Source organism: Athene noctua, chromosome 2, assembly GCF_965140245.1.
Source record: "Athene noctua chromosome 2, bAthNoc1.hap1.1, whole genome shotgun sequence".
NCBI classification, from domain to species: domain Eukaryota; kingdom Metazoa; phylum Chordata; class Aves; order Strigiformes; family Strigidae; genus Athene; species Athene noctua.
The window spans coordinates 140,322,361-140,444,916 of record NC_134038.1 but is presented as its reverse complement, the minus strand read 5'-3'; the positions used below and the strand labels follow the sequence as shown (position 1 = coordinate 140,444,916).

At 38.3% G+C, this 122,556-nt stretch overlaps 1 protein-coding gene across 1 annotated transcript; it reads left to right on the top strand.

Moving 5' to 3' along the window:
- Window positions 1-899: 899 nt before the first annotated feature.
- HIBADH (3-hydroxyisobutyrate dehydrogenase) lies at window positions 900-86,569 on the top strand. The gene is made up of 8 exons (XM_074898081.1): window positions 900-1,018; window positions 9,397-9,557; window positions 14,427-14,536; window positions 16,965-17,086; window positions 72,522-72,655; window positions 73,231-73,307; window positions 80,196-80,352; window positions 85,573-86,569. The coding sequence occupies exons 1-8, from the start codon at window positions 937-939 to the stop codon at window positions 85,729-85,731; spliced, it is 1,002 nt and encodes a 333-aa protein (XP_074754182.1). The 5' UTR covers window positions 900-936; the 3' UTR covers window positions 85,732-86,569.
- Window positions 86,570-122,556: the final 35,987 nt, after the last annotated feature.

The window sequence follows — 122,556 nt, the reverse complement described above, 5'->3', positions numbered from 1 at the left end:
TTGTCATGAACTGACCAAACTCCCATTCCCCATCCCCCTGTGCCACGGGGGGAGGAGGTGGAGAAAATTAGGAGCAAAGTCCAAGAAAAAGGGCGTGGTGGTGGGAAAGTGTTTCTAAGATTTGATTTTTTCATTATCCTACAGTGATTTGATTGGTAACAAATTTTTTTTCTCCCCAAGTCGCGTCTGTTTCACCCATGATGTTAACTGCTGAGCGATCTCCTTGTCCCTGTCTTGACCCACGAGCCTTTCAATATGTTTTCTCTCCCCTGTCCAGCTGAGAGCGGCTTTAGTGCCCAGCCAAGAGTCAACCCACCAGAGCGATTAAGCCAGTCATAAGCTCCAACGCTTATTTGCCATCTGACTAGTCAAAAAACAGTGCGAGGCGACCCTTTCCCTCCCCCCGAGGGCGCCGTTCACACCATGCTGCGGGTACCTCAGCCCTCACACCGGAGCCGGCGTTCCCACCGTGCTGCACCACAAACGGTCTCCGCCAAAAACCCGGCCCCGCTTCCTTCCCTCTCCTCAGCCAAGTGTCCCTCCCGGCGGCGACGCAGGAAGGAGCGGCCGCCGCGGGCAGGCGCAGGCCAGAAGGAGGGCTGGAAAGAAACCCCTCCCCGGGGCAGCCGCGGGCAGCGGGATGCAGCGCCCCGCCGCCAGCTCCGCTGCCCCAATAAGAGGCCCCAGCTCCTGCCCGGCCCCCGCCCCGCCCCACCCCGCGCTCCGGCTGAGCGGGGCGGGGCCGGCCCCATCAGTCAGGGGGCGGCGGGCGGGGCCGGCCGGCCGCGGGGAGGAGGGTTTGCGCTCCGATTGGCTGGATTCTGCCAAGCGGCGTCTGTGGTTGGCTGGGGCAGCTGCCGCTCAGAGCGCGCGGGCGGTGGCGGCGGGCGGGGCGGGCGGCGGCGGCCCGGAGGTCACTCGGCGCGGGTGCGCAGCATGGCCGCGGCTGTGGTGCTCGGGGGACCTGCGGGCTGGTGGCGCTGGCACAGGCGGGTGCGGGCCGCCCGCGCGGCGATGGGTAAGGACCTGCCCCTCCCCTCGGCTCCGCCGGGCGGTCGTTGCCGGGCGGGGAAAGGCCGGGCCTTTTCCAGCGGCTGGGCCGGGCAGCGCTGCTGTCGCGCTGCCCTTGGCGGCCGCGGGCCCTCCGCGCCCCACGGGCCCGGTGCAGCGACCGGCCCCGCGCCTGGGATGTCCGGGAGCCCGCCCCCCACACCACCCCCCCCGCCGTGGAGCGTCCCCTTTGAGGGAGCCCCCGGGGGAGCGCGGGGGGATCAGCGCAGGCACGGCGCGCTCCCGCGAAGCGGCTCCCGCTACCGCGGTATTCGAGGCCGTACCGGAGCTTTGGCGTGGCTCAGCTCAATAAAATGTTTTCACTCGTTTGCTTAAAATAGCATGCCTGGAAATTATCAGAGCCCGCAACAGTTTCCTGTGGCACCAGTGACATTTTAGCAGTACCTGTTACCTACATTTGGGCCGTTCAACCCTCTCGGTCATTGTGTCCGATTATTTTCCTTCAACTGAAGGTAAATCCAGCGGCACTTCCACCTGTCCCGGATCCGCAGGCACTCACTCGCACATGTGGTGGACTGGTGAGCAGTGAAAGAGCAAACACCTTTAAATGTCCTGTCAGTGCAAGGGAAGGAAGAATGTATTTGCAGAACTGGACCTAGACCTTTTCCCTTTTCAGAGTCCTGAAAAGCACGCTACTGTTTCCAAGTAGTTTAACTGCTAAAGTAGATGATTGAAAATATACCTTCAGTAGTCTTTTCAGTGTCATTTCGATAGCAGTCTGTTGCTCGTGTGTGTCCCTATATAGTTAGGCTCCCAACAAACAGGTGAAGGTTTTTCAAGTAGCAGAGTGGAAGAGCTGTATTATTTTCAATGATATATGGTTCTAAAATATTGACATATAAGAAGGTATTTCAGGAATTAATTACTTTTAAGTAAGCAACTTTTAAAAAGTTGTAATTCCCCTTTAAACCTCATTTAAACTGATCAATGAAAAACGTTTGACACTTAAGTTTTGAAATGAGCTTTCAGTGTTATTTTTGCTTGACTGTCCCTTTTCTGCTAATGCATGATTTTTTTAAATAGTTGCAGCTCTGTTGTTGCACTAAGTAGTAGCTCAGGTGCAGCAGGCATGTTGGTCACATGCTAGTCAAGTTAAACACAGGAGACCCATTTGTGTATTTAGTACCTTTTGTGATACCATAATTGAAAGCGGTAACTTTCAGTGTATTTTGAACTTTCTGTGCACAGTAGCTGTCAGATATTTCTCTAAGAGCTTTGAAATCTGCTGTCTTGGTCAATATTCCAATGGTCATGTTTAATGTCGAGAAGATAGAGGGGATCTGGCTTCTTGATGGTGAGCACTGGTGTGAAAAGCAATCCAAAACACTACACTGGCCCTTAAAGTTGAAAAATATATTTTGTCTTTGCCTGAAGACCTGAGAAGGACCTGTGGCTAAGTCAAAGGAGAAATTGTGAGTCTCCCAAAAAACTTCCACAGAACGCAATTTCACCCACAGGGTTTAAGCTCTGACTTTCTTAGTCAGTAGTGACTGTGCTGAAAGTCCTGCTGACTCTAAGAAGTCTTTATGGGATGAAGGTCTATGAATGCATTAAGCCTTCTTAACTGCTAAGCTCTATTGCTTAGTTAGATGTCAAGGTTTCCCCATCTCTAATGCATTTATTAGGTTTGCCATCCTTTTCTTCAGGTATGAGTAGTCTAAAAGTTGTCTTTTGAGTAATGATTTCATCAACTGTCATTCTGAGTGAAACGCCATCCTAGTGAAGGAATTCTACCAGCTCTGAGAGCTGTCCAACACCACAGCTTGGTTGGTGAGCCAGCTGTCTTTGTTCACTTATTGAATGCTCCTTAGTTACTTGGTCAGTTGCTCTTTGCAGCTGCCGCAGATCATGATGGATTTTTTCTTCTGTATGTTTATACCAGAGGCTGTTAAATCATCTAAGAGGAAAATAGCTGAGGGCAGGTTTTGGAGGAACATCTTGTGTATGTATGTTTGTGTATTAGCAAGTTGGATAGAGACCATTGATCACCATCTTGTGATCTGCACCGGGCAGCCGCTGGCAAAGGTGCTTCATGGAGAGGGTGTATGTGACCTTACTTAGAAATACATTTTTGATGGATGTGGAAAAATCCTTCCTGGGGACTGCTAGGTGGGTATGAAGGTGTGGGTGTTTAGAAGGTCTCGTGGCTGAGAAAGGAAGATTTTTCTGGTGAATGAAGATCATCAACTGAGGGAGCTGTTCATCAAAGAAGACAGTGAAAATGTCCTTCAAACAATTTTGGATGAGTGGTAGGGACCCGTTCAGTTAATAGCTAAATAGTACTTTTGTTGATGAAGGAGCTGTGTTTGAATTGTCAAATGATTCCATGCTCTGGTGCAGAGAAGCATTAGTTACTAAGCAAGGATTATGACAGAAAGACCTGCTGCTCAGAAGTCCAGCACATTACTTAATTAAGGGATCAAGTGTACATTTGATATTCTTTTTAGATGAAAAGTACTTCCTACATGTTTTTGTCTTTAATGTATTAGCAAACATTTAATGAGGCATAGCTACAGATAAGAAAAATGAGGTAAGAAGACTCTGACTGTTACAAGATAGCACGTCTGTTTTTCATCAGCAAATCCTTACAGAGGCAAGGAAAAGCAAGTGGGATGTTTTCAATGTAAAGCTGGCCAAATGTAGAGTCTTGTAATCTTCTTAAATTATGATTTTGGCAGAGTGCAGTTCTCAAAATCATTGCATAACCTTTAAAAGCCTGTGACCCTGGGGCAATTTAAATTCCATTGGCAAAGCTTCTAGGAGCAGAAAGACCTGATTCTGCCCGTGTACAGCTGGCCTCTCTAACTTCTATGTTTCTCCATCTAGTTCCCTCCAGGATCTAGTTCAGTTTTATGAGCTTCCATAGAGAAGTCTGCACAAAGCACAGAAGCTCTCTGATCCTTTCTTTCAAAGCAGGAAGGAGAAAAGGGTTGGTGTCTTCTGTTGTACCAGAAAGATGCTAAATCAGTGGTAAAATCCTTTACTTAGTGGCTCATACTGAATTGTCATCATGTTTCCCTCTCCTTGTCAGGTTACTTCATATGCAACTGTACTTTCACATTAATCCCTGAGCAAAACCAGCAACTTCAGTAGCTCAGCTTCCTCTGGGCATCTTCCCATGCTCCTGTTAAATCTCACCTACTGGGTTAGAAAAGAGCTCAAGATTCACTCATCCAGAGAGATCAAGAATATTAATATGACTTGCAATATGACAGGAATATGTGGGCTATTATCCCTTGTACGAGATTTATTAGTTTCATTTGACTGTGGAGTTAGGGATTCCATCCCAGGAGCTAGACATTTTGGTGAACATGGTTCAAAATAGATTTTATAAAGCCAAAAAGTAAATAACATAGTTGAGATTACAATTTGAGAGTTACTGGTTTCTCAGTCCTGTTTTTGGCTAGTTAGACTGCTTTCCCTCAGAGTACAAGTGTACTGGACCTTTTCCAGCTCTACTGTCTGTGGTCCTATCCAGCTATTAGTTTCTTTTTGTTTGAATACAAAGAGATGTCTTGTGCACTGTGTGCAGTCTAGTATTTGCAGTGAATTCAAGGCACCACTGGAGCTGAAATGTTCTTGAAACTGTAAGAGTCTTTACTTTGGAGGATAATGTAAACTGAAATGTAAACATCTGAAATGATCTAAACTTGTAACCATCAACATTCAGATTAAAAAGAAAATTGCTTTCAGTATCTTTATATAGAAGCTTGAAAAGATGAATTTTAGGTCGTTGACAGGCCAGGTATTCTAAGGACACAATTGCAACCTGTGCATTTCTGATTTTACTGCCTTAATGGATGTGTTTTCTTCAAGAAAAGGCATTCAGAGATTCATAAATTCTTGCTGATTTTTAAATTAAATTATTTTAAAGGTAAAATTCTTGTGAAATTGTTCCAAGTGTTTCTGTTGTACACTGACTTTTCAAAACAAAACATTTTTATCTGTATTGTCTGTAAGCAATATTCCCCAATATGGCAAGAGTGTCATAAATTGATCCTTCTCATCCGTGGAGTCTTCTAGGCATGGGCCTGCATGTTCTCTCAAGAGAATAATGAAGAATGTCCTGGAAAAAGCCTGAATTCTTTGGAGTCACTGTAGCTGTAGCTGGTTTTGCTCACAATTAACTTGATCTGTAGATTAACCTATGTTGCTGGTTCTGTTTCCAGTGAAGGAGAATTAGTTGCACATGGTATCAGTGATTATTTTAAAAGTAGCTTCTATTGCTCCTACTTCTGATGTTCTGTTCTGCTCTCTGTTAGAAGTTGAATGTGGACTGGGCATTTTTCCAGCCATGATTGCAGCAGGTTACTGTAGATTTTATGGTTGAAAGTAAAATGGACGCAATACCATGGGGACAGTTTCTGCAAATGCTTATACAATTGATGGGATTAGTTAAGTGTACGTGTATGTGGGTTTGCAGAATATCAATCCTTAGATGTTTGAATTATACAGTTATTTCAAAACAGAGCCTGTGTCTTGTATCAAACGGTAAACAGTGCCTGGATATTCAAGCTGGATGTTGCTTTCCATGATAGCACCTGTGGAGTTTCATCTAATGCAAAGATGTGAAAAATCATGTCGTCTTAAACATCCTCTCTCTGGCAAACCCCCACTGTCTTAAGCAGTCATTAAAAAATATGCCGTGATTCTAAATGCAGTGGATTCAAATTTAATTGTGATCAGCTCAATTAGGTATGTCTGTGAGCTAATTTCATCTGTCCTTTAAAGAAGTTTTCCTGTATTAGACTACCTGGGGATCTGGATGTTTTTCAAAGCTGTTAATCAATTATATTATTTTAGAGTGACTAATTTAACACTAGGCTGTGAAAAGTTAAACCAAACTAAGAAGCTAGAAACTGAATCAGGAATTGGACTATTTCCCTAATGGGTCCCAATTCCTGTGGATTTTAATATGTTCTAGTTAGTGCAGAACGGAAAATGATCCCTGATTTGTGAACTAAGACAAGAGAAAATCGACAGAGACAGACAAAAGGGGAAATAATAGAATACAGTGATACAAAACTAATAATACCAAATAGCATGTCACCTTGTTTTCCAGCATAACTGCTGTGCCTTCTGGGGATATTGCAAAATGAAGATTTTTTTTAAGGAAGGCCTTATAGTAGAAGAATGAGTTAGTTTCATGGATGTTTGCATTGTGAAGAGCTGCCTTAGGGAAGTAATACAAATGCTTGTTGGCAATAGGCTTGTCATTGTAGTCCAGTTAGTGGTTGATGTCTTAATAGTAGGATGTGATGATAGCCATGAAAAGTCATCAAAGCAAAGCAGTCTTATGTGATGTGGTAGAGAAAGGCAGGATGCAGGGAAGGAGTGGCAGAAAGTAGCATGGGCAAAATGCCCTTCTCAATTCCCCGTATTTCCATGAAGCTCAAGGCAGTATTATGTCTCTTGAGGCAGATGGCCAGATTCTGAAGTAGCTGACATCTCCAGTATGATGAAGGAGGAATCAGTGAGATTTAAGCAGATCATAGATGGGTCTTCTAGGCTGTACGTGTGAGTGACAGGCATCACTGCTGGTGTCAGCACTGATACAGAAAAAAGGTATCAAGAAAGATTTCTGAAGATGATTAAGATATTTCCTGATGTTTAGTCTGAGGTGATGGTTAGATGCCCATGAGATGGTGTGAGAAAAGAAGGTATCAGGATAAAAGCGAAGAGTCTACAAGAATGAAAGACATGATAGCCAGATTTATGCTTCTGATGAGGTTACTTGCAATTCACAGAAACAAAGACGACTGAGGTTTGGAAGGAAGGCTAACTTCAAGGTTAGGGTGCTTCAAGGTTGCTCCAAGGATGGAGGTTCCACCACTTCTCTGTGCAGCCTATTCCAGTGCAGAACCTTTCACCTCATCGGGGATGCTTTTGTTATTTCCACTTAGAATTTCCCTTCCTGTAGCTTTTGGCCATTGCCCCATTCCCTATTGTTGGGCAGCTCTGTGAAGAATCTGGCTTCACTTGCTCTGTAACTCTTCTTCCCTCACACTCCTTAGGTAGTAGAAGACTACAGTTAGTCTTTGCTTCTCTAAGCTAAGCAAAGACAGTTCCCTTGGCCTCTGCCCACACACTATATTGTCCAGCTCCTCAGTCATATTACTTGATGTCTGCTGGACTGTCTGCAGTTTGACCACATCTCTTGTATATTGTGCTGTGTAGACTGGAATCACCAATTTCTTTGACTTTTTGGGTATGCTCTTGCTAATATAGCGCAGTATGCCATTAACCTTGCAGCAAGGATACACTACTGACTCATACTCAACTTGTCTGTGGGAATCCACAGGTTCTGCAGAGCTGCAACCTGTCTAGAGAGTCCTCAGCCTGCAATGGTATCTCCTGTGCTGAGTACAGGACATTGTATTGTCTTTCTTGAGCTCTGGAGGCCTGCTTCTCCAGTCTTTCTGCACATTAGCCCTGCCTGCAGTTTTTCAGCCATTCTTCCCAGTTTGGTGTCACATGTGATCTTGCTGAGGGTGCTTATGTCCCATCGTCACAGGCATTTGTGACATTTTTAAACAGCAACAGCCCCAGTATTGACCCATGAAGAACATCACGCATAACTGACTGTTCCTAGTCTTTGAACCACTGACCACTGTTTAAGCCCAACAGTCCAGACAATATTTCTTCCATCAGGCAGTCTTGCAGTTCAGTCCAGTGCATACTTTCCCCATTTGGCTACTGGGATACTAGAGGAGGCTGTTTTGAAAGCTTTACTAAAATCAAGGTAAATAAGATCCACTGGTATTAAGGGGTAGAGGAAGAAAGATGCTGAAAACCAGGACTTGAACCTCCTCAGGAAGCTGGAAGCTTTGGGCTAACAAAAGGAGCAATTTTAGATTAGTGTAAGTGATGTACTGGGGAAGACTGACTCATAGAAACTATGAGAAGAATTACTATAGCTGATGATGGTGTTTTAGGCCCTTTATTCATTTGTTCCCTAGATTGACATGCAGCAATTCTTAAAAAAGCAATGTGCTCTTTTCCTGACTTATCTCAGTTTGCACTAAGCGTTTTCCCAGTGCAGTTTTATTTTAAATTGTGCTACTTCTCTAGCTATGTAATTGCTGCAGGCATCTGTGGAAACTGTCTCAGACCAAAATTCTCTCAACGAACCTGATTTATTGAATATGGCACTTCCAAAATAGTGCTGCGGATGAAAGAGCATGACCGTTGCTGGCTAAGAAGGAGCTTAAAGTCAGAAAGACTTTAAAATGATTAATCAAGTGTTATTGGCCTAGAGAGGATTCCTTGCTAAGCATTGAGACCTCTTAGAGTCTCGATCCAGCTTAGGCACATTTTCTGTATGTGCACTTCAGAGTTACAGTAGTTCTGTAGTTGCCACATGCCTTAGTGTTTATTCTGCATAACTTTTTCCTTTGTCATAAAGGAGAAATTATTTTATGGAATTGGCAAAGAAATCTCGGCACTGCCAAAATGTGCTGCCCTTGGATTAGGAGTGTTTAAAGTGATGAGGCAGTGATTGCAGTAGATGAATGCCTGCAACACTACTTGCTGTCCAGCATTTGATACTTGCTAACTACTTGTAAAAAGTAACTGGCTGAAACTGTAGTGTTTTCCGCAGTTTAATTGTAGGTTAAGCTTTATAGTTCTGTCTTGGTAGTACAGCAAATACAATCCAAGGGTTATTCCTGTAGACTTCATAATTTTGTATTTATACTATAGTTTGTTTCTAATTTTCAGTATTTGCTTTTAAACTGTGGTTAAACGACTTAAAGGATTTGCAATGATTCATTATGGAGACTTTCACCTTCAGGTTAGTGGCTTATATCTGAGTGCAGGATCAGAAGAGTCTAGTTATTGTCTGTGAGGGGCTGCATGAAATAAAGTGGCAGCCTCAGTCTATTTCTAGAGAACAGGTGCTGTATCACAAGGCTGCAACCAAAGCTGCAAATAAGGAGTCTCTAAAATATACCTAATTTTGCATATCCAGTTTAGGATTTAAACACAAGCCAAACTAATTTAAGTCTTTAGTGTTTGAGCTCTTCTCAGACCTTAGCTTTCAGGGATGTTGCTGAATTTTGATTATTACTATACTTTTTGAAACACCCACATTTTCCTAATTAAAATATTCCTCTTTGATATGTAGAAAAATAATTCTGGGATGGTATTTTTGGCCCAATGTGAGCTGTAATTTATGGTTTAAATTACGTAGGATGGGATCCACATTTCCACCATTTTTAAGCATGAAGTTGTTTAAATCAAATAAAACATGCTAGCTTTTGTTACGTCATTGTTGCACATTACTCTAAAATACAAATATATTTATATTTATTGTTTTGAAATCAGTGTGTTCTAGGGCAATGGCTTCCAAAACCCCGGTTGGATTCATTGGGCTGGGTAACATGGGAAATCCAATGGCAAAAAACCTGGTAAAACATGGATATCCAGTTATTGCATATGATGTGTTCCCAGAAGCTTGCAAAGAATTTCAAGACTTGGGTGCTCAGGTATAGTAATAAACTTCCTTTATTCCAACAATAACTTTATGTGTTGAATGATTCTTGCATGCAATGCAATTAAATAATTGAGTTTTTTTCTTGGTTAAGATCACAACTGAAGCTAAAACGCATAGTGAATACAATCTGAATCTGAAACGTTTCACTTGGAGCAAAGACATGATTCTACCCCAAGTAATTTTCATGCTGTTAGCCAGAATTGCTACCTTGTTGAACTTCTCTAGCTGTTGTTTTTTCCCCGTTTTTATGAGAGTAGGTTGATGGTCTGTTCTTTCACCTCCTTCTTTCTCCTGCTTCCTCCTCCCCCAGGTCTAGATGGCCAGTGGGCTGCTTTTCATCTGGTTCCTACTTTGACCTTTTCAGGTTAAATGACCCTAGTTAAAAATTCCTGCTGTCATAGCTGTAAGGATTATAGGGACATATGAGCTTTCCTGCTGCTTCAAGGTGCAGTCCTCAGGGGTAGGGGAAAAATCTAATTATTTAAGTGCTTATTCTCTTGGAGGTGAGGAAGGTTATGGTGAGAGAAGAAGAAGGAATGGAAAGGAAAAAGGAGGGAAGGAAATTGATCACATTAAGGAGCTTTACCTTCCTGCCATATACCCTGCAAAATCTTGGCCCTGTTCCAGTCAGTGCTATTGCTTTTGTTGATCCATTAATACACCCAGAAACCCATTCACTCTCTCAGATGGTTGGGTCATTTCTAAGCATCTGAAACATATTTGAATGTTTTTTATGTATTTCAAAGCTATATAGCTGTGAGTGGATGGATGGGTGCATAAAACACTGAAACAAAAGACTGTACTCAAGTAGGGAGAAATCGGTGCAAAAATAATACTCTGATGTGACAGTGTAGAGGATAGGAGGGAACTTTCCAGCAGTGGCAAGGAAATTGGAAGTAGATCTAGGCAGAGGTACTGTATGCCTTGAAAGTCTAAACTGTTGGAGCTAATTGCAGTTGTTTTAAATGATGAGGTAACATCAAGATTCCTGAAAGATAAAATGATAAAGTGCACCTGTTGATAATTAATTGCAGCTCCCCTGGTATAATTACAGAATCTTGGCCTTAAGTGAGAGAGTAAGCTTTTCAGCTTCTTTTCCTAGCGACTGTTTTTATTTTGTTAAAACAGCTGAGACCCTCAGGCATGAACCAGACCTGTCTTGAGTAAGACGCTGGGCAAATGGAGAGGAAATCTGTATTGAACAATTGGTTGTATTTTTAGTTCATGTTCTCCACTGCTGTGGCTGCCCATTTGGATAGCTTATTGCCATAATAATAGAATCCTTGGCATCTACTGCAAAACTTAACGTGATATTAAAGGTAAACTGTAATGCTTTTAAAAATAAAGCCAAAAGTCTGTTTTAAGATCATAAATCACTAAGAGAATACACGGGTAGGCTTAAATACAAGTAAAACACACTTAAAGAAAAAATGTGAACATAACTTCCTCTTCTTGATCTATACGTGTAAATCCTACTCCAACATTTTTTCAGGACTTGGAAACTTGTGGGTCCAGGGGGCCTTGTAGAAACTGCTTTAGAAGGAACATTGGGCTCCAAGGCCTGCTTTCTCTTTGGTCTGGCTGGTAGAGTAAAGCCATCAGGAGTGTTACAGAGGTGAAAAGATGCTCCCCAAGAGACAGTAAATGTTGTCAAATGTCCATTGTTTAAACTCGGTGCTACTACCAAAGTATATGTAGAATGAGGGATGTTTGATCATAAGTCTGCATTTTCTGTGCCTCTGAAATAAAGAACTGGGAGGTGGTGTGTGTCAGGAGGCAGCCACCTGCCTGCTGATGGTGAATAGTAAGGGGAAAACTGGCTGAACAGAAGCATATGGAACCACTTGGGGTGAAACTTGGAGAAAGTTGCAAGGCTACAAACAAGGGACAATACTGAACAGTGCTGTAAGCAAGTAGATAACCTCCACACTCTACTGTCTTTCCCTTCCTTATAGTTATCACTTTCTTTCTCACACAGCAGAGTGCATATGTGTCACAGTTACTTTTCTTCACTTTACATATCTTTGAATCTTACCTCAGATTTGGAAGTTTGAGAGCGTTACTGAAGTAATCCAATACATAGAGCAGCATAGAAATAGAGCTTTCTTCAGTGTATTCAGTAAGAATGGCATTTCAGGCAAGCAGAATTATTGATTGACCTATCATAAATATAAAGACAAAAATAGGGAAGCATTGTGTAGCAAACATAAACAGATGTGTGTATTGAAGGGCATAAACCAATGACCAGTATGAAGAAAAGTCTCCCCTATCCAGCTGCATACTGCAAAAGTTTGCTTGAGCTGGCAAGTATCAGGAGCCAGGATAGTCTATGTTCGTAATCAGCAGTTAGTATTTGGTATGGTTTTTTAAAGTTACACACATATTCTTAATGATTTGAAATGCTTAATGTTTCTTAATAACTTTCAAATCATTCAACTTTTTCTGAGACAGAAAGTCCCAAATAAAAAAGCAGTTTTGTATGCTGCCTGTCGAACCAGGTAGGTGGGTTTTCTCGGGGATTATTTATCATGTTTGTTAACAGTACCAAAAAGCAAAGAATGACAATTCCCACTTGATTTCCCACTTTTTGTGCTATTTACTTCAAGGTAGCAAAATTATTTTCCTTTGTGTGGTTGTGGAAGTACTGTCCCAGTCTGTGTACATGTGTAATCTCATTTTTTTCAGGCTTGATAGTGTTTTGAAAAACATGGATAGAACAAATTAATTTCTGCATAGATGACTACTGTACTATGTCTTCTATATATCTGTGTGATTAAGAGGTTTTTTTTATCTAAGTGATTAAGATTAATCTGTGACCAAAAACCAGCTATATCTTATCTACATAGCCAAGTGCAAATGTGAGGCTGATGCAGTTTTTAAATTGTGTGCCCAATCTTGTATGTTTTTCAACTTCTGGTTGAAAGATGAAAATAGGCCACAGAGCTGATAACTTGCAAACCTCTAAGAATACTGGAAATAAGAGTTTCAAATAAGAAGACATATATAAATTCACATTCCAATTACACACTTCCTCACTCCTCTAATAGTACACATTGGGACTGAACCAAACCAGAGATACTCAGAACTAAAGACAAAGCTGTCATGCTCCTTTATAAAGAGCTAGGCTCTCTGGCCTCCAAGGAAGCAAGTCATAAAATTAACTAATCAGATATAGAAGCTTTTCTGCTTATAATTGCCTCATTTATTCCTCCTAACCTTTGTTCTTTAGACTAGGGTATGTTTCTTTTTATAAGTGTGGGGTATACCAGATGTTTTGTGTAGTATTAACTTAGTCTTTCAAAACAAAACCTGTATGTTTCTAAGTTCCATCTATCCCAGTTTCTTCTTTTCTGAGAGTTTTGTTCAGTGAGTATATACAGTATTCCTTTCTTTTACTTATGTCAAATAGAAATCAAGAAGTTTCTCGTGCTGTATCCCACAAGTCCTTCAAGATGTTATTCAGCATTTCTTACAAATGGATATATAACATGCTTTCTTTGATGCTGAGACCTTATAAATGCATTGTATATAAAAAATATATTTACATAAGGGCCTTTGGTATCAAAACTAACAAAAACAGTTACAAATATCTGTAGTTATAAATAGATAAGGAATAGTGAAATGAGGTCATCAGTTTGTTGATTTGTCTACATTATGGAAAGCAACCAAATTTTCAGATAGGTGTGTTAAACTGCAATTTCTTTAACCCTAAAGCCATGTGATATGGAAATTCTGATTCACACTGAGGAAGAATTACGTATAAAATTTTGTTTAAGACATTTCTTAAGGTTTAAAAACCCAAGGCATATAATATATCTAGCAGAATAGATCATTGTAATATTAAGGTTACTGTTCATCATTCAGGAACAATAACTGGAAAATAAATACTGCAAGCCCTATCCACAGACAAAATCTACTTTTTGCTCATCTTTCTTCCTGCTTGGAACCTAATTCCTTTCAGTAAAACTACCTGAATGAGTGAAATCAGATTTGATCCTCATAGGCTAAAGATAAAAGAACAAGCTGTGGTTTTTCTTGCTGTTTTCCCTGAGCTATGAATGTATTAACAATGCATTTTTTAAAGAAGAGACTTATTTAAAACTAGTATTGGACAAAAACCTTAGTGGCAAATGCCTTCTGGGTAAAACTCACTACTTTTATCTGTCAGTCTTTCACTTGTTGTTTATGTATCTTAAATACCATACTGTCTGCCTCTGAAAATGAGCTGGGGAAGGTACTACACCTTTCAAGTTAGGTATATTTATTAAACAACCAGTACCTAACAATATATTTTGAAACTTGTTCAGATCTTTTTGGTTAAGGATGCTTGAGCTGATAATTTTTCTTTTTTAAAATGCCAACTGTAATATTGTGAGAAACTCCAGTTAGTTTATCTGATTTTTTTTTTAAGATGAGGCTCAGAGGTGCATTAATTATTTTTCTTCCTCAGTCTTCTCTTCCAAAGCTCGTGTATAAGACAAGGGAAAAAGTGAGATTCTTGTGATCCTTCATTTTGTCCCTCCTTAGAAACGTTGTAGAGTGATATTTTGTATAGATGAATAGTTCATAGTGAATTGAAGATTCATGAATGGGTTGATGGGTTGTAAGCATCCCCACTGACGGAGGTTCTGGAGGAACTACCATGATAGGTCATCCTTTTAAATTTTTAAAATTTTTCTGTTACTGGATCCAATTAATCAACATTTCCATTAGGACAGAAGTTTTTCTTGTGTTCTACTTTTTTGCCTAGCTTAGTTGTGACCAGTGACATGCGAATACTAAAGACAAACTCAGCAAACATATCTAGCATCTCTTTTTCAGTAAGTGTAAGCTGATTTTTTTTTTTTTTTTTCTTTAAAAGGTAATGGATTCCCCAGCAGATGTAGCAGAAAGAGCAGACAGAATTATTACCATGCTGCCTTCTAGTCCCAATGCGAAAGAAGTTTACACAGGAGCAAATGGAATTCTAAAGTAGGAATTTTTTGTATTTTGGAGAATTCCCATTCCTACTCAGGGCTGTATTATGTTGTTTGTCAAATGATTGCTGTTGCTCTAACTCTTGCTGTGCCTTCAGGGCACGTAACTTGATGTTCTCTGTTTTGTCACTCTTGATATTTCTGATTACATAAGTTCTCTTAAACCATGCTTGCTTTTGAATAGCTTTTGGCTAAAGTTTTAATTTTATTTTCAGTAGAATAAAAATTGATGTGAATTTGAGGCAACTTAACTGACTTATTATCTACCTTTGCAGCTGAATGTTTCGTTTACCAAAATGTAATGTATTAAAGTCAAGTATATTTGCTTGCAGCAATTATTTGCTCAAATACTTTAACTTGAAATCCTATAAATTAAATGTTCTGAAGAGATGCCATTGTGTCTCATGGTATTAAAGTGCATTAACACAAGATGTCTGGCAAGGCTTCATTGATTTCTGCTCTTATTTTCTGTTTATTATACAAGAAAATATTTAAAGAGTTTGCTTAATGTGAAACACTGGGGTTTTTTAACTTTTGCAGAGGGTTTTCCACTGAGCCTAAAATCCATAGTTTGCAGAATTCTAATACTCAGAGGTTTTGGACTTGCCAAATTTAAAGGCTCTTCTGGCCACATGTGCACTGCTCCTGGCAGGCTGGCTGAGGCTACTCAGTCCATCTAAGGATCATGTAAGATCTTACTGCTATGCAGGTTAATAATGTAAAGGAAGAAATATACAGAAGGAAAAAGTACAGTAGATTGTCTAAAACCAGTGATGGTTTTTTTTAGCTATTGATTGTAGGCAATATTAAGGTGCAGTGATAAAAAAATGAAATGGAGATGGTTTTCTATTCTTCTTGCAGTAGGAAATAATAGTTGCTTCCCTCCCTTACTGTCCATAGTTTAATTCATCACAAAGTAGGACTGGGCAGATCTAAGTAGCCGTAGCTTAGATCCTTCAGGGAAGAAGGATAATTGTATCAGTCCCACAAAGCTGGGCAAACAGCTGCAGAACTGTACCCAGGATGGCGGTGTTTTGAAGACAGATTTGCAGTACTGACTGATATAATACAGCCAGTTAATCTTTTGAGTACCTAGATTTGGAAAATACTGCAGGGAACAAAGAATGTGGAAAGCAGTCTGGTGCTGCTGCAGTTGCTCAGCCTCTGTGTTCAAAAGAAGGAAGTGTAATTTGACAGTAGTGGTTAATTGTGACTCTGAGTGACCTGGTCCTCGGTGACTGATTTGAGTGATCATTTTCTGAAGATTTTTAAGTTTTATGGAAGGAAATACTGATGCTCTGGACTATTTAAGGGTTAACTTAGTCGTCCTGCTGTGTAACTGAGGAGCCTTGTACCACTGCTCCTTGTTCTGAACATGAGGAGATGATGTAGTACTGTATCTGCCACACTGTTTTTCGTTTGCGTGTGTTCAAACTAACTGCAGCTGCTCATCGCTTCTGTGAAAAAGGACAAGTTCTGTGTATGTGGCACTGTTTGAGTCTGAAGCTACAGTGGGGTTCACATCAGTATGTGTGTATAGAGAGGCTATTTCCAGCATCTAGGTAATTTGATTCAATGAAATTAATTGTACTGCCAGTAGTACGCAAGGTGCAGCGAAGCTCTTAATCTGTCGTGTAGCTTTAAATTACTCACCTTTTTATGACTGAAAAATGACATTGTTTCATTTCATGGTATTTGCTGGTCCAGTGGACATGAAATCACGGTGCAAATTAATGGAAAGAGGGATAAAAATAAAATTTTTATAGTTGAGGGCATTAAAAAATTTTACTTTAATTGCATTTTTTTAAACACATACACAATTTTTTGTGTTCTGTAATTTGGGATACAATTCTTCTGCCTAAATTTACTAGCTATCAGTGAGAAAACATTTTTTTCCACGCTTCGCTTTAAATCTGCAGTGGGCGTTTGTGGTGTTAGTTATGATCTTTATATAGAATAAGTTGGAGCAATGATTTAAAGAATGCAATCAAGCTATTCCGTTAAGAACTTAAGGTTGTATATATATATAGAAAGGAAATTGTATTGTTATATATGAAATTTTAGGCTGTATCAACATTTAGTTCAGTTGCTTAGAATGCATCTTAGGTGATCTGTATGTGATATACTGCTCAGTGATGGCAGGTTTTCTAGTGCACACTTTTTGTGTAATTTTTTTATAATAGCGTTTAGGAAGAACATCCTTTTTTGTGTTTATTGTGTTCTGAGTCATTCAAAACTGTGCAGTATGCATACTCAGCAGTATAAATACTGAGCAAATCTTGCTCAATAGAGTTTAAAACTTTGTGTTTATTAGTGTACCAAGAAGTGTTCATACATATATCATGCTGAGGAAAGCCAGTGCCATGTTAATAGTTGCAGAAGTCTTGTGTAAAAATAATAATAATAATTAATCTTTATTTTAGGAAAGTGAAGAAGGGCTCATTGCTAATAGATTCCAGTACTATAGACCCTGCAGTTTCAAAAGAGTTAGCTAAAGCAGTTGAAAAAATGGGAGCTGTTTTCATGGATGCTCCAGTTTCTGGAGGTAAGTCTTCATTAACAGTTTGCCTCATATTGGACATGCTGTCTCTTTGTTTGCAATCTCAGCCACCAGTTTGTACTCTTGTTGGTACGTGTTGCTTTTCTTTGCTATATGTACAGTGGGTTGTTGGGGTTTTTTTTGTTGTTGTTCCATTACATGAATGTAATGTATGTTATTTTAGGAATATTTGTAGGGTTTATGAATATGCTTTTGTGTTAGACCTGGAGAAACTGAGCTTTCACGTGATATGGTACAGTGGTCCTTTTAATTTCTTTCATAAAGTTGTATTTTTATGCAGGTATTCACATCTCTTCAGTCTCCGTCCGTTTCTTTCCGTTAGAGAAAGACAGGTTACCATTAAGCAGTTCTGCTGCTTTTTCATTAATTAAAAGGAGAGAATGAAGGGGGGAATAAAGGGTTTCATTGTCAAGAAAAAAACAGAGCTTTCCTCTGGTTTTATAAGAGTTGAAGTATGTGGGTGATAATTCTCTATTCTTGAAGTTGTTAACTGTTGATCTCTGAGTATTTCATCTCTTGTAAGAAATAATGTAGAGCAGGGAAGTCCTTAATTTTGTGGAATAAGGAGAGCAGAGGCATAAAATTAATGTTTTGAAAACAAAACTATAGCTGATTGTTAGTGTCGTTTGAATTCTTCTCCAGAACCCCTAGAATTAGAAGGTGAAGAAAACTCTTTTTATGTGGGAAAATCTTGGCTTTTTTACAATCCACTCTAAAAATTAATGTAAGTGGTGTTGTGAGAATTCTTTATTTTCCTGTATTTAATGAGGTAATTCAGATAGTTATACCTGAAAAAGAATAAAAATCCAAAGGGTAGGAGAGAATTTGGCCTTACAGAATTTTTAAAAGGTACAATGCACAAGCTATAAAGAGCATAGCCTGAATTTCAGATCTTGAAGATGAGTGTTTGTGAGGAACTAAAATTAACCATCAACTAACCATCATTCAGTTTTCAACTGAAAACTAAGGTAGGATTTGGCTACACAGTAGAGGCCAAAATTTTCATCCAAACTGTAATGTGAACAGGAAGTAGGAAGAACCAGGTAGGCAATATTGAAAAAAATAATGGGGAAGACAAGATTCTTGTTTCTCAGCCAAAATATTAGTCTTCTTTTATAAAGTTAGACAAGTTGTCATCCTGGGAGTAAAAATCACAGGAAAAAAAGTGTGTTGTGGGTGGGTTTTATATCTATCTGATACTTTTCTAAGCACAGCATGGCCTTCTACTTACCAGTTGGGCAATTCTGATATCTTCTATGTGGTTCTCTTTGATCCCTTTCCCCCAAATATGTTGTTTACCTGAGGGAGTTATTTACCTTTTAGAAATGTCTGTAATTTGGTTTTACCTGTAAGTTTTTGCTTTAAGGTTGACTATGCTATGACTACAAAGAAAGAAAGAAAGAAAAGTTTGATTCCAAAACAACCCTAGCTGGTTTAGGGATTTTGTTCCTTGAGAAAATGGTAATGGCAAGACTGGGTTAGCATGATAACATACAGCTGACTAGTCTGAATACAAATGGCTTTTTTGGTGTTAGTGGTTTATCTGAATACAAATTATTTGGTGTTTAGTGTCAGTTACAGATTGAGTGATATTCTGAAGTAGGGGGAAAGAATTGAGACTTAGCTTTCTAGTACATGTTTGTGAATGCCAAGGAGCACTCTGTACAAACCATGCTTAAGTGGGCAGTTGCTAGAAATGTGAATAAGTTAAGTATGTTGGAAAAAGCTTTAATGTTATGCTTTGTTTTTCTATCTTTCAAGACCTAACACATCCTCTTTGGGGTATTTTTGTATGTCCTGACTGCATTGTTGGCCTTCAGACAAAACACTAAATGGAGAAGTATGTTCAGCTCTAGAAATTGGCAGGCATTATCCTGTTGCTGTGCAATGCAATAGACTTGGCAGGAGTGTGAGGGAGGGCGTTTGTGGGATGCAGTGAGGAGGAAGAGAAAGCAGCATGCCTTAACTGTCATCTTTAGATCTGTCTGTTTACTAGCTGTTATTGGCAGACAATTTCACTTGTGTTTTTAGGTATTTGGGTGTTGCCTGATGGATGTTAATGTTCATCTGCACCGTGAACAAGTCATTCTGCAAACTAAATATTTTGAAAATTACATGGTCTGTAAATTATGGAGAAATAGTAGTGGTTTTAATCCTGTCCTGACACTGCAAATTAAGTATCTTAAGGCCTATCATTAGTGACAGATTTTAGTGCCTTATTTGCAGCCTTAACCCTGAAAGATTCTTTCCCTTGATCTTTTCAAGATGGGCCCGTGCGCCAATGTAGTTGTGCCGCCTTCTTCATACAATTGGCCTACAGCATTTACTTGCAATTTACAGTCAGAACCCATTAAGTGAAAGTTCATGCACCAAGTTACTATAGTGTTACTTTGTATTAACTGATTTTGGAAAATATTTCTAATCTCAGTAACTGCATGCAGACTGTGCTGCTATTGCTGTCTAGAGATAGCAATTGCTTTACCCTGAGATTAGGATCTCCTGCAGTTCCACATGAGAAAGTTGTGTCACAGTTCCCGGTGCTGCCCTGATTTGTGAACTCTTTGTGAACATTTGACAAATGAGGAAACATCTTCAAAATCTGTGGGGTTTTGGTTTTGTTTTTAAATTACTAGAGGAGTAAATTTGTTTTTTTCAAAGATTGGATTCTGCATCTTTGTATGTATAAAAGACTTTTAAAGCACACAATATCACAGAAACATATTTAAAACTGACTTCTGTTGGCACTGAAGACACTACTGGCTGAGTAAGGGATCTAAATTTAGACTTTAAGAATTGTGTCGTTTGTCCTCCCACTGATTTCACTGAAAGTATGATACAGATTATCACCTTGCAATTCAGAGCAGATTTTACTAGTGTTTCCACTATTGCTGCTGTAACATATCTCTCTTTTTAATTCAGTATACAAGATATGCATTGTCTAAAGTACAGTGGGTGTAATGTGTTTTTTATTTCTGATGTGATACTTTGCACTGTAAACATTTTTAGTGTTCAGATACTACCTTTTCAGATCTTTTTTGCTTCCACTGACTCTTGAAATTATATCAGCTCCTCTTCTGCTTGAAATATGTTGTTCTGCATCCTACTGGAACTTCACAAAAAGATGTGACAGCTTGATTTGCTTTTCAGTTTTTGGAGGTGTGGATAAAATGTTTTCAATTATTTTGTAAGTATGGTTCTTTAGATCCTATAATGAAATTTAGGTAGATCACTGTCTACTTTAGCCAAGATAGTTCTCAATAAAATAGTCAGGCTGCTAACTGTTAATAAGAGATGTTGTATAGAGAACTATAGTCATGCTAAAATGGTAATAAACAATAGAATAAAACATTTTTTTTGTAGGAACCTTGAGTTGGAGCTGGTTAGAAACAGTTTGAGTTTCTATTCCAGCTGTCATTTCAAACTGTTCCATCTTACAGTACGACTTCCATAAGCTCCAGCTAACCATTAAGTGATGGAAAGATTATTAGTAGTAACACTGACAAAGTGAGACTTTAGCTCTCTGGTAGTGTAAAGTAAAATGTGAGTCCTTGAAGGGTGAATTGCAGACTTATTCCCTTTATGGTCAGATCTGTACTTAACATGGAGCAAAGAAAAAGAATGTTTAGAAAAAAAGAGGACACTTTCTCAAAACTGGAGAAGTGAATGTATTTCAGTGGCACAATCAGACTGATAGCAGAGATTAAATAGGCCAAACAGTAATTGGTGAATGTGTTTCTCTTACTTGAATATTGAAGGTTTAGTGCAGTGTCATTTCCACGGGAAGCAGAGGAGAGGGACTTGCAGAAGAGTTTAGACTGTGTCTGTGCACACTAATGCTTCGCATTTGAAAGATATTTTAAGACTAGACTAAATAATAAAAAATAGTAATGAGTGGTTCAAACATTGCATCTCTTAGCTTGTAAGTTCTATTGTAATAAGGTATCATCATCAATATGTTTGCCAGAATAAAGCCGGTTTAATAGACCTCTCTTGTTGGAGAGTCTTCATAGAGCTGCTTTTTAACTGGCTTTCCTAGATTGCATCTGCTTTGTTTCTTTAGCTTTGTGCATTTTTAGAGAAATGCAATCGTATGACTTCATGGGAGCGGAAGAGTTGGTTGGTTGATTCAGCATCTCTAATGTGAGAGATTATGTACTTTTTTAATAAACAGGTGGCGTGAAATAAGGAATATCCTGTATTCAGTGGTATAGAGGTTTTGTTTGATCTTGGCTTTTTGGCCTGCTAATGCAGTGATTGGAATATCTGTTAGTATCCTTGAAACACTGTCAAGATGAAGCAGGTTCATTAATTTAGAGCTAATAATTCTGACCTATCTCCCTCAATAGCAGGTGTTCTTGTTGGTGAGGAAAAGATCTAAAGACATAGCAGTATCTTCTTCATTGTTATTTCCGGATTTATGCTCTGATGCTTTATTTTTAAAGCCCGAATGTGTGTACTCAGAATGGCTACAATGTTCTCTGTGTTCCTGATACTGAACATAGCATTCTCACCTCACTTCTGCTGCTGCTTTGCCTCAGTCACGCCACGTCTTGCCTAATCTTTTCTTTCCTGACGTTTCTTGATTCCTCTGTTTACATTTTTGATGAGTCCATCTGATCATATTAATTTTTTTGCAAAGTTTGTGATCTAGGGATGGTAGTAGAAATTACAATGTACAACCTTAATGTTAAAGGTTGTATGAAAAATGTTATTTAGTTATTCTGAAATTTAAATGAGGTAAAAGTAATGCAGGAAGTAACTAATAACAAAAAAAGGGAAGAATGAGGTGAACCGATTTAAGGAAGCTGAAATGAGGACAAAGAAATACTTTGAAATCTGAGATACTTAAAAAGCTTCTGATTCCTGATAATATATGTTTTAAACTATTTAACAATACTTATGTTTGTCAAAATAAAGCTAGTTTAATAGACTGCATTTGTTGGAGAGAAGATGGAAAGGAATGAAGATCTTTAAAATGTTACACATTGGCAAAATTCATATTTTGACACTGGGGAGGAAGTATAAACCCTATGCAGAAATCATGATGTTGGCAGCAGCGGCTGTTACAGAAGAGTTAGATAGTACAGTTACTGATGTGCTGACTTTGCCAGGGTATTTTTCTTCTGTGAGTCTGTTATGCTTTTTATTTTATTTTATGGAGAATGCAAAAGGTAGCAGAAGACAAGGAAGTATAAACAGATTTGTTGAGAGTATCATCTAAAAATGTTCACCGGGGTGGAGACAATTATCCTACAATGACTAAAAGGGTGGAATGACTGATTTTATTAAAGTATAGTGTATATTTTGGCTATAAAACTGTGTGTAGTCTGGCCAACTAGTGACCGATGTGTAGGGAAACATATCTGTCTCCATTTATTCAAAGGTGTAAAGATGAGTTATTCAGGCTGGCCCAATGGGATATAAGCAGGAATAATAGGCTGGAAATTATTAAGAAGAGAAAAATGCATGCTGTGTCTACCAGGAAAAACTTCCTAATGATATTCTTCATACACTGTGGAATAATTTTCTAAAGGACATGGTTGAAGCCAAGTATCTTGACATGCTTTAAACTGTACTGGGCAAAGTGCTAGGAACTATTCTGCAGGGAAAAATCTTTAACTGGCAGGAGGATGGCTGCATGATCTAATAGGTCTTTTCCATCTCTAATGTCTACAACTCTGTTGTGTTCTCACACATGGTGTTCAAAAACAGTTAAAAGAAAACTGTCCAGATGGAAGTTAAAAATCCCTGTGGCACTCTTTGAAAAAGAGTAAGGGATAACTGCAGAATTAGAGCCAACATTCCTTTTCTCAGGAAAGCTGGTTCTATTATCCATGGCTATATGTGAGCTGTTACCCCATTCCTTACAGCTGCTCTGTTTGTTTATGGTTACTTTAATGCTGGTATCTGGCTCATCCTGTCGAGTGTTCTGAGATACAGAGTAAGAAAGATTTTCAAATTTCAGCCTGTCATAAATTCTAGGGAATAAAAATTAATTTCATTTTTTGAATTTTGGTTGCTTCTTCTAGAGAACTTTTAAAGTTAAAGAGTTGCTGGTTGTATTTGGAAATGCTTCTGGAATGCAGTGATAACTTTGAAGCTTTCTACAAAGTTTGTTTTGGTTTTAAATGTTCATAGACTTCTTTCCATTTTTGATCTTTAAATGGAGCCTTTTGTTCAAAGTGTGTATTTTTCAAAAAAACCTAGCATGACTACTGTTCTTAGGACAGTGGGGATGATAAGCACCAGACCTTAATAACCTCTTGACTTCTTCTGAGTCCTAATTCCTTCCTATGCTAAATGTGGGTGTCAGCGTCAAGCCCAGCACCATGCACACCAGAGCAGAAGTACAAACTGGAGGGCACACCACAGAGCAGAACTGGGAGTACACTGTGCCTGCACAGCAGCTCTCAGTGTGGGGACAGTCCCCACCAGCTGCAAACCACTGGAGGTGCCACTGGAGAAACAGCAGCTTATTCTGAATCTTAATGCAAAGTCATTGCATTTGCAATTCAGTGTTGCCTTAAACAGACTTTTTCAGTTTGTGGGTGCAACTCCTGTTCTTTAAAAAAAAAAAAAAATAAGTCCAGGAAAACCTGACTTACTTAAATGGATTGAGCCACTGAAGACTTAGAATTACACATTTGTCTCTTATTCATCAAGGGAGATCGCAGATCTTATCCTAGACACATGAGAAGAAACATTAGCATCCTATGTACCCAAACCAAAGTCTTAGAACACATCTGTGCAAACTACTCTGTGTTGAAGACGACTCTTTCGTAGGCCCATTAAACACTTAAACCATTTTAAAGGAGTAAAAGAAAAAAAGCCTGGATGGAGGAAACTTTGCAGGCAGGGACAACTGCCCTTGTCTTGTAGTGCAGGCCTTTGAAAGTTTGTTGATCCCCTAAATGGCTGAATCCAGGATCAGTAGGAATGAAAGCTGATATTGACCCCCTTCTGGATGGTGCTAGTATTCTGGGTTACTAGTATACTGGTTTCCTTTTTGAAGTCATGGTGATGAGTTGGGCAAGAATGGGATTTATGTGTGATGATACTATTTGACGATCTGGAGCCATTCTAGCCATGGTTCTTTGCAGAAAGTTCTCTTGTACTGGAAGACATCTTTGTGTTTTGATTAACTCTCTTATGTTGTGCTAGTAAAAAAGGGGAGAATGTTCTAGCAGAAGTACTGCCTCTGCACTTTAAACGAATACCTGAAAATTATTTCGTGTTTACTGTAATATTGCCTGTTGTGAGACGATTTAACGGTTTGAGCTTTATTCCTTAGAAGGACTGCTCCTGGTTAATCCACAGAGAGCACAGAAAAATATCAATATTTCCTAACTCTTTCTTCTCCAACCACATTTAAAAACCCATGATTTATATGAATAAAAGCATAAGAGAAACAGTATTGCCTTTTACCGTTGATAAGCATTTAGAATTCAGCTGTGAGCATAGAAACTATGTGAACGTTCACCTTTCAGTTTGTCCAACAGTATTTGTCCTGTTGGCTCACCGCTTTGATATACTGAAATGCAGAGGACAGAAGAGAATCATGCAGTTCCAGATCTGAAGAAAGAATTTTTAACTACAGTTCTTTTCATGCCAAGCACAACATAGGACCTGAAGTGAAAACAAAATTACTTACTGCACTGTATTTGACCTACAACTTTAACCCTTAAAACTTAGTTATTATTTTCATTTCTGTAGTTTCACTGGGACACAGTGTGTGGAATTTCCTAGACCTTAGACAGCTTTAACCTATATCTGTTCATAAGAAGAGTTAAAGGGTGATTTGACAGGAACAGAGTAACACATGGAAATGTTACCCAAATGCTGACCCCTCGGTTTCTGTTCCTGGTTCTGTAAGCAGTTGTATTTTAATTATTCTGTATTGTGGAAGAACGTTAAATTGTCTGCAGTAAAATTGGGGGGAGAGGGGGAAAAAGGGAGGGGGAAGTGTGAAACACTGTGTAACACTTTATTAAAACCTTCTACGTATTTTAAATAAATCCACATAATGATTTGATAGTATCCCTTTATGTTGTTTAACCATTGGTAAACTAATGGGTTTTTTTAACGTGTAGTTTAGGTCATTGGCAACAATACTAATCTGACATGTAATTATTATCCATTTGCTTTATTTGATATGAGTTGCTGCAAACGGTGTAAGATACTAGTTACTGAGCAACTGTATAGTTTAGCAATATGCAGTCAGAAGCAACACATTTTTGCTGTCATTTTGTTTTCAGTTTGTGTTTGCTTTGCTTTCTGAGAATGTATGGTGGGAATGTGTAGCTCGTGGCTTAGTATATTTGCCATTGGGAGTACAGAGAAAGTCACGCTGACTTTTAGCTCTGGCTGAGGAGTGTACTACTTGTGTTTCATTTGTGTTAGATTTCTTTTGCCTAAAATTATGACTTTTCAGAAATCAATATAAAAGTAAATTGTAGATAATCTGTAGGGGTATAGCTCTTCAAATTGGTTGATTTCTGATGTCCAACATTTTCCCAATTAAACTATTTCCCAGAAAGCAGGATTTGGGAGCAGCTAAACGCTTTTTTGTCTTGAGTAAGGCATTTTACATCAAGTATACTAGAAGAACAGAGATTTCCTCTCTCTTTTAAAAGTTGGAGGACAATTAGAGAAAGGAATTTTCAGTAGCATTACCACCATGTGAAACGCTGTAGTAGCGCTCTAGTTAGAGTAAACTAAGAGTGTGTATAGCTTTCCTATTTCTGCAGATACTCATCTTAGACTTTGTATTAGTGGGGAGTTAGGGGTGATGCTGCGGCAGGGGGAAGGCTTTGTAGTGGAAGCGCTAAATGAGAAGCTGATGTGAATCTGGCACACAGTAGTTTCCTGAGATGGAGCATCCTCTTAGCAGACTCAGCCTGAATCCTGGCTGCCTCTGAGGGCTCTCACCCTGTCCAAGGTGGAAGTTCCTGCAGAGAGTACTAACAGCATCTCTCACTACCTCAACGTGTTGTGCCAAGGTGTGGGGCTTGACTGCTGTTAAACAATGCAATAAATGCCTCCCAGGGCCAAAATGAACATACCTGATCACCTAAATGTATTATTCATGTGCTAGAACAAACTGGACTGGAAGAAGGCATTTCTATTAGTGATGCAGCGACTAGCACACCTAATAAAGAAGGTGGTGATTAATCTGTTAGTGTTTGGGTGCTGGCACTTTTTCCCCACTGTAGTAGTATGCTTAGCAATTGTTAATGCTAAATGTGACTGTGTGCAATTACTTAGTTTGTTGTTTTACTTAGTAGACAATTATACCAATCTTAAATGGAGAATTTTTTGGTAACTGGGTTAAAGGATTCTTAGAAGATTGAAACAGTAGGCAGCAAAGCTTGTTAAGGAGTTTTTATTTTACAAGCCCTCAAGAATTCAGAATATGACTTGCTTACTACTTTAAAAAGTCCAAACTTACCTTATAGACTTCACCTCAGAGCCAGCATCAAATCTATGCTATACTTGTCTAAAAATCCAAACATGCACTCTTGGCCGTTACTGTTTACTGAATCAGAACCCTACTGTTTCCACTTGCACTGTATCTAATTTATCGTAAGTGACCACAAAAACTAAAATTATTTATATGCTGGCACCTAACAGCTCCACTATAGTTAAGGGTCTGTTGGCATTTCCATTATAAACCTTCCCTTTGAGAGGTTTATAACTTGGCGGTTTTACTTTTGCTTCAGGCTCAAATGTGCCATTTTCATCCAAGCACAAATTCTTCTACAGAATTTCATTTAAATCAGTTTGGCCATTATTTATTTTAGCGTGTATATGTTGGGGAGTGGACGGGAACACACTATTTAATTTTGGTTTCAGAAGCTTTTTGGTCAGACTATATAATGAAAGAAAAATGGTGCTTTTTATTTTATTTTTAAGGTACTTAACCCTTCCTTGGATGTGTCAAAGTTACTAAAACCATGCCTTTTCAGATTGCTCACAGTGCTTACTCCCTCCCACCCACCCACCCACCCACCCATACATCTCGCCTGCCCCTAGCCAGTTACATCCTTTGAGGAAGCATCCCCTGGCTTCTGGCAGTGAAAGTTTTTTTGGGGGTGGATGCAATAACATACAGTGGATGTTCTGTTGAGAGGCCTCAAGCCAACCAGTCCAAATGAGGAAACAGATGGAACTTAATTGGAAAAAGACAGGCCGAATGCAGTTGTCAGTCAAATGTAACCCTGTGTGGTTAAGAATGGCATTTCCTATGGCTCTGCCATTTCTTGTGGGATGTGTGTAAATTACTGCTTGAGTGCAGTAATCCTTGGAGTCTAAAGTGGTGTGAGTTGCTGTTTTCCCTTGCTTCTGAATGCTGAACCACAGAGGAATTTCAACTCTTTTTTAGTCACAAATTCTTGCCATAGTACTGTATTATTATGCTAATGAAATTCTTGCCACACGAATAATACGTATCTATAATGTTTCAGTACTAATCATAGTAACACAGTACCAGTGTTCTTTTACATAGTGGTTTAAGAATACAAAGAAGGGAAATTGTGTACAGAGGTAGAAGGTTTTATTAGACCAAATAATACAGCTGAAAATAGAAAACAAGTTTCCGAGTCGGTTCTTTCATCACATTGTGCAAGAAGCAGTGAAGTACAATAGTTGTTTTTTCCTTTGCTATTGAATTACTCACAAGAAAATGTTACTTGATGGAAAACAAAGTGGGGAGAAGATAGGTGGTTTGGCAGCTTCTTGTGTACTCATTTTGGGGTCTTCTTTTTTCAGGTAGTTCATGCAGATTACTGATTGGACAAACAAGTAATAAACCTGCTTTTTGTATTTTGTCTTCTGTTTTATTAACAAGAGGGAGAAGGGAAGCACAAGTATAATTATAGCAGCAGATACCAACAGTTTATTTAACCCTAGAGCATTAGATCCAATTGAAGCATTTGAAAGCCTTCTCCATCTTGCCTTTTTTTCCCCCTAATTTCAGATGTTAATGAAATTATAGGTCAAACATTCCCAATCTTGACTAGTTTAGAGACAACTCATTTTAAATTTTATTAGTTTATTTTTAGTTTGTTGGCAGTAACATTTAATAAGCACTGAAGGCTAAAACTTTAATATAATCTAAAACCTGCTATTTTTAGTGTTGGACTCTGGAAACAGAAGCTTACAGAAACAGCAAATGTCACAAGACACATGAGTGGTTCATCATTATCAAAACTTTATTTTTATTAATGTTTTTACTGGTACCTTTTTATTGCTAAGGATCAAGAAATTTAAACTATATGCAGTCATGGGAAAGAAAATGATTAGAAGTACCTTAATAGAGCACATCTAAAAAGCTCAAAATCAACATAAAACACAAGCTTCTGCTTAAGTCCATCCATTTCAATGGGAATTTAGTGCAAGTTGAAGAGGTGGGTCCTCAGTGTCTGTTAAGTATCAGTGTGGTAGTCTGTCTGTCTTATACTACTGAGTTACTGTCTTTGAAACTCAGGGGTTTCAAAGCACTATGTAGAGCTGACATCCTGGGCATGATTTGGTTGGACTCTTCATGCAACTATAAGCTAACTGTTTTCATTATTTGAAAATATCTTTCATCCCAAACTAAACACAGAATTTATTATTTGGTGTCACCCAAGTTCAAGGATTTATTGTTTGCTATTCTCAACACCTAAACTTATTGATATATTATTTAAACTTTGTTGAAGTATAAATTAGACAATGACTTATTCTTCTTTCTGCCTTTCTTGGAAATGGGATATCGGGTTAGAATATTTTTTGGTTATTTTCAAAGCAGCATCTCCTGCAAACATGACCTTGAAGCAGAACTGTGTTTAGGCTTTGAAAGTTACTACGTTTTATTACTACTCTATTTATGTCTCTTCAGCACAACAGTGGCTGACTCACTTTAAATGCTGTCCCTCACTTCCTAGCTCTCTAATTGAAGCAGAAATAATGTTCATTTTTCCTCTTCCTTCATCCACTCTAGTATGGTATATTGCTATTTCTCATGAGGTTGCAGCTGGGAATGAGCATTTTTGAATCTCTATCACTTTATAACAATTTGAGTATCCTCTACACTGGCTGATGAAATAAAACACATTTTCTTAATTCTAGTTGTTGCCCTGGATTTTCAATGACAAAATATACAGGTATTTGGTGGGAAAAGAGAACTGGAGAAGGTTTATTAGCTGAAAGGTACTTGTCTGTAAGTACCTGGCATAGACTGCAGTTGCAAAGGAGTGCTTCCTTTATTGGTGAGAGGCTTTAGCGTAGAGTTTTAACTGTTCCTAATGCTAATGTAGATTGCTGAAACCACTGAACTTTGTATGCAGATTTGCCAGGTGTTATTAGAATATGTACCTGTACTCTCACTAGGAAGATACCTACCTGCTCTTGGTCACCTGCATGTGTTGCTTCAACCGGATCTGAACTTCCCAAGCTGAGGATGTGTTTTTAGAGGTCAATACAACTTGGATATCTTAGAAGTCTGGAGCTAATTTGTGCAGCCCATCATTACTTTGCCTCCCTAATCAGATAGTTCTAATGAAAGCAAACAAATTTAATCATTGCAGTGAATAAGTACTCACTATAATGAGATAGAACTCCATAGTTTTTATGTTTTTAAATAAACCACATGGAAATTAATCTTAGGGAGGAGGAAAATTAAGCTGGAGAAGTCACAGTTCGAGCACGAAGGCCCTATTTGTAAGTGTTGCACATAGGGTCTCAACATTTTTCTTTTCCTTAAAAAATAAATAAAAGCAAGCAAACTAAAAATGGCCAGAAAGATGTAAACACTCCCCAAAAACCAGTCCCTGGTTTTGTTGTGTAAATTTTCATATATTTGTGGAAACTTCTGTAATTTTTCCCAGTATTTAGAAATTGTGAATATTGGCTCATAACTTCCCTGTGCTTTACTGTACATGTTTGCTACAGAAGGTGTTTCAAAAGTGGACAAAGTATATTACATGCAGATGTTCCTGTTAATTCAAGTGGGAGATTGTTTCAAAAAATAAAAGCTGTGACTTAAATCTGAAGTTACAGGGAAGACCTACAATAAATCTGGTGTATTTAATTGATGATAGTGGAAATGCTATCAACATATATAAATAACTGCTCCCTCTTCTAAAATACAAGAGACTAAAAGAGAGTAACTTATCACAATACAGTAAAATAATATAAATTTATATGAATTAGTGTTTTGGTTATTAACAGTTAATATTTGAATTTTTCATTTTCACATTCCTCTTTACGTTGACTCCGCATACAGCTCTGTTAGCAGCAATTTCTTAAGTATGAGCTTCTTAATGAACAGACATGTTGCAAAATCAGTTTTATGGACTTTTTTTCTTGCTTTTGCTAGTCCTGTAGTATATTTTAGACCTCTTATTCATGTAGAAAAGTAAATAAGGATTTAATTGCAGTTCTCCACTCAAAGCTAAGCCGGATTCTTGGCATACAACTGTCATAAGGATTTCTTTTCTCTGCCTTGTAATGACCTTAACTTGTCCTAAAGTGACTAGTTTCTGTGGGGATTGTGATGGCTCAGGCTCAGAAAGGTTCTTGTCTGTCATTTGGTGGTTGTGTGTCTTTTACATGGCATCATAGTGTCTGTACTATCAGTTCCTAACAAAGGCAGGAAAACTAGTTCCACATATTTTAATGCAATTTGCATTAAACTCCTTCCATATACACAGTGGAGTAGCAGAGACATCTAGACACCGTGTTTTTCTTTTTAAATAATATATGCTGGAAATACAGTAGGTTTAAGATATCTGTCTGTCTGTTTCATTACAAATCCATTTAAAATACTAATCATAATTCATGTTCCCTCATTCTTTCCACATTTAGGGGTGTTACCTGGGTTTGGAATAGCCAGCTGTCTCAAACACTATCCGCATTTTTAAAGGAATAAGAAGTCTTGGCAGACACTGGAACAATTAATTGGCTTTTTCAGCCAAGTCAGCTTAGGAAAGTATTTTGTGGGGAGAGGGCCGGCTGGGAGGGGAATACAAGCTCCTGGTTTCAAGTTTTGAGTTCTATTAACCCTTTAGGAATGGTAGTCAGACTTTTTCCTAAGCACAGTTCCCCATCTTTGACATTTGTGAAATTTATTTCTTAAGTGAAAAGATTCTAAACTATTAATATACAGGACAAGTATGTTTTATTAGGGGGAGATGCCTGGAATGAGGTGACAAGTGATCAATCTAAATCATGATGGATTTAAAAATCTCTGAGGTGAAATAGGCATTAGAATCGGTATTAAAGAACTCTAACCTCCTCCTAGTATATACTTTTAGAACAGAAGGAGGAGAAAGGTGGCATCTGAAGCACAGGATGATGCTATCTTCCTGTTGAGTTAGGGTAAAATATTTCCATGCTGGCCTTGCCCACCACATTCAACACCTTGGCTTAACCATGGATGCTTAGTTAATATTTAATTTCCAGCTTCATAGCTTTGCTTATTTTCATTTTAAAACCAGAACAAGTACTAACTACACGTATGTCCTTGCATTCCTGAAATGTTTTGTTTGAAGTATTGGAATTGTTACGCAGTTTACTTTTTCACAATTCTGTGAACCTTTCTATCAATTTATGGCAAAGAATTTTCAACACAGTTGCTTTTAACAGTCAGATGCTCTTATTCCAAAAACTATTTATTTGTTTGTTTGAATTGTCCTTTATGGAGTAAACTACTAGTAGTTTAGACTGGAAACTGTAAAGTTAAACTTTTTGGAATCGTTACTGCCCCAAGTGGGAATATAAACCATATTGAACAAAATTTATTTAGCCTATTAAAAAGTCAGACTAAAACTACATTTAATTAGTTTACACTATTACATCACTTCTAGTGGGGAGTAGAACTTATGCAAAGTAAAAGGAGCTCTATCAGGTGAGCTGACTGTGGCCCATATGGGGCTTTAAGATAATGATGAGTTTAAATTTCCTCTTAGAGCTAAGTGAGAATAAAACTGGAGGCAATAAATACTCTTGGCCAAAGCCATTAAATGAAAAAGCTGGGAATTCTCCAGCTCTTGACTTAAATCGTTTGTTTATCAGCTGGCGCCTAGTCTGGAGTCAAGAGCTGGAGATTTCTATCTGTGACAGAACTTTGAAACTCTTGCAGGACACTTTCATTTTAACTTAAGGTAACTTGAGTTTATAGCTTTGGCTTTAAAGATTACTAATGATTTACTCATTTCCTTACCATTTAACCAGAGAGAACTTTTTCCCAGGAAGGGATCTGTGTTTATTTAGGGCCTTTGTCTGCAGAGGGATTAAAAGGCAGCCCACCAGCATTGTGAACTTGATGGTAATAAAAGGTCACCAACACACACCATAAAAACGTTCTTACTATGGAATTAATTATACAGTGTAATTTTACAAAGCATTTCAGCAACCCTCCTTTTAGACTTCTGGTGTATTTGATTTTTCCTCAAATGGGGAAAAATTCAACTTTTGGCATTAATTGTGCGAATTAGACTCTGTGTGTATGCGTACAACTGTTTACAGTATAATATACTCATCAGCAAGTTCAACTCACAATTGAAAACAATTGTAAAATTCCAGATGAAGATAGATCTGGACATGTGAACTTTAAAACTTAAAATACTGCACAACTGGGAGCAACAGAATGAAGAAAAAAAAAAAAAGAAAAAAAAAAGACTAGTTAGCTAAGAAATGCAAATAAACAACTTAAACATTGTTGCCATGTTTTGTATTTTTATAAAATATTGCATATTTTCCAAGCCATTAAGCACTGTTCAGAGAGAATCCTACTCTTTTTTCTAAGCCACCAGGTGGCATTGCAGCCCAGCCTGCTCAAAACAGGCGATTGATAATTTATAAAAATTTGTACAGAAAGCATTTCTCTCCTCCACCCCATCCATTTTCTCTAACTTCTATGGATTAATTTAGAATATCTGATAATGATGATTAATATTCATGAAAAACAGTGATTTAATTCTAAATTTTGTTTACAAAGGTAAAAAATGTTAAAATTGCCATGTCAGGGTACTGGCAAAAGTTGTTTTGCTTTGGCAAGGTGATAGCAACAGAATTATGTTCCTTTATAACTTAATGAATGAGCTTAGATTCATCCACAGTGAAGGTCACAATAATTTCTTAAAAGCTGTGGAGTGGACAGGCGTAGAATATGAAGAGGAATCCATGTGGTTGTCTGTATCGAGTGCAAAGATATCTTGCTATATTCAAAATATAGATGAAAAAGTATATTTATGAAGTGGGGGTTTTTTTTCCTCTTTTGCCTTAAAAAGATATCTTTCCTCCATCTCCAATTACCATTTAATCATATGCTCCATACTCTTTTATAAGTGGACAAAAGAAAGCACATACCCATGAAAAATAACTAGAAATCATCATATATATAATAACATGTCATGTAGTCTGTTTGACAAATTTAATACAGTAATGTAGTCAAAACCATAGGAAATCTCTAAATTGAGTAAGGGGGATTTTTTTTTTCCCCAGTTTTGTATTTTTTGAATGTGTACTTTTATGCTTTCTCCTGAAATGAATGAACTGGAAGTGCTACTGCAGCAATTTATCTGCAGTTTTACTAAGTGCCACTCCTCTTGTGTTGTTGCCTTTTTTCTTAGGCCGTTTAATGGGCATAACCCATTTTAAGAAATGTATATGTTTTCAAAGTAAGTGTCTCTGACCTCCCACCTTGTTGAAGTCCAAATATACATGTTTTGCTGTAGTCTGAGTATCTGAGATGTGGCATAACCAAAATACTAAAACTTCAGATACTAAGGGAGTAAGAAAAACCCCATATGATAACTTAGGTAATGCTTTCAGCAAATTGTACTTTAACATTGATTTCTTCACAAAGAAAAATAGTAGGAGAATAGGTAATTGAGGCTTTTGACCCTGGATATTAAACTTTTAAACTTGATACAACAGGCTGACTCTAAGCTTTGTTGTATACTGATATTGCTACTTACTTAACATCAAAAAGCTGTGGTAGTTTGCCTTTATAGATTGCGCCTGTGTTCTGGAATTGCCTCCTGCTGTCCTTGAACTGTTTCTTAGTTTAACGTGTTAGATTTTCTCATCAAAGGTTTTAAGCACGATGTTTAGTTAACACTTGTTCTATCAAATCTGATACAGTAGACTGGTTTGGAATAAAACTGTTCTTTTCATTAACAAACACGATAGCTTGACAGGCCTCCTTCCCAGCACATCATGGGTTTTTTCGTGTAATGATATGCACATGCAGATTTTACATTGCATGTAATCTTTATGTTTGCCCAGTTTGCAGTCATTGCTCTAGGACTAGAGTAAATGACTGTTTTTTGCCAAGATTCCAAAAGTAAACTGGCCTCATTAAAAATAATGGTTGCTGAAGAAAGAATCTCTGTAAGTTGAAGCGGCTTGCTTATAGACCTGTTTAACCATAACACAGTTTTGATTCCCTGTCTACTGGTTCAGTTCAGTGTGATACCACTGCTGCTGAGAGCTGCGATGGGATTCACAGCACAGAGGTGAAAAACAAGAATGTCTGGTTAAAGGAAAAAAAAAAGAATCATAGTATCCATTTAAGATCTGATACATTGCTTGAGCTAACGAGTTAAAAATTGAGGATTGAGGAAAGAATGGAGAAGAACAAAGTAATAAAATACCTTTTAATGGCATTAGAAAACAGAATTCTCTTTGACTTTTCATTTGACATGAGTAGTATGTGTGCTTATATATATTGTTTCAAAACCATGGAAGTGTTGTGTATTGCTTTGGCCATTTTTAAAGTGGCATGAGAAACATATTTTTTAAAATAGGGAATTCAATAAAAGTGTATAATGGGAATGTTTAATTACGATAATCAGTTACAGCTACAGTCATTTTAGAGTGGCAGGATTTTATAGTATTTGTGTACTTACTGCTTTAAACTTTACAAGAGTTATTTCCTACATAGACACTTCTAAATTTTTTTCATCCTTCTGTTTGTAAATGTTTTTGGCTTGGGTCAGTAAAAATTGAAATGCTTAAATATGCAGCATGTGGTCTTTAGAAAATCGGATAAATGTTTGGCTACTTTATTGTCAACAGTTGGGGTTTTTTTTAAGTTACATCTACATGTATACAAAGGATGTGGCTATGCATATGATTTTTTGCAGTTGTTGTTCGTAGTAATATTGTTTTAAACCTACATGAAATATCAAAAATAAAGGCCTTTTCTTAAGAGGAAAAAAAAGTCTGTGTATTCCCAAAGACTCTCAGACATGTAGCAGAGTTACTAGAAACTCAGCACTCAAAAAAAAAAAATCTAATTTTTAATTTTATTTTATTTTTTTAACAAAACACTAGTTAGTGGCAAAGTAAAGATACCGCGCTAGTGGTAATACATGAAACTCCTAACCTCTGGTTTATACTCATACCTGCTTGGAAGTAAACATAGAGGATGACATTAAATCTGCTTTTGCAGAAAACACCCTCAAGCTTTTAAAGTAGATACCTTGGACCATTGTTTTCACCATTTTCTGGGATTAGATAATTATAATTTCATAAATTTGATGTAAAATAGATAAATTAAAATATCATAAGGCAAAAAAAAACCTTAGAAGCCCTAGCAAGTTTCACAGCTGAAATCTGCAGAATCTGCTTTAGAAGCAGAATTCACAGCTGCCCTATGTTGGATAATGGAGCAGGACTGAGAACAGTTAGGAATGGCGTCTTCAAGAATTGTAGTAACTTTTCAAAGGTCAGTCCTGTTACGCATTTCAAAAGCCTTTCACTCATAGTTATACTTCCCTTTACCTTTGCTCAGGGCTGTGCCTGACTGGATGAAGTGTGGCGAGATTGCAGAACTTCTTCCTCCCAGGACACCAAGTAACTCTAATGAGAAAGTTATTCTGTGGGAAAGTGTTTGTGAAACAAGTGGTTGCACTGTTGAACAGTGAGGGAAACATGGCTATTGGAGTAAAAACTATTCAAGAGCAACTGGAAGATAAAATCCTAATTCTTTTATGGTCTTCTTGTGGCCCACTTCATTTGACAAGAAAGAGGGAAGAGAAGGTGTCAGAGAACATCTTTTATCTGTTTCAGATTATGACTCTGTTGAGAAAAATAAATTTTTAAAAAAACCTCATTAGAGCAACAGGAGAGGAGTTTCATCTTGTGGAGGAATGATATGCATCCTGGAAAAGCATGCATTTCTCTCCTTTGCTGGTTTGTGAACAATGTGGCTGATATAAATACTTATGGATTTTTTTTTTTCTTAAAAATAAAATATCTATTAAATAAGGTGACAACCACTAAGCTGAGAACATTTGATCCTGAAATTTTAAGTACATCATTGCTTGTTCCTAATTTGACTTTTTTTAATGACCTCAGAAATAATCTTCCAAGCAAGTAATAGTGTATATAAACTGTTTAAAGTTCTCACCTATGGACTATATACTTTTTAGGTGCGAGTAGATAGGGCATGTTCAATAGTGTGCATGTATGCATTTATATCCATGTTCTTTTCTCTTATCTTACAGTACCCTACCTTACATATCAGGAATGACTCCATAAAATGAACAACAAAAAGTGTAAAATTTCCTTACAACAACAAGAACCTAACATAACCATTTTATAATGCCAATGAGGTAGCTGACTGTGTGCGTTATTGGGTAATAAGATATTCTCTGATGTGTTTACTGCATTCAGCCTTCCACACAAATATGTATTGAAGCCATAAAATGACAGTAATTGTAGTAGTGTACACCTTACCTTCTTGCTGAATTATTTCTGTTGCATTAATGATTATCTAGTGAAATAATTTTTGTTGCTACTATAAAAATTTTATAGAAAGGAGAATTGATAGATTTTCAGTTTGTCAGTAACTTAATTATGTTGTGATCTCAAATCTTGTATCTGTGTAAAATCATTTAATGGTTAAAAAATGCAACACTGCAATGCCTCACAAGATTGAAATAACTTTGAAATTATTTATCTATAAATAATATATTTATTATATATACAATGTATTATAGGAAACTCAGATTCATATAATTAGACAGTGGAAAATATTACTATTTTTTGCAAAACTGACATTCTTTGTCAGTTCCACACTGTGTTGAATGAGAGCAGTTGTGTTCTAAACACAGTATCTTTAATAGTGTCCATTTTTAATAGTGTCCGTTTTAAAACATTTTAGATAAAAATCAATTCATTTTTAGTTAAAAATAGGTTTTTATCCATATTGCTAGACTATAGGAAACTTGTTCCCATTTTAATGGTTTTGAAGAAAAATGAACCAGCATTATACAAGTTGTATCTGTTACATAAAACTACACTTTGTCATAGAATTAGATTTTATTATTTAATGCTTAACAATCTTCCTTATGTTTTTCAAGGCTGACTGACCTGACTGTAGAATGTGCTTGTGTTCGTTCATTAACTTTATTTTGCTTTTGAGTGACACACTTGTGTCCTATATTATGAGAATAACCTGTATCCTCTGAAGACCATCAATAGAGTAAAAGAGTAATCAACAGTAAGGATATCAAACAGTAGGAGTATGCATGGAAGCAACTAGAAGATAGCAACTGAGAGCTGTAGATATTGAATGACAATGACCTACTGAACAGTGTGGTTTTCTTCTACTGACAGGCCAGTTTGAATGACTGAGGGCATGGATGTGTATGGGGAAGGAAAGTGACAGTGGAAAGGTATGTACTTCCCAGTAACAATGGGCAGACAAGTATGGTGTTGGAGACTGGTTTGTAAGACGTACATTCTCTAAAGACAGGAAGTCAAAACGTGAGGAGAAGACTATCCTAGAATTCTTAGCTTAATCTAAAATTTTCTTCTAAAATTTCTTGGGGAGCGGGGGGCGCTTTACTTTTTTGAGGGAAATTTTTTCTAAAAGGGAGAGCAGCATGCTGAAGATGCTGCTTTGCTTCACCTCTGGTTTTCTTCATGTAGCCTCTGAAGCATGCAGCTCTCCTAGTCAGGTGGACTCTGAAGAAAAATATCTAAGTAAAAAATACTGTAATGAGTATTGAGGGGAGAGTGTGACACTGCTGGACTGTGGACTGCCCAAGAAAAACCTGAACTGTCATCCGTGTAGGTAAGACACATACAGAGCTACTAACTGGAACCCGAAGGGGGTCACAGGGAAGAGAGGGGACTGTATGCATATGGTTGCTGGCTCGGAGAATTCTGTACTGATGAACTCAAAGTGCCAATGTCTTGCTCCATATGAAGAATGGGAAGCTTTTATGTCTTGTTTTTATGGGAAGACTTTGTCTGAATGAGTATAGTATACCGTAAAAGAATAGCTTTGTTAATATTAAGCTTGCTTCCACTAATAGAAAAACTATAGACCTATTGGATGAAGAATATGATTTCCTCAAGATTTTGTCATGGGTACAAACAACCTGAGAAAGCATTGCAGAACTAGAAAATCTAGAAAGCAATATTGGTTAGCACATCCCAGACTAATTTTTCCATGCCAGGGCTGTTCTGAAATCTGGTCTATTTAAGGAGGATGTTTTCTATGCCTCATTGGGAAGGAGATACCAGCGTACTGTCCTGGTGTCTCATTTTCAGAGAAGTTCTGGTTTAGGAATTTCTGGAGGTCATCTAGTCCAGCCTCCCCCTTGAAGCAAGACTATTGACAAGACTGGATGAGGCAGGCTGTAGCTTTCTTCTGCCAAATCTTAAAAACTTTCAAGAATAGAGATTACACCACCCTTGTCTAGTAAATCAGTTTCAGTGCCAAACTCCCTTACCAGCAAAGAGGTTTTGTAGCCAGTGTACAGAGGTCCTGTACAGATGCCAGAGTTGTATCCCAAAATGCTAGGAAAAAGAAGCATATGGAAGAAGGAAAACTCTTTGTAGGTATGCTTTTCTAGTCAGTCCTGATATTTTTGAGGTGTGACAGATCTGAAAATTCTGTGTCTTTTCTCGTGAACACTATACCTTAGACATATTGTTGGAATTTTAAATGTAACAGTTCTGAGAGTCTCAGAATTGGTCTTAGAATATTTTAACAGTGCCGGTGATCCAAAGACACGTGTAGGTGGACTTAAGATTCTCATTATCTAAGTAGTAGTTTTGAAAATAGGCTTTGCATGTCAAGTTGTGTTTAGGATCCAGAATTCAGACAAGTCCATACATGATCCTGTAATTCTTTGAACATGTGGTTTTCACTGTATGGATTCAGTCACAAATTTGGTAGCTTGTCTTTGCCTGGATAGATAGTGACAAAACCAAAGGAAAGTAAATAAGCAATATATAGTTCTTTTTCTAACTCTGCAGCCTTCAAGAAACTGTTGACATGTTTAGTCAATCATTTTCTTGGATGCTTCTGTGAAAATGAAAAATTGTGTGATTGGAATGTCTGTAGCAAACCCATGACAAAACAGTTGTTAAGTGGGTCTTTTATTGTCTGATCATATGTAATCTTTTTCTTAGAAGTGGGTAATCACAATTTAAAAAAAGCTTCTATTCTTCCTTGAGCAGGGATTTTTTGTGTGGTAGCATTAAGAAGTCCTGGGAATTCCTTAAGAGTGGAAGCCTAATAATTATCTCTTTGCTGTCAAAGAGCTAGTCTAGTTGATGCTTGGTTTTTGCAATGTCTAATGTCAAGGTTCTATACCAGTAATTAGTACCAACACTTCCCACATACTGAATTTATGGTGCTGTGACCACATTTTTACATATGTTGAGGGATACTTCAGTAACCCTTTTAACATGAGGATATTAAAAAATATGCTCTGTTATTTCTCCCTAGAAATTTAGTTTGCTGCATTTTTGTTTTTTGCTGTCTGGCAGCAAGTGTAATAAGATCAAACTGTGTTATTTTGTAATGCTTTTCATCTAATTATACATGATATTTAAAAGAAGCATCCTTGCCAGCCTGCCAATATAATGTGGAAACAAAATAACTTCTGTTGAAGACCCTTTTAACTGTTAGAAGACATTAAGGAGCCGGTTAAAGCAAAAACACTGTCCTGGAGGCCTGCCAGAATGCAAGTAAGCAGTTGATATTGAATCTTTGACCTTATGGTATTCTAGGAACAGATGAACAAAGACATAACTTTTTATTGTGAACTGGCACATGAGTAATTGATGAAAGTTGGATAAAAATCACCTTTTTTTAAAAAAATGCTATGTGGAAGCACTTCTAATATAGTCTCAGAAATTAATTTCTGTTAATTTCTGTCTAAACTAGAATTGAAAGAGTGTAAGAACCTCTTTTGAAAAATGCGTAGCAGAAGTACTGTCTCCAGCACACATGTATGTGTTACCAGTCTTACCAGCAGTACCAGTGTATTTGGCTACTGATCAGATAGTCAAGCCCTTTTCTGACTGAACAATACACAAGCTGTAAATCCTTACGCCTAAATTTCAGTGTTACAGAACGCCTCTGTCCATTGTCTTAATAATTGAGCTGCTTTTGCTTTATTTTTAAAGCAGAAAATACAATGAAAGTCTTCATTTGAAGCTCACTTAGTTTATAACAGTTTATTTTTATTTATACATGGGGTAAACCAGACAATCTATTTTAGCTTGGAATGCATTGTAGTTAGTGGGTGACTTCATACTCTTTTCTTTAATTTTCTTTTCACAGGATTGAAATCCATAATCTTAGAGTAACTGCCCTACAGTTTCCATAACTTACATATATACATCTACTGTTGGTGGATGAATATGATAGATGGTATTTGTTGGAGGCTGTGTTTATCAATGGATGGGAATGTCTCTTGGAAAGCTAGTTCCACAATTAGGAACATCTCTAGAAAAAATGGTAAAGACTGTGAAATTAGCTTAGGTCACTGCGGGACTAATGCAGTGGGGTACTCCTGGGAGAGGAAAGGGCATGTTTGCTCACAGTGTCTGTTGTGGTTTGAACCCAGAGGACCACTGAGCACCACAGAGCCATTCACTCACCCATTCCCCCTCAGGAATGGGAAGGAGAAAATAAAACAAAAGGGTCAGGAATCAAGATAAGGACAGGGAGGGATGACTCACCCATTATGGTCACAGGCAAAAGACAGATTTGTTAGGGGAAGAAAAAGAATATCCATTTAATTTAAACACTAACAACAACATTTAACGGACAGAGTAGGACAGTGAGAAGCATTACCACATCTTAAATACACCTTCCCCCCACCCCTCCCTCCTGCCAGAGCTCAGCTTTGCTCCAGATTTCTCTACCTCCACCCTCCAGCAGCACAGGGGTACAGAGAATGGGAGTGTGTGGTCAGTCCTGCTGCTCCTTCTTCCTCAGCGGGGGACTCCTCACATTCTTCTCCTGCTCCAGCACTGTTCCCCTCTCACAGGAGAAAGTCCTCCACAAACTTTCTCCAATGTGAATACTTCCCATGGGCTGCAGTGCTTCCCGAGCTGCTCTGGTGTGCATCCTACCCACATGTTGCAATCGTCCCAGTGCCCAACTACAGCAGCAGAGGCTTCTTCCCACTTGGGAGCTTCTTTCTGACTTGGAGCCGAGGGAGCTTCAAGAAGTTTCTCACAGAGGGCCACCACTGTAGACCCCTTCCATGCTACCAAAGACCCCACCACACACACCAAACCAGCACAGTGTCTTATGCTGCTACATAATTTTTTTAATGTATTTGGGTGTTGGTTGGAGTTTCTCCACTGTGCTGTGTAGTTGGGATTTTTTAATCTGGCTCTGCTGGACCTTGCTCTTTCTTTGCCACCACATCACTTCTGTGATGTGGGAATTCTGGCCTGATTTGTATCTGTAATGTGTTACTACAGTGTGTATTAACAACTGCAGTAGTCTTCAACTCCAGAGTTAAAGTATGGATCACAGAGATGGGTTTTCATACCTTGTGATGAAAAGAGTTTATGTCTGACTGGTTTGATGACATCGGTATAGCTTGTTCCCATGGGAAATAATATATGCCTCTTCAGATTAATATATCAGTGCTGTGCATAGATATGGAGATTGCTGTAGGATTTTCCAGTAAAGAAAACTTTGCTTTAGGGGTTTGAAACTCTTGCTGGAGAAGTACTGCTTGGGTGAATGTTGTCATCTACTGGGGTGATGAATATTCAGGAATATTTCAGTTCATTCCTCCTGACATAACCTCCAGTTCTGGTACCTAAGGTTCAGCAGTATTTCCAGAGTACTTACAGCACAAGCACCTTTCTTTATGTTACTCATACAATTTTACCGTAAGAGCTAAGGTGACTTTACCAAAGTTCCACCTACTCTCTTCTCTGGTGGCTGGAGGAGATGTTTATTGAAATGCTCCCATGGGGGCAGTGGCTCTACCTTATCAGCAAGACCAGCACTGTCAACTCTGAGTCATTAAATATGAGAGAAATGGATTCAGTATGAGGGCAAATTTTGAATGTTTTTCTTGAGAACGAAGGGAAATAAGTAATTGATAAGATGTCCACTTCCATCTCTGTCCTTGCTAAGAGTGCAGGAGAGTGTTTATTCTAATGATTATTATCCTCTTGCACTTGATGCAATTAATAGAGCCTCCATTGTGGCTTGGGGAGGACTGGCCAGAGCAGCTATTCTTTTGAGTAGACCCGTCAGCTAATACAGCTAGAGCAGATTAGCATAAACAGGACAACAGAGTGACAGAATAAAAGGGAGGGCATGGCTGCTCTAGTGAAAGGGGTAATATCAGACCACCATTATGGTGGGCCTGTTGCAGTAGAGGTTTGGGGAGAATTGCAGGAGACTGGAACATGATTCATTGCATGGTACTGCTATCCCAAACCTGTGACCCACAGTCTGTGTGTTCAACAGAACCTTAAAAGGGAGTGTATTAAGTGGCAAGAAACTTAATACAGTACTTCCTGCTTTGAAGCTAAGGTGAGCCTGCTCTAAGATTTAATTTTTCTTGGAAACTGATGGAGCAGGCTGTGCCCCACAGCAGAGTGAAAGCAGCTGCAGTAGAAAAACTGCTTGTAACATGTGACAAAGCCAATTGCAAAGAAGCCATTCAAGGGACCAGAGGAAGCTTTCTTTATCTAGAATGATTGAAAATTGTGACTAAAAAGTTCCTGTTTGTCATTCCACAGGATTAAATTCTTCGATCAACCGTCCTCTTTTTTTTTTTCCTACTGGGTTATCTTATCTGTGGTATAGCTATCGCTTTGATGGTTTAATTGTATGTGTCTCTTGACCTCTGTAATGATAGCCCTCTGTTGGCCCACTTTTCCTTGTCTTGACCAGGTGACCATATGGCATTGTCTTAACTTCCTCCAGTGAAGTCTTTCTCCTTGGTCTCCTTGTGTCTCGTGTGACTTGGGTCTCCTGGCCTTATTGTGACTCTGCATTTTCCTCCTCCCAGTCTCCTATTTGTAAATCTGCTTCAAGCCATTTCTGTAGTTTGCCATCATCTTTTCTTCCTGTTATTGCAGATTTTTTTCATGTTTGTCTCCTCACTCATAGGTTTTGAGACTTGTAACTTCTTTTCTACAGTTCATCAAAGTTCAGTAGCAGACGCTGGGAGCAGTGAAGAAACTAAAAGTTTCTTTTGCCATAAAGAAGATACGGCTTGTCAGGACTGGGAAGTATACCAGTAGTGGCTTCACTTAAATCTTCCTACTTAATGCTGCCCATTAAATGGCTGAAATACAAATCTCAGATAACAGCCTGTTTGGCCAAAGCAACCTTGCAGAGGAAAATGCAACTTGAAGTTTTTGTTCGAACAATAAAACTAAATGCTAAAATCAAAATTATTAGATTTAGTTAGCATAAACATTTTTTCATATGAGACCTGTTAGAAGGAATTTTTCCAGAGAACATGATTGAAATTGAAAAGATGTATTTATAATTGTCATCAACCTCACAACTGGATGACATCATTTGTCCTATTTTCATCAAGGTAATAATCATACTTGTTGCTCCCAAGAATGCTCCCATGTCCCTGTATGTCTGTTCTTCTGTGGTTTATATCTTGATCAGAATTACAATTTTCTCAAGATAATTCTTTTCAGAAGGAAACTAAATGTATTTTGGGTAGTGTCTGAAGTTATATGTCAGACTGTGTTGTATTACTTAAATACCTGAGCTGTAAAAAGAAGCAGGAAGTTCATGTTGCTCTGGTTGTACATTTTGAGTTTGTGAGTTAACTTGTGTTGTCACTGGCTTGTTTGTCTGACATAAAGTGTAAATTGTGCTGTAGACATGCTCAAAGCAGAAATCTGTGACACTGGCACAAAGTTGAAAACTGGAAAATAATTCAGTATGATTACAGAGTTTTTATTACCCAGTCTTGATAATATTTACATGTAAAATCAAAGGGCAGAGCTGAAAGAAATTAAGTCTGTGTACAGAGTGAACTTGTGTATTTCCTGTCCAGATTTCCATTTACAAAGTAATAAAGCTGCAGTAGTGGTACACTGTTGTCATGTCAAAATTACACAAATAAAAGTTGGGGACAAAAGTCAGGTTCAGAATTTCATCATGCAGATCTGCATCACTAGAGTGCATTTTTATTAAATACTCATTATTGTAATACAGTCTGTATCCGCAGAACAATTTGCAGAGATATACCTGTAGTAAATGTTCTTGTACCCTTGTGCTTTAGTCTTTTTAAATGCTTTTTTTATGTAGATGGAATGGAAGGTAAAAGTGGAGAAAAATATGGTGGAAAAAAATCTTTCCCTGGATGTTCACCTAATGATAAAGGAGGGAGCAACACCTTATTCTTTTGCATATTAGGGATTTGTATATTTTTTTGTCCATTGCCACCTCTTTACAGGTGCCTCTGTTAGATCATTTCCTTGCCTCTTTCTGCAATCATTTTTTTCTTTCCAAAGTCTCAAGTCTACAGTTCATCTTTTGGCAAGTTCAGTGAAATGTTGGGAAGTGTTTATTATTTATTCTTTTGCTTGGATCACATGTGTTAAAATCTTGCGGATTAACTGTATCTGTGGTTTTGAGTGCAAGTTGGATGGAAGCTTGCTATATGGAAATAACGGCTCCCATCTGTTTTGGAATAAATTACTTGTCATAGTGTCTTTACAAGGTGAACACTTGTCATAGACATCCTTCTGTTTCTGCCTTGATTATATTTCTGACTTGACCACTTCAGTTTTTGGAGAACTTGAAAACTGATGAAGAATGACCTTACAGACTCCATTATTAATCTCACGTACATAAAGGAATGATTTTCACAGAAAACATTCAGCACTCTGCTCATAATGAGCTGAGGCAAGGAACATACGTGTTCCTACTTCATTATCTTCTTTTGGCTTGTATTTTGATAGAAAGGGATAAAATTTTATAGAAGCAGATGAGCTAGGTTTTTGCACCAAGTTAAATACTGAAAGAGTTGCATTCAGGTCCACACATACATTCTCTTTTTCTGGACCCATTTAATGTCTGCTCTTAATATTTGTGTATACATTGGGTCTACTCTTAATTCCTTTATGAGAACAGGCTCTGAGAAGAAGCGTGGTGGTTGCTGGGAGTGTGGGAAATGTACAGCAGATACCCAACAGCTGCTGCTGAAAGGATCCCAACACCATGCAGAAGCACCTTCAGTGCAAAGGATCTCTTCTGTCTCAAATGTATTCCAGTGAGACTGGGAGAAACCCTGGCTGCCATTAATAAGTGACTGGATGTGACAGGCTGGGTAGCCGAAGTGAATTGTTACAAAAGGAGAGGACCAAACGTTTTCTGGCAGCCCAGATGAATGGAAACTCTTGCTAGACATAAAGGTTGCTCTTTTTAACCCTTTAAAATGCCCTTTAATCAGTGGCAGTGGCCCTAAGTGAACTGATTCTGATCTAATGATTTACTTCTCTAATCTCTCTGAGATCTGTGTCTGCTTTCACAATAGGCAAACTACAGCTATCTTATTCTTCCTTTCTGTTCTGCTCCTTTCACTACCTGCTGCTGCTCTGTGAATCTAGAAATACTGTAGGTGGTACAGTTCCCTCCTACCCCCACAATTTAATCTACACATTGTGAACAGTTTAGCTGGAAAAAACTAAAAAAAAAAGATTACATTTTTTACAAGTCCTTCAAAATTTTTTTTTGTCACTTGAGAGTAGAAAAGACTAACATACACTGGCTTTTTGGGGGATATGATGACAAAAGTACATTCAATTAAATTGTAAGGCAGCAAATTAAGATATGTGATCAATCAGCATGGAGTCAAAAACAGTTCAGTGTTGATAAATAAAGTGATACTCACTAAGGAAAAAACACTTTATTAACTCCTCATTGCTGCCTGATTTTGAATTAGCTGAATGCACTTAAGACATTTTCTTTTTTTAAGCTACTGACTGTATATCCTTCCATGATAATTAGTGAAACCTTCTGTTTAATATGGATCAGTATGCAAAACAAATAAATGTTAGCATGTATGAGAAGCAGGTCTGAGAAAATAATACTAAAATGTAAATTCAGTATAGAAGTTAGAGATGTGCCACACAGCTTTATGGCTAACATATTCTAGTCGTCCTGCTTTCACAAGGATGCAGCTAAAATGGGGAGACTTTCAGACTGTTCAAATGGAATTTGAATCAAAGGAAAAGGATGAAAATAATAATAGTTTCCGTTTTAAAATTAGATCTCCGAAAGTAGGTAGTGTTGGAAGTATACACTGGCATGGTATAGATTGAATAAAGAGCCCATCTGTGTTTGGCTTTTCTCAAGGTATGATGATACAGGAGCATTCAACCAAATTCTAAGGCAACAAACTGAAAACTAAGACTCAATTTTTCTAATGCAATGCAGTATTAATCTACTAAATTAATGCACTGGTGTAAATTGTCATTTAGGGCAGAAACTTGTTAGGATTAAAGAATTAAATCAGTATATACATCTACCAAGAAAACCCACAGCTTCATTAGACATGATTAAAAAAAAATCTAGGAGGCATATACATTTTCATACTTCACTGCATCAGGTACCTAGGAAATGACAGAGGTTAAGAATAAATAATTTTCATATTATTCTCATGTAGGATTTCAGCCTTTCAGAGTAATAAAAAAGAACCCCCTGACTCTTCTTGACTGTGGAATCTTTGAATGTATGTGTGGGGGAAACTAAGCTGTTCAACCAGTTTTAATGAGAACCTTGAACCACATAGCTTTAAGGCTGATGTTTCATATAAAACATCAGTGCAGAATACTGCATAATGCAGCAATAAAACTTGCCGTGAGAATTGCATGAACAGACTTTCTGATTTCTTTAGCATTTTTGGAGGAAAACCACCGTGCTTTTATAGCTTGGTCTAGAAATACCTCTGCAGTGCACCTCTTCTTACTTCTGGCAAGAAACAAGAGATTGGATTAAAAGAGACAGTAAAAGGAGCTATTTCTTCAATCTGTACTGGCATTCATTCTTTTGGTGGGAAATAGTTATGCCCTTTTTGTTAGCAAGAAACTGAACTATTAAGAGCTTGGCTGTCAGATCTGTGACCAAATAGTACAGAAATTGAAATTATTAGTTGATGTAGTTAGGGTGGATCAGTACTGGATAATACCAAGTGGTGGAATCTTATCATCTTGTCCTGGTCTCACGTGGAATGGAGTTAATTTTCTTTTAGTAGCTGGTACAGTGTGGTTTGGATTTAGTGTGGGAATAATGCTGATAACACACTGATGTTTTAGTTGTTGCTAGGTAGTGCTTATCCAAAGTTAAGGATTTTTTTGTTTCCCAGGCTCTGCCAGTGAGCAGATGCACAAGAAACTGGGAGGGAGCATGGCCAGGACAGCTGTCCTGATCTAGCCAAAGGGATATTCCATACCATAGGATGTCATGCTCAGTGTATAAACTGGGTGCAGTTAGCCAGAAGGGTAGATCACTGCTCAGGGACTGTGTGAGTATCGGTCAGTGGGTGGTGAGCAATCGGTGTTGTGCATCACTTGTGGGGTTTTGGGTTTTTTTCCTTCAGTTTCATTTCCCTCTCTTCTCTTCTTGTTAAATCCCTTTTCATTACTACTACTATTATTATTATTTTTATTATTATTATTATTATTGTTATATTGTATTATTATTATTTTATTTTAGTTATTAAACCGTTCTTATCTCAACCCATGAGTTTTACTTTTTTTTCCAATTCTCCTCTTCATCCCACTGGGGGGGAGGAGTGAGCAAGCAGCTGCATGGTGCTTAGTTGCCAGCTGGGCACATCTTGAGTGTATTTCTCAGGTGATCGAGTTAGCTGACATTAGATTTTCTCCATTTTATTGAAATACCTGGTTTTGGATTATCTGTCCAGGTCTTTTTTGCCAATGGAACGTGGGTCAGTATTGCTTCTTTAACTTCCATTTATATAGTTGCATCTTGGTTTGTAATAAATAAATGTTAATGTCATAAAAATAGAGAAGAATAGCCTGAATCTGACAACAATATTTGCATTATTGTTACAGAAATTTTATAACAAATTTGACTTTGTTTTGTCGGACACCAACAGTGTGAGGGTGGTGTCATCAGAGCTGTCCATATTGTTTTGTCTGGAAACTGTCATTCAGGATTACTTCAATGAAACAGAACTTTCCCAGAGTGCTAATTTGTCCCTGAATAGTGATACTGTGGTTTTTGTGGATAGAAGGTAAAATGAAACTCATTTTAGATTTGGCATTCTCTCAGACTTTCCTAGCCTCCTTTTTTTTTTTTTTTAGAAAATGCTTTTGCATGCCACCTCCTTAAGAAGGAGAAGATAGGGAGAAGAATGTGAGTTTCATGCACATCGCTCAGTTGATTTTCACAAGGATACCTTTGGCTCCATTAGGAATGAGGCTCTTAAAGCTCCTTCAAAAGCAGGACTCCTAAATCAAAACCAGATGTGCCAATAGTGTGCATTTCTATTATACTTTTCTTTTGCTCTTTTTCCCATCTATCCCTGACCAATTCAACAAAATAATTTTATTTGGAAATGGTAATCTTTCTGACTTCTTTGGTGTGGTTTACACCATTTGTTAGGATCCTTCAGTAAGGCTAAGTTTTTGCTTAAGTTACCTTGTTTAACTGAATTTGGGTACCTTTATAAAACTTGAAAAATAAACATGAGGCTCTTTCAAAATCACTTTTCTGTCTGTAACAATTTTGGTTTGGATTCAAACATCCATTTTCTGGTGTACCTGCAGATGTGTCTTACTTTCTTTATTGTGTGTTCTGTTTTACAAAAACATCTTTCCATCTCCTTCCCACCTTTTACAATCTTAGAAAGGTTTTGCTGTACAGTTCTAGTCAGCTGTGTCCCTCCCCATCACTGGTACTATTCTCTTTCACACTCCAGTCCCGCTATCATATTTGACTTTTGTTTTAATTTTTCAAGAAGCTGGGTGTGGTTTAAATATTGCAGGTGTTTCACTTAGATTTGTTTGAGAAACTTCCCATACTATTGGTATGACCATGGTCCATGCCCCAGTTATCTCAGGCCTTAGCAAATTGCATATTTGAACTTCTCCTTGGCCTCTCATAATCCTTTGTCTCCCTGCTGTTATCTTTCATCTAAAATCTTAATTTCTTGCAGTCTGCTGGAAATGTGTTCCTGGAATCCTTTTCCTGGTTTCTGATCTCTGTCTGCATTGCATATCTTCCCCTTTCAACATAGCAATGCCTCTCTCTCAAATATATCTTTCTTCCCATCTCCCTCACTCATGCCAAGTGTTCTGCCAGCACGGTGTGCTGTGCCATTTTTCCAGTTTCTCCCAAAGCTTGACTCATGTCTTCCTTCGCAACAGCTCAGGTTCCTAGGCATTCATCAACTCATAGTCTTACAATTGCATCTTAATATTTTTCCTCACAGTCTTCCAACACTGATTTTTAAAAAATTTGTTTAGCAGTCATTTTTAAAGACAAAACTTTTGACAGTAAATGATGAGTTTTTTAAGTAAATCTCCCCCTGATCCTTTTCTCTTTACCAAAACTCACGGTTGAAAGGAGTTGAAAAGATAAATCAACACTTAGAAAGGCAACTTCATTCCTGTGAAGCAAAAGAGAACTAGGTTAGAGAGATTTGGCTTGATTTGTTGTCATCTGCCCTGAGACCTGAAATGGTTTTAAAACATGCTGCATATTGATCTAGCTAAGTAACCACGCTGTATATGGCCTTGTACTCAATATAGTTGCATTCTTCGCTTTAGAGAAATCTCTCCAGTATTCTTGTTCACTAACAATATTTCTTTTGCTTGGACAAATTTTTTTTTGCTTGCCCAAATATTTTACATTTGGCTTATATGCTATAGATACTTAGACAGTGTTTTATCTGCTAACGTTTCCTATGTCAGTTTTTGAATAACTTTTCAAAATGAAGGCATGCAATTTCACAATGATGTTTTGAGCAGAAACTTTTATATATATATATACTGAACAAATCGACAATACAATGCTTAACTCTTCCTTCCTAAATCTTCACTAAAGTTTTCTATTATATATTGTTGTATTTACATAATGAATTCTTTAAGTAAAATCTTTCATATCTCTGCATCAGGGAAAACCACTAATAGCTCAGACTACATCTAAATTAGATTCAGAAAATAAATATGTGAAAGAAGTAGGTGGTTATTGCTGCAGCAGTCCTGCTAGTTGAACAAATCTAAACAACAGTGTGCTAGATAAAATGAGAACTCTTGCTTTTCATTACCTGTACCCCTGTGTTAAAGCAAATACCTCAAGCACAATTCACTGCTTTCCTGAATATTGTTTCATGTTTATTTGTTTGCTTTTTAAAATACTCATCACATGAGCTAGAATTCTGTCAAAGTTTTATAATTCCTGTTTCTAGTGGTAAATTATGTAGATATTGTGGCTTTAACTCATGTTTGATTAGGTGCTGTATGTTTTTAAATTAATTTCTCTCTAAGCTGTTTGCAAGGAATAGTAACCCGCTGCAGAGAGGTTACAGTACTATGGACTCTGTCTGTTCTGCCTTAATGATACAAGGGAATAGTTGAGCAAGAATAAATGAGGTACTTTTGGTGGGTAAAAATGTGAGCTGACTGTCAGTGTGAGATTGGTTCTAGGAGCAGTTAGCCAGCAGTAATAGGGCACACTTGAGTAATTGAATTTGCATAACAAGGCTTGCTGAAGAGATCTGACAGGCCCAGAGATTTGTCTGGCTGGAGATCTCCAGATGGACGTGACCACACAGCAGCTGGGTGGCACGTTTCTCAGCATGGTCAGCAACACCCAGACTGTCAGCTGGCCTCTGCAATTGCAAAGCCCTGGCAGGCCAGCTGGTGGCTTCTGACAGCCAGTGGCCCCGTTAGAGAATCTTTTCATTCTGCCTGTCAGGGTACAGGACCTGCAGGGACCACTGGTAAGATGTAACAAGTCACCAGTGAGAGTTGTTAAGATGCTTCAGAAACCTGCTTCTGTTAAATAGCTGCTGCTTTACCGCTGAGCATGAACCTTCTGAAAGCTTTTTCCATCCTTTAACAAGGACAGGACTAACCTGTTCTCCAGCATTTTGTTTGGAAATCTATCACATGATGTTAGTTTCTACATGTTTAGTTTCAATACTAATATTTCTGCATCTAACCAAGCATGCCCACTCAGTGCCAGAAATGCATTTTTATATACTTAATACTTTTTTAAGACAATACTAGAGCTTTTTTCCCCTGTATCCCTTCCATGGGTATTAGTATTGCTGCATTCTAGATTTAGCAGGTTCAGTTAAACAGAGTTTATGGAAGTACACTGTAAAGGAAAGTGTTAGTAACATTCAAGGCAACGGCTATTTTACTTGGGTAGTGTGGACAAATATTCTGTATAGGTAGGAAAAGAATATGCATAATACTAGAAATCTCTTCCTCTGCCATCCTTCAAGAAGTTATGTAAAAAATTAGATCTATCCCTCTCTTGTTCCAGGTTGCTTAGTCCTAACATGCCTGAGCCCCAGACACTAACCATTAAGCTGTTGGATATAAACTCTGTCCCCCCTCCCAAACTTGAGAAAGTTCCTGTTTACCAGGAGTTTAGAATCCAGGTCATTCCACTCCCAAAACAGTAATAAAACCACTAACAGGAGTTATATACTCTCATCCACTTACTATTTCTGTCCTCATTGATCTTACTTTTCCCTGTTTACAAGGTGACATAGTCGAAACAATTAGGTGCCTGCAGTCTAGCATGTAGGCTACTGATTTGGGCAGTCCCTTTTTTGGTGTAGGCAAACCCCCACAAACAGAGGGAACTAAGAATAGATTTTTATTGCATGTGGTTTTCTAGCCATCCTAATTTCTTAAGGATCTTCTTGCTTCACTGAGTTTATTAATTTACTTTCTTTCGGGAAGGCTAGAGGAGAGACCTATTTTCTACTGTTCTTCAAGCATCAGTTCTGGATTGTTCCTATGGGGTAGTCATCTGTAGACTTCTGTCAATCAGTAACCCTAACTTTTACCTTTTTTTCTGTAAAATTCTATGTCAAAGTTGAACATTAGTCCCTTCCTTCTTAAGATGTTCTCTTTCTTTCTGGCAAGTAGCATTTAGCCTTTGTAAATCTGACCAGTCAATTCTGCCACCAGGTCTTCTGCCTTCCTCACTTGACTAGTTCTGTCACTTATGATTATGACTTTTCACAACCTTTATCTAGTACCTACCTTGCACTTCTGAAAGCTTGGGTACCTTTAACAGTCATGCCTAATTCTACCGTAGCCATGCTCTGTTACCACTCTCAAGTCAAGGCAACCTGGATGTAGGCTCTTCCCTACCCACTTCATAATTTGAAGGTAGCAGGGGGACCCCTATAAGACTCCCCCTCTAATTTAATGCTTCATATCTCTGCAGGTGGGCTGGGATTCCCTGCCTGGACTTCTGCACCCTGGCTTTAGTCAGGCTGGAGTCTTTTTTTTTTGATGAAGGAGGATGTTGTACCCAACTGAGTTCAGGATACTTGGTAGCAGCAAAGGCCCTCTTATACACAGAGGACTCTGTATTGGTGAGAGCAGTGTGCAGCTGCCTCATGAAGCATCCCATTCATCCAGTCTTTGAGTCTGCTCTAGCACACTAATTTAATGTTGGGTCCCTACTCCATTTCTTCATAAACTGGCTCTAATTCCCTGCCTGAACTACTGCACCCTGGATTTAACAGGCTGGTGCCCCTCTGGCACTGTCTGGAATCAGCTGTATAATCTCCTATTGTAATTTAGTGTTTAATCCATCTTGCTCTTTTGCAGGATGTATTAGTTCCCTTTTGTCTCAAGAAGAGATAGATTAGACTTAAAATAAGACCGAAAACTTCATAATATTGAGGGATGAGTGGTTTTTTTTTTTTTATCAAGAGCATTTTGATACCGCCTTAGAGACTGTCCAGAAAGGGTTCTCTCTTTTAAAACAACTCCATATGAATGGAGTATGAATATGAGAAATTGTCAAAATAAAGACCACTTTGATTGTTTTATAGACTTTAGACATTTTTACTTGTATTTTTCTTACCACTGTAATAAATGATTAGCATGCAATAAGTAATTTATGAAAGGTTACACTTTGAAAGAAGTGGAATAATGCCATTAACCTTTAAAATAATTTTTTTATCTATTCATCAAAGATGTCTGAAATAACAAGGTATAAATTTTGTTGAGTCCTGTGATGCTGCAACATAAAACTCACAAGATTTGGCTTGTAGAATGGGAACCTCAAAGCATTTCTGTTCAAACAGCAATGATGAGTAAGCAAATCACGGATTTGTGTCCATCAGATCAAAAAAATAAGCACATAGAAAGCATACTCAACAAAACTGTCTTCCCTTGCCACCCTGAGTTTTTGTTGCATACACAGTTTTGGGGTGGAGAAATATTTTAAGTCTGATGTGTATATAAACCCTGTAAATCCATATGCTAAATAAGCAGAAACCTTTTGAGTGCACCTTTATCTGATTCTGGAAATGTCCTTTCAGGACATTAACCTGTCATTTAAAATTTTTTCGCATTAATTTAAATGTGATATTATTGAGAAATACCATTGATCGACCAGTCTCTCCTGGCACAATAGTGCAAATCTCTAATCAAAACATTGAACAGCTACCTCAAGAAGGGAGACTTGGCAACATTTGGAGATGTTTACATAATCATTTTACTGTCTCCTATGTTGATTTCTAGCTAACCCTTGCTACAGGATGGAAAATAGCCTTTTTAAAAGTGCATGCTGCATCTTTGTTTCCTGTCGGTGACTTTGATCCCTTTCCTGTTTTGTGTATGTGTATGTTGCACAAAGAAAGTGAAGAGTTGCACTTGATATAAATATATAGAGGCTGCACAGAGACAAGGAATGTAGTCTCAAAAACTGTACATAGCAAAATGAATTGTTGAAATGCCAAAGTGCACTTTATATGTTTAGCCAAAAGTGATCATGGGGCTGGTATTTCAGATGTTGTAGCAGGTATGATTAACTTCCCTGATAAGAGCGTAATGTTAGGCTGTGTTTAGCAGATCTGATTACTGTCTGTGTATAGTCTGTGCCAATTTTAGTAATTTCTGGTGTCGATGCTTTACTTTTATGCCAGTTGCTCAGTAGCTGGTTCAGGCATTTAATTTTTTATATCATTTTGAATATTTAATTCCTATTTGGAGCAGTTATTTATTTAAAATTATATAGAGTTAAATATGCTATGTCAGTTTCTCAGTAAACAACTCTCTTCCTTCTTTCCCCCACTCTCCAGGAAAAGGGAGATGCAGGTGTCATCAAAGCCTTTTTTTTGAGATTTCTCAGTACAGAGAGCACAGATTGACTTCCCGCTGAGGCTCTGGATATGTAGCCAAAAAAGTTTATATCAAATACTGACCTGATCATATTTCTTTATTTTCCTTACTAAAGCCCCCACTGAACTGTAGCATGTTGATGAATAAGGGATACAGCAAAAGCCAGAGACATACTTTGTGTACATGATCCCCTCCCTGTTAATCTAAGAGAATAGACACAGTACAGAAATTAGGAAAACTTTGTTTTTTGAGAGTGTTTATTAGAATCAAGTCTGCATTCTGAAATAAATTGCCTGTAGGCTACTAATCCTTCCCAGTTTCCTTATCATTCTTCATGAATGAAAGCTCAAACCTCGGATGGGTCTACATTTAGGGGCAAAAAAAAGAATGCTTCCTAATTACATATTATAAGGCCAGAATAAGCACAGAAAGATTGAAAGATAACCTCTTAAAAACCTGATTTTCTGTGTTTATATCAAGCAAGTGCTGTTCCTTTTTCATCTACATTCCTGTGTACTTAAAAAGTTAATTTGGAACTGTAATGTTATCTCTCTATGAAGGCAAATGCGTTTTTTTTCTTTTCATTTAAGAGCTTTTAAGACCATACTTTAAAACATTATTCTAGCCACTGCTTTCTCTTTTGCTAACATTTCAGAATGATCTTGGACGTTTTATAGATAGCTATAAACCAAGTAGAAAACATGCCAAATTACATTGTTTATTCCCGGTTCTTGCTTTCTCATTATTTTTGGGGGAGTGAGGAGTAAAAAACAGTCTGAATCTATTGAACCAATTACATGCATGCCAAAATATTCTAGAGAATACTTGAAAATGGGGGGGTTTGGGCTACTCTCTAACTTCTTTCTTCAGTATTAACAATAATTACATCTTTTCGTTACAAATGATTCAGTCCATTTCTAATGCAGTCTGATTTTTCTAAATCAAAAATTTTGAAAATAGAAAATAAATGTGGCTGAAGATGAGAAAATTGTTTACCCTCAGGATGGTTGCTTCTTTCCTTCCAGTGTAGGAATCATGAAGGTTCTCTACTTCGTTTTTGGCCCTTCCTTTCAACTGTATTCCTAGACAGCACACAGTTCTGTCCTCCATCCTTACCTCTCCACCTTACAAACCCTAGTTATATCTTTCCTTGATCACTATATGTGCCTCCACTCAGGAGTTGATACCTGCAATTTTACTGAATTAATTTACAATGCTTAAGTTGCAAATAACATCTTTCTATCATATTTTATTTGGTTTGTTCTCTTATATGCCCTCTTACATGATGAGGAAGAGTAGAAGCCAAACAAAATAACACAGCAAGTGAATGAAGTGGACTGAACTACACAAGCTTTAGAAAATTGGATTTATTTGGTTATCATCTGTCTGCCTCCAGGCAAGAATGACAGGTCCCTTTTTTCCCTTAAATTCATCGATGCTGTCTTGCATGTTGCCACTGTTGTGGTGAGCCACCACCACCTTCAAGATATTTCTAAGATGGTTTGGGAATCTGTCTATCCAACACAGAAATTCTGGTTACGCTGTTATTTAATACATGTTGTATCTTTGACACCCAGTTTGTAGGCAGAATCTGCCACTTGTAGCATCTACCCAACACAGTCAGGACTGTGGAGGATTGTTACCTAAGTCTGAATGGACTTCTCTATTGCTGGACTTTGGTTGTGTCAAGGAGCTGTTTGGAAAGGGGAAGAACAAGTCCCCACTCCCTTGTTCCTCCTGTCTCCAGGAGGCAAAAGTGATGAAATGGGGTTTACTCGAACAGAACAAAAATGACTATGGCAAACAGAGTCTCTAAAAGGGCTTGCAGAATGAGTGGACAGTGAGGAACCACAGAGGCAAAGCAGCTTTCAGTAGCAGAAGAGGGCTACATAGCTTTGTGAGAGCAGAAGGTACAATCTAACTGCAAAGACTTGTAGGTGAGCTAGTCTGCAATAAGAGGGCACCATGATCGTGAAGGTGCTCATTAATTACAGATAAAAGATTTGGGGCATCCTAGCAGACAGGTGTACTGTTTGTGCTTGGCAGAGACCTAAACAGCCTTTCTGTGTTAACACTTCTTGTTACTAGGTCTGATGTTTCCAAGAGTGAGCACACCGTGGCTGTGCTACTGTATGGCAAATCCCTCTTCCCTCTCTAAGTTCAGAGGAGCAGTGCAGAAGAGGTTTTAAACTGCTGTCAGATACTGTTACCCATTTGGGTACACTGCAGCTAGCAGTATTTGCAGCTACATAGGACAGCCTTTGCAGAACAAGCCAACACTTATTAGTTAACTGGCATGCAAGAACTGTTTGGTTTCTGAATGGAAAAGCAAAGCTTAAACATATGTCTGTGCTGGCAGCATGAATTACTTTCCTGCGTAAGTGTCCAGAATTCCTTTATTCCTTCTTTACATTTCCAGCAGAGCTCTGAGCTGGGAGTTCAGACATCAGGGTTCATGTTTTGTCCAAGTTTTAGTCAAGTCAGTTTGACATGTTCTTCTTTCCTTGGCTGCCAGTGGTTATAAGTCAGTATTTGGAGTGATCGTTCTCATCTCACCCACGGCCATTCCATTCGTATGTGGGCAGTTTTGGGGATTTCACTCAGTCCTTTTCCAGTCCCCTATCCTGAAAATCCCTTAACCCTTTCAGTATCAGCTGATAGCAATAAGAAGTGAAGGGTGAAACCGTTGTGGTTTTCATTTTAAAAGTAACTGCAGCAGTTTTCACCTTTTTTTCAGTACTGTGTTTTAACAATAAACCATAGTAGTTACTATGCCTGTGTCAGTTTTAATATAATTTGACAGATAAATACCATGTAGTCCTACAGTTTCAGTCTGGGTTATTTATAGACTGTGATATGCAGAATCCTGAAAAGCTGGCTTAAAAGTTTGCATTTTTTTATAAGACTCCTAGCCAGGTTAAGTTAAAAAGAGATGTGGAGAAGATATAGCAAAATTGTATTAACCTCATTGTGTCTGGTAAAAGGTGGGGTTTTTCTTGTTTTCATGGTTTATTCTCCCGAGAGAATAGATACATTTATAAAAATTGTGTTGAGTGGGGCTGTATCATGATACTGATACAAAAGGGAAAGTCTTCACTGTAAATGTAATAAAATGTGGGGGGTTTCCCCTTTATATTCAAGAATATAACTGGGATAAGTTTCTAATCTTCTTTAACTGTATTGGTCTTACTAAGCTAAGGTAGCTTTCTTCTATGAGCTATGCAGCATCACTCTTGCAAACTGTTTCTGATTTACAGATTGGTATTTTTATTGCCTCACTGACCTTAGAAAAGCAAGAACAATTTCTGATTATTTCCTGATATGAATTGACAGCAGCAAGTCCTATAGTAGCATATTTTAATTTTTTTTTTCTTATTTATATCAGCCTGGGGTTTGTATTTGGACAGCCATTTTGAAATGTTTCGCTGTACATCAAAATAATAGGTCCTAATGGATTGCTTCCTGCTTGACTAGACAAAAGTATTTATTTTTTAAAAAAAAATGTGCCTTAGCAAGTTTAAAAGAAACAGTAGGGCAAAATAAAGTAGATTTTCTGTTAATGGCTTTGCTTGATCAGGTATTTATGTTCTGTGTATGGTTTTATTATATATTAAATTCTGACAATAAGGTAGCTTTTCCTCTCTGAGGTCAGTAGTGTTCAGATTAATCAGGCTGACATTTCATGCCGGTGGGTCATGAACTGTTGATAATAGCATTAAATGGTGATTCACTTGCTGCGGGGAGCACAGCTCATTATCCAGTCACTATATTAAATCATCGCCACAAACAGCTAGAATCCTCTGTGTGTGCATGCACACATCTGCGCGCACACACACACACACACACGCAAAAATCAGGGTGGGGATCTTGATCCTGTAGCTACCCGTTTCTCTGGTTTTAGCAATTGTTAAAGCTGTTTCCAGCATACAAGGATGATGGACTTCTCCCCTTTTGGGACACTGGAATAGTTCTCTCTGAAACATCTGCTATGTGTAAAACAGGACTATGAGGTTTATTTTCTAGCTTCTTTCTGATAAAGGGGCATAGTTTTTGTAGCCAGTTCCATGTTAGACAAAAGCAAAGAAAAATACATGCGCATCTTTTTTAAAATGTTAATTTTGGAAAAAGAACAAGATGCAAAAGGAAAACAACTGAAATCTAATTTGCTTGTATTCATAGAGTATGGATTTTTATTTAATACTGTGTTTTAGGGGCTTCTATATTAGTTTCAGATGTGCTACTTCCTGTTGAAAACATTCATACTTCAAAAAAAATTAGCCACTGTCCTAGTGCAAGAGAAAACATATCTATCATAATGGAAAGTTTTAAAATAGATGACTGTCTAAATAGCCTAGCAGTGGAATAATTATGTTGAATGAGGGGAAATTCCACTCTTTAATGCTCAGAAGATTTTGCAGTCTTGCAGAAATGCAAGTCTTACTTAAATTTAAGTTGCATTCTTTAAAAATGAAATTTCAGTTAAGAGTATTGCAAGGCATGTGATTAGCAATTAATATGAATTGTTGGGCTCTTTTCTTCTACCGCGAGCAGCGAATTGGGGAGTTTTTTTGCTCCCTGTCCTCTGCCCCCTCCATCTGAGCCAGTATAATTTGGTTTAGTGCAAAATGGACTGTTGTTCAAAGGCAAAGCTTAAAAGCACTTCGCTTCAAGGTACAAAGGCTTACTTGAAGTATGTGAGCTTCTCAAGGTCTTTGTAACTGACATCGCAGAAATTATTTTTTTAAAATATACTATATAATTTTTCCAGAAGACATTATGTTTAATCATTACGTGACTATTAGTTAGCGTGACAACTGTGTTAACCTCAGTATTAACTTTAAAATTGAGAAGTTGAGGGTTTTTTCACATACATGTACATTTTTATACTGTTATATAAATGGTTACAGAAATATAAACCTTTTTCTGAAGCAATTAGCACACTATATATTTTAAGAGGGGTAAAAAAGAATGAATTATAAAGGGAAACATTTTAAATTCCTCAAATTGCCTTTTCTTTTTTTTAGGTTAAATAGCCGCTAAAACTGCCAAGATAACATGAAAAAACTGTAGGCCACTAGAGGTCACTGTTTGGTAATCAACTTCTAATGAACCAGAACTGTCAGGAAGGCCAATAAATTACACTGTGGATTTTTCTAATTATGAATTCCTATTTAATCATTCAATGACAAGTTAACTGTGGCAACGGTTCTATGTACTTTGCATACACAGTTATGTTAATGTACTATTATATTTCTTAGGATGGAGGTCCTCCATCATTAGAGCAGTTCATTACCAAAGACTCTCTTATCTAATCATAATTACTGATTATGAGAAATAATTAACTTTGTTACCCTCTTGATTCTGTTCACAGGCAAAATGCACTCTTTTCTTTTCTTTTTTTTCAAATGGAAGATCAGGGCAAGTATTGACTTTAGATACCTTTATATTAAAGAAGAAAGGTTAATTTGATTTTGTGCAAAATTGCTTAAGTTGTAGTGTTGGAATAGTTACAGTTAGTGGGGAAGAAATGTACACGAATTCTTTTGTAGTGGGTCTTCTGAAGTTGTCATTCAGTCCCGTTAAATGTGAAAATGTGTTTTGTTTCATGGAAGTGCAGCACATGGAGCATGTAAAGATTTGTAAATTTAAACCATATAATTACATATTTGCTCATCCTGAAACAATAAAAGTAATAATAAAAATAGTATCTCTTTTTAAAAATATTTCCATGCTAAAATTAGGATTAGTTCATACATAAAAAAGTATGACTTTTAATTAAATTACAAGGGTTTGAACTCATTGGATAAGTGGCATCAAGTACATTTGAGAACACTGAAAAGTACATTGCATTTTAGGCTGGAGGGCAATGCTAAATCTAGTTCTCTGAAAGAGATGTACTATCTGTTTTGCAGAGGAGTAATAATAGAATTATGTGCAGAGGATCCCTAAACAGGAAATAGAACTGGGAAAGGCCTTATAACAACAGGATTCCTTAAATGGAAGCTCTGTATCTTTCCAATTTAGGCTGCTTTTCTAGCAGTTGTCATCTTGCATTGTTATACTGCTTTGCCTTTTCAGTGCCAAATAAGAGCTTTAAGAATTAACCGTGAAGATGCTGAAACTGAGCAGCAGAAAACGCTTGGTTACTTTATGGATAGAGAGTTAGGCGTGCTTAGAAATAAGCATATATTTTAAAGGAGAAGCTGAAAGACAGTGTGTGTGGGCTGTTTACTGTGTCCAAAGGCAAGATTCAACACCAACGTGCTTGCAGAAGACATATCTGAAGCAATGCACTCTGATGGTCGTTTCAATAATAAAAAAAAATCTTTATCTTATACCACTGATGACACTTAAAGGGACAAGGTTCAGAAGTTTGTTCCAAAATGTTCAGTGCTCTTCCTATTTTTTTGGCATTTCTTTCCGATTTCTGTTGGTAAAGCTGCATCAGTTGTCCTGTCATAGACTGTACCCGAAACAGATAAAATTTAAACTCACAGCTGGGCAATTCTCCAGCAGAAAATACTGAAGATTAATTTGTTTTAAAATTACCTGCCTGATACTTCTTTCTGGCTATGCTTTGCTATTTTAAAAATTTTGTTAGACTCCTGCAATTAAATGCTAGATACTTTTTAAATGTGAATGTAAATATGCCCCTACTGCTTAGGATTGGTGTATGGCATTGCTATATCTTCAGCTTATGTAAATCAGAAATGCCCTTCCATCCCATTTTAATGCCCTTTATTTTATTTTTCTGTGTTTACAATGTTTTTATTTTCTTATATAACAGGAAAGGACTAATGTATGCATCAATAAAAATTTGCCTGCATGACTTTAGGCTTCTGCAGCTGGCTTTCTAAGAAGCAAATCTTTTATTAAGAAGAACATTTGAGCCCATACCTGTTGAGCAATGCAGTTTAAATGCATACTTCAGTGTGATTATTTTTTTTTTTAGCAATGTGCTTAATGCCTGCATTATTCAGGAAAAAAAATGTGCTGCAGTGTTTTGTTGCTTTTGGGGGCCTGTATGAGGGTAACAGGGTAAAGAAAATCCTAAAGGACTGAAGTATTTTATTTTTGTAAAAGGGTATTAATATCTAGTTACAATTGTACTAATACTGGAGCAACAATGATATTCAAAATTCCTAGTTTATTTTTCCTTCAAAAGTCCTTGTTTTTCTGTTATAATAAAAGGATTGCATCTATTATATATCTATTCCACAATGATGTCTCAACACACTTTGGAGTTAACGTAGATTATGTGAGTATTTCATACTTTCCAGATAGAGACATTCAAGTCCAACTAAAAAAATCTGCAAACGGGGTGGCGTATGGCTAACTGCTTTTTGTAATTTACAGAGCAAGGTTGGCCACACATCTGGTTTTGTTGGTCATGAATTTGCATGTATGTTGCTTGGTCAAAACGGATGATGTGAAAAGCTGTGATGCCAAGGTGGACTGTTGGTTCTATTTCTGACTTTTGATATCTCACAAGCTTTTGAGGTTTTAGTGTTGCTGTTCATTTTGGTATTGTCTGTGGATTCTAGTTAGAGCAGATAGAATAGCTCTTCTGGGATTTTACCTTCTCTTTTTCTAAGGGGGCATTATAGATGTTCATCTTTCGGCTTTTTCTCCTGTAGTCCCGTAACAGTCTATTTTCTGGTTGATGGCCTGCGTAGAGTGGAAGCTTCTGAAGAAGATGGGCTTGTGATGACCTTAGTGGATGTTAAATATGCAGCTCTGTCACCTTTCTAATGCCAGACAAAAATTATTCCTGGTTTTGTGCTATGTGATTGAGATGAAGTTTTATTTCTAGGACTTGAAGCCTTATCCAGGCAAGACAGGAATTGTGCTAGAAGCCATCTGCTGAATTTTAGTTGTGTGGAGGGTTAACACTGGCCCATGTAGCTGAGAAGCTGTGTGAATGTTTGTGTTTCATTTTTGGACTTCCCCTAAAAGACTAGAAATTAGAACAGTGGTGCTGTTCTAATTATCAAGAAGATAATGGGTTATTTTCTTTGTTTCTCTCGTATTTGTTATTTCTCTTATATCTGATGCTGTGCTTACTCAGAACCTAGCAGTCGTTAACCAGATAGCTTAGTGCCACGTGCTTTTACATTTGGACTGTCCTCAAGTCTGCTTTGAAACTTTGGTATCTTGGATATGTGGAAAATACTGCTCCTGTTCTTCACTGGCTGTCCAGCCTTCTTGCTAATGTTCAGATAAAAAATGAGATACTTGTTCTGAACTGTGCTAAGCTCTGTGCAGTCAGTTTTGCTGTCCAGAACTGTAGATACTTGGAATTGTTGTCGTAAAGTTTTAATATTTCCCTATAGATCTGCAGCCTCAAATGAGATTTAGAACATATATCTAAATATTAGGGATAGGTAAAGGAGTAGCTAAATCTGGTACTCCAGCAAGAACACCTAAGGGCTTTTTCTGTTGTTTAGGGCTTTTATGGTGGAGTATGGATTAAAGGGAGAGAATAGGAAAGATGACTGGCATGAACTACTGTTTTTAAATTATTTGATACGTTTTGGTGTTAAAAATAAGCAAATAATTTAATCAATTGTACTCTATTTCCTTTTGTATCACAGTGCTGTATCCTTTTTACTTGATAACTTTTCAGGTGCTTTGATATTTTTCCTTGGCATTATAATGACTAGAAATAAATGTAATGCTTTTAAAAAAAACTGCTGCAGACAGAACAATCTCATCAGGCTTTTCAGCTTGAACTTCTGTTGAAAAAGTTAAAGTACCTCCTGTGTGTATTTGCCTTTTGCAACTTATTTTCATTGGCTAATCCTTTTGGAGGCATCAGTTGCTACTTAATACCATCTCGTAAAATTTTCTTGGTGCATTCCCCTCATATTAAACTGCCTTAACAACAGCTTCTACTTAGTTTTTGCGTGATTTATTGAGAAGGCATATTCTTTTCTGCATTTTGGTATCCTTCTATAATACATCTAAATCAGATTGAAGATTTTTATTCTGACATCCATGGCCAAGTTCAAGTACTAATCCCTATACAATTCCACTCGAGGCTTCCTTTAAAAGCATAATGCTTCTCATTACCATTTTGCCTATTTTGTTTAATCAGTTCTTTCTCTTGCCTCTACACTACTTTCTACCTTCAGGGCCCAAAAGTGATATTCTCTGTTATTGTAACACTTGTATGTACCTATTGTTTTTATATGTGTATCCTTGTCATTCATTAAAATCCCTAAGTATGTTCTTGTTGAGGCCCCCGAGGATCCTTGCAACAGCAACACTTCTCAGATTGGCACATGGGACTGGAGAGTTTGGTACTGTCTTTTGTCTTTGGACAACACCTAGCTAAATAGGGACCCAACTGTGACAGCCAGGGAAGTACCGAAGAAAGGATATTAAAGCAATCTCTGGCTGCATCTTCTACCTTCATATTATTCTAGGAGGCAAAATCTGTTTAATTACTCCCTCTCATGCTGGGCTGCCAAGAACAGGTAGCATATTGCGCACCTCTCTTGCATCTTTCTTTCAGTCTCTGCTACTGCTAGGAAAATAGCTGCATGGAGCATTAATGCTGATACACACAGTCTGATCCACTCCTCTTCATTCTTGCCTGTGCTTGTGGGAGGGTGGGGGGGTGGTGGAGGAGGAGGGAATTATTATTCTGCTGCTGACACAGGGAGAATGAGAGTGTCTTGATGCAACAGAAGATTATGTTCCCTGAGGATAAACAAACAGAAGGAGATAAATTAGGAGAGAGGATAATCCTGTTAATATGTGCATTCCTTAATTCTGATTCAGTTTTTCAAAACGTACTATTTCACAGAGGTTAGAGATTTAATTAGTACCTGTAAACCATCTCTTAAAGTTTACCTTTTAGATTGTGGAGTAACACTTTGAGTTGGCGTCTGAAATGCACAAATATACCCATAAACAAGAATTGTAGGTCATGATATGAATATTGCGTGAGGGAAAAATAATAATGTGCACATCACCATCCTTTCCTCAATTTAAAAACAAACAAACAAACAAACCTACTTTTGTTCTCTGGACTTCTTCACAATACTGTTTGTTAGGAAGTCAGAGCAGCTTATTCCTTGCAGTCTTCTGTTGCTTTTTCAGCAGAAGCTGGGCCATTGTGATATTTATCTGAATTCAAACAAGGCTAATTAAAAGAGCTGCTGACAGTTGTTGTGATCTGACTTTGACTGGAGCTTGATGGTCATTATGGGTAAATAATGAACCAGGTCTGCAAATGTAGCAGCTGCCAACTTGGGATAGAAGAACAGCTATTGCGTCCAATTTAAGGATCTATCGACCGCTTCCCTTCTCCCTGCAGATCTTGTTCCTAGCAGAAAACTAATGTTTTCTACAGCTTTGTTTTGTGGTTTCAGCTATTTCTGATATAGTCTATAATTTCCTCTTAAATATTTAACCTAGTCCATTATTAGCTTTCAGAGTTAACAACTTTTCCATTGGGTTTTCTTTGCATTTTTATTTTGTTTTGTTTTGTGGGTGAGTTTTTTGCAGTTTGTTTTTGTGTACAATGTAACTGCTTAAATAATGATGATAATGTGTATTTAATTTGCCTGTTGCTGCAGAATAAAAATCCACTAAGTTTTTTTATTTGTACAGTCATAATCTAACAAATTGTCTAATTGGATTATGCTGTAAAAGAGATGCTTCTACTTACTTAAGCATGCTTTTGTCTGGAGTAATATGGAGTGCTCATTGTATAAATCTTCAAAGCACTGACCTGAACCTCCATTTCCATTTTTGTTCAAACATCACTAGTTTATGAGGTATGGTGATGCAAAGCTCTATTTATCAGAAAAGTGAAACAGCAATGACTTTCATTAAGGTGCACTTCCAAGTACGTTGTCGCTTCATCATGAGCTTTGCCTTGTCCCATTAGCAAGCTGGAATGTTGTGTTAAAGGGAAAATGGCAAATTTTCATTATAGATTAATTCAACTTTCTTCCAGAATCCCTGCCATTATAAATGCAGTACAGGCATTTAAAAGCCGCCCCAGAATTTGATACACGCAAGAACTTAGCGCATCTACCCAGCATTTGCTCAGCTGCCATTAGAAAAGGCAGTGTGCGTAATGTAAAATGTACCAAGGCGCTTGTGCATAGTGTATAATGTGGCAGAACTAGGGATCTTGCTGGGAAGAAATGATCCCAAGCGTGCCCCTAAAAGACAAGTCTTGCTTTGAGATATAATGATGAAAAATTGCCCATTTATTGCGTTTCAGCAAAAACAAAACTTTCACTCGTCGTCTGCGGTGCTGCTGCAGAGGTTTTGTGCATGTATGTGTGCATCCGCGGGCATTTCTGTTCTTGCTCTGGAAAGGCCAGCGATACGTTAACAAGGGGTTATGTTATGCTGGTTTATGTTAAACCAGATCACCCCCTAACATGTGCGGAGCCATTCATCTGTGTCACCAAAACCCAAGAGAACATCTGACATGGACTTTGAAACAGAAACAGTGATCACTTACAAATCAAACATGGCACGCTCTAAACCGATTGTGCACGGCAATCTTTTCGAGAAAGGACAACTAATTGAACATGATAAAGTGTAAAGTTAATTAACACCCTTAAATTTGTTGATTACTTTCACGGGATTATATTGTTCGTTGAGGAGCAGCTTTCTGTCCCAGCTGTCGCCTTTTTAGCGAATGTCTCTGGTAAACAATAGAGACACCATAACAAGTCGTAAATGGTCCCTGTGACAGCAGCCCCATGTGAGGCTGCATCTGTAGAAAATGATTAGAACAATTGCATTTTAAAGACGGCTCACATTGCAGCCCGGTCCCATCGGCCCTCTTCTTTATCTCTGCTGATGGCAGACTGGTTAAAACATTTAAGTTCTTTTGAGCAAATTAAGTGATTTACTGTGTTTTAGTTATACAGCAGCAGAATAGCTTCATAGGTCTAGCTTTGAAGCTGATTATTATAATAGGGAGAAACACAAGCCCTTTGAGTGGTGGTGTGTTTGTGAGGTTTTTTTCTGAGACTGTTCTGTTTACTTGTTTCCTGGAAATAGATTGAGGATGGCAGACGTTGCTTATGAAGCAAATAGGAAAAGTTGATACCCTATTTATATTTTATAAAATAACTAGTCTCCTTGTGGTTATTTTAAATTTATAGTCTGATTTTAAACATTCTGCTTTTATTTCCAGTAGGGATTTGTGGCTGATTTTGCTTATACATGCCTTTTAATTGGTTTTGCACTTATATATGTTGCAAAACAATAGTAACCTTTCCAGTCTATCCTTGTGTATCTTGGCTCAACTTTTTTGTGAGTTTCAAAAGACAAAGTATTTCATGAAAGCTGGCGGATACTTAAAAAGAACTGCTTAGTGCTTAAAACCACACACACAAGATACACAGATGCAGGCTCTCAACTTCAACATATCTGAAAGAGAACAAACATGACAAGAAACTGCTTTTCTGAGGCAACTATGGTTGCTTAAACTACATTTTTTGCAAAAATATCTGAATAAAGGACCAGTGTTCCCTTGTACTTCCCAAAGCCTAACAGGCCCTTAGGCTTGAGAGTGCAACATTGTAAAATAGGAGAGAGGATTAAACCTCTAGCACTGTTTTTCTTGTTATTTTTTTAATCCAGTTTAGATCACAAAATTAGTTGTTAAAATTGCTCAATAGACAAAAATTTTAAAATGGATGGGTTTTTGCCTAAGCTTCTCAATGTTATAGCCGTTATCTCCAGCTTATCCTTTGGAGTCTCTGAAGCAGCTATATTCATATCGTTTCAGTTTTTCTTCTCAACTTTATCGGCAACATTTTTTTTTAATCTGGAGCTGCAACCAACAGTGGTTTAAATATTTTAGCACAGGGATATGCTTGGGTGCCCAGTGTTTTCAGCAGTGTAACTGTCAGCAGTGTAACTTTCAGCATCACCACTGTGACAGTGCTGTAATGTGTAGCCTTATAATATCACTTCTTTTTAACTCATCTGCACTCTACTCTTTATATGGAAGTGTAATAAAACTGGAACCAACAGCAGATACTTTCATGTAACATCTTTACATTAACATCTCTTTTTCTAGCAAATTGTATTCTTAATAGCAAGCAAACTGAAACCAAGCTGCTTTAATGATGTAGCTACAAAGGTAAGACTCTTTTTTTTTTTTCTGAACTGGAAACATCAATTACAAGGCTTCTTCCAACATAGAATCAGAATCATCTAGGTTGGAAAAGACCTTGAAGATCATCCAGTCCAACCATTAATATAACATTAACAGTTCCCAACTACACCATATCCCTCAGCGCTATGTCATCCCGACTCTTAAACCCCTCCAGGGATGGGGACTCCACCACCCGCCTGGGCAGCCCATTCCAACGCCTAACAACCGGTTCTGTAAATAAATGCTTCCTAATATCTAGTCTAAACCTTTCCAGGTGCAATTTGAGGCTATTACCTCTTGTCCTATTACTTATTACTTGGTTAAAGAGATGTTTGGTTAAACATGTTAAATACTCTTGTGATAAGCTCAGAAAAGTGAATATGGAAGGGTGTGATAGCTACTAGACTGTCTGGCCTGGAGGCTAAAACTTGAGGTATCTCCAAACTGTCCCAGGATAGCTGCAACCAGTTGCTGTTGTCATATGAGGGCTCCTAAGCCTCCATTCACTTCTTCATGTAAAATTTTGAACTCAGGAACCACTCTGCATCAGGTTCACTGAGCAATCTATGGCGATCAAAGTGAGAAGCACATGGATTGAACTAATCCTTGCCCCACAAGGAGCTCAGCCAGATGTGACAGGATGCTTTGAAGAGCAGTTTTTTATGTACCTCTTCTGATAAATTAATTTTTCAGATCTTAATCCAAAACCTTCTAGTACCCAAGTGGGAAACCCATCTCCTGAGTGGGTATGCCATACTGCAGTGCTACTGTATAACTTCTCACCATGCTTTTTCCCAGATTCATTTTTCTCCTCCACTAGCTAGATCTCTTATCACATTTATCTGCAAACCTATTCTGGTCAGTTTATATGTCTGGAAAAAACTCTGATGGTGTTATGACCTATTGACTTGGAGTTGAGCTACTCTGTGGGATCTGCTGGTGTGACCTCCTTAAAGGATTCTGCACACAGGTTTGGGAAGATCATCCTAGAGAAGCTCAGTGAAGGACTGCAGCCATGGCCTCCAGCAATCTTGTTTTGCAGCGGAGGAAAACTTACGCATGCTAATTACAAATACAGTTTCTCAGAAAACCTTCCCTGAGGATGGGAAGAGGCTTTTTGTATTTTAGAGAGAACAACTAGATTCTGAAGGACTTTTGGCCCTAATCAGCAATGGTACATAAAGCACTATCTCAGGTGGTAAGAGATCTTTAAAAAAAATCAAAAGATGAAAAATAATCATTAACTTTTAAAAATTACATTAGCTGCTCCACTTTCTCCATTGCTCTCTTTTACTGGCTTGTATTGTTGGTATGGAATCTGTGTTTGTGAAATAAAGCTGTGCATTCTTATCTAATGATTTTTTATTTCTATTTTTAGCTGAAGTTACAGTTCTTGTACTCCTAGACGCCCTGCCAATTTTTTTTTCAACTGCCAGTGTTATAGATTTGCTATGTTGCTTGTTTAATTCTGATAAAATAGCTGATAGTTGGCAAGGACCCTAGATGATAAAATTTACCATGAAGTAAACTGGTTTTTGTTTTTAAAAAGATAATTTTCCAAGCCTTCTGCATTATACAACAAATTGCGCTTTTTTTCTACTTAACTAATTTATTTTTTCTACTTGAAATGTAAGTGTTTGAACAAGTGAGAGAGTGCAGCTGTCAGAAGATTAACCAGCTGAAAACTATTGTCAGCATTAATTTTGCTCTAATAAATGATTCTCTGAAGCTATTTAGCAGTCTGTAATCTAGATACAAGGCTATTGACCTATGATGGATAGTACTGGATTTTGTTTGTAAGCTTTGACTTAAATTGTCTACTTAATTTGCTGCAGGTCAGATCACAGGATTAGGCCTGTAAAGGCCATTATGTGGTTTGAATAAAAATAGCTAGAGGAATGGAATGAAAAGCATTGTGTTTATTAATGTAGCAATCTTTGCGGTCATGTTCATAGTAAGCTGGTACTCAAGAAAATGACAATGACCTGTTTGCATTAGCTCTAAATCTGGGCTTTGCTCTTAGTCCAGTTCCTGTGAGTTGCCCAGGGAGGAGTTGTTCAAGTGAGGTATGGGGTTGGCTGCAAATAGGGTGTCTCTCAAGCTGAGCAGAAAGATCTTCACCATTGTAGATATTCCAGTACCTTGACAGTGTTGTATATAGACTGATTTTTTAAAAGGTTTTTTTTGAACTGTGGCTTTAACTGAGTTCTGGATGCTCCAGTTCTGGACTCACCAGTACAAGAAAGATACAGATTTACTGGAGTGAAGATGATGAAGAGACTGGAGCATCTATCATATGAATAGAGACTGAGATCTGAGGCTCTCTAGCATGAAGAGAAGGCTCAGAGGGGATCTTAGCAATATGTATAAAAACCTGGTTGGAGAGAATGAAGAAGAGGGAGCTAGACAGTAGTGCCTAGTGGCAGGACAAGAGGCAATGGGCACAAATTAAAACACATGAAACTCCATTTGAAACACAAGAAAACACTTTTTTACTGTGAAGGTAGTCAAATGGTGGAAGAGGTTACCTAAAGAGGCTGTGGAGTCTCCATCCTTGGACATATTCAAAAGCTGATTGGACACAGTCCTGGGCAACCTGCTCCAACTGACCGTGCTGGAGCAGGAGGGTTGAACATCTTGAGATGCCCCTTCCGGCCCCAGCAATCCTGTGATTCTGTGATTCTAGGTTGTACTATATGTTGAGCAGCTCCTTCATCAGGGGGAGCCTCTTTCCTCTACTCTGTTGCCTATTTTCGCATAATTGGTAGATCATTACTGTTTTTGAGACCTTGATCTGTCAAATTTGTCTGAAATTCTTCAGTGACTTCAAAAGATGGTGCAGGTTGGAAGGTAGTATGGGGGAAATAAATGCTTGACAGATACAGTTAGGGGCATTTGTAGACATAGTCACACAGAGCAGTTGCAAGGAGACAGTGTATCAATGGAAATTTTTATGGGAAAGCAAACAAAAATTCTTCAGGGTGAGGAGCTGCAGAGTAACTGTCCTTGATGTTGGAAAGCAAGTCCAATACTGACCACTTTATTCTTTAGCTGTGGCACAGCACTTACATGGGCTTAAGGCTTTAAGTTGAGAGAAGCTCTGATTATTCTGCTATGGTTTCCCACTTTATCAGAAATTTTGTGCACAAACTTGGTTGTAATGGTGGCTTAGTTGTGGGCTTTTTTTTTTCTATTGTGTTTTATTGGATAATTTCATTTATTAACGGGGAACAAGGAAAACAGAAATGACCTATTTAAGTCGGATGTATTTCTAACAATGATTTTTTTGTTATTTGAGGTTCGATTGTGGGTTTTTTTTTAAAAAAAAAGAAAAGCTCTGTCTTCAACTGATAAGCTTTTTAAGAGCGCATTTTCATTTGTTGCTGAACAACATCTAGCTCAGCGAAGGCAGTTCCAGTTACTCTCTGGAAACTATTTCAATAGAAACATTTATTTATGTTTAATGGTAGCTAGTTGATGACAAAGAACAGTGAACCATAGCTGGAGAGCAGCCTGCCTTACTGTGGAAACAAAACAGTCCATCACATGGTGGAAGAACAAACTGTTTCACTTGGACATTTTGATTGTAAGAACACTGTACCTAGTTGAGCATGTTTAATTTGAAAGTAGGTCGTTATTCTGCAGCTGTACAGCCTAACAGGATGAAGTTTGATGCATAGCCCAGAAAATTTATAGTGGCTATGCTTCTTGCTGAAATGAAAAATAGTGAGGAAGCTGATGTGTTCATCAGTTTGGGCCAAATTTTTCTAGCAGTTCTACCCATTAAATGTTGGGGATGAGGAGATTAAGGATGTATGAGTAATTCGTATTAGAATTAGGCTTCTTTTAAGGAATATTTCATGGAGTTGATAAATATCACATGAAAAAATTGCTGGTTTTGTTCTTAGGAACTGTATAATCAAAGAACTGTGGTGTGTGCTTACTGACCTGTGATAAAGACAAGACAGCCTTATAGGAATGAAACTGGGAAGTGTGTGTGTGTGTGTGAATCATTTTTATATTTTTTTTACATAATTCTTTACATCATTATATATGTGTTAGGTTTTTTGTAGGAAACTAACTCAAAGTTTGTAAAATTAAGTAAAATTTTGCTTCAGATTAGAAACATAATAAACTGCAGAGATTCAGAAGCTTGGTTTTATATGCCTGTGTCTTTTAGATGTTCAATTACATGAAAATCAGGAAGCGTTGATAAACATTAGCTTAGGTTTTGAAAAGCTGATAAAAGCAGAGTTAATTTTGAGCAATAGTTTGTCAATAGTCATATGTGAAGAGCAGTTTGACAAAACAGAAGTTTTATTTAGTAATTCAGATTCAGTGAATTTTGTGGGGTGCAAAGTTGCAGAAAGGTTTGATTGTTTCTTTGTATGAAACTATAGAGTGACACTGTCAGCTTTCTATAAGTCTTGTGAATTGTTTATCCACTAGTATGCCTGAAAGATAAGGTGGCTTTATCTTCATCAAACGTTTGAGAATTAAGATCTCTGATTCTGTAAGTACTGGGACTATAGGCTTACTTTTACATATACTTCAAGAGATTCATCATTAGTGCAGTATTAAGCACATAATTTTTACATCATCAGTATCTTACTGGTAAGATAAACTACTGCTTTTTTTTTAAATAGTGGTATTAACTCCAATGTTGTCTTGATTCAGGTGTTGGAGCTGCTCGAGCTGGAAATCTTACTTTCATGGTTGGTGGAGTGGAACAAGAATTTGATGCTGCCAAAGAGTTGCTGACATGCATGGGTTCTAATGTGGTCTACTGTGGAGAGGTTGGAACCGGACAGGTAATGCTTCCTGAGGTGTTACTAGTTACCTCAGTCTTTTATTTTTGATGCTTTGTTTTTCTTTAATGATACCTACTCTTTTATTCCAGAATTAAACGCAGGATAATCTATCTTCATACTTGTTTGCTTGTTTACTTGTCTTCAACTATGTGTTTATAAAATAACCTCACGACATTCTTCTCCAGCGTGTTGTACAACTTAGTACCAAAACATCTGACTGGGTGCTTCTCCACACTGGATTGTTGAGATGATACTTCTTAGAGGACATAGATTTTAATTTTGTTTCTTCTAAATTTAGATTTTCTGAATGTGCTGAAGAACAAAGAGCCCCTACATGCCATGTATTCTAACTGAGCTACTGTACCAAGAAAAATTATTTCCTAATCTCTGAAGAAACCATAGGGCAGCTTTCATTGACTTTATACTATCATAAATCTGTTCTTACTGGTGCTTCCTTTAGAAGAGAGCTGTCAGAACGTATTTGATCATACTGTCCCAGACCTAGTTAAAGAAGATTCCTACATGTTATGTCTATGAAAATTCAGAAACTAATTGATGGTTTAACTTATTTTCAGGCTGCAAAGATCTGCAACAACATGCTCTTGGCCATCAGTATGATTGGAACTGCTGAGGCTATGAATCTTGGAATCAGGTTTGTTTGATTTTTGTATTGGACTGAGTAATTTTTTCTGTGTTAACAGTTTTTGTGTTTTACGGCGGACTTTCCCTGAGACAATGATGATTAGATGGCATAGATAAACTTTTGCCAGAGGTTCTCTTATAAAGCCATTAACATGCTAAAGGAATTATTTAACTAAAGCAGGACTCTTCAGAACAGAAATATTCTCTTGTATTTGCTGTATAGGTTGTTACATTCTGCATCTGAAGTTAACAGTTCATTTGTTCTGCTGTAGTGCAATGTACAGTGATGTTTGTCATGCATTATGAACATGCAGAGGTAATACAGAGTTATCTTTTTGTTTGTATTCTAAGCTAGTGTATTCAGAGTATTATACTCCCATATGGCTCGTTGGTTTTGTTTACTTTGTTAAATTGTTCCAAAATATATTGTAAAGTAAAACTTCTAGTACAGTGTGTATATCAAATTAAGATCAAAGCATAAAAAAGAAAATCTACCTTTCTGTTTGACTTTACCACTGCAGTTTGTCCTAATTGCCAAAACTACTTTGTCAAAAAGCTGGAGTATGCTCCAATACACATTTATCAATTATAGGAGTACCATTTCTTTTCTAGCAGGTGGTATGTCTGACTTCTAAGTGGCAACATACTCAAACAAAATTATTTTTCCTTTCCAGTTGTAACCTATTTATTTTGCTGTGGTCTTTGAGATTTTGTTTTTTTTTTTCCCAATAGAGTGCATTAAGGTACCAGTTCAGTATCACAGTATTTGAACCTTTAATAAATTCTTCTAGCCACATCTAAATCATTTGCAAATTTATAGACAGAGAAGTCCTATGTTTGAAGAGATTATCTTGCAATTGTGTATCTTTTAAGGGCTCTTCATGAATTATTTATCTGCACAGTAGCATCCTTAAAATTGGCCTGCTAAAACTACAGATATTGTAGATACTTATCAAGTGGGCTTTAGACCGTGTGTTCATGTGGATTTGATATACTATAAAAACAGCAAGAGGGCATCAAATGTTTAAATAAATAAAAAAGAATGCCTACATATGCACACATACACAGGGCAATGTAATGGATTCACATTTCCTCTTAATTACCATATCAAGATGCAGTTGTTTTATTGAATTGCCCTTGTCTCAGATGTTAGACTATCTTGACCTATTAAGTTGTCATGTTGTAATTGAGATAAAAGAGGAATTTGCTTTGCATCAGTGCTAATTGGTTTATCAATATCCTGTACCATTTACATTTTAAAATTGAGAGCCTGTAAGATACTGAAGCATGTCTGCATCAAGCCATAATAAAAACAGTAGCATTGTTTACAACTATTGTAATCCAGTGTAGTGTAAAGCTTTCATCAGTTCTAAGTCATGGTTCACTTAATAAAGCATATGCAACTGATTTTTCATTATATTTTTATCTACATTTGTAGGAATTATTAGAGTTAAAATTGAAGATGGAATAAAATCAAGACGTTTGGAAGACAGATATTCTGGGCATGTAAGCCCTGTGCAGAATGAGTTGATGTCTGCAGTCACTGTAGCTTGAAGGTGTTTAGAATTTTCATTTTGTCCTTTTCCAGTTTAAATTTTGGCTGAATTTGTATACAGCATGTGAAGGGGGCAATATACAAACCTTCCTACCCTACAATCATGATAATCAAGAAGGAACTGTACTTACTGTAGAAGAATCCTGCTGATTGTAACCTGAATTATACAAAGAGCTGAATCTCATTTAGTCTGAAACTGCATGAGATTTAAGACAGAGGCAGTAATTTAAAGCCTTATGAAGTAATTTAGAACCCTTGTATTGATTTTAATGTGTTGCGATTTAAATCCTGGAGAAGATGACTTCTGCTTATAACTAGAATAAGAACTTTACACTTTTGGTGTGTACAAATGTCTTTTTTTCAAGTCTAAAACTCAAAGGATAGCGTGGCTGCTTAGACTGGAGAGAGTAGGAAGCTGAACTTGATTTATTAGATGGATGCATATCTGGTGAAGAAAGTCTGACTCTGACCTAATAATGGTAAAGGACACTGGAAATCTAAAAAATTCATAATATGAGCTCAGACATGTTCTTAACTTTTAGATAGAACATAAAATATCTTCATGTCATACATTGCCTATATCTGCTACATCATTTAAATCTTGAGTTTTATGGACTTTGGATAATTAATTATTCAAAATATTGCTGACTGAACTAGATGTAACAGGAAAGTCATATTATAGCACCTTACAGAAACCAATATATACTCTGAGCTTGTCTTCAAAACAATAATGATATTAATTCTATTAATAAACTACTTCTCTAATGTTTTCATAGACAATGCAACCTAAATTTTCATTTTCTGAAGGAGAGTTACTGTTAAATTCATTTCAGATTTTTAAATTGTATCTGCTATTGTTTTGTTTATTTTATATTTGAAATTAGAGAATTTTTCCAAACTTCAACGTAAGTAACAAACAGAACGTGGTGAGGAAGGAAAACTGACATTAATGAGCAAAAATTCCACAATAAACTCCCAGAAAAATACGCAATATTGCTATGTAATTTCTGCATTTATATTCCGCTTCTTTCCTGCTTTACACAAACATCATCTTTATTTACTAATCATCTTCATTTACTAATGAAGATGTCCATTTTCATTGAAAGTGATTTGGTTTAGATTCCAAAACTAATTAAAAAAAAAAAATCCATTCTGAGTTCTGACCACCGAAATGCTTGTTTTGTTATGTTTTTTCTATTAATTTCCTGATGCTTTATGAATGTTGCTACTAAAAGAAAGTGTGGCAGACATTCTGGAAATGAGTTCACATTGTCATTTATATTCTCTTTTTTTCTAGCAAGATAGTGCAACTTATAAGTAGAAAAATCTTGAGTAGATTTTGCTATATGGTTTTATGGATAATGTGCATGTTGCAAAATACTGTAGTGACTTACTGTGTCAAACCAACACACAGAGTAAATGTAAACTTCACAAATAAAAAATAATGCATTAAGTGATCTGTCCACAGCCAAAGACTATTTTTCTTTTTCTTTTTGCTGATCATCTCAGTGTCAGTAACTTTCTTTTACTGAGCCCTGAGTTCCAGTGAAACAGTGTCTATCTAATAATAGCAAAATAAAGCTCAGAAATGAAATATTGCTGATACCTGCTTTGTGTTTAGGTCAGATGGAAGTTGCTGCCTATCAGGAAGTTTGCGGTCCCTTCAGAACTGCCTGCACAGACTCAGGGAAGGGCTTATGTGGTGACACAAGGCAGGGCAAGATTGCTCAATATGGTTGGGATGTAAGAGACCAGGAGACCAAGAAGGGCTCTATGGCAGTAATCTCACTGCAAAATCACTTTTGTACTTCCAACAGCAGAGAAAGTCATCTCTATGAGGAGGGACTGCAGTGTCACGCAGATTTATGCCAAAAGCTGCAAATACAGCTCTTCCCTAAGCAATTCTACTGTATATGGATTTGTGCCTGCTTTTTTAGATACATAAAGTGAAAAGATGGTAAAAGTACTTTGCCCTCTGATGCTGAGTCTAAACATGGTTTCAGTCTTTAGATCTCTGTTCTTTGGGCACCCCTGAGCTGTAGATGGAATACATGAGCAGAAATGGGAGTCAACAGCATAGAGAGGAGCGTATGCTGCAGGCTGAGGGATGATTAGCCCTGGGCACATTCCCACTGCAAATTTTAGAAAGAGTACCTTGCAAAATAATTCCTCCAAGAGCACTGTGGCTCTGCTGTCTTTGGTATGGGGCTATAGCTAAGTCTTGTGAAGGTTAGTAATGACACTCAAAAGCACTTACCTTGTTTAAAATTCCAGTGGCAAAGTCATTTTTAGCTGTGATAGAAGGGTCCTGAGTTTCTGCTTGAATATTTGCAACTTCATATGGTATTTATCTGAAGCGTCTCAAGAAGGGAAACTCTCAACAGTTGAGCTACTTCAGTTGTTACACCTTAAAATGAAATCAGGATGTATCTTTTTTGTGATATGCCATTTCAATTTTTCTGTCTGTTCCAGACTGAACTCTTGGAGGAGTGTATGAAAATTTCTGTATGTGGTTTTGTCAAATCTCAGCAAAACTTGAGTTTTGAGCAGGGATCCTACTTTAACCATTTGTTTTGGTCTGTTGCTGAGTTTCTGCTGTTCAGTTCATTAGGAATGTTATCGAAGAAGCATTGATTTGAGGGAAGCAATTGTTTTTGCTTTATAATAAGTACAGTTAATACATGGGCTTCTTTTCTGCTTATAAGGGAGAAAAACATTTTGGTAATTGTAAATTCACACGCGCATGCACAAGCTCTTGCTACATCCAATGGCAAGTTGTTATGGGGACTGGCAGACTGTCATCATTTTGATAGCTTGAGCAGTATATCTCTTGAACAGCGATGGAGCTCTTATGCAGAGAGTATCATATGTTCCCAGCCAATTTACAGGGAAACAGCAATAACATTTTATCATGGTTGAGAGCCCAGTAGCTGCTTCCTATTAAACTTGCCCTTTCAGATACCTGTCTTGGATTAATTTGTTGATTTCAAATGGAAACTCAGTCTTCTCCACTGAAGCATGACTTTCTAGGATAGACTCTCACTGAATGACAATTACTGTATATTCTAGCCGGTTTCAGACCATTACAAGCTTTGGGCACACTGGAAGACAGAGGACTTCTTCAGTAACTGATTTTAATATACGTCTAATTTTAACTGTCAGTTATATATGCACCAGTGGATGAATCCTCAGAAAGATGAAATGCAAAGCACTTCTAACTTGCTCTTATTAATGATACACTTGCTGCAAAGGAGAAAAAAATAAAATTAGGTTCAGGTCTCCTGAAGAGAATCTGCATGGTGTTTAAGAGCAATGAATTTTGAAGAAGCAGAGATTTAAACTGACAGTATCTTCCTTTTTCATTTCTTAGAGCAAAAGTGTGCCAGATCTAGTGCAGACAGTATTTGAGATATATCTGTATAATACACATATATCTTTTAAAGTACACTTTCACAGAGAAGTAGTTGGAACACTGTAAGAAGAGCATTCTTTGGGAGGGTTATATGCATTTTGCGTCATACTCGTAGCTGTAATTATGGGGCTCTGCATGCAGCTAGATATGGCACAAGCAGGCACTACAATACCGATCTGGATGTAACAATTATAAGGAAACAAACAAACCAAGAGATTTGTTTTGGCCAAAAAAGCAACCTTGCTGTATTTGAAAGCTCAAGCATTGTCTGTTCCCAGTGTGGGTTTTTTGGATGACTACTATTAAAGCAGTTATTCAGAGTGGCTCTTGATGAAGATGTTGATACACTATGCAAGATGCAATTCAAATACTGTGAAAATATATTGGTGCTGGAAAATATTTTAAAAAATAAATAAATAAATGGCCATTGAAAGCATTCAGTTGAGTCAGAAGGTTGGAAAAAAATGGGGAGGAAAATAAAGCTTGATCCCATTCAGGATAGCAGGGGACTTGCTATTGAATTCCAGGGGCTGCTGCAGCATTTCGTAAATAAGAGTGCACAGCAGTAATGCTAAAAAGCTACCTTTGCAGCACAGATCTTGCTTTGTATTAGGAGGGCAGAATTGCAGGAGACACATGCCATTAGGGGAAAACGAACCATGCTGTAGGGTCCACTGTCTTAAATGTCGTTTTTTCAAATCCAGAATGCCTACTGGAATAAATAGACATAAATTCTAGCAACTATTCCATTGGTAATGAGCTTTTCTCATCTACAGATTAAAACCTTGAGTGCTACAGCACCTGGAAGCAGTGTTAGGATCACCATGGCTATGCAGATCTGCAAAAAGTCTGTGGTGTAAGAGCTAGAGTGTTGATTTCTATATAAAACCTTTATAGAAGGCTGTGATATATCCCTTTAAAAATCTGCTTTTCTCATCTTGGGTTGTCACTGGAGATAATTCCCTTGCTTTCTTTTTTGTCATGAGCCTAACTGAACATTTGTACAGGGCCAGATAAACTGCTGCTGGTTGTCATTGGTATAAATGCAATTGGTGTAAAATTACACTTGCAACTTAATATCAGCATAAATGTTAATTCATAAGAGGGTTAATTTCCTATAGTATTGAAGAACTTTCAGGGACTACATTGAGGAGGAGTTTATGCCATCAGCTCCGTGATAGGACAAATGACGTTTCTACTTGGACAAGCTTTGTTTTATCAGGATCAGTAACCTTATCAACAGTTGACCCAGAACTATAATATATTGTTCCAAATAGATAACATATGTCACAGTGAGAGGCCCACTTGCCTCATAAGCAGGAGTATGTAATGAAGATTTAAGAATAGTAAAGGAAAGAATGTACAATGTACAGATGTATACAATAGTAATATTTTTTGAGAGGTGTAGCATTTTTGCTCACATTGTTAGAGCAAGATCATTTGTATTATCCTGCTTACATCAGAAATGCACTAGCACTCATGTATAAACACATCACACAAGTACTTTCATGCTGCCATACTTGCTTGTGAATTTTTTTACCTTGTTCAGCTTTAGAAAATATAATTTTGATAAGAGGAACCAGTATGTGACCTAGTAGATAGCAGAACACAGAATGCCTTTTAATAATTGAAATACGAGGGGACTACTGTTCTCAGAGGACCTTTATTTTGCTTGCACTTCCAAAATTGCTAGGTGAAGGGGATTCACTTAGTGCAAAAGGAAAAAAGCTCTGAAAACCTACTGCTTAAATGGTGGATTGATGCTCTTTAATTTAAGATACGGCATCCCTACCCCCAATATCAATACTCTGTCATTTTTCATGACTTACAATAAAGGGAGAGAAATGACAGTATGGTCCTAAGATATAAAACAAGTCACCCATGTCTTGTGCATTTTGACATTAACACTTCTCTGCCTTGACCTTTGACAGATTAGGCCTTGACCCAAAGCTGCTGGCCAAAATCCTGAATATGAGCTCGGGTCGCTGTTGGTCAAGCGACACATACAACCCTGTTCCTGGAGTGATGGAAGGAGTACCATCTGCTAATAATTATCAAGGTGGCTTTGGAACAACACTCATGGCAAAGGTACATAACACTCGTGTGTAAACGTACAGTTGCTTCTCTCTCGTCTTCTAGCAAACGTTCTTCTCAGTGATAATTTATGATTACTGGGAAATAGTGTGCCTGAACAGAGGGGAATCCAACCTCTTACCGTATCTCTGAATTAATGAGTTGTATAGGGGGCTTTTCCTTAGCCTCCAGCCTCTTTTTAGCCTCTCTTACTGCTGAGCAGCTCAATGAGATTATATGCACTGTCTTTTTGAGTTCTGCCTTAACCCAGGAGTCCTGGAGGACTTGTGTGTACAGCAAGCATTCAGCAAGCCATTTAGGTGCCTCTACTGCTGTAGAATTTAGGAGCCTAAACTCAAGAGAGCAATCCAGGGAAATCCAGGTGACCTAATTAGGTGCAAATCAGTGGCATAAGCATCTAAGATTTTGGGCCCAATCTCTTCCAGATACCTTAAACTGTGCTACTGGACATGCCTTCTAGCATCTTCTTCCTTGCTAAAAAACTGCTTATGTGCTTGTCTTTCTTCCTAAGGCCATTTGGAATGCAGAAAGCAGACAAGTTTCAACCCACACCCCTGCAGACTGATTTTCTGCAGGTATCTGCACCATGCTGTGGGTTTTCCTGCATTGTCTTTGTTGGTGGCAGAAATAGTGCTTTTTGTAATAACCTAGTAATTTAAATTACTCGTCCATGAAGTGGGAGATCTGGGGTTTAGGTCCTTCGCAGCATGAGGAAGTTGCAACCTACAGTTATCCCATCCCAGGAGAGTGCACTTACTGCCATGCTCATGGCTGTTCTAGGAAAAGCACTGCCCTGAGTCACTCTGCGGTCAGGAAAGCAAAACTCTTAGAGGCTAGAGGAAACTAGGCAAGGAGGTCAGGACTCTGCATCCCACTGGTGAGGACACAGGAGGAAGGAACTCTGACTCTTGAACTACTTCTGCATTTAGCATGATGATTGCCTAAGGTAAAACCAGCCCTGGAAGAGATCTCTCATCTAAGCATGTAAGTGCAGGAAATAATTTCACACTGAATTCAGTGGGGATACTGTCCTGAGGGAGGCATTTGAGTTCATAGAGGACAGGTTTTAAGGCATACCAGTTTATGAGTGCTCCCAACTGGTTAGACATTCTGGCCATTTTCAGCTTTTCCATCAACGGTGGAAGTTAAGAACTTAAAACTAAAACATCATTCTCAGAGCCAGTGATCAAACTCAGATATTGCCATGCAAATCTCCACAGTGCTGGAGTTCCTATATGTAATACCTGCTTACTGATACTGTTTCTGTTGTTTTGCAGTTGATTTATGTCAATTGGTACATTTGCACATACAGTGGCATTAGCCAAATTCTGTCCAGAGTGTTTTGCATGTGGTAGCACCAAAAAATTTTGCTAATGTGGCATGGCTCAAAACCCCTTAATGGTTGGCCTGCAACATTTTATATTTATGGACCAACAACCAGGAGCTTTCACTTCTTTGAGGGATGTGTTAAAATATTGGAAAGCAGCAGTTTTTACGTTGCGTTCACGTCATTGAACATAGAGGACAATAAAGTTTTATTTAAGTTATTGATTTATGAAATGTGTTAGGTTATTGTTTGGATTTTGCCAGGGCTATTGATTAGAGATAAGCAACCTGATCCTGGCCCTGCCTCAGCACTCTTGTTTCCGTCTTGTGGGGTGTTTTCAGAATCTGTTCTGAATGTTGTGCCCTGTTTCACCCTGCAGTCTCTGTTCTCATGATTAATAACGCTTACTCTTGTCCAGAATAACCTCATATTATAAATGTGATGGAGACACATATTTTCCTTCCCTCCCTTTTAAATTTCTTTGTAAAGAGTTTTTTTCTTTTGGCATAAGAGGGATCTTCATCTCCTCTGTAAGCTGCCTTGAAAGATCTTCCTTTCATTGGAGGAATAGCATCCTGGCTTGTGCCTGTTGAAACTGCCAGCTTTTGGTTATAAAGCATCAGTGGTAACTAAGAGGAATGTTCCTCAGAGAGGTTTGTAATTGCTGTTCATCTCTTCTGACTATGCCTTTCCTCCCAGTCCTGAAAGGTGCCTTCTTTAGACTGGAATCCTCAGTAAGAAGGGAAGACACTAAATTCCTCTCATGCCTCTTGAACAATGCTATGTTATTCTATATAGATGGAAGATTACTTGAATGAGTAAGTAGCCAAGACAGCTGATCTTTCTCAAGATATTATTTGGTGCAGTGGTGACCTCTTTTAAGACACTGCTCCTTAGTTTGTGGAAACTTTTGCTACTATCCATTTCATCCTGGTATGTGATGTATCATGCAGTTCGTGAATTTTTTGAGTTAGGTACTTTTTTTCTGGGAAATACTTTTGCCACTTAAGAAAAAGCAAAAGCTATATTCAACGGAGAAAGAGATAGGTACAGCCCTGCGGTTGAGAAGAAGGTACTCCACAATGGAAATATCTGAGAGTGATGCAGTAACACAGTCACTAAGCTTAGTTACTAAACTTCAACTTACTGTTGACATATCAGATATGTTAGAAGTCAAAGGCTTTTTAAAAAATATTTTGCCAGCAATAGATCTCTCAAAGCAAGCCAGAGGATCCTTATTTTAAGTGTTCGGGACAGAAAAGTTTGTCAGACACTTCTGAAAAGCTCTTCAGTCTTGAAATCTTGATACTGAAACATAGAATGAACTTAATGTGAAACCTGCTCTAAAGATTTTGCATTTAAAAAAACGAGTTTACTTGCCATCTTTATGTCCGAGGCATTGCAGGCCAGAAGTTCTGTCTTTCATTCACAGCAAAGTTGCTAATTGAATGTCTTCTTTGAATCCTGAGAAGAGCTAGATTTCTGTCATACTATTCTTGACTCACATCAAGACAGCTTCTGAGCTTTATTCCAAATGGCAGTTTCATTTACATCAACTGCAAAACAAATGTAAGGAACCAAGTATTTCCAAAGTGAGCACTGGAAGCAGATTCTGAAAGAGAATGTTTCACTATTCCAAGATGGGAAAAAGGGGGTTGGAATAGTCAGTACAGTGAGACATCTGGAAGATCATGTCAGTTCCAAAGAGTATGAGAGGACCCATAAACTATGCTCTGATTTTTACTTCTTCCAAAAAAGTCAGCAAAGGGCAAATTCAGAGCTCTTCTGTATTACTTCACTTGAGGAATCTCCAACCTCAAGAGAAAAGGTGCAAAATACTTCACAACCTGAAGCTAAAGATAAGATTTACTTATATTTTGTATTTTTTCACCTTCAGAGCTCTAATTTAAAAACAAAACAACCTTCCTGCAGTTTGGAGACAGGAGTCCTTGTCCATTTAATTATTCAAATGTTGTCTGGTGTTTCAACCATCTTGAAGCTAGAGTTTCATTATTAGAGTGAACAGAGCTGCTTTATGAAATTGTATTTGTGCTAGCAGTCTATTCAGAATTTTCAGGGATTGCTTCTGTGAATGCCCCCTCAGAGAGAAATAGATCACAATTACCACTACCAAAACCAAGCACCTTCACTAGTTTGGAGTTAGATGATTTTGCCATTCTACTACTTCATGACATGATTTAAGCTTTGTTGAATAAAATGGATAATATGGCAACAGGTTTCACCAAGAGGGTTTAGAAGAGGCTAAGGAATATGTCATGGAATATCTTATTGTAAGTGAGGTTAAAGTAACTGTTCCTAGATTTGTCAGGTCATAAGTCTTTCAAGAGAATTACTACAAAAGAAAGAATGATCTGCCCTGATGCAGATGAAGAATATTTTTGATCCTATGACATCTGATATGTATGTTTTTCCCATTTTCCTAGATCTTGAAGTCATTCAAGGGTAATAGGAAGAGTAACTATAATTCTGATTTGTATCAGAATGACCTTTATAGAGCCGATTTACAGATCGAAGTGACATTTAGAGAGTAGAGTAAGATCTTGAATTTTCTTGTGCTAATTCAAATTCAGACACACAGAAAGTAAAGACCTGTCTTGTAAGTCATCCCTGAGAAGCCAAAGGTGCTCTCAGCAGTACTACAGTCTCTCAGTTCTTCTGTATCAAAGATTTGTTATTTAAAAAAAAAATAAAACCACAGCAAATTCTATAAACCACTATAGTCCTAGATGGACAGAAAATCCAGGCACTTCCTAGTAACACTTGAGAGATTCTTTTGCTACTTTCTTGAAACTTGGACTGCAAAATTGATTTCATTAGCAAGACCTTATAAAGGCACCCTTCAGTGCAGGCATTACTTTTGCACTGTTTATATATCCGGACCCTTGTTGGCTTTCCCTTTTTGGTTGGTTTCATGTCTGATTCAGCTTAGAATTCAAGACATCCTCCAGCCTATCTTGTCATTTCTGTCAACCATGCATGCAGCTGACTATTTCTAGCTAACCATGGTTAGTCAATAGTACCTGGTACTTGCCTTTGAGTTCTGTCCTATTTATTTCAGATTATAGCTGTAGTTGACCAAGGACTCTTGGAGGACACATTTCAAATTCATCCTCTTTGCAACCTTTTTTTTTTTCCCCAGATTTAGTGTTTAAAATGCAGTAGAATTACTTCATCTTCAGTCATTAAAGAAAACTTTGAGGTGTAACAGACTCAGGACAGTCCCCTGAAGAATTCTTGAATACATCCTTCCAGTTGGGCTGCAAACCATCCATATTCACAAAATGGCATATGGCTCTCATTTTACTATTAACTGGTCACTTTACAGTAAATGTATGTACTCTAAGTGGCTTCAATTTTGTTGTTATTCAAATCCCTCCTGCTCGATTTTTAACCTGTTTTTAGGAAGATGTCCTCTTGTCCGAACAAGTGAATGATGCCATTAGAACCAGTGTGAATTGCTTAAATGAATAGCCAGGGAAATTTTTTGTGGAGATGACATAACAAAGTGGAGAAAAAGAGTCTGAGTCTTGCTGCCAGGTTATATAGTGATGTAGAATCTTAAAATTCCTCCTGTCCTGAAGGAGGTTGCCTGCCTTGCGAAGTGTGGGATTTTTCTCTTGAATAACATTGAGTTACTGTTTTAAAAATTAAAAACTAAACAAGAGTTCCTTTTTCCAGGACTGAAATTTTAAGGCTGGAGTATTGTATTTGTTGGCAGTAAAGTTCTCTTTACAATGGAAGCCAAATAACCTATAATATGTGCATGGCTATTTATATCCTTGTTACTTCTCCCCTGACTTTTTCTCTTTCTCTTTCCTTCCATTCTTCCTCTCTGCTCACTTCCTCCCTCTTCTCCCTCCCCACAGGATCTTGGCTTGGCCCAGATTTCTGCCACCAACACTAAGACACCAGTTCCTCTGGGATCCCAGGCACATCAGATCTACAGGATGATGTGTGCAAAAGGCTACGCCCTGAAAGACTTCTCAGCTGTGTTCCAGTTTTTACGTGAGGAGGAAACCTTGTGAGCTGTCCTTTGGAAATGGACGCAATAACAAACCACATTTTTTTACCCTTATAGCTCATTTGAGAAGTATGTCAGTTTAATCAAATACTGTGCATCCTGATCCCATACAGACTAATCAACTTTGGTTGTCTAGATCACAACGAACTTCAGGGTTTTTCATAATTCCTGAAAAATCAAGCCAGAGGAAGAGATTGTTTGGCCATTAGCCAGACAGTGATTTCTTTTTTTTTTTTTTAAGAACCATCAAAGTGGGTTTTTTTCACTATATGCAATAAATAAATATTTTTTTTATGAAACACTTAACGGTTTGCGTATAAAATAACTTACATTATGGCTACAAACTTAGATGAATCTTGAATAGTAAGAGAATGTTATATAGTGATTTTATGATATATAGTGATCTGTTAAAATTAAACATTAATACTTTATGAAAAAAGGGAAGATTTGTTCGAGGAAGAAACACAACTTGAGATGGATTTTTTTTTCCTTGAACCTACTAGCCTTGAGGTGATCAGTAGTGAATTTTTCCTGGGATTCAGGCTGCAGATTAAGTTTATAGGCACTCATTTCTAAGTGGAGAGCTGTTACAGCATGTTTACCTGATAGACTTAGTTAAAATAACATAGAATGTGTGTCCCTCTTGTAAAGCTCCATTATTGTATTTTACTAACCCAATTTTATATTTTCTTGTATTCTGTCACACATTTTCAGAACTCAAGAACAGCACTTACCAGAAGTTCTAACAAAGTGTACATTTGTTTTAGGCAATTACTGAAGTATTTTAAATCTAAACAAACGCCATTATTTTGAAAAGAAATAAAAATCTATACTGGTAAATAGCTGCTGTATGGTTATTTGCGCTTTTTTTATGCACTCTTGTACACACACAATTAACCAAAAACTTGCACTAAGTGGTCTTATTTTTTTAATTTGCTTGGTTTTCTACAGACTATCTTGCAAAACCAATCTTTTCAAGAGCTCTTGTTGTGAATGCAGATGTGAAATGCTAGGGTTTCAACCCTAAGCCCCAAATTAAGGTTGACATATGGGTGATTCCCACAGCCCTTCACAAAGGGGGGGTGAGTTTGCCTTTAGGCTTCCCTCCAGGGTGCGGCCGGCCTGGCAGGGAGAGCCATTGGGTAAATGAGCCCCAGGTGTCTGCATTAAGTAACCAAAGGTCAGGTGTCCCACTTAGGGATAAAAGCTGGGACCACTTGCAGGAAGGGGCAGTGTCTGTCTGTGAGGTGGATGCACTTTGCAGAGTTTTCTGTTGGGGAAGGACCTCCTGCCTCCCTGGGACTGGGCTCCAGTCAGGTCTGGCCTTTCTAAACACGGGCTCTGTAGAGATTCAGTATGTGGCTTCCTTGGTCTTATGTATTTGGCTTAACTTGGCTGTCTCCCATCCCTTCTATAGGAAACTGCATGTCACCATTTATTCCACCCATTGTTGGTCATGTGGTGTCATTGTTGGGGTTGGGGATTGAAGTTGATTATGTATACTCTAACTGACTTGTTTGTACCCCCAGCGCTCACCCATGTGTTGACCCTTTTATATCAAATACAATTTAGTTATTGGTTCATCTTCATGCTAGGCCTAATAATTGGCAAAACAAGATGGTAATATATTTGCATATGTATTACCTTAACCATTCATCATCTCTTTGGTCTTGCAAAAGTACAGGTACACACTTGGCTTTATGAATGTAAATACTCATGTTGATTCCCCTAGAACTCGTCATATTCAGACTTAACTTGCAGGCTCTAGGCTTAATGGTCAATTTACAATGGATTTACATTCCTATTTTGGTTGTATGACGGATCCTTTTATATTTGCACATTTGAGTAACAAAATTGCATGCTTGAATTGGCTCAGGTCTGAATAATCTGAGAACTTGGACACTATATTTTAACACATTAGTAACATCATACAAAAGTCACTAAACAGTATTGATTGATCTGTTCTCCTTTCAGTTTTCTTTGAAAACTGTTTGACATTCTAGGTTATTCAGGGATTTGGGGCGCATTAATGTTACATATTAATGTACAACTACCAGGAGCAATCTTACTTTTAAAAAGTTGGTTTTCTCTCTTTTGATAAAACTACTGTTTCTACAGGATTGCATTTGCTCAGATATTAGACACAAAACTACCAGCAGTAAAAACTATTAAAGTTGCAAAGTCAACCACTCAAATGCTGGAAAACATAGAAACATGGAACCATAGTTGCAGGTATGTGGTTCAGCCTTAGATAACAGTTTGTAACATTTTTTCCTATGGGACTCCTACCTCACATAATACAAAGGATGGATCTAGTCTCATAATGAGTTTGGGATCAGGTACCGAAGAATGTTTTTGCCAGTAGAATCCTTGTTCATTTGGAAGCTCTATAATGGATGAGTCAAGGAATTGTAGGAGAGTCATAGTCAAATTTTTCTCCTCTATATTTGACTTGGAAATCTGGCTGGCATCAGCAGGATTGCTGAGAGATGCTTCCCTCTGTCCACCTCAGCCAGTAGCAGCATTTGGTATGAACGTGGTTGCTGGTAACTTGGGGTTTACCCAGGATTTACCTGTAACCCTGGGCTTGCGGGAGGCATAATCATATTTTCTGAAGACTTTATGTGCACACATAAATGTTGGGAGCCATGAGGGAAGAGAATATGCTCAATGAGATACATTCTTCGAAGCTTTTAGCTTCTGAAATCATAAAGAGTCTGTTAAGCATGTGGAGACTTGGTTGTTATTTTTATATTTCTCCCAAAAGCTTATAGCTTAGGCTTCCTGGGGTTCATTTCTCCTTCCCCACAAGCTCTGATCAAATTGTAAATTCCTACTCCAAAGCATAGGGTGCTCAAGTTGGAGGAAAGGCTGCCAGAATGCTATTTTGGCAAACCAACAAATTGTTCTGTGGTCTCCTTCTTGGAGGAGGATTTTGGCTGAAATTAAAAATGAAACAACCAAAAAAAAAAAAAACCCACAAAAAACCTCAGCTTCAGGGCAGACAGCCAGCATGTAAAGTTTTAGAACAAGCAGTTAGTTTGGCAAAGTTCGAAACAACTTTTTAAATAAGTCTTATTATGGAAAGTGCCTTGAAAGCTTTAATGATGTCCAATACCTGAAGCCAGTAATACAATTTATATTAGAATACAGAGTTTTTTCCTAATTTTTCAGGGGAATATTGTGTGACTGGATACATATAATGGTGGTGGTATTCATGCTAGCTATGGCTATGCTACATGTGCATATGTATATACTGTATCTTTAGTTTGGGGTATACTCCTGGTCGATGGAAATTAATAAGTACTAAAACTATTGTCACTGCCAGAAACAGGTGTTGAAAACTAATTTGTTGAGTTGAACAGAAAGATTGTAAAATTGGTTGAATTTCTATGCTAATTACCTCCCAGTACATACACACAAATTAGGTGCAACAAATTAACTGCATATTTTGTAAATGTCCCAAGGGAAACTTGAGGTAACTTCTTTTTAAATTAGTTTGAATGTTAAACTAGCCCTCCCATCATGCTTACTTTGGAAACTCACCTATATCAAATGCATTTATTGACTAACAGGAAAACACTGACAACCAATAAAAGTGGTGATGGTTTTAAAAAAAAAAATCCCAAGCAGCCTTCTCTCATTTATGATTCAGTATAACCTGTCTTAAGCAACTATTTTTGGTGGTCGTTTAACAGAGGAGGCCTTCTATTAAAACTGCTGAGTACTATATTGCTTTAACTTTATTTATGGCTCTTACAAGCCTCAGGAGGAAGAGGAGGTATTCTGACCAAGTAAAAGTATTATACGTGATATTCTAGCTCTGCTTTAATCAATGGGAATTTTGCCAATAAGTACAATACTGCCAAGACTTCACAGTGTGTGTTGAATGCCCACGTGATTCCGGTGCGGAGGTGGCCAAGATGCAGCTCTGGAGGAGCTTAAGCACATCCCTCTGGCAGGGATTGTGCCACATTACTGGCATCAGGATTGTGAGAAGTTGAGTGATGGCTGTGAGAGGAAGGAGCCAGCACGAGCTGCTGAAGGTGGTATTGCCAGTCTCCATCCCAGCCTTGTCCCACAGTGGATGAGAGAGGTGCTGAGGGGGACAGCTGCTGTCCCTGCCTGCCTGAGAACAGAGCTACCTGTCTTTTAAATCTCATGGATCTTTGCCACAAGAAGATTTTATTAAATGGTTTATGGAACAGAAAGACTGGTGCCACCCCTGGAACAAGCAGAGAAGGGCTACCATCATACAAGGGCTAATGTATTTATGCAATAGATGTCTTCCTATGGTTTTAGTCCACCACCTTGCTTTCCAAGACCAAATCTATCCAGACACAGCTCTGAGGTTACTAACTTGATACCTGTCTATCTGTGATAGCTGTTGCTTTCAATTTGTCTTTACATCATCATCGTCATCATCATCTTCTCCTCCTTCATATAAAAATAGATGTAATTCAGCTTTTCTCAAGAAAAGTTGAGAATATTGTCTGTCCTACAAGGCTGACTAATAAGTTGTGGAAACTTTGAAGCAGTTTAGAAACCTATGTCATGTTTTCTTGGTGCACAAACACAATGCGAAACTGCAGTTTTCTGCAGTATTTTAGACTTACAGTCTTCTAAGACTCTCTTAAAGTTTAGGGGACTTGCGGAGGGGAAGCCTTTTTATTGACTTCAGTATCAAGATCTTAGAACTCTTACTGCAAGCCTTGCACATCTGAAAAATTGTATTTCAGTAGTGGGAGAAGTCTAGTTCAACATCTACAAATTAGAATAAACAGTGATTTTGAAAAGCTCCAGCTTTCCATAGCAAGGATGTCTTTGACATTCTGTGCAACAGCGTAATGGATGTATGGTCTTTAAAAGCTGCTGGTACTTCTAAGATTTGTAGCTTCCTATATGTGATTTGGCACAACCCATCTTGCATGATGGTACAGTTACACATTAATTTTTTTCCAATAAGAATAATAGCAACAATTACAAAGTTTTCTTGGACAGAAAATGAATATTTTTATGTTTTTGATAGGTGTATGACATGGAACTAGGCATCCATATGGCAGTGATTTTTTTGTTGTTGTTTTGGCATTCATCATGGATTGTGAGCACTTGGGGTAAATTTAAATAGATGGATAAACCTTTCGAAGGACTAAATGTCTCATAATAACTACTGTATAATTAAAAGCCGTCTGGCTCGCTCTGCATTTACACCCAACTCTTCCTTTTGACCTTGACCCTGAGATGAGGTCTAGATTTTCATTTGAGGTCAGAGATAACACAGTCTGTTTCTTCATTTAGTTTTACTGAGCCTCCATTAGTGATGACAGTGTTCGGTTCGTTAAAGTAAATGCTATATATAGAGATAATAAATGTGCTAACATATGTTTTATGAAGTTCACTGATTTAAAAAAAAACTGGGAGCGCTGGACAAAACCATCTGAAATACACCTGATAAAAAGATAGGTTTGCATGTACATGAAATGCAGCTACCCTGGAAAGAAATGCAAATACTGTTACAATACACTTCAGTCCTTAAAGTATTTTTAGAAAATAAATTAATTGTACTTTGTCATGTTGAAGTTCAAAGGAGGAACCAGACAAGTAAAACAAAAGTAGTAGCTTTCAAATGTAGTCAGACATAAGCTTTATTTGGCCAGAATCAAGTGTTTCTGCTGTCTGTCTTCCAGTTTGAGACGCATGACAAAATAGCTTGAATTTATGCAGACAACTTATAGCACCAAGAGCTGTAGGGAAACAAATGTGGGAAGTAGCTTAAAGAATACTTCTTAAAATCTCCGAGCTGTCTACTTTGTTCTGATTGCTTTCTTCCAAATGATTTAACAGTGTTAACTGGGTACACCTGAGCCAGCTGTAAACTAGCTTGTTTGCATATCTGCAGCTCTCTAGTCCCAGCAGCTTTCCTAGGAAACTAGGTAAATGCAGGGGCAGCAGTGCTTGTGTAAACAGGCTCTTTCCAGTACCTAAACTGGCTAGTTTGTAGCTAGCAACAGCAGGCCATTTTTGCTTTCTAGTCATGTTATTCCATGGCTACAGAACCTGGAAGCTTTCAATGACCAATATTTAGTAGGCTAATGCATTGGATGTTGTAGCTGTTACTTGTTTTACAGCATCATCCGGCAGTCTGTGCCCTGGTTTTTTTCTGCCTGTTTGTACAATGCCTAGAACAAGTCCCCTCAGTGTTGTGTAATTGTGTCAGGCAGCCATCAGTCTGCAGTTCACAAAAAAGACTAAATTCAGTCACTCACTGGTGATTGAAGCTGGATCTTCAAGCACATGGACTTAAGATATGCTTGGATTCCTCTCCATTTCTACATACAAGGTTTTCATACAAGCTGTGCCTTATTTGAACCTATATATTGCATGGCACCAAGAGCCCGCAGTATCTCAATTGGTTATTTTTTTTCTACATTTGACTGTGTTAGAGCCACATTTGCTGTTCATGCTCAAAAATAGCCGATTTCTGGTCCCTGTCAGAAGAAGGGGAGAGAAACACTGTTAAACAAATGGAGGTTGGTAGATCACAGGATCTGATGCCAACATGTTACTCTCACTGGAAAGCCATTGGATCCTGTCCCCACCTTCTATTGCTATGACTTTTTTCCCCTGCTTGTCCCTGGGTAGATAACTGTGCTAGCTCATGTGGATGCAAACGGAGTCTGTGTTTAACAGAAGAGGAGAAGTAGGCAGCATCTTTGCTGTGTGACCCACTAGGTCTATCAGGAGAAGTTGGTTGCTTGTAAAACAGATAAGGGAACTGCAGTCTGCTCCCTCCCGCACCATGATAAAGACAGAGACACCAAGTCCGCAGACATCTTTAGATACCACCACTAAAGTCACAGCCAGCAGAATGCAGTTCCTGTCCCACATCGCACCACCCAGCTCTGCTGTCTGAGCAATAAACATCACACCAGCCTCTCCAAACTCTCCCTGGGGCTGCTTGTGGCTCTAGTTTTGGCAGCTTTGTCTGCCTTGGCCCTGGCTGCCTGGAATCTACTTCTGCGCTTCCTCCTGAAAATTCCTTTTCCAGTGCTGTGCCCGAGCTGACTGTAGGCTTTCAGTGTGCCTGCAAATAAGATGTTAGGTCTCACTTGCTTTCCATGTGCTCCCAATAGTGCCAGAAAGCACATAATGAATGTGTCTCCCTTGTTTCTTCCAGACTTAATAAGTAAACGGAGCTATAAACAGTAAGCCAAAAGGATGGGGATGGCAGGCATTTATGGGGTAGTAGGAATTTGTTCATTGAACTAGTCGTTGTGCTACTTCATGACTGCGGTATCTCAGCTTTTTCTGAGAGCAGGAGCGATGTATGTTTCTTTTATATGAAGAGGAGCCAAAACTGGCTCTGTCCACTGACCTGTGGCTGTCACTTTGAAACAGATTCATTGTTTACATTTACAGTAAAAAAGGAAAATAGCCGTTTTGTTGTATTAAAATATAGCTGGTCTGCTTTGTTGTTTTGTTTTTTAATCCATTTTCCACAAATGGATGTTCTAATCTGTTCGCTAGTATTTTACTTCCTTCTTCATCTGTATAACAGCCTGCATATTAGAGGCTACGTCTAACATCTAAAATCACTTTCAGGAATCTGAGAGAAACTCAAGTCTTAAGGTAACCCTGCCATGGTGCTGTTAATAACACATTGCAAGCAAGAAAGTAGTAAGTGGAAATAATGCACTCATTTAGAAGTAATAAATCCTTTGATCTTTCTTTGAAGCAAGAGTATATGCTTAAACTACCAATTCAGGGACAACCAGATGCCCATAAAGAATGGTTCTTTGCTTTGATAGAAAATCGCTGAGGCCTGCCCAGCAGCTCTGGTCTGTAAACAGATTAGTTAAGTGCTCATCAGCTCTGATTTGCATAGGACAGTCTTTGCACACAAACCCTACTTCCAGCCTTAACGAGCTATTTACTCGCAGGAAAGCTACTGGGTTCCTTTTAGTTAGAAATCTCAGGAGAAAATTGCTTTGTGAGAAGGGGCAGAATCCTGATTTGGAAATAGTGCCTTTCCTCTATATAGATGTTAATAAGTAATTGGTGACTGGCAGTCTGGGATGTTTGCTGAGCCTCTTTAGTGCCAGAGCGTGTTAATTAGAAAAATAGCTCATACCTGGAAAGTTGGAGAGGAGTTACTTCTCTCTGCTCATTGGTGGCTTCCATCCTTGGCTGGATAAAGAGCATACATGGAGGAGGACTGGGAAGCAGACACTTGTGTCTGCGGGAGAAGGATCCCAGTGCTGAAGTGTGCACTGAAGAGGATTTCGCTAGGCTGTAAAATACTCATCGCCTTTGCATAAAAATAAATGCCTTGTGGATGCTTGCTGGTTTGTGTGCAGCCTGCAAATTTGGCACTTACTTTTTTCCCTGTTTAAACTTCTTTTGATCCCCACAATTACTTTTGTCTAATACAAAGGGTGGTCAGTCTCAGCCACAAACACAGCAGATGGTAAGATTCACCCTAGAGTATAGAAGAGCTACAGTACTTCAGTGTCTTTTACATTTTAAAGTGCATTACTTCTCAACTGATTTCAGCCTGGCCAATGGTTTGCTTTTCTTCTGAATCAAGAAAGCACCAAAACCGCAACTTTTTCTGATGCGGAGACAAAAATATCAAAAGGGGAAAAAACCCACAAAGTATTGCTGTAACCAGTGTGAGCAGTTTCAGTGCAAACCTGCTGCAGCTGAAAAGGTGTTAAAAGTGATAGAGTAGATTCTTTCTATATTCATGATCTCACAAACTTTGGGGTGACAGGTATACAAATAAGGGTATAATGTAGGTATGTGTGTTTTAAAACAGAATACTGGTGTTAGACACAGGAAAGTTAATCATGTAATTCTACCTTACCCTAATAACAGTGAAAAATGTTAGGAATCTGTTTTTTTCACTGCTTACACTATTTCCATTTTGTGTCCCCTTTTGCTTGGAAAGTAAACTTGTTAGTGTCTTTGCCTGAAAACATAGGGTGGAAGGCTGAACTGAGGAAAATAGCATATCATTTTCATGGACAGGATAAATATAGTTAGAAACTCTTCCCTGTAAATCCCTGTTTGGTTTTCATTTCTTTATTTCATCAGCCAAATGCTGGTTTTTCACTTAGGCTATGATAAGAACATTACCCAAACACTTCCTCAAAAAATAAAATCTACATTATTACAGGGCACTCTGCATCAGCCCATCAGCCGTTTACCTTTGAAGGCTTGTGTTCAGCCCCTCAGTTTTATAGTGCCAAGATTTAAATATGGGATTGCTAGAGGAAATTAATTACTAGTAAATTTAGAACAAAGGCAAGAACCTGCAATTTCACAGCATGTAAAACACCTTTTGGAATTCTTTGCTCTCTTCTTGGAAAGCAGTGTGTCAAATTCTTGGAATTATTTTAAAGGGCTTGGTAAAATATGTAGCTATCCAACAAGCCATAATAAAATCTTATGCTTAAGGATATAAATAGCAGGCAGAAAATTATTTTCTCTCTAGCCACTTTAGACCACGACTGTTCTAATGTGCATTGCAAAGCACTGCAGGGCTTGCTTTTCTGATGCCCTGGGTGCTGAGCCTGAGCACGGTTGTGGGCAAAGAGTAGAACCTGGTGGGGCAAAGCTGTGATCCAAGGTGAGACATCCTCTGTGCCTGACCTCTGAGGTCTATAGCTGCTGCCTCATTCTGTTTCAGCCCAACTCCTATCAACCACCAGAATCCAACTGGGGGCGGCAGTGGGCTCAGGGACCCACATGGCTTCACACATCCCTTGTCCTGCACATCCAGCAGTACTTGCATCTTTCTGAGCTTTCTAGAACCCTCTTCTGTCTTCAAACACTTAGGTGCCTGTATCTGCTCATACTGCTTTGTGTCAGCTCCAAGGTGGACAAAGAAATGTCTTCAGTTTAGTCTCTATAAACCTGGCCTTTCTGTTGATTCTCTTGCTGCTGGTTCTCAGATCTCCCTCTCTGATGATTCTCTTTTGCTTGTTGCCTCCAGATTACAGTCTGTAAAATGTGTCTTTCACCTTCTCCCATAGCCACTCTGTCATGCGGTCTTCTTACTTCTTCCATCACACCTGAATGTGAGTGGCTTTCTCTGTTCCAAAACACCATCCCAGAGACACATCATTCTCATCCCTAAAGGCAGCATCTGATTCCACTCCACCCATTGCTACATTTTTCTTTTCCTTTCTTTTTCCTTGTTAACTAATGTGTTTTGTCTCCCTTGGCTCTCCTGCTCCATTTGAACTACACTTTTTTTTCTCTTGTACCTTTGCAACCCCTAGTACTCACACAGATGTTATACATACTGTAGTGAGCTTGAAGAGTGATTCTCAAATCATCAAAAATATCTGCTGCAGTTTTTCTCCTTCATATTCAGTAAAGTACAATACTGAGGTCTGCCATACAGCACAGCTGATGAACATGCCTAATGCTGTGACAATTTTTCCCATAGAGGTAAAGAACTCCATGTGAAGCAGTTTCAATATCATATGCTTTTTTAGTAAATACTTCAGCAATATTCTTTTAGTACAATACAATTTGTTAGCATTTATGGCATGTAGTAAATTAATAAGACCCACACACTGATTTTTATTACTTTAGGTAGAAAGATCACAGCCTTCTCAATATAACTGAGCAACTGTAAATTACTGTTAACAACTACATGAGAGAGAAGGAAGTGGAAAAGTCACCTCCACACTGATGATTGTTTCCTATTCTTCCTTTGTGGGTTTTAGGAAGGGAAGCTTTCAAATAAAATAAATAAATAAAATAAAGGGGACACTAATGGGTTGGAAGCCTTGTATCTCTACCAGGGCTACTAAAGACTTTGTAGCTCACCATCAAAGGAATTCCTTACAACTAGCAGGATTGTCAGCCATTATGTTGTTAAAATACATTTTTCATGAATGCAAATGTATTTTGAAATCTTTTAAAATCCAGGGTCATAAAAACAAGCTCCCATAGAGAACAGTTTTAAAATCAAGTTAATATATCTTGTTTCCACAATAATATGGTTAGCTCCATAAGAATACAAAGCTAACTGGGTGTTGCAACCAACTCCTGTATTTTAGGCCAGTATCGGTATGCTTCCCAGAGTGAACGTCGACAGTATGCAGAATATGGTCATGGACATGACATTTCACCAAACAGAAGATATATTTCAGTGTGGATCTCACTTTGGATGACATAAAGAGTATCTCCACAGAAGTCCATGAATGTGCTTGGATACAAAATCAATGTCTGTAAGAAGAGGTTCAGCTCCGCACTGCTGGAGGGCTAAGGCTTGCAATCTCACATTGATCTTACATGGCACAGGTAGTTCTCAAACGTTAAAATAACAGACAGAGGTGAAAAATCAGCTCCTCTGAAAGGATGTACAGGGTCTATATACACCAGCAGCACAGTAGGAGGAAGTCTGGAAAACTACACAGTTAGGTTTAAGGAGCATCTTTATTTCCATCTTTGACTTGAGTTGTGCCACTTGGACATGATTCTACGTTAAGCAAGTAAAAAAATCTGATTGCTTCTGAAGTCAATGGAAATTTTACCATTTAGTTCAGTAGAACAGGACTTTTTCTCCTATATTTTTTTTTTGCCACAATTCAAATTGTAATGTGGCTCTTTGAGTTAAAAAAAGTGTCAGGTGTTTTATAAAAATCAGGTCATATCATTAAACAAATTAGTTTGCAAGAGTGAATATGAAGAGTGTAGCTGCCTTCTGAATTGTATTACTGTATGACAGGATCTCTTAAAAATGAACAGAGGGAAAAATTGTCTGGACTTGAAAGTTAAGATCAACAAATTTGTTGATGAAAGGTAGCCAAATATTAAATAGCTAGAGTCAGTCATTACAGGGTCACAGTTAGGAACGTGGTCTATTTAACATTCTCATAGATGAAGAGGTAAACAAGGACAGCTCATTGTTGAAATCTGCAGTCACCACTATGCTGAGTAGCAGTCCGTCATCCCTGTGGCCTGAGGTGTGTGGAAGAATCACAGAATCCCAGAATGATTGAGGTTGGAAAGGGACCCCTGGAAGTCATCTTGTCCAACCCCCCCTACTCAGTCAGAGTCACTTAGAGTCAGTTGCCCAGGACCATGTCCAGATGGCTTTTGAATATCTCTAAGGATGGAGACTCCACTCCCTGGGCAACCTGCACCCATACTCAGTAAAAAAGTTTCCTGGTGTTCAGACAGAACTTCCTGTGGTTCAGTTTGTGCCCATTGCCTCTGGTCCTGTCACTGGGCACCACTAAAAAGAGCCCAAGAAGCTCTATCCTCTTTGCACCCTCCCTTCAAGTGTTTATATACATGTATAAGATCCTCACTCAGCCCCCACTGTAGGCTGAACAGTCCCAGTTCACTCAGCCTTCCCTCACAGGAGAGATGCTTCAGTCCCTTCATTGTCTGCATGACTCTTTGTTGGACTCTTTCCAGTATGGTTTTTGTCATGTACAAAAGTACATGTTAGCATAATTCCCAGGGGCAGAGCTTTTCTGGGGAGGGAAAGAGACTGAGCCCTGGTTCTCTGCACATTCTCTACCAAGGTGTTTCCAACAGACACCCAAGCACGCTGGTCTGCAATGAGATGGCTTCATGCTCCTGTACCCCGTGGTGAAGTTAGAAACCTGTGGCATCTCTTTCGTGTTCTGCCCGCAAAGGGACCACTTTACAGCTGTAGAGATCCCCAAGTCCTTAGTGAAAAAGTAAACTATCCTTTCTGATCTAAAACTTTATTGTTCTGTTCATGCTATAATAACCAGAACCAGCAAAAAACAGGCTCTAGGTGAAAGATCTGTGCTGGTGGCCAAAACAGCTGTGTAAAATGAACCAGAGTGAAAATAGTTAGGGGTCTAAGTCAGAAATTCTTCTTAGAATGCAGTGGCTTTAGCTGTTAAGTTAATGCTTTTTACTGTAGGAAAGAGCTTATGTCTGATACTGTACTGAGTGCTACAAATTCATCTATCTGTTTCCCTTTGTAGGGCAGCTCTGTGAGTTGTGATAGTCTTAATCAAGGTGAAAGGCAAACTTTGCCAGGCCACCCTGAATGTAAGGAGATGTCCTGTTTGAAAGCTTTTCTACTAATGGGCAGAAAAATAGAGTTCAACTGGCAATAATTTCATTTGCTGTAACTTGATAAAGTATGATGATTTTGCACGTGACAAGCTAAATCTTCCATTGATCTAGGCTGAACTACTACCCCTGTTTTGAGATAACAAATAGCAAGCTGATCATAAACAAATGAACAGAAGGAAAATCTGAATTGACTGGATAGACTATTTGCTGTGAAATGTTAACTCAACTCTATAAATAACGTTTGGTTTCTATCCAGAGGAGGAATGATTTACTTCACCAAACAGGTAAAACAGAATAAATAATAAGACCCCCGATACACTGAATCAAATGAGAAAACAAAGCCTGTGATAGATGTGACCTTTGGAGAAATGTTCGATTTTGTTTGTCACTGCTTGGAAATAATACAATGTACCTAACAAGAGGTAAGAGCCCAGCAACAGGAATGTCACTGTCTTCTGTTACTATCTTAATGTGGAATGCAAGTTTTTTAACAGATCAAATATATTTTAATAGATTGCTTGTTTTCTTTCATTCGTAGAGTTTTTGTGTGTGAGATCACAAATGGATGTATCCCTCCACCCCTTGCTTTATAGCTCATCACTGTCACAGATGACATCATTATAGCTATAATGTGCAAATGTGTCTACAGTTCTTTCCACAGGATTTCTGAGCCTTTAGTGTGCTGATGACCTGGTTTTATACTGTGTTTCTTCTGTTTTAGATCAAAAGAATGACTTGCACATGGGTGAACCCCTTGCAATACTCTTGATGTTCTTCCAAAACAGTGCCAGGTGACAAATCTCATTTTCATTCCACTGTTAGTCTGCATGTTCAATATGTAGGAATTTTCCAGAGTCTACTCACAGACCTTATAACCCCCCAAAATTAAATCTCTGTTCTCATAAAGACCCTCCTCAAAAGAGCCCCTGGCTACCTTTTGTTACCATCTATCTACCTTTACGGAGAGAGCATGCTGTGTATTGACATGCAAAGCCAAGCTCCAAAGAAGTGACCTGCTGTGTCTGACAATTTCTCTACCAAGTAACTTTTAAATTAGAGTTAACCTGAGATTTCAGCCAGTCTGCTCATTTGCACATCAATATCCTAATGCTCCTCCTTAGCACTGGTGTTGTCCTAGTGTTACTTTTAAGATAAGGTGGCTAGCTTTGATATTTAGAGATATGCGCACATTAGAAAGCTGGATGTGATCCTGGATAAAGTTCCAGGAGTGTTTTAGCCAATTGCATGGTGTATGTTAGTGATGCCAGTAAAAACTATAACCTGGAAAGCACTCATTACATGCATGCACTGTCACAGGCAAAGTACATGCTTTGGACAGCTAAAGACAGATTACACCAGCAGAAGCGTAATTTAGTGCTGGAACATCACCTACTCTGGAGCTTCTGCCAGTACCGCTGCACTGTCCAAAGGCACCTCTCTCCCCAACCCTGCCTGGCCTAACCCTGGTGGTGGCATCCTGCTGCACAAATGTGGTTTTGGTGAGTGGAAAATGTACCTGAAGAGCAATGCTGAAGAAGCACAAGTCATCTGGCTTTCCAAAGAGGAGGTGAAGAGCAGACCTGGGTATGATAGGACAACGTGTCCAAGACTGGCCAGCCCTTTAGCACAACAAAGATGCAAGCCTCAGTTCCCTTCCAGCGTTTGACACTGAAGCCTGGAAAATTCAAGTGAGGGAAATAAAAGTGCTGTTTGCTGACAGCAACACTAATTAATCATCAAACAGTTCACAAGGAAAAGTGACAAATTCATCCTTGAGAAAGCTTTTAACAAGCATATTCTAGTACAGTCACCCAGATACTTGGTTTCACAGTCAGGATCACTACAAGCTGTGTGACAGCATCTTTGGATCTTTGTCAACTTCTTTGCATTCAATATTAAACGCAGGCTCTGGCCTTGTAAAGTTGCAGTAATTACTGTTCAATACATTTGTCCTTTAGGATTTGGGGTGGGTTTTTTAGCTTTCTGTACTAATGATTTGTGGTACTAATGCCCACTGATAGCTAAATGTGAGATACAGGTGCATTCCTGATGGATTTTGGCACTTACTGCTATGTCATAGCAATAGAAGTTATTTCTGGATCTGTCTTCTCAATGATGTCAAGAACTGAAATTCTTATTGACATGAATTATGTTCCCAGCTGTGTTTCCAGTTCTTCTGTCCTCCCTGTTCAAAGGCAACAGTGCTTGTAGAATTGCTTGGAGAAGGAACCTTTGAAAATTCAAAGTTTGCGCCTCATGGAAATATGGCTGTTAATAAACGCTGTGATTTATTTCCTATGTGAATGCCTGCTCATATAATTGCAGTAAAACAATTCCTGTGAAATCATTCTCTTTGAACTGTAGTCTTGTGTAGGGATAGAAAAGCACTGGGTCAGGTCTGACCATATAGTTCTGCCTCCTGTCATACACAGCAATAAGTGATGGATGTGGAGAGAAGAGTGTGACAAGGAAAACACACCATGAAATTTCTCCAGTCTGCTCTCCTGCTCCCTTGCTGTTTTGTACACTTTTTTTCGAGTTTTCTACTGGCCTGCTCCAGTGAGTATAGGGCACTCAGCACCTATCACAACATGCTTTGTATGAGTTCATGAAAGATGTATTAATCTTGCCAGGTCTCTGGCATTTGAGCTGAAAGCTGCAGAGAAAGGTGGGCCTCATGGGCAACCGCTGGGTTAAGATGGGCTTCCCTTGAGGACAAAAGCCACAAAAGACATGGTCGTGTCAGTTGTGGAGGGGGGTAACATGAGTATGACTATTTCAATTTTTGCTATCAGGGAAACTGCTTGTTCTTAATCCAACTTGGGTTACATGTACAGAAATAATTTCTTCAGACTCTGGAAATGTTAAATTTCCTTTTAAAAGCCCAGGGGGAGAACTCAAGCACACAATCAATGCCTGTATTCTACTGCTCTCAATTTCCAGACTGTGTTTCCAACCTTTAAACAGCTGCTTCTTCCATTTTTCCTCTTATACCTGCTAAGCAAGGAGTGACCAACATCTGAGTGGAGAAAATGTTAACAAATTCCACTGGTGGCCCTCTTTTGTCAAGTCTGGAATTGTGGTTGCCGGATAACATTGAAGTAACCCTTTAAAAAAAACCCAAACGAACAAAAAATTCCAACAAAAACCTCAAGGTTCTGAAATTCAAATAATATCTTGATATTGCTAAAGCATCGTGGAGTTATACCTGCTTTAATGAACCAGTAAAGGGCCTTATCCTCAGTCAGAAACCATTCCTAAGCCTCCAACAGACATCCTTTGAGCATGGAAATGTATGTTACAATGTTTTGCTATTTAATTGCTCCAATTTTATTTAGAGAGGAGGTTAGGTATTAGGAAACACCTTCAAAGCAAGTATAAAAGATTAGTTGTGGGATAGGTAAGAGGCTATTTTCTCACTGGGATCTTCAAAAAGCAAAGATTTGTAAAGCTTTCAAGATGACTGGGGACAGGATTGACTTCTTGTTAAATCAGATAGGGACCTAATTAGAGATTTATGAAAGCAACAAAGCACCCTGCAGCAGGCAGTTTCCCTGCTGGGAGAAAGCTCACTGAAACATGAGGGTAAGGCTAATAGCAGCTACTAAAAAGAAAGAAAGAAAAAGAAAAACAAAACACAAAAAAAAACCCAAAAAAACCCAACCACATCCCTTTTAACTGTTTTAAACCCTCCAGCAATTGGACATCTCTGTCAGGGTTTAGAGGAGATAGCCTAACGTGCCTGATATGAAGACAGGAGACACAAATCTGTTGCCAAAGGCCATTGTGAAGGGTTGAAAAAAAGACTAGGGTGGTCGGCAGATAAGCAGATATCTCTCCTCCAAGTAAGGGGATGAATTAGCCTTACAGTTGCTAAACTCAGGATAACAAATCTGCTTAAAGGCTTGCTTCCTCATTGGTAAAATAACCTTTGAATGGATCTCTGGAACAAGAGAAAGAGATCAAGGAAAATGTGTCAATTTGGGATAATAAAGGAAGCAAAAGGGCCATAAATAGAGCAGATATGCATCCCTAGGCAGCAGCCACCTTACTTTCTTTTAGCAATTGACAGTGGCCCTCAAGGTGTTGTTACACATGATGAATTCTCAGACTCAATACTGCATTTCTTCTTATTGCCATTTGCATAATATATGACCCTTTGCTTTTGTGTATATGAAACAATCTTGTAATAGAAATGTGAACACACGGGGGAAAATTATCCACACTCCATCTGTTTTGGTGCATTCAGATTCGAAATAGGTATTTTTCTGAACGCATTTTTGCAAATGCAATATAACCTGAAATTTTGATGGCGTGTTTCCTTTTTCTGTTGCAACCAATGAAGGCTTAAGTCTGGAAACTGAAAAAGCTTCAGGGCAGAAACTTGAATAGCTCCACTTAGAAACATTGTGTCATAGAAACAGGCATTCATAGCTCAGAAACAACATTTCTGTGTTCAGCAGGAGTTAGACAGTCTGGCATGGTGGCCCTTCTTTTGCACTTTGAGTGAAAAAAATGCTGGTCATTGTTTGCATGGGTAAAATTATTATTATTTTAATACATTGCAGCACAAAAAATAATACCCTGAAAGTTTCTTTAATGGCAAATAGTAAACAATGAAAATTACTGAAAAATCATCTGCCGCTAAGCATGCTAAGCTCACTTATTTAGCACTGAAGAGGTGACAGAGATCATGCCTGTATGTGATATGATTTTAGATTAAAACAAAACTTTCACTATTTTCCCTAGTAAATGTTGAATACTTTAGTAATGCTTGCATGCTTAAGTAATATATGCATGCTCTGCTAGTTTAATTTTCATAAACTTGATTGATTCAAATGTTGACTTTACTACCACAGCTTTTATACCCTCATCTAATCAAACTACATGTTTATTATTTCAGTTTTACATATATTAGTAATTGAATTGTGTACCTTAATGGTACAGTAAGGTTTTGCATCGTTTACTAAGGAAAAAGCTGACTTGATATTGTTTCTCCTATTTTAGTGCAGTATTCTTATTTTTTCTGGGCTGTGATAGGCTCTTCAAGAATTACTTTATAGGTAAAGTAAATGATCAAGCTGTAGGGAATTAAATAAGACTAAATTCATTAGCTCTTGCATCCCAGCATTACTCCTGCTTATCACCTGGGACTCTTCCTCTGCAGCTGCCTTAGCCTGATACAGTGGTCGTAGCTTTCCAGTTTCATGCAAGTGGACCCAATTCCTGTATTATTCTTACGACCTTCTACTCAGAAAATTAAAATGGCTGTGTTCAAAACTTTCAACATTCAGTTTTGTCTGCTCCTTGCACTCATCATAGATACAATCCACAAAAATAATTCTTTCTTTCCTTTAATTTCTCTTTCCAGATAAAGTATTCAAATAGCATTCACAATTTGGAGTGCCAAATTTAAGACCTCTAGTGAAAATTAGAAGTGTATCTAGTTGGACACATAAAAAATGAGACTTCCCAACTTGCTAGTCAGTCTTGAAAAACTTAGTCTTCAGCTTTAGCAATTGCAAGCCTTGTCCTTTGAAACGTATTTTGATCTTGTTTACTGGTCTCCTCATCTGTCCTTGCAACAAATCTTTTTTTCACATTTTACTCTTACATAATCAATTTGTGTACATATAAACCATAAATATTGCAAGGATTGTTTTTCATTTCTGCATATTTTTTAAAGGTGGCTAATTTAAAATATAAGGATCTAAGTCTGAGTTTCATCACAATACAAAAAGACTTTTTTAGATAATTTGTCATCACAATATTCAGGTTGATTCTGAAATTTATTTTTGCTGATGCACTCTATGAAAAATAGGCTCTGTGAATTGACAGTGTTATTGGATGAGTCTAGGATTTCTGGGGAGAGGTATAATTCAGGTACCATTTGAAATATATACTCTTTTGTTCATGTTTTATATTACCAGAGGAGTTGTTATGCTTTTTTTTTAAATAGATTCTATGATCAGTACATGAATTAATGTATTTTATTGATTAAATTTTATGTAATAGCTTGACTTCAATGCCTCAGTGGTATTATGTTTTAAGCAAGTTCTTTTATGTGGTTTTTATAAACAGGACGATAATTGAAAGTAAATCTGACAGATAGATTGGACTTTGGCAAGAAGTTTAGATTGGGTAGCGGGTATTTTTTCCTCTGATATTCTTCTCCCCTTTACCACCCTTTCTTATACTTCCCAGCACAGGCACATTGCATCTTACAAGTTGGAGTGGATTTGTGTCTGACAAGGGCTTGAACAGAAGGGCTCTGAGGAATGTGTTGGTGCTCCCGTGAGTGGCATCTGTGATTTAGTAGGTGGCAGTCTCTCTTTGGAGTCATAATCGAACTGCCAACCCAGTCTGGAGTTTAAGAGACTGTGCTGATGGAGCTACTTGTTTTGGGTGAAACTTAAAACCAAGGTCCTGTCTGTGGTCATTAAAGACTTCTGGCATACATCCTCTGTGAAGCTGCTATATGGTATTGCATTAAGAGTTGTATTTCAGAAGTGGATTAGGAGATCCTTTTGTATTCTTTCTAAAGCACTTCAGCATTTTGGGGATAAAAAAATGCTATATAAACATAATTTACTATAATAATAAAATGAAAACATTCTCTTCACCTTTCAAACAGGAGCACATCACCTTCAAAAAGAACAAAACCATCTTGAGGTTTCTTTAGTATGTAAACCCAGATGATGTTGACCAGATGTGGGTCAAGATTAGCTTTAAATCAGGATTTGGGTTTCAAGTTAAGGGCTGAACCTTGGCTAGGTTTCAGATTCTGGCTTAATGGCAGGAAAATCCCATAAGGGTCTCCATCAAGATTTCATCTCAACATTGTGAGAATTTCATTAAATCACCTGTTCTTAGATTCTCATATTTGCCCTCATTTTCAAAGAGGATCCTTGTCCCCAAGTTGTTAAAGAGAGAAGGGAGCAGAGGGGCTGAATTTAAGTCTTTGAATATGACGTAGTGCTGAGACCTGGATGGCAAGGGTTCATGCCTGTTAGTGTCACTGAGGCTTGGTTCTAATGCCAGACAGAAATAGGTTTGGAAGGAGAGAAAGAGGAAAGTGCTATAGAATACCATGTAGCTTTACTGCTCCATGTTTAGCATAACTCTGCAAGTGATCACTGGTCATTTGTAAGAGCCACTTGGTAAGCAAAACTGTGTAGGTACTTAGGCAGCACTTAGGCTTAGATCTAAACTATCCATGCATCATTTACAAATATTCACAGTTAGCACTTTGGGAACCAATCGAAACACATGCCTTCAACCCATCACTTCCTAACTCTGCAATAATCCATTTTGCTGAGTACTTAACTTATCTTTGCACAGGTCAGCACATTTCTGTCACACAGCCTGGCAGTACTTGTGTGGGCAATATCATAGTAGATCGACATTATCTGTAATCATGGCATGAAAATGTCTGCATGCTTCAAGTCTGTCTTTGCCTCATCTCCTCCATTTACTGTAGGATCTGTGGCTGAGGAATTGGAGTTTTGGACAGAATGGAAGTACTTACCGGCAATTGTAAAAGGGGCTCCGTCCAGGTGGGCATGTCAAAGAAAATTTCCTTCCAGAGGTTAAAGACCATAGGGTGGAAAAAGCTAGTTTGGGGATAACTCAGCTGCATCATAGGCTACATTGGTGCTAAGTAACTGTTGGCAGAAATATTTAGCTATTTGAAAGCACAGTTGACTACTAATAGTGAGGTACAGGGATCAGCTCAGGAAGAAATACTGCCCAACAAAATAATGTGGTATGAAATCAGAAAGCTTGTGCAAATAAAAGATGATGGGGTCATCAGTTTTACTCACTTAGGTGGGGGTGGCTGGAAAACAGGATTTCAATTCTGGAAAAAAAATCCCTATGTCTGACATTCGCTTTTGTCTTGCAATGCAACGAGGCCTCAAGCTCAACCCGTTTTAAAGAAAAAAGTTCCAGCTCAGAAGATCCAGCATTTCAATAGCTGAGGTAAACCCGGGAAATGTGGGTGTTTGGGCATTTGACCCTGTGTGTTCACAGCTTACCCTGTTTCTTCTGATCAGCCATTCCATTCTGGATGCCTCAAACCTTTGTAATATTTATGTAAACGATTTCTCACAAAATGTTTTGATGGATGGTTCTGCATTTTTTCATTTAAAAAATGGTTTAAAACATTCTTTACTGATCTTACTTTCATTTTCATGAATAGGTGAGTAGGTCTAAAGCAATGTGACTGTTCAGACAGTAGGACAATATTCTGTATGAGAAGCTGGCAGTAATAGTCCAAAAATTATATAGCTTATTAAATATGCAACAAATCTGTGTCTGCCCACTGGCAAAATCTTGAACCCACAGAAAACAGTAAAAATCTTTCTGAGTGCATCAGGCTCTTAGTAGAGTGTTAAATAACTTCAATTTCTGTTAAAGCTGCAACTTTCAACATTGTGTCCTGTGTATAATGGGTATAACCTTGAAATATTTGCATTACCTTTTCTGTGTCTCTGGAGTCAATGAGAGTATCTGGGCTGAGAACATCACCAGACTGGGACCAGGAACATCAAAATATATGCATGTACTTTAAGTTGTTCCAGCAAAGGAAACTCGCTTTCATTGAAGTACTGTAAGTTGATCTAAGTGAGTTTTCTGATGTAATGAACTTTATCACTTTGATCCCCATGAAGAATCCATCTGAGTTAGAGCCAGAAAAACATGTAAATCTGACACTACAATAGGAACATTTGTTTAAAATGAGTAACACATCTTGATGGGGTTTTTGATAGCTAAAATAAACTTTATGCAGTACAGTCTTGAAAGCTTGTTGAAAAATGAATGGATAAAACATGTTTTAGCTCAAGAGTCAGCTATTCAGTCAGATTGCTTCTTTCTTTTTGAATCTATAATAAAAAGTTAAATCCTCTGCAGAGCCATTGTACCAAACCGACTGGGTCTGTTATGGTAGAGCACATATTATCGTAAAAAACTGATTTCATACAGATAATTGTCGTGGCAATAGAAATTGAAGCAGAGACACAGATGCTTGTTGTGTTCTGCTAGTCCTGCCAATGGTTATTTGGAAGTCTGCAATCAAATAGAAAGATGAGAGTGTGTGTTACGTTGCTGCACAGAGTTCTTTCCTACCAGGGTTTATGCAAACAGTTAAAAATATATATTATCAAATAAAGCTTATGCTGCTTCTTTCCATCTATACCTTCTATGAATATATCAAAAACAAGTCCCTGGCAACTGCAGATTTTGATAAGTCTGATACTCAGGAATATGTTTAGCATATTTATTTCAGAATACTTAAATGTCCATCAGTTTATCAGAGTTCTTTACAAAAATACAAAATTTGAAGCTTAATGCACTCATAATGGTCATCACAGCTACGCAGCTCTCAACACAAGACATCTGCAGCCGGGCTGTCAGCTGATGTATTATCAATTAGCCAGCAGACTGACCAAACACATCCATGCTATGTGTTGCCTGAAGACTGCTGAATCACATTGCCTGGTACTCTACGAGAGTGATGACTAAGTGTATTAGAAAGGGCAAGATGGTGGTCAGGCAAATATAGAGAAAAATCTGCTCCCCATTGTGGAAAAGACCAGTTTTCTAACTGCTCTGTACACAACTATACTTAGAATCTTTTCTGTATGGCTTGCACTGAATTTCCTTGTCTGAATTCTTACACAATTTAGAGAAACCTAATATGTAAACACATTTAGAAGGTAAAGAATTAAGGGATGATGGTTTCTGGAATAATCTGAATATTATTGAACTGAGTTCAATAGCTCACATTTAATAAAAGTATGAGATGACTGAAAACTGGCAGAAAGAAAATGTAAAACTTGAATTAGAAACACCCATTTGTGCAAGAGACTGTGAGGGAAATGTCAGTAACAACATTCTGAGTGATTATTTTGGCTCAATGGTATATGAACCTCTCTATGTACCATAATTTATGATTTCTTTAAGGGAGTGTGATGCTGGCATCGCAAGAAACAGCAGCTAAGGTGAGTGGCTGGTTGACAAACCAATTTAAGATGATGATAAGCACAGCAATGATGAGAGGATGTGCAGGGGTGAGACTTCCCCACATCTTAACTCCAGAAACGCTGATTAATGAGTTCATTGTAAGCCCCTTGCTTTTGCAAAAGCTTTGTACGAGATGAAGTATGAGCAGATGAGTAACAGAAGAGGGCAGTGAAACAAGACAGTAAAGAGACTAATCTTCCAGCTGAGATGGGAAGGCTTCGTGGAAGGACTAATTTCAGGCCAAAAATATTATGAATAATAGAGATTATTTCTGTAAAGAGAACATTAGTTTTAAGTCTACAGGGACAATTTCTAATAATAACACAGGAAGAAAACTAACAGAAAACACCCTAAATTATTTTTTTAAGGCATAGAATCAAAACCATCAATGCATATGAGCAAGAAGCTGATAAAATGGTATAATCTGAATTTACTTCTTGACCCAAAGGGAAAACAAAACTCAGAAAAATATGTTTTATTGATTTCTCCATCTCTTATGCATGGTATGGAATTTAGCTGTGGTCCTGCCCTTTAGGTTTTTGAGGAATTCAGATTTTTCAGGTACTTGGTCAGCACCACCACCACTGTGCCTTCTACAGAAAAGAGCATGGTCAGACACGGAGAGGATTAAGACCTCAGCGTGACTGTGGGGGCACCAGTTGGTTCATGAAGAGACTTAGGCACTGGTTTTTGCAGAACCTGTCTGCTGCATGTATGTTAGACGGCTCTGAGGTTTTATCAGACACTGTCTCTTGGACTGTGCATCCATATGTGTGCATGTTCACAGCTCTGTGTGTGTGTGTGTGCACATGTGCATCCATGTGCGTGCACTTGGGGATCTCATTTGCAAATCTAATGAAGCTGATCAGAGATATCATTTTTTCCTTACATTCCTGACTTGACTGACAAGAATAGTGCCCTCCCTGATCTGGTCAAAGTCTTTCAGAGCAGAAAGGCAAATATTCAGGGTCACCACAACTGAAGCTGTTGGGGACATATACAGATGCGGAATGTTACCCATCTGGTTCAGCTTGCTGTTAAAAACTGAAATGCCAATAGGTTTAGATGAGAGTTTTAAGGATCGTATTTATGGACTTGAATGCTCATGTTCTGCCAAGTCCTTTTTGGGCCCGTAAAAGGACACACAGCTCCTTTTGCTGTGCCTATCCTGACAGACAGAGCAGGGCGGCAGCAGAGGCCGGCAGTTGTCCATGCTCTTTAATTGCTAGCACACTCCCAAGCACAGTCCTGGCTGTGCTGATTGCTGTTCTTCCAGACAACACACAGACACGCTTCAGGGGAGAGCATGTGCCAGGGACGGTTCCCAGCAGGCAATTTCGACTCAAGTATTCTGGGTCTGAGGGGGTGGGGAAGGGAAAGAAGAGACTATGGTATGTAGAGCTGAGCCATGCTGTGCTGCCTGGCCTCAGGGCCAGAGCATGGTCCCTGGTTATTTTACTTACTAGACATTTCCTGTGTGTCTCAATTCTACGTCTGTTCAAGAGCAACAGCAGCACTTCCCCGCTTTGCAAAAAATAAGTGCCTTTTTAATGTGCTACAGGAATAGGTGCTATTTTAAGTATTCACCAGAGATGAATCCAGTATTTTTGCAATCTGCTTGGGAGAGTGGTTCCATGCTAAGAAATCTTTATCCTGCAATCAAGGTTTTGATTGGGCTTCAATCTGCAATGATCTCCAAATGTGTATTGTTTGAATTCACTGTTTAAGTTTCACCCACTGTGGTGATAGCAACTGTGCAAAGTTCAAGCCTGAAACTGAACTAGAGTGGAAGGCGAGAAGGGTTCAACTTCATTGCTCTGCCTGTTGGGTTGCTTCCTCTCTGGGCAATGTAAAAAAGTCAACTATCTTATTTTTCCTTTTCCATGGCCAGGGCCAAAGAATGCAGGAGAATTAGCCAAGAGTAGAAAAAAAAAAAAATGGAGCTTTGCTATAGCTTTAGGGATCCAGGATACTTGCCTTTCTCATCAGAGAGAGAGCAACCAGACTGATATACTATTTTCCATCAATCAAGTCAGCAAAGCCAGGCAGAGCACTTCCTTTGACATCAATGCAGTGGTGACAGTTGTAGAGTTAATGCATTCCTTCTTAATGGAATACCATAAATCTAGGTTCAATGCTGCCAAAATAATGGCTGCAGTTCTCACTGGAGAAGTCGGCTCTCTCTCTGCATTCCCATGGGCCTAAATCACTTTGGTTATAGAAGTAATTAGTAATTATTTACTGTTATTAATAAGGATATCTAAAACAGCTTACAGGGATAGTTTACCTGTTTGAAGAGATGCTGTTGCCTCTTGGTTAAGCACACCAGTCTATTAATAATTGCACCATATTTAACAGCTTCAGAAGAATTATATTTTTCAAACCATAGGACAAATTTAGAAAGGAACAGTTTATATTTTTCCAGGAAGATGTTTGGATTGTGTCAGAGACTCCCTAAAGCAACCATAGCTTCCTCAGGTTTAGTGTTTTATTTATAAGGAAATATGTAAGGCAGAATGCAAATGTGACAGTAGGATACAGTACTGGTATGGAGGAAGAAAATTCATTGATTAATTCACTAGCTGTATTATATTTGGGTACCAAGGAGGGGAAAAAACCAGATATGCCTGGTCAGGAAATCATCAGATCAGATTTAGAGATACTTTGGAAGTTCAAATAAGAAGACCTCTTTGCAATCTCGGAGAGCTACTCTGCAGGGGGGGTGTGGGTGTGTGTGCATAGCCCAGTGATCTGTGGATGGAGAAACAATGGGTGTTTGGCCTCTGTCGCAAGCAAAAGCCATGACACCACCAGCAGCACAGCATCTGCTGAGCGTTTCCCTCACTATATCTCGATCCTCTTCTTTCCCACAAGAATTTCCTCAACCCCCAAAGGAATATTATTTGAGATTGTCTAAATTTAGCAAAACAGCTTTATAGCACTAGTCACGCTCAAGGCTTTACCTCTCACTTACAAGTTTATTTCACTATGCAGGGATCATAAAGCACCTTTCAAATTGCCAGCCAGTACCGCTGGGGCACAGCAGAAACCATTGTGGTACAAAGTCCATTGAGTTTAGGATGCAAGTGTAGCAGTGCTTTTAACCCCTCTCTGCATGGGAATCTGAATGCAGATGGTAAATGCCCAAAGGGTAGGTGGTGCTGGGAGCGAAAGCAGGTGGAGCGTGAGCACAGGGTAACCTCCATTTTGGTTCCAAAGTGCAAGCACATGAGGAGCAGGGCTTCCTCAGAGGAGTCCCCTGCAGTGAGAGCAACACCCACCCCCCCCGCCTTCCTACCCACGTGAGGGCATCTCACCAACGTACAGGTGGTGATGAGAGCAATGCCCCAATGCTGCCCACCTTCCAAAGGAAATGAAAATTATTGCCCGTGTTTTACTGTGGCCTATTAAATTTGGTGTTCGATTTAAGCATCCACAAGTGATCATATGAAAATCTCAGCTTTGGTTTTGTTGCAGACCTAGACACTCACTTACCAAGAAAATGTGCAGGATGCAAATAAAACATAAGCAGAAGGTAGCCTAGGGAATCCAAGCCCTGAAGGCATATAATGTTTTGATTCAATTTTTGGAAGGGATTTCTTGTTTATTAAACCAACCACTTGAATTTAATTGGGAAGTAAAGGCTTGATCTTGGCACATCTAAATCATAAATATTCAACTTGTATTTAGTTCCTAAATACAGCCAACAGTAAAGGTCAGACTTGGAGAGGGATAGAAAGTCCTACATACTGCAGGTCAGGTGAAAATGGTTCATGTTTGGCTCAGATCATAGGGCACAAATAGAGGAAGAGTGACACTGGCTCTAGCTGCAAACAACTTTGGTCCGGATATATACAGGTTGACCTTTGCTTCAGAACTATGAAGACATACTAGCAAAGAGGCAACACACATTAGGTTGCTCATGGTACTGTGCTGATGTGTTTGGCTTCTGGGCCAGACAGGCGTGCATCTGTCCAACTAAGAGCATGGGCTCATCCAGGCAGGCATGCTCTAAATCTGATCCCAGGGCCATACCCCGACAGAACCACAAAATAAACACATGCGCGTTCACTGCTTTCTAAAGCATACCGGATGTTAATAAGCAGAATAATTTGCAGTGGTTTGACTACTGCCTTTTCTTTTTTAGCTTGTAGTTAATGCATGAAGGCATTTCTGATCGTAATTATGCCAATGACCTATTGTCACATCAGCTATTGCAAACTGCATTTACTCAAACAAAAAATTGATGGTGTTCTTTTTTATTGGACTGAAAAAAACAAGTGGGCAAGCTTTCAAGAATCACAGTCAGAGTACAGTATGTCTGCATTTAATTATGGGGTTGGAGCAATTAACACTTGGGCTCTGCTTTGTTCTGTATTCCATGGCTGGTTGTTGAGAAAATACAATTCTCAAAAGCTTGCCATTTAAAATGTATTTAGCCTATTTTTAGTTAGCATGAAGGGGGTTACATACAACTTAGGACTGTGAAGGTTGGGCTAGGACTCAGGAGACCCTGGTTCAGTCCAAACAGTTCTTTGCGACAGTGTAAAAGTCTTAATTTGTGCTGATATCTCACCAGCCTGCTGGAAAGTAATTCCTTGTTGTAAGGCAGGGACTCTGTTAGCCGTAAGGTGCTCGCAATGTGGGCTGCTTTAAGTATGTTAGTCCTGTCTCAGGTTTTATTCTTAATGTATGTGACTAACATGGTTTATATCCTTTTTATTCTCTGATAACCAGAGACCCTTAAACCAAAGCACTATACAATGTGCAGCGTATATTGCCTTGCCCCTCATTCATGAATTCTCTTAAACATCTAAGTCTGACCCAATTCAAAACAATATTTCTCAAGCATGTACCTTAGATTAAAACATATGCTTGAGACCCATTGAAGTAAAAAAAAATATATATATACTAAAGACCTCCTTTTTATTATTTCCCCTCACAATTTCACCTTGCAACACTTTCTTAATTGCAAAACAATTTTGGCTTGAACTTCTGTGTCTCGGTCTGCTGTACTGTGACCTAAAGAACAGTACATACACATGCAGAAATTAACTGGTCCCTTAGGAGTACTCTTGCACTGGAGAGTGAAGGAGGAGAAGGCATATTTGCAAATAGCTATATTTTCTTTCACCAACTTAATTGCTTCTGTTTGGAACTTTTAAAATCTCGCCTTACCATGCAGTCATTTTCAAAGTGAGCACAGCATGACTGACCCAAAAAAACCTGTTTGCTTTTTTATTATAATTTTGGTTGTGATATTTTATTAGTGGAGACTGCAACACCCCAGAGAAGTAACAGTCGGCTGGTTGTGGCACCTCTGGCATTTCCTAGCTTATACTCTGATTAACTGTGCTATATTAATAAAGTCCTTTTAATATGCTTTTGTAGAGTAATTTCCTAGGGCTTTCACGAAAACATATGGAAAAACAAACTCTATCACATGGCATCACACTGACACTCCTTTGGGTCATCAGCAGACCTGGACCTTTGGACCTCTAGTAGGTGAGTTAATGGAGTAACTGGTAATAGTACTAATCTGTCATCATTCTGGGAGATTAGTACTAGAAATATTTACCAGTTTTCATAGTTATTTCTTGATAGAGGAATAGCGAGACTCAGGCTGGAGATTTCAGTTACCATTTACGGCTCTGGAAAGAGCTTCGTCTCCCCTTCTCAAGCGCAACGCTTTGCTGGGTCTCCTACAGCCTTTCTGGCAGAGTGAAGTAGCCTCCTACCCCACCACCTTGCCTCACTGAGGTGGGCATCCCCTCCTCCTCATGTTCACCATTCAATCCTGCCTCATATAGGGACTCCTCCGTCAGTCATACTCAGCCTCTCCACTCACCCATCTGGTCCTTTCAGGCACACTTCTGCTTCGCAGCCTGGTAACCTCAGTGGTGCCTCTGATGCAGTCTCTCTCCTTTCTCCCAGCTCACAGTTCTTTCTCAGTCTCCAGATCCTCCCTCCTCAACCAGCTAGTTGCCTTCTGCCTGTCTTGCCTTCACTTCTACTTTTCCATGTTTCCTTGCCAGCCTCCCATATCAAATTCTCTGTATTAAAACCATTGGTCCACTTTCCCCACATCTCCCGTCCTTCCCTCTTCCTTAGAGTTAGAAAGTACAGTTTCTGTTTCTGAAGTGGCCTGGCTTAACCTTTGCCCTTAGCTTGGTACCTGACTCAGAACAGCTCAGAGGTAGGAATTTTTTGGAAAGAAGGTGTTACGTAGTATAAGGTTGTTGAGTCTTCATGGCAGTTGCTAGGCCACTGGAAATGGATGCCTCTCATGGAAAACTGTCCATTTTAACAGTCCTCCAGTATTGTTTTTCTATCTATAATCCTTGACATTTGAAGGTAAATTGATGATAATGGTGGTACAAACCAGGTTAACTCAATCAAAAGGGACTCTATTTTTGCAGCCACGCTCACAGCATTTCTTTTCCAGCAGAGTGCATAAACTGCACACAGATTCCCACATATGCACAGCCCTTTGCACAGTCCTTTGATCTTTGACAGGAATCTTCAGGCACCCTTTGGACTGGGAGACATTCTCATAGTCTTTTACAGTTGTGGATACATTTTTGGTCTAGAGTAAACACTTGATATAGTTAGGGGAGGTTTTCTTATTCTTAAAATGACATGAAGTCCTCAGGAGATGAAAGTACATTATTGTAGCTTTGTACTTCTGGGAATATTAGCTATTTATAATTAACTGGAATAAAATTGAAATGGAAATACAGAGAACATGATGCATAGTAAGCAATCACAGACCTGTAAGACATGTATTACTCACAAACACAAGATCAAACAGCTGCTTTTCCTGCCTTTTACAAAGTATTCCTGACATACTATTCTCCTTGATGAACAATTACTGTGTTTATGCACTAGTATTTCACTTGATGCTGATTCCTCACCTCTTTCCATAATTTCTTCTGTTAAAATTCAAGGACTGATTAGGTCATTTTGTCCTATAATATCTTACCATGCTTTTTTCGTCTCCGGGGGTCTACATCTACAGAAATTCCTACTCTTGTCCATACCTACCTCTCAGTTAATGATTTTTTTTTTTTCTAGTTCTCTAAACCAGATTTTTCCTCCCAGCATGGGAGGCACAAGACACTGCTCAAGTTAGGAGTGCAGCATCAGGAACCACAGTTTGCAAATTGTCACCTGATTCCTTTCATCAGATCTCCAGAGCTTCCATGCACCAGAGCACAGCTACAAGCTGCCTCTCTTGGACCCAAAAGGGATAGAGCTACAAGAAAGAAGAGACACAAACCTCTGTTGCCTTCTCTAATTACAGCTGCAGAATGATTTCAAGAAATTGCTATTGAGAAATACATCAACATATTGTTGATGCCTTTGGCCTAGTGAGTGATGATCTAATTTCTGTTTAATTGACCAGCAGCCAATTTATGTTTGGATCAAAGTTTGAAATGTAGCGTGTTTCTTATTAGGGTGAGGTGGTTATTATAAACATGAATCATAATAGACCTCAGTTAGGGATTAATCCTGCAAAGTGCTGAATATTGTGTGGGATGGCAAGTGCTCAGTATACCACCTACCTTATTCTTTACATCATCAAATCACACCATCTCTCTGAAGCTGATCTGACAAATCATTCGTTAAGTCCTATCCTGTAAATTCAGACATTTATCCAGACTGTTCACAGAGGAAGCAGAAATTAATTATGCTTAATAATCCTTATTCACACCTGCATTACTGCAGACTTAGGTCAATCTAAATCCATTACCAGCTCAAAACTGGTGGGAAATGGTCTTTCAATTATTTGTCTATTTTACTCTGATTTCTGTCAATTAGAGAGAGAGGGCAAGTATAAACCAAATGCCTTGGTCAGTCACAAAGACATCTAACCTACTTCTTTCTAAGAAAAAAAAAATTGCAGTAACTTAATCAATAGTAAAATATTGCATGACACAACTGAGAAAATAATTGGAATTAGTTAAGATAATAAAAATACTCTGTGTCCCTCATTAAAAGTCTTTACAAGAGTAACTAAAATTAAAAGGAACAGTTGAAAGATCAGGGTCAACAGCTGTTTCGTTTTTAGCTATTTTAACTCTAGTTCTCAATTATTTTAGATGCTATCCTTAAGGGTTAAAGGAGAAAGAGCGATGGGAAGAAGACAGAGTTCTTCAGGGGAAAATTCATCAGTTAATTCAATATACAGTGTATGAGAAAAGAACGAACAGAACAGAATTCTCTTGGTCATAAGCTAATCATAAAGTCTCTAGCCAATGTCCGGATAGGGTCAGGCCTTCAGCGCTTTGAATTTCTGACTGGTGACACATTGCTAGAAGCCTAGTGCACATGGAGAAGAGGTTATTTTCTTTGGTGGAAGTGGCACTGATGAGAGCCACTCACAGTATCCCAATAGGTTGCGTTTTGTCCCCCAGTGTCCCCAGGTTCACAGCAGCTTAGTCCAGCATGTAGCTAAGGACTTCAGTGAGGAAGAACAGCTGATGAAGTCCCTTGTGCAGTCAGCAGAGGCAAAGACAGGGAACCCTCCAGAGGATCAGTCAGATTTCTTGTGGGCTAAGGGTAGGTTTCTTTTTTTTAGTCCATAGCCAGTGCAAGGTCATTTGACTTACCTCAATGCACAATAAAAGAGCTTTAAGAGAGGTCACTTATGGCCAGCCCAAAAAGAAGAAAGTAAACTCTTCTGTTTTCTTAGTTTAACTTCTGCCTTGGCTGCTGCCTGGGGCCTAAAATCTCTGGATTCAAAGATAGAAAATGGAGCACATTAAAAAGATGAGTTCCTTCTTTCTCTATGGGGACTCTTCAGGCTCTCCTTCACTACATAAAGTGGAGCAATCCAGCTACCCTTTTTTCATTACAAACTTTGCTAATAAAAACCAAAATCAGACAATAAAAGCACACTTTCTCCTGATGCTCTGTTTTTTCTTCCTTTCCCTCTCCCTGGCCTCACCTGTACTAACACAGTCACACTTTCAGTAGCCCTTACTGGAAGCAATGCCAGCTTTCAGTTTTTATTAAGAAGGCTAAATCAGGAGTTTATAATAGTCCTTTTATACTTTTAATGTTGCCCATTTTACTGCTGCTTTAACATTCACTGCCCAGACCTGGCTTGTATTCCATGTTCCCAGATCTGAACAACAGAACACCCCTATTAATTTAACCATGTCCTTTCTATTCCTACATTTCTTAAGCCGTACAGCTGTGATTTTGTCTTAATTTCCCTGTGGCCCTTAAACATCTTTTGAATCCGTACATGTAATCACTGCAAAGGGAGAAAGTCAAAGGGGAGTTTGCAGTTCCCTGTGCCTTCCAGAAATCTGCAGTCCTACACTGCTTTTGCATTGGCAATGGGGAAAACCTGCCCTGTACCAAAGAAGAATAACTGTTGTGTGCACTCAATGCCTTGACATGCCCAAGACAAGGCTCACCCAGCTATATGGGTGCTTGAAGGAAGAGTCACCAGTTTTTATACTTAACTCTCACTGAAAAACAGGGTCTGACTGTTTTCCTTCCTGAGTTTTGAATCTGCTTTCAAAATGCAGGCCACACATGGACCAGCCTTCTTCCATGCACCCATCTCTCAGGTTTGGGTATCTTTCAGCTGCTTATTGTTTCTTGCAGCCTGGTGAAGATGTCAGAGACCGGGAGATGGGGAAGAAGAACAATAGAAAATCTTGTTCATATCAGCTGCCTGTGTGTTGGTGATGGGCTGCTTCTCTGTGCAGCTGATTATGGAGCCAGATTTGCAAAAATATTTAGGCCTCTAAAACCAGAAGTGGCTACAATCTTTCTCAGCGCTACCTTGCTACTAAGGTGTAATTGGTATTATAACTAGTGGATGTACCAGCATCCAAACTTCAATTCAAACAGGAATTCAGGCCAGAACTGAGATTCAGAAAGCCCCTGTTCAGATGCTGCTTCCCAAGGTGCCTAAGCTTCCACTGGGGCTGCACTTTGCTGCCATGGCCCTTTCTTGACTTTAACTCTGGCCATCTACTTGTGTTTGCTGATATTCACAACCTCAGATAACTTGTCTGTCTGGACTAAAATGCCTGAAACAAATATTGATCGAGTTCGTGATGCAAGCCACTCCTTAGGCACACTGTTGCTTAAGGCAGGTCAAAGATTCATCGTGCTCATTTAAGGTTAGAAATATCAGAGAGAAAAACATTTGCACAGGACTGTTCCTGAGTGGAGATTGCTCCTGCTTTGGGGTTATGCACCAATGTACCTCGTCGCCCTCAATACACTAATGAAAACAAATAGTGTGATACAGTGTGGCCTCCCTACAAGCAGAAAACAAGCACCATCGTGTACCTAGATGACAATATATTAAGATCATTATCGTATTTAATACAGTCGACGCTATCACTAATCAGTAAAAACAGCAGCGGCATTATATTATTTTCTAAGTGACAGATTTGTTGATAGAATAAATAAAGCCTTTCTATCGAGACATGGTAACATAAATATAAGCATCTTAACGGAATACCAAAAGTAACAACAGGCAGAAAGGAGGTCTCTTTTACAAAAAAAAAAAAAAAAAAAAAAAGAAAAAAGTTCAGTTATTGACTATTTTGCTGTAAATCTGTCTTTTGCTTTCTAATCAATCGTTAACAATCAAAGGCCACCTGGCTTAATTGAGCCTAATTTTCAGGAAGCCTAATCTGGCATTCCTCGCACACTGAAGTGAATGTAGGGATAGGGAAACAATAGCACTAGTAAAGAAATGAAAAATACCTGACATTAAACATATTTTTAAACATCCACAAAAATGATTTTTCAGTAGCAGATGAAAATATGACAATTAGTGGTCATTCAATAAACTAGCAAGGATGTTATTATTCTTCTAAAGGCTTTTAAAGAGTGCACACACACATACAAAATCACAGCTGCATTTATTTTTTTAAAGCTGAAAAGTAAAGGCTATAATATAACCATTTAGCTACAGAAGTGAGTGGTTTTGCACAACCACCATCGTAAAGATCCTCTGGCATGCAGGTCATAGAAAGATTTTGGAGGATTTCAGCCTAATAGAATAAATGAATGTACTAGACAACACCCTTCCTCTTTGGCACTGGGAAATACTTTAGTGGAAGGGTAACTAAAGCCCTCTCAGCTTTCTCCCTCCTTTGCAGGAATATCTCTTCTTGTTCAGACTCTTTACCTGGCTCCATCTTCCCTGCAGAAGCAGAAGAGCAGCTCCAACCCTCGCTTCTGACAGGACATAACACCATTTACAGGGGGTGAAGGTTTGGGGGGCCTGGTTCTGGGGTCATTGCAATGGTCTGACTGCATGCTGCTGATGGATGAAGCCTTTGTTTTACATTCTGCCTGAGTAATTGTAATAAATATTGATAGGTGTGCTACGTTATTAATTTATTTCAGGCAGAGCATGTCTGTGAAGCTGTGGAATGACCTTGACAGAGGAAGCAGTGCTTACCAGGCATAAGTATCTCTGCTGAGGGCACAGCAAAGACCAAGGGACCCTGTCAACACAGACGAAAGATATCGCTACTCAACAGTAGCTTCCGTTGTGCTACAAAAAGGTAAAATATTGCTTAAAGACAGAAATTTAAAAGTATCACATAAGTATTTTTCAGGATTTCTCCCGAATGAGGTCATCGAAAGATGCAATAGCACTGTGGCATCAGAGCTGTGAAATGAGGCATTTTGTTCCTTTACAAGGAGAGAACGTCTCATTCGTGGCCTGGTCTTCTTATTTGAGACTGAGCCTCAGATCTGCGTTTTTCTGCAGCCATGGCACTGATCTCAAGCCTTTCAGGGCTATGCCATCCATGCAGGCACAGCACTGTGCTTATGTGGTGTGCCATGGATGGGTCCTCTCTCTGTAGGCACAGAACACTGCTTGGTCTAGTCTTTTTATAAGATCAAGGCTTTAATCTCAATTTTTATTTCCTCCATAAAATTTGTATGCAAATATTTTCCTATCTCCCAGACCTATTATGAATGGGATTGCCCTCCAGTTGGTTGCCATTCAGCTTGGCTGCCTTCACTATAGACTTTACTAGTTGGCATCAGAGTTGCTTTGCATGTACAGGCCCATCTGCAGCTGCAGCAGCAATTTTTTCCCCATCTTTGCCAAGTATTTTTGCATTTCAGAGGTGGCAACCTATTTGTAGCTCTTTGTTCGTTAAGGTAGTTAGAATACATACACAGCTCAGTTATTCATGGCATCACTGAGACCAAGCTGAAGCTCAGAAACATATTTCTTTCCTCCTCCCCTGCACCAAAGAGGAAACACTCTGTGAACAGCCTTTTCAGCCATAAGTTGTTTCTGTGTTGGTTAGTATGTAGTAAGGGGTTTGATTTTTCTGGTCTACCTGACAAGATCAGCCCCTCTGTCCTGAAATAAGTTACTCTTAACTCATATGTTATCTCCCCAAAGTGACTATTACGTTAAAAAGCTAAAATGATCATGCTTTACATTAAGGTTCTATTTATGAGTAACTGATAAAGAACTAATAAATGGTTAATAGATGTAATAATTTGTTAATTGAGTATTATAGAGCCCAAAAGGTTAATTGGTTTCAAATAACTATGGCTTAAAACTGTATATTATTCTTTCTACTGATATCCTTAGTAGGCACATTTAATTCCAGCCATAATACATAACTCTGATGACAATGATATGAGTGTATATGTAATCATGCTTCTTAGTGCCTCAAATATAGAACTTTGCAACTCCAAATATTTTAAAGCAGCATCACACACAAAAAAACCCACATGTTAAAATATTATGAAGGTAATGGAGTTTTGTGGAAACCCTTTAACTCAGATTCTTGATGGTAGTGAGGCATTTTTGAGAATGGCTGATTTGTGGCTTCTCACACCAGATGCAAGAAGTGTGTTTTCTGTGTGAGGCTTTGTAACTCCTAAGTATTTTTCTGAGAGCTGCATCGCACCTTTAGTGACAAAATTCTGAATGGTCGAGAATCATGGCTGTTGCACCCTCTTTATCTGCTAGATATCTAAGTGTACTTTTGCCTGATAAATATATACTATAAAAAACTAATATCCTCCTCCTCTCCATCTTTTTTTTTTTTTTTCCATAGCAGGTTTATTGTAGGAATGAAGCTCTGAAACTTCTGCATGCCTATCAAGGGAGACCAAGTTGGCGATGGGGCATAACAGTGTATTTCCTGAACAGAACTAATACCAATGAGTATCTGATCGCACATAAATCTTGTATGTCCCAGGTCCAATGCACCCATGAGTCTTACTGTACCAAAGCTGCTTCTGCTGCTCTGTGTTTCTACATCTGGGTTTTTGCTCTGCTGTCCCATTTTACCACAGCAACGCAAATGAGCTATACAATATTGAAAAATCTCATCCATGCTCTCTCATCTATGAGAAAAAGCTGTAGCTAAATTCTGATCTTTGACATGAGTAGTATCTCTTGAAAAAGCATGATGACACTATGGTCATGGAGGTGAAACTGTGGGGTGATTTTGAGAGAATCAGAACAGGTAAGACCCAAAGTTGCACAGTAAAGGTTTTATGCCTGTGTTCCAGGAAAATGTCCACTGTTGATCAACTATAACCAACTGGCATTCACTCACTATTGCAGATTTCCAGTAACTGAATGCTAACATTTATTCCTAGCCTACTAGTGAAATGGTTCATTAATAGTGACAGGGATGCTGGGACACTGAAGCAATCATGGTAGTGTTCTACAAAAACATCTAGGAGAGCACCTCAG

What these genes read in the sequence shown, in the direction of transcription:
- HIBADH (XM_074898081.1), top strand. Translation starts at nt 937, where the DNA reads ATGGCCGCGGCTGTGGTGCTCGGGGGACCTGCGGGCTGGTGGCGCTGG. An exon ending in TTCAAGACTTGGGTGCTCAG is followed by an intron (nt 9,558 to 14,426) that starts GTATAGTAATAA and finishes TTTCTTTAAAAG; the next exon opens with GTAATGGATTCCCCAGCAGA. An exon ending in GAACAACACTCATGGCAAAG is followed by an intron (nt 80,353 to 85,572) that starts GTACATAACACT and finishes CCCTCCCCACAG; the next exon opens with GATCTTGGCTTGGCCCAGAT.